This window comes from Rosa rugosa, chromosome 6 (genome assembly GCF_958449725.1).
Source record: "Rosa rugosa chromosome 6, drRosRugo1.1, whole genome shotgun sequence".
NCBI classification, from domain to species: domain Eukaryota; kingdom Viridiplantae; phylum Streptophyta; class Magnoliopsida; order Rosales; family Rosaceae; genus Rosa; species Rosa rugosa.
In genome coordinates, this window is record NC_084825.1 from 40197899 (window position 1) to 40336859 (window position 138961).

Genomic DNA, 138961 nt, shown 5'->3' on the forward strand with positions numbered 1-138961 from the left:
AGAAATTTAAATTTCATCCGGTCACCATCTACTCTAGCCTATGTGCACGCCAGGAATGCTTCTAGGGTTCTTGTGCTCATCAATCAACAAAACAAATTGAATCGAAACTGAATTTTTCTATAAAACCAACCGTTGCAAATTTTCCCAATTTTTTGCTGCAAAAATCATTCGCGAAAGCATGTATTTAAAACCAGAGTGCAGCAAAACATCCTTCTTGGCATCTTAATTCGACAGCATAAGGGGTTTTGAATTCCCAGAAGGATGAATCATCCTTTGTGCTTCCGATTCCAAAAACCCAGAAAACCCACTTAACCCAGATGACCGTTGTGAAATAACGGTCATCTTCTTTAGTTTCTGAAGGAATAGGTTTTCGGGCCGGGTATGGGCTTGGATCAACACATGCTGCTTCTTGGGCCTTGAAGGTTTTTCTGAAGAGGCAAACGAGGCTTGTTTCTTTGCAAAGCAAATTTTTTTTTTTTGTTTGAAAACCTAAAAACGATTTTTACATTGAAAATAAATTTGAAGAACAATTTGTGAGCCTAAGCTCTGATACCAATTGTAAAACTAATTTACAACACAAGCTCACACAAATACATGTTCATCATTAACCTTAAACATACCATTGACGTCATAAGTTGAGGCCATTGTTGCAGCTGCAGAAACAAAGATGAGGACGAGGTCGAAGTCTTCTGCTGTTCACCAACTTAAGCTTCTGAATGGGCAGAACACTATGCTTGTAAAACGGTGGTGATAACAGGGACCCTAACCTCTTATTTATACAAGTACTAGTCCTAAGAATCCTCCCATAAAGGTTTTCCTTAAGGATCAAGTCTTGTATCTAAGAATCCTAATGCATCACAGTTTAGGACTTTCTTGTAGTCCAATTAATGTATTCCTAATCCAATGATAAATACACTATCACATTAGATATCTAGGTTGATTCTTTTCCAAATCCATGTTGTATTCGATTTAATGCTTTGATGGTTTCCTAGTTGCTCTAGGATAACTTGTGATGAGTCCACTTTTAATCTAACATGGTAGAGAGCAACCCGGCCATTTCTTTGATAGAATTTGGTATATACCATCTAGTTTGTATTGCATTTCTGTGTGCTAACCAGTGCTCTACATCTACATGGCATCCAACTTTGATCACTTGCTGGTTGCCACATTAACACGCGCACCGTCGCATACTTTCAATCCCTCTTTCTTTCTTTTCTTTAAATGCGAAGAAATCAAAGACAACTGATCTTGAGATAACCTCATATCTACAACTCTAAGAGCATCAGCATAGGGGACTCAAATTTGGGTCCAGAACCAAAGGAATTAGAGCATCAGCAATGGAGACTCACTTTCTGGACTCAAATTTGGGTCCAAATTAGCTGGAATAGTGATTTGACTTTCTCTGAATAGTGTATAAAGAGACTTACTTTATTGGGTGCTGCAGTGGTGCAAAACTTATTTTTTGGACTCATTTTTTTGATGTTAGATTCTACCAACCAACAATTGAAAACAAATTTTAAATTGGTGTGAAGACCACTCTATAAAGTGTGAATTGATGTAAGCAGCAATAACAAATTTTTTGTCACATGATGGGGCTGCGAAATTTGGGTCCAAACTGATTTATAGGTCCTTCCTTGGACCAAATTTGATCGAACAAATGGGTCTCAGGTAGATTTGAGTCTCTTTATTTCCGACCCACTATAACCTAATTCCTTTGCTCTTGGACCCAAATTTGAGTCTCCACTGCTGCTCTTAGGTTGTAGTGGGTTGGAAAAAAATAGACTCAAATCTGTCTAAGACTTATTTGTTGGATCAGATTTGATCCAAAGAAATACCTAAATCAATTTGGACTCAAATTTCACTGCCCCACCAAATGTCAAATAATCTATTGCTTGCTTCAATTCACACTTCCACACCAATTTAAATTTTGTTTGAATTTTATGGCCAAGATTTATTGCTTGGTAGAATCAAATGGCAAAAAAATTAAGTCCAAAAATAAGTCTTGCACCACTACAATACCAAATAAAAGTAAGTCTCTCTTTGTACACTAATCAGATAAACTCAAATCTCTAACGGCTAGTATTCTTCCTACAATTTGGTGAACAAATAGTTTGAGAAAGCCTGGTTAGTACATCAATGCACTTTTTCCACACGGCCTCACCGTTTCTATCATGAACATGTGTTTAGTGACACAGATCTTAAGTGTTTAGGGCTGGAAAGTTGATATTACTTGTGGACGAAACAAATTAATCATAATGAAAAAGAAAGTATGTACTCGAAGCATGAGAGAAATGGCAGCAGAAAGATATTATTAACTTCAGAGCTAGCTAGCTAGGCTTTTCTTTCTGGGTATTGCAAATTAACGTGCCAATACTATGTACTTTTCTCTGATGAGTACCAATACTATGTACTTGGGATATTACTCCCTATGACATTATGTGGTATCTTTTGAACAAAGGACAATTTTGAGCCAACCCCTGCCATCCCAAGCTTAGCGAACATCTACTTCAAGTCAAACATTAGATAATACACATAGACTTGTCCTTATCAATTTATTCAATTATTAGTATATGTGGCAACTAGGTTTTTTTTTTTTTTTTTTTTTGAGGGAAACGGAATCAGGTTCCGGAATATATTAATCAAACGACGACTCTCCGTCAAGCTAGAGGGACTCAAAAAATCCCTCCTAATACAATCAAAGCACAACCCATACTGCGAAAACGCAGATAGTCCTAGAGAAAACAGAAAAAAAAAACCAAACTAGCTAAAACAAGAAACAAAATAAAGCGTCTACACCTGTCCAACCCTGAGACAGGAGGGCGAGACAAGGTGAGAAAATTATTCAAAGCAAAAAACAAAAGAAACGCAGACCTACACAATCCCAAGCAAGCAACTAGAATGGAGCATTGACGCCTAAGACCTCAATTGGTGTACATCTCCGCAACCATCCCAGCAACAACTTCACCAAGGACAATGTTGGACTGCAACCCTAACCCTCTTGGGATAGGGTGTCCTTCTCCATGACCTCCTCAACTGGGCCCACTACATTCGAAGTAGGTGCAGGCTTAGGTTTATTCCGATGACCACGGGGCCTACCCTTCTTCTTCGGAATCTTCCCATCAGTAACAGGAACCTCAACTAAGCCATCAGCAAGCTTTATGCGTTTCCCGTCCTCGACCCAATCCTCCTCACGAAGTCGTCACACACCCAATACTTTAGATGGGTGTCCAAATGAAAACAGACCACAACCCTCAGACCCAAATAGCCCAACAGACGGCCTACTGGCCCTTTCCTTGGTCAACCCAGACCCAACAGTCAACCCTAATTCATAATCAGAGTTTCCCGCCGAGAACCTCGGAGGAGCCAAGGGAAGCACCGAACCCAATTCTGCCTCCACCTGCACAACCATGCCTGCAACCGGTCCACCTCCTACCTCCGACACCACAGACCCAGAAACCACGACCTCCTTCAACCCAGGTGCAGTCGACGGCGTAGTAGCTCCAAACGGCGACAACTCCGCAACGATCTCGACCTCCCCCAGCAGCAAACCTTTGTCGCAGTCCTTTCCGGCATGAGTGAAGAAGCCGCACCCTTTACAGATGCCATGGCACTTTTCATACTGGAACTCAAGCACCACCGTCAATTCCGGCGAGAAGTAAAACTCACGCCTAGCCCAGACCCGCCGGCGAACGTCATGGATCAACCGGATTCGCTGGACCACCTCATTCCTCCGCAGTGCAATTTGGTCAGCCCTAACAAAAGTTCCCAAAACGTTGCCAATCCGGGTTAAAGCCCGATCATTGCGCATGGCAACTCTCAGACCCTTCACCGCCACCCAAACCTCCAAGTAGTGGTAGAGGAATCTCCGGCAGAGCACTAACCCCGTCGTACTCTGCCAACAACAGCATCGAGTTACTGTAGTACCAAGGGCCGCCATGAAGGACCCGGTCCTTCGAGGGTAGCGCCTACTAGTGGACCACTGCACAAGACTCTAAAAGCAAAAGAAGATAAGAACGTCACCCATGCAACACCGCCTCATCACAAAAATGTGATGCCTTGTGAAGTTGAATGTAGCACCAATGTCCCTGTGCCTCCTAATAGGGCTTTGCTTCCTAGTAGTGATTGTCAGACTCATCCGCTCAACACTCTAGAAGATGATGGGGACTCTTTAGATTCTCGCATTGCTTTGGCTCATCCACCTAAGTTGAAAAGACCTGCCATCAAAGAAAGAAGGCGTAGTGGAAGCAGCGATAGTAATAGTGAAGTGCACTTTAAGCGTCGGAAAACTGACACCAGTCTTGGCCCCACTTATTGCGATCCCAATGCTGAGTTCACTCTGAATACTGACTTTCTTGGTGATGTTCCAACTTCTTCACAACTGATGCTGCAACATAATGAGGTAACCCTTTTTTGTAATTGCGTCATTTTTTTTTTTTTTTTTTTTGGGAACTTGAATTGTTCTTTTCCTATCTTTTCAGGGGGCAGAGATTGATGGTCATTCACTTTGGGGGAACGATGACGCCTCTTCAGACCCTATACGTGTTCCTTCTACAGCGGAACTTGAGGCTTACGCTTTACCCACGAAAGGAACATCCAATGCAAAGAATGACTCACAGCAAATTGACCCTACAGGTACAATTCTTAACTCTTGTGTATTTTCATTGCACTTTAAGCCTTTTTTTTTTTTTTTAACTAATGATGCATGTACAGGTCCACTTACCAAAGTGCATCCTCCCAAGCCTCTGAACACCATAGCCTTTTCTGAGGCCTCTCTTGGTGGAGCTGCTGTTATAGATGCTAGTCAAAGACTTCGTGATATTCGTCAACAAACTGCTACAGCAGTTTGTGAGCAAATTGAGGATATGATAATGAAGCACTCCTCAAAGACCATTCTTTCCAGCAAAGGGGAACTTGACAAGCTGATAGCTGAGCTTAGCCATTATGGGATTGATCCTTCATCCGTAAGGGGAAAAGTTGAGGGATTGTTGACTAGTGCTGACCAATACAACCTGGCACGGCTTTCTTGTGCACGCAAGGCTACTCTGGGCACACGTAATCATCGTCTGGCTGACACAGAGTCAAAAATTGCGAAGGTCACTTCAATTCGTCAAGCGGACTTTGATCATCGCCAATCTACACTCAAGTCTTGGAGAAACTAAAGGAGGAACAGCGAAAATTGGAGCAAACAATGACTTTACTAGACGAGAGACTTCTACTACAGGAGAAGAAGCTTGTCGACCTAGAAAAAGAGAAGACTCAAATCCAAGAGACCCCCGAGGTGACCACTGCAGAGCTTGAGATGACAAAATCATTGCGAGATATTTTTGAGAGCCACCGCAATAGCTTCAAGGGTTTAACTTGGGTGTGAAGAGCTGTTCTCCACTTTGTAGTCTATGATGATTTGTTTTCACTTTCCTTTATTACTTGTAATAAGTCAAACTTTGACAGTCATAACTTATTATGAAAATAAAGTACTTTTCTATTTATTACTTTATGAATGGTAAACAAACCCTTTATTTTTATTTTATGTGACTGAACTTGAGATTGTTATTCCCAAGCTGCCTACGTATCGTCTAAATGAAGGAATCAAGTCATCACGTAGTTCAAGGGTTATGGATGAAGTGAATTTTTTTTGTTGGTCCTTTTTTGCTTGAGCCGCCCTTTTGGGTTTTCAACTCAACAGACTCTTTTTTTTTTTTTTTTTTTTTTTTGTGCCATGTGCAGTTTAGGCTCGTGCTGGCTAGGAGCGTCTTCTTACTTTCTTCAAGCATAGTACCTCTTCAGGAACTTTCCATTTATGGGGCCAATTCTCAGGCCATCTTCAGCCACAATTTTGTAGGCTCCATTGGTGTAGACTTCGCTGACGACATAAGGTCCATCCCACTTTGACTTGAACTTAGGACCAGTCTTGTGTGTCATGATGATAGGTCTGCGCACGGCAAGCACTAGGTCACCAATTTGAAAGGATCGAGGTCGAACCCCTTTGTTGAAAGCTCGTGACATTCGAGCTTGATAGCATTCCAAGTGCTGTTGCGCGTCAAGTCTCTTTTCATCTAAGGCTTCCAACTCTTGAAGGCGTAACTTGGCATTCTCCTCATCAGTCAATCCCTCTTGCAAAGCAATCCTCAGAGATGGAATTTGTTTCTCCAAGGGTAAGACCGCTTCAACACCATATACAAGGGAGTAAGATGTAGCTTTTGTGGGAGTTCTATATGTCGTTCTATAGGCCCAGAGCACCTCGCCCATTCTTTCATGCCAATCCCTTTTTGTTTTGCTGACAACCTTCTTCAAAATATTACACAATGTCTTGTTGAATGCCTCAGCCAATCCGTTAGTGGGGGCATTGTACATAGAAGAAAAGTGCAGCTTGAAGTGATATTTCTCACAGAGTTTCTCCATGGCACTATTGGAAAAGTACTTGGCGTTGTCTGTGATGATGCAGCGCAGAACACCATATCGTTGAATGATATTCCCTTTGATGAAGTCTACAACATTTTCTTTCTTTATTTCCTTAAGCGGCACCGCCTCTGCCCACTTTGAAAAGGAATCTGTAGCAGCTAGAATGTATGAGTGACCGGCGGAGGATTTTGGAGTGATTGGCCCAACAACATCAAGTCCCCACACATCGAAGGGGTAGGAAGCAATTGTTGGATGCAACGGCTCTGGTGGTTGATGGATGAAGTTTACATGAAACTGGCAAGCTTGACACCTTTGTGTATACTCCATGCAATCTTTAACCATGGTGGGCCAATAGTAACCCATCCTTTTTACTTGAAAATGGAGCTTAGGACCTGACTGGTGAGCTCCGCATACTCCTGAATGAGCTTCCTCCATAGCCTTAGCAGCTTCCTCTTTCCCCAGACATCTAAGGAGCAATCCATCGAATGATCGTCGATAAAGAGTCTCCTTGTAGTAGAAGAAGTGTGGTACTCTTCGTCTTATGTCCGAGCGTTGCTTTGGGTTATCAGAAAGCTTATTTCGCTCGAGGTAATCAATCAACAGGTACCTCCAGTCATCAACATCAATCACGTAAATAGAGACAACATTGGAGTCTTCATGCCAAAGCTCAGAGATTGTCGGTATGACCCACCGTTGGCAGATTGGAAGGTGTATGATTTCATCCTCTGATAATGCCAAAGTTGCTGCTAAGTTCGCCAAAGCGTCTGCCATTTGATTTTCTTTTCTTGGCACATGCGTTAGTGTGGCAGCATCAAAACCCTTTAAGAGTTGTGTGGCAAGCTGAAAATAAGGAACTAAATCCTCTTTTCTCACTTCATAGATAGTTAGTAATTGATCAACTACTAACTTCCAGTCTTCATACACCTCTAGATTTGAGATTTTCATTTTAGCTGCCGTTTGTAGTCCCATAATTAGCGCTTGGTACTCAGCCACATTATTGGAACACAGTTCACTAAGAGTGAAGGCATAAGGCAATATCTGCTTTTGTGGAGAAATGAAGACCACACCAGCTCCTGCCCCATCTGCTCGTGAAGACCCATCGAAGAACATTTGCCAAGCAAGGAGAACCTCTGTATTAAAGACTTCTTCATCCGGTAAGTCATCTGAAATCTCCCAATCCGCAAGGATAGGATGGTCCGCTAGGAAATCAGCCAATGCTTGTCCTTTAACTGCTTTGGCCGGTATGTAGATGATTTCATACTGATTGAGGAGTAGTGCCCATTTCGCCATTCTCCCTGTTAAGACTGGTTGCGACATAACGAACTTGACTGGGTCAGCTCGTGCCACTAGATGCACTGTGTAAGCTTGTATGTAATGTCTTAACTTTTGGATGGTGAAAACGAGTGCGAGACAAATTTTCTTTACAGGTGGATAGTTCAGTTCCGGTCCTGTGAGAGTTCGACTCAAGTAATACAACGCCTTCTCCTTCTTTTCTTCATTTTCCTGGGCTAGGAGTGCTCCGAGTGATCGCTCTTGCGCAGTGATGTAGAGGATAAGTGGCTTCCCAAGGATGGGTGCACCTAACACTGGAGGCTTTGCCAAGTACTTCTTTATGCTTTCAAAGGCGTTATGGCAAGCTTCATCCCACACGAAAGGCACATCCTTCTTCAGCAGTCGACTAAAAGGCTGACAACGGCCTGCGAGGTTCGATATGAATCGTCTAATAAAGGCGAGTCGTCCTTGGAGACTTTTTAACTCGCGTAGATTTCTTGGCTCAGGCATGTCCTGAATGGCCTTAATCTTTGACTGGTCCACTTCAATGCCACGATGTTTCACAATGAATCCAAGAAACTTGCCTGAACTGACTCCAAAAGCACATTTGAGAGGATTCATCTTGAGCTGGTACTTGCGTAGTCTATCGAACACTCTTTTTAGGTCTTGCAAGTGATCCGTTCTTTATTTTGACTTGACCACCAAATCGTCGACATAACACTCCACGTACTTGTGAAGCATGTCTCCGAAGATTTTCTGCATAGCACGTTGATATGTTGCACCAGCATTTTTCAACCCGAATGGCATGACTTTGTAGCAATAAATGCCTTTAGGAGTGCGGAAGGCAGTAAACTCCTCATCTTCTAAGGCCATACTTATCTGATTGTATCCAGATGACCCATCCATGAAGGATAAAGCTTCATGCCCTGTTGTTGCATCCACCATGAGTTCAATGATGGGAAAAGGGAAATCATCCTTTGGACATGCGTCATTTAAGTCGCGGAAGTCCACACATACACGGAGTTGTCCGTTCTTCTACTTGACAGGAACAATGTTTGCAATCCATTTAGGATATTGAACCTCTCTAATGAAACCTGCAGCAATCAACTTATCAACTTCAGCTTCAATTTGAGGAAGGAGTTCCGTCCGAAAGCGTCGTTGTGTTTGCTTGATTGGTCGAGCCTCAGGTTTAACTGCGAGACGATGAACCGCTACCTTTGGGTCAAGGCCAGGCATTTCTTTGTACGTCCATGCAAAGACGTCTTTATATTCAAGCAGCAGATCATGGTATTCCCTTTCTTCTTCGGGACTTAGCGAAGCGCTCACGAATACAGGTCTTGGATCTTCCTCAGTTCCCAAATTGAGCTCTTTAAGCTCGTCGACAGTAGCTTGCCCCCCGTCTTCAAGTTCTTGAGGAGCTTCATCTACTTCATCCTCGGAATGATCATGGTCATTTTCTTCAAAAGCCTCTGCTTCTGCTACCGTGATATGATAGGCAGACTGAACAATCTCATCTTCCCCATTGCCATCAACAATACTCATTCCAACTTGGCCAGTGAGTACGATGGTGTGCTCCTTCACTTTGAGTTGTTCACTTGAGCTCACCTCTAACACAGAGCGTCGCTTCATACGTGACGGGATGAGACTTCGGATCTCTTTGTCGTTTCCTTGGTCGTCGATCCTCTTTCTCTTTTGGTTTTGTTGCTCTTTGGGTGCTTGTATCCTCTCAAGTGCCGACTTTCGAGGAACTAACTCAGATTTCTTCTTTCCTTCATCGGAAGATGACAACCTATTGAACACAGAAACTCGAGTGGTCGTTTGGGTGATGCGATTGAAAACTGAGATTCGGCTTGTTGATGTGTCAACATGCTCAAATACAGAAACTCGAGGCGCCAATTCATCAACTTGTTTAGGCATCGCAGCTTGAGAATTAGGATGAATGCGATCAAATGCCGAAACACGAGAGGCCGATTCAGATTCTTGAGTCTCTTCTTCTATTACCTCGACACTAATGTGTTGCGTGCTTGCCTTTGCAACTTTTCTTCTTCCTGAAATTTTAATTGGCTTGCCTGGCACAAAACCAAGACCTGCTTTAGCAGGGTCAGCTGTGCATCCTTGCTCTCTCAACCTCCTTTGAGATTCATTAAGCTCATGTACCTTTTTACCAGGGATGACTTGGCCACCTTCCTTGCTTGACGAACCAAAGTCATATCCAGCCTTTGCTAGCAGCTTGTAAGGGTTAGGGTCAAATCCTTCCTTTGTCTTTTTGTCAGGAAGGGTATTATGTTCTGTCTTTCCTTGAATTGGTTTGACAAATCCCCTTAGTGGCTGCTTGCTAGGTGTTGCGTTGCTCAACTTCGTCAACGGTATGGTTGATGTTTCTTTTAGCAATTCTACGTCCTTCTCATCTAGCTTTCGCGGACGTTCTTGCTCATTTGCCTCCACAAAAGGAGATTCCCCTTCTTTTCGCCTAGACCTTGGCACGTAACGAAGGACTGGAGCAGAGGAATTGACTTTGTTCTTTGAAGCTGCCACATTCGTTTCCAACGAAACTTTATGTGGTTCCTCATTGCGACTTCTTGCCATGCTGGATTTCACTTCCTTATTACGCACTTCCGCAGTCTTCCCTGTAGAGGGTACTCCAACTGGGAGAACTTCCTTTATTGTTTCATCATCCATGTAGAACTTGGAATCCGCAAAGTAAGATTAAGCTTCAGTGAATGGTTTAGTATCACCTGCTACTGTTTTTACTCCGCCATCATAGAACTTGAAGCATTGATGAAGAGTGGAGGGGACAACACCATTTTCGTGAATCCACGGTCGTCCTAACAATAAATTGTAGGAGGTCTTCGCATCGATCACGTGGAACAAAGTGTTCGACTTCATTTCTCCAATTGTCATGTCTACTCGGATCATGCCTATGGCTCTTTGCCCCCCTTGGTTGAAGCCTTGAATCATGAGACGACTTCGAGACAACTCTTCCACATTGATGCCAAGCTGCTTCATGGTTGACCTAGGCATAATGTTTACAGCGGACCCTTTGTCTACAAGCATGCGGTTTAGCTTCTGATCTCGCACGTACCCTGTCACGAAGAGAGGTCTATTGTGCGGCTTAGAGCCTAACTGAAGGTCTTCATCCGTAAAGTGGATGGCGTCACAATCTGCAACACATGTGATGCATTCCTTTGGCTTCACCTTGTTAATTTCTGTGGAGTACTTGCCTATGTCGATCAGCACCTGTACCAAAGCACATCTTGCAGATTTTGGCAATTGTAGTAGATCAGAAATGCTGAAGTGCAATGGTAGGTCTTCTAGCTGTTTCAACACCTCGTTCTCTTCTGACGTTTGGCTCGTATTGACCGTGCTTGACTCAGCCTTGGCAGAATCCTTCGAACCAATTTCGTAGCTTGTTGTCATGTAGGCAGCTCTCACCTTTTCTTGTTCGTCGCCTCTCTTGGGAAAGACTCTTGTTGGTGAAACCACACTATGGGGTTTTTGAACGGAAGGACTGCCCCTTCCTTTGACAAATCTCGTCCCACCTTTCTCGAGATGCTGACGACTTTCTTGTGATTGCTTGCATTTTGCTTGAGTGATAGGTAAATTTGGCGATGGGCTCTTGCGTGCCTTCCTTCGAGTGACAAGTATCCATCCCTCGTCATCAACAACTGAGTCAACCTTTGGGGTAGCAACAGGTGCGAGGCTCGCTTGCTGGATTGGCTTTACTTTCTCTAACTTTGAATTCATGCATGGCTTCCTCGAGAGCTGATATGGTGCTTTCATTGGAAGAGAAGGCAACGGGGCAGGCTCGAATGAACCAAACACGATGGTAGTGCAGTTTACCTCAGCAACATCGTCGACATCCAGCTCAATCCTTCCTTGCTTGGCGAGATTCATTATTAAATCTTTCAGAACAAAGCATTTCTCCACTGGGTGACTGATGAGCCGGTGGTACTTGCAGTATTTCGGATCTATAACACGATGCATTTCCTCGGGCCGCTTGCATTCTGGGAGTTCTATCACCTTCTTCTCAAGTAAATCTTCTAACATGCCTGCCACGTCAGAATCTGAGAAGGGATATCTCTTTTGTTGCCATTCCTTAAACGAACGCTTTGTTCTGTCGTAGGTGCGAGTTGGCTCTGCTTTCTTAACCTCCTTATCTCGTGTAGAGATTTTGATTGGGGCAATGTTGATGGCCATCGATTCTTTTGTAGATTTCCTCGGTGCCTTGTCAAACTTGCTTCCGAAGACCTTGTCTTTCCTTTGGTCAACAATCGACTCTTTCTTCCCTTTGTGGCTAGCTATACTCAACTCCATGTCGTGTGCTTGCGTAGCCAGCTCTTCAAACGTACGGGGCTTGATTCCCTGTAAAATATATAGCAAATCAAAGTGCATACCTTGGATGCACATTTCCACTGCAGATACTTCTGACAGTCGATCTTTGCAATCGAGACTCAACGAACGCCACCTATTGATGTAATCAACTGCGCGTTCGTCCTTCCATTGCTTGGCGCTAGTAAGTTCCATCATGCTCACTGTACGTCTCGTGCTATAGAAACGATTCAGGAACTCACGCTCCATCTGATCCCAACTGTCGATTGACTCAGGTTCCAGATCAGTGTACCATTCAAATGCGTTGCCTTTTAATGAACGTACAAACTGCTTAACAAGATGATCTCCCTCCGTTCCAGCATTGTTACAAGTCTCGACAAAATGAGCAATATGTTGTTTTGGATTGCCCTTGCCCTCGAATTGCTGAAACTTGGGCGGCTGGTACCCATATGGCATCCTCAGGCTATCCACTATTTTTGTGTATGGCTTGGAATATGTGAGAGAGTCACGAGAGGGGCCTCCATATTAAGCTCTAATGGAATTGTTGATCATGTCCTGCAGCTGCTGGACGGACAAAGAACCAAGTAGGCCTTCACTGTCCTTGTCATTTGTCTTTGAAGTTTCTTCCTGTTTGTCTTTGTTGTCCTTGTATGGAACCTTAGCAGAATCCTCATCATTTTGTTTCTCGAGCCTGCTCCAAAGTTGAGCAATCTGCATATCTTTTTCTTCGACGGTATTGGTGAGCTTTTGAACCGCCTCCATCAGATTAGCTACCTGCTCTTCGAGCGTGGTTGCCCCAGTCATCATGACTTGCATTGCTGAGAGGTGAGACGCACTGTCTGACGGCATCCCAGAGGTGTCCTTTTCTTCAGCATTAGGACTTCCATGGTATGATCCGGTGCTTGAGTGATCATCTGAGACAGGAGAGAACGACCGTTCCCTTGGTTTTATGTTTGGAGCTTGTCTCTCTTCACTTCGAGGGACATGCTTCCCCACCCCTAGACTTTCTAGGGTGATGATTGGTTGGCGAGGCTTAGATGGCAAAGCCACAAATGTTGTAGGCTGAATCTTTGCCATGCTTCGAGTGACGTGACCAGATGAGCTGCTGCTCGATTTCGAGGTCGTTGTCTTGGATTTGTTCTTCGGGATGACTTGAATGTTCTTGGAAGCCATTGCTCAAACGGATTTGTTTGCAATCGTCTTACGGAGAAGGAGATGAGAGGCAAAGAGGTCCCACTGGGCGTGCCAATTTGTAAACACGAAAATCTGAAAGCAAATAAGATGCAGACACGTGTACAAAAAATAATAATTTTATTAATTTAAGTGCGGGTTACAATCTTTGGTACTCCTCTGATTCTATCTCCGACGATGAATTTCGCTCAAGGGCTTGACGCTTGATCTTGAGTGGTACGATGATCACGAGAGTTGACCGTGACGAACGTTTTGGCTTGAGGTTGGTGAGGAACCGGCTATTTGGCAGCTTGAGGGTTCACACGAGCTTGAGAGGCTTCAGAAATTTTGAGAGTCTTTTCTTCTCTTTTTTGGCTGAAGTCCTTCTCTTGATTTGAGAGGGGGTATTTATAGTGTCGGCGTCTCTCTCAATTTGGAATGCCTTGATGACACGTAATTAATTGTATTTTCCTTAATTACGTAATCAAATCAATCAGTCTTAATTAACTGATTTAATCACGACTATTAAGGAATTAACCAATTAATTTGATGGCTGATTTTAATTGTATTTCGTTAATATCACAATTAAATCAATCAGTTTTAATTAACCGATTTAATTATGACTATTAAGAAATTTAACCAATTAATTGGATGACTGATTGTCGTCTTGATTATCAATTTAAATAAATTGATATCTAATCAGCAGACGAGATTTAATACTTGATTTGACTTGGAATCAATTGATTTAATTTGATTGATCCGCTTTAATATCAATTGATTTAGCCGGAGCAAATTCATTTATTGCCGTCGGGCCTTTCATGTGTCGTCAAGTGTCATTCTCTGAGTCTGCGTGATTTTGCTGACTCACAAGTCACGTGAACATTTTGTGGGACCCACATGCCGACTAAATTCGTTCGATCATAATTTTGAGTGTTGACCGAATTATTTAATGAATTTATTTTCATTAAATTTTTAGTGTCTACATATATATATATATATATATATATATATATATATATATATATATATATATATATATATATATACGGAGCCGTTCCAAAGAGGACGGCGACGCTGCAGCTCGACTCGGGGCGCGATGGAGCGGCGGGGGTTGCCGGAAGGACGCCAGGGGTTGCCGGAAGGACGCCAGGGGTCGGGCGGAGAGGTCTGCTGTCGGTGGAGTCGTCGGCGACGTCGTTGTAGATCTGCCCAGAAAACCTGCAGTTGCAGGTCGGGTTGCTGCCCAGAACCTGCAACCTCGACCTCCTCCGACCTCGAACGCTGCCCAGAACCGTCCGAGATGCCTCCGGCCTCCCTCCTACAAGCCGCACGCCGCCTGGAACGCCTCCGTTGCGTCGCCGTCCGCACTTTAGCGAAGTGCGGACGTCCGCTTTGGAACGGGCCTGTGTGTGTGTGTGTATATATATATACACTTAGTGGTTTTTGGCCCAAAATAAATCAACTTGAACTCTACTGATTGTCTAGACTTGAGCCTGTATAGCCTACCACTTGCTTCCGCCCCTGCCTCAAATGAGAAATGCAATGTACAATTTTTGTACCAATAGTTAGAGAAGTATATATAGGAAGGGGAAAAATGTAGTGTTTAATTCTAATTTGAATTCTCTAGAATGAGAATTAGTAATCTTACCTTGTTTTCAATTGATTCAGGGATTAGGCGTAATCTTTTGTCCATTCTACAAAGAGTCTTCTACAAATGGCTAACAAATCAGGTGTGGGATGGTCGAACGGTGGCAATGGTGCTGACCTTGGTTTAGGGTTAGGGTTAGGGCTAGATCTGATGTTAGAGGAAAGAAGGAGGCGTGATCGATCTGATATCTTAGATTTCCCATCCTTTTTTGTTTTTTGAGGAATAATAAACTTTTATTAATCACTTAATCAACATACATTAACGGAATGACCGGTTGTACGTGGATACATAGCCACTACACACATTCCTATTATTATTCCGAGTTATGGGACAGTCATCACAATGACATGAAGGCCCAACCCCGGCCCTAATCTACTACTACGCCCAACTAACCGGGTTACACTTTGAGCAACCACATGAGATGCCTTGTTAGCTTCTCTCGGAACATAACCAATGCCTGGAACACGAAGGACACGCAATAAACGCTTAATCTCATTGACCACAACACCATCCGCAGACCAAGATTCACCATCACTAGACAAGAGATGAATAGCTTCCATGCAATCACTCTCGACTACTACATTCTGCCAGCCATGCTCAATGATAACTTCCAGCCCTAGTTTGATATAGCAAAAAGCTCAGCCACACCAGGACGAATTCGCTGCTGAACTCTCAAACCAGTAGCCCCAATTAAATCACCAAATTCGTTTCTCACTACCGCCCCCACCCCCACATGTTCCCTATCCGAACTAACTGCACCATCACAATTCAATATGAGAAATCCATGTGGTGGGGGATTCCATTTGCAGTGACGTCTACTACTACTTTGGACACCATTGTTTCTATTCACTACACCCATGGCCTCTACTTCCAACATACACTGACACATAGTTAAAGCTGATTCATAAATCATATTTACTAGGAGTAGAAGATTCCCCATGAACTACACTATTGCGTGCATTCCAATTCGACCATAACATAGTGACTAAAAGCTTCAGTTCGTTACTTGACAACACCACCATAGCATGCTCAAGTAATGACGAAAAGGAAGAATATATACTGACCCGGATTCAACTTCGAATAAAACCCCGCCCTCCGAAGCACCGCAACACACTCCAAACAATCAAATGTCGCGTGCAAGGGCGTTTCCTCAATTTACTGGCATCGAGGACATATACCATCAGAAACAATCCTTCTCCTCAACAACATAGACTTGCATGGAATAAAACCCGACGAGCATCGCCATAAAAAATGTAACATCTTGGGAGGCACCTTAAGTTTCCACAGGTGCCGCCAATACTCAGAAACAACGTACTGGATTTCCATTCCCAGATTCAACCTGTCCTCTTGCCTCCTTTAGGACCAACCAATACCCGCTCTTGACAGAATACTTGCCATTTCTATTGTAATGCCATATTAACTTATCCATGGTAGCATTTTGCAAAAGGGGGACATTAACAAAAAAAGTCTTCCAAATCAAGTTTGACAGATTAAATAAGATATTAGCTTCCCACTAATTAGCCCTTTGACACGTGCTCCACACGTGGCAATTTATTGTATAATACAATTACTTTATAAACCACATCTCTATTATTATAAAGGGAAACCAAAATTTAGTAGGGTTGGGCCGAAATTGTGGTAATCCCAATCCCAGGCCCAGAATTATTAGTCAGGACGGGCCGGGATGGTTTAGGCCATTTTGAGAATTGATCCCGACAGGCCCGAACCCGATCGGTTTCGAGCCAGGCCCGGGCCCATTACGAGACTGAACCGAAAAAAAAAAAAATCGAAGTTGCAAACCACACTTCTGGAGTTCTGGGTTCTGTCCTCCTATAATCAACTTCCCAAACGTGTCCGAATCAGTTTTGTTATCCGACTTCACATTGGTTTCGGTTTCCGCTTCCTCCGGTGCGATCAAATCGTCCGGTGAAATTCCCGAGTTGCAGAAGCTGCGAAAAAGCATTCCTTTTCTTTCTTTTTTTTGCCTCAAAACCAAAACACAAATTAACAAAATTCACAATTCAGTGCAACCCACTAAATCAACTTTGCAAAGGAAACAAATTCCAGCAACAAACAATTTCTACTACCTAACCCGGATCTTAAAAAAGATTACTAAAATCGATGGCAAGTTGGCAACAGATCTAGGAGGCGTTCCTTATGGGTGGTGCGATGATTGTGGTGCCACCGAGGTCGACTGAAGATGGTGGTGGACCGAGGATGCCGGAGGTGCAGTGGTGTGGTGGTGATGGCTAGAGGTCTGGGCAGCGTTCCTTGAGAGTGGGTCGACTGAAGATGGTGCGGTAGTGACGTCTAGAGTGGCAAGACAAATTGTAAGAGACTGAATAAAGGATTAGGAAGAGAGATGGTGCGGTGGTGACATCTAGAGTGACAAGACAAATTGTAACAAGCTGAATAAAGGATTAGGAAGAGAGAGGGGTGTGAACAGAGAGGGGGACAGAGGGGATGAACACTTGAACACACAGAGAGAGAGAGAGAGAGAGAGAGAGAAAGAGAGAGAAAGAGAGAGAGATAGAGAGAGAGAGAGAGAGAGAGAGAGAGAGAGTTGCGAAAGTGGAAGGTGCAGACTGCAGAGGTTCCACTAGAAGATAAGAAGGATAAGGACTTTTTTTTATGACAAGAAAGATAAGGACTTGTGTATATATATTTTATACATATGAATAAAAAAACACATATATATACAAATCGGGTCGGGAAGGGCCCAGTTGGGATTCAAAACTTCAATACCGTAGCCCATCCCGTTTTGTTCGGTACGGTACGGGCCGTGCTGAATAGTAATTTTCATGTTTTTGATACTGGCCCGTCCCGTCTATTTTCGGTACGGGTTCGGTATTTCGGTTTGACCTGCCCAGCCCTAAAATTTGGTGTCAAAGGTTTCACCAAATTTTAAAATACTTACAATATCCTTTAGAATAAAAGTACAAGCTTATTGTGAGATTATCTACAAAAGTTAAAAAAAAAAAAAAATGGAGGAACTGGATGAGAAGAAAACTCCAATGTTCTCATATTTTCAACAATAACATGTGCATCGCACAGGTATGAGGCTAGTATATAATTAATTGTCGATTATCTGGCATAAACACACAACACCCTAGCAAGGCATTGCGGTGACTCTGAGATAGGTTTTTTGAATTTTGTGAGATTGCACTCGTCTGGTGGGGCATCGACGTCTCCCCGACGTTGTGCTGTCTGTTGCCGGACGGGTGATTGATGGTATGGCTCTAGGCGCCTTCTTGGAAGCGGTATCAGCAAAGTGGTTTTTCAGGGACAGATTCTTAGTACAGAGTCTCTGAGGCGCTTTGGTTGAGTTTTACAGGGTGGGTGTTATCTTGACCGACGACGACATGGAGGTGCTGCATCAATGGTGGCATGGAGCTGTTGCATTGTTGGCGGCATGGCTCGTGGATGCTAGATAGTTGGTGGTAGGGGTCGTGCAGGCGCGGGTCGTGGTGGTGTAGGTTGAGGCGGTTCGCAGGTTGTGGCGGCATGGGTCATGGCGACTCAAGTCAGTACAGCGTGGATGGGGGAGGCTCTAGCTGCTGTATGTACGACTAGAGTGTGAAGGAGACGACGACTGGGTTTTGGGCCTAGGTTAGTTTGTTGGGCCCTTTCTTTGGCTTGTCCTTTTAGCTTGGTAATTTGGGCTGGGATCATTGCCTTAGGCCTATAGTAGTTTGTTTTCTTTCTTTTATTTCCCTTTGTTTAGGGCACTCAAGGTTAGTAATTCAGTTTACTTTCAATAATTCCTTAAGTTTTTTAGGGAGCTACGCACTTTTGTGCCTCTAGCGAATCTTTCGAAATAGTACTGATGGAAGATTCATGCTATTTCGATGTATTTAATGTCAAATGAGTGACCTAGTTTTATGTACCACTGTGGGTACTAACACATCTTCTTGTCTATCTAGATGGCAGCGAAAGGGTATGTAATAGCCATTCTAGCTTTCGATCAGTATATATATTGGCTCTGCCTTCATTCAAAAAAAAAAATTTGTCAATTCTGGCATGATTGACTAAATGTTGAACATGAGTGATCCAAATTGTCACAATAAACTGTTTAACTAGTATCAGCTAATTTTAAAATAAAATTTAGTTTAGTCAGAAAAATATTAGAAGAAAGAAATTGCATAGAATCAAGATGAGTGTTTAAAAGATTGGCAATTCATACTTAAAAATTTATTAGCTGTTGGAATATCCAAAAAGTGATTATTTTGATAGTTTAAGGTAGCTCAAATAGAATTCCGTTATGTGAGTTCAACTTGACATAAATTTGAACTACATTTTCAATTTGGAACCCTTAATATATAATGGAAAAAATTGGTATGACAAAAGAAGTGAAGTTCTTTTTCACTTCTTTCAATTTTTTGTCATAATTAAGTATGTATTTTTCGTGAAAGGTACAGGCAATGCACCTAGTTAGTAATTGTATATTTTTGTTGTCTGACTTTCATGTAGCTGGATTTAAATACAGACAAGGGCTTAAAAAAAATCTTGCAAATCTAATATAAATTTGACATAATACTTTTAAAACCATAGTTAATAAGCTTGACTATTGTCTAACAGCCACGAGGCTTGAGAAAAGTACTCTTGCAAAGCTAGTATAGATTTGACATTTTACTTTGAAACCCATAATTTTTTTTTGGATTAAATTCAGTTTAGTCCCTCAAACTTTAGGCCAAACATCAGTTTGGTCCCTCTTTTTTTTTTTTTTAATCAAACTCATCCCTGATCTCCCAAATTGCATCAACTTCGTCCAAAATTTGAATTGGACTCCGTAGATGACGTCATTCGCTGAGATGGAGCCGACAAGGAGGTCCCACATTGATTTTGAACTCACAAGAAGGGCAAAATGGACATTTCAAATTTAATCTAATTTCTAAATTTTTTTTTCTCTTATTTTCTCTCCCTTCTGCCTCGTACTCAAATCTGAAACCTCCTCTCTCTCTCTCTCTCTCTCTCTCTCTCTCTCTCTCTCTCTCTCTCTCTCTCTCTCTCTCTACTCTTTCTCTCAATCCCAGCCACCATGAACACCGGCCGGTCACCATGAATCTCTGCTCACAAGCTAAACAGATCTAACACAAACAATCAACCAAAACCAGACAATCGAAAGAAAAAGCAATCCAAAAATCTCAACAAAAACGGAATCAAGGAAAGCATCAGATCTCGACGGATGTGATGCATAATCTGTATCTCCCTCTTGATGTCATCCCTGTCACTCTTGCTCACCAAACCGCCGCTAACACCAGAGATCTGAGTCACCAGTCCATCAGAAGCGAAACCGCCGTCGACCGCTCCGCTCAAACCTGAAAAACCGGTGCCACTTCCACCGTCTCACACCCCTCTGCTCATCGCCGCTCTCGCAAAGCCCTACCCAGAACCCAGCGACCCCGTTGGCTCAAGTTCCTTTGTATCTTCGGCAAATGGTTCGGCCTTCTTGTTTTCATCGGCGATTTGGCCCAGGTATTCATGCGCCTGGCTTACAGCTGGCCGCCGCCGCGCCCATGGCGTTTACCGACTTGGAGGGTCAGATTGCGGAGGTCGAAGCGTCGATGAAGGAGACCTTACCCGATAACGGGGGCCGACGAGTTGACCAAGCTCCTCCTTGGCTTGGATCTGCTTCCTGACTTCCTTCTGCAACCAGAATCAAATATCAATCAAAATTGCAAATGCAGAAATTGCTGATTTTTGTTTGTTTGAATTTCTGGATTTTGCTTTTAGATATTAGTGATTTGAAGTTGGGCTCATCTTACGATTTTATTTGGATTGGATTTTGTTTGCAATTTTGATTTTGGGAGAAGAAAATGGATAGGATGTGCAGTTGGGAGGGGGCGGTTTTGAGCGGGTGTGGAGTTTGGTTGGGATGGTGGGTAGTGGGAGCTTGTGAGCAGAGATTCATGGTGGCTGGTAATGAGAGAGAGAGAGAGAGGAGGTTTCAGATTTGAGTGGGGAGAGAAAAAAAAAATTAGAAATTAGATTAAATTTGAAATGTCCATTTTGCCCTTCTTGTGGGTTCAAAATCAGAAATGTGGGACCTCCTTGTCGGCTCCAGCTCAGCGCATGACGTCATCTTCGGAGTCCAATTCAAATTTTGAACGAAGTTGAATTTGGGAGATCAGGGATGAGTTTGATTAAAGGGAAAATTTTAGAAATAGTACTTGAAGTTTGGCCCACTATTAATTTCTGTACATGAAGTTCCAAAATATAAACTTTAGTACATCAAATTGCAAACCCGACCCAATATATGTACACGACGTCAATAACGGTGTTAACCCTTATGTCATTATTCATTTGTCTAAGGGTACTTTAGTACTTTCAGTTTCCTCAATCTCTCACTCTCACTCTCACACGCTCTCTGACTCACTCACTCTCCTCTCTCCTCTCTCAGACCCATCCTCTTTCTCTCCTCCATGTCCATAGACCCATCCTCTTTCTCTCCTCCATGTCCACGACCACCATATCTCATCCACCTTCCAAACCCATCCCCTTTCTCTTCCTCCATGGCCGCGACCGGAAGCTTACCAGGCCGGAGATAGGCCACCTGCAGAAGGTCGGCGCCATATCGATCTCTCCGCCATCTTCAGAAGGCCCATGACTCTCACTCTCTATCAGACCCCGAAATTTCCAGAATGGAACAGCCCCAAACGAAGAATCCTAACCCCAAATCGAAGAATTCCCAGAATTTCCGTCGCCGAAATCTCCCCGTCGTTGCTCCGCCTCCATTTCCTCCTCGTCCTCCTTTGGTTCTCGTTTGCTTGATCTGGAACAATTGGTGGCTATGATGGGTTGAAACCTCTGCCCTCTTCTTTTTTCTTACTCAGATGGGTTGCTTTTGATTTGATTGTGTCTGTCTTTTTCTCTCTTCCTGATTTGGTGGGTGTGTATGATTCTAACTATTTGGTTGAGCTTGAAGAGGAAGTGAGAGGGCTTTCATATTGGAGAAGAAGACTGCAACGTCATTTGGAGAGTCTCCAGTAAATGTTGGAAGACAAAACATGCCAGGATTAGTATAAATGGGATTTTGGGCGACGATGGTGGTCAAGTTCATGGAAAATTCGATGTGGGCGATGGTGGGCAATTTCTTGATGTTCTACATCAAGAAATTGTTGTCAAAGATGAGATTTTCGGCGACGGAGGTGGGTTAGTTTGCGTGGTGGTGTGGCGGAGAAATTGGGTCTAAAGAAGATGGGTGCGAGCTACGAGCCATCTAGTTGTGCCCTCTATTTTGAGAGAGAGAGATGGGTGCCCAGAATAAGAGAAGAGAGATAGCTGGGTGCTCAGAGTAAAAAATGTGAAGAGACCGTTTTACTCCTTGAAATACGACAGCTGGCACGAGACTAACGGCGTCATTGACGTCGTGTATGTATACTGGGTCGATTTTGAAACCTCATGTACCAAAGTTTATATTTTGGAACTTGATGTACTGAAATGCATAGTGGCCTTAAGTTGATGTACCCTTCTCAAAATTTTCCCTTGATTAAAAAAAAAAAAGAGGGACCAAATTGATGTTTGGCCTAAAGTTTGAGGGACTAAATTGAATTTAATCATTTTTTTTTTTTTCGAGATAAATGAGGTCATTTTTTTATTGAAATTCAGGAAGTAGTACAAAAACGACACAACTTTGAGTGTTGTCAGAAAAAAACCGTTTTCAGAGTAAATCAAATCAATCTAGTTACCCAGCACACCCCCACTACACCCACCAACTTTTTAAGTTACGCACTCAAACAAAAACGACGTAGCTAGCATCAAGTTTTCTTGCGACCTATTCTCTCAAAAAAGGATAAAAACAGGCATAACACCTTTCAACAAGGAAGAAAAAGATACAATACAAAACAATTTAAAGTAACAAAACCTAAAGGCCATTTGGACCCGAAGCAGCCGTACCCAACAATCAAGCTTGAGGCCCATATCCCATATCGAGACTCAAGCCTAGCTAGGCAAGGCCAACACCAAAGGTCTGCCATACTCGAGCAGAAGAACCCCGCTAGAAGGCCTGCCGCCGCCGCCGCCGAAAAACCAGCCGCCCTCATTGCCGGCGTTCGCATCCTTCACGCCCAGGTCAATCTGAAAATCCAACGACAGTGCTGCAGCCCTGATACCAGCATTACCAGACCAGAAGAAACCCATTAGAGATTCTTCCACCTTCACGCTACCATCCCCGCCAAAGCCACCACGTCCTCCGTCGCAAGACAACCTAGGCGATCCCTACCACGTCCATCCTCATCCTCGTATGTCGAGTCACAAAGACGAATGTCATAAAGACAAATCAGTCGAAAACTATCAATACAATTCACCAAAACAGACGACAACCGAAACGACGCCGGAGTTTGTCCCGCCTCTCGATCGGCAGCGAAAACACTGAGTAGGCAAGAAGCCACAAGGCAAGCAATGGCATCGGCCATCAAATTTGGGAGTTTTGGTTGTAGATCGAAATCTACGAGTTAACCCTAGCAGAGCAATTACGGCTAGGTCAGAGTTATTATTTAAAACCCATAGTTAATAAGCTTGATTATATTTTAACATCTGCTACGTGTTTACGAAAACAAATATGGTGCAAAATTGAGTGTCATTCATTATTGTGTTCGGTTGGATTATTTTAAATGTAATTATTTTTATGTAAGAATTCATTCTTCTATGAGAATAAATTCATAAGTTCTCTCTGAGATTTGTCGTTAAAAATACATGGGATGTTTTGGCCCTTTGATTTTCTAGGATGTTTTAGGGTAGATTTTGGCTGAGCTTCATGATCTTTAAAGATATTGAATTACTTAGATAGTGACTTTTTTGACAGTCTCACCGGGGTAGGTGGTTCTGTGTAATTTCGCTGATCAATGCAATGAGTTGACATTTTTCTCAAAAAAAAAAAAAAAAAATTGTGTTTGGTGTGTATCAGTATCGATCAAACAAACGTTGCGTATTAAATTATTTTGAGACTTAACGAAATTTTCCTACAATTTTATGTTGTCATAAAAAATAAGTTGAAATGTCAGTTAATTAAGACGTTGGCTGAGATCTCGTATCCATCTAAAGCATAGCACGATAACGACAGTTGGAGCATAGCCCTCAATATATGAAGTTTCTAACAGAAGTGTATAATGTTCAAAAGACAGAACTAGCTAGTATATCCATGAATGGCTCTATCTTTTCTTTTAAAGAAAATTTTACTTCCTCTCCTCTAGTGTATAATTAAAAAGCAAACAAGAGACTTACTTTTTTAAAATAAGGTCATTCTTTTTCACTGAATTGATGCTTTGATAGATACATGGACGGTGAAATGAAGCCATTTACATGTCCCACCAGTTCCATGCTCTTTCACGTTGAAACCAATCCATTAGCTTAATTTGTCTCTTTGATATTAATTGTCAACTTTAGCCACCAACCAAATCATGCAGTTAAGTCTATCCTCTTTTCTCTGGAAAAGCAATTCAAATTTCATGATCAAAACCGACTCATAATCACATTGATATAAAATAGGGAAAGTTTATTGTATTGACTGAGAAGTAGATAATATATATGACATTAAGTAACCTTAGCTAAGACACACATTCTATCTGTTCTTTTGCTCTTGCTTTTCTTAATTTTGCTTCTATGTTATTGACCGCAGATCTACATATATGTCTATTCATGATGACATCGATGTCCCATTTTCTACAACAAAAGATGAACTTTTTTACAAATTGAATGAACTGCATTATTGTTCCCGCATGTCTTGATATATGCTAACACTATTTCCTAGCTCATAATTGCTATCTCGTTCTAAAACCAAAAGTAAGAACTAAGAAAGTAGCTAGTGGATTCAAATTCAATAATGGTGTTTGACGCATTGCCGCTGCATTATTCTGCACTACAAGTTAAGAGAAACAACAAAATAACAAAAGGAAACTATTTGTGCGATCAAACTAGAATCCAAGCATAAGAAAGACGTGACAATACAACATCGAATCAAAACGAATTGAAATAGTCCTTGCATTGTTAAAGTACTGTAGTATTCCGTATCGTTTTCTGAGTTCAGATAATCTCACTTGATCATATATTATAAGTACATATAGTACACGTACGAACATGCTTATGATCGATAAACAAGATTATTTACTAAACGCAAGGTTATTAATCATATTTGAACTGAACATGGCAAATGGATTCCTAAAACACTGTACTTTTATACACTTATAAAGACGTAGTTCATAAACATTAATCGGAGTTGAGGTTGCAAATCCACTCAAGAGACTACTGAGGAAATAGAATATTGGAGTCAATTGACCCCAATGTAGCATTGCCATTAGTTATGGTCCCGTTTAAATCTCACTTCATAAACTCAAACACTAACTATAAAACCCTAATGCACATGTTTGCTAACATGTTGAGATGGAAGAAATGAAGGGCAATACTCCTGATATTCTGTATAATGACATGAATGACTTCCTTCTATCCAAAATTGTTTGGGACTTGATTCTAATTTCAGTAAGTAAACATGTCATCGATCCTAAAACATAAGCCAATTAGACATGCATATATACTAGCATAGGAGCTAGAAAATTATGTATGAGCTTGATCGACGATTAGGGTTGGGTTGAGTGCGGGGAGAGAGAGAGAGAGAGAGAGAGAGAGATCTAGAGAGAGAGAGAGAGAGAGAGAGAGAGAGAGAGAGAGAGAGAGAGAGAGAGAGAGGAGCAGTATGTACTGGTGCACCGAATCGAAGAAAGCGCGCAGTGGGAAATTGATCGAGTCGTTAGGGTTTGGCTGTTTCGCAGAAAATGTAATCACCAAACAAGTTGTCACAGTCACCATCACCGTAAAACGACATCCCAATACCAACAGGAAGACTTTTTCTTTTCTACCGCGCATTACTTGGGTCCCGACGTTCTCCCTTTTGTCGCCTATTGTCGGCTATCCTTCTCGTCTCTCATCCGAGACCGACTCATCGATCATCTATCTCTTCCTCTTTACTCTTCCAGAACGATTTCAATTTCATCCACAATTGAGGATGAAATACTCTATCACCACTATTATCTATGCTTTTAAGTTTTTTTTTTTTTTTGAAAAGGGGTTTGGAACCCAGCCTAACTCAGAGGCTCAGCCCCACGCCCGTTATTATTAATAATAGTAGAAGGATGATTGTACAGCGAGGGGGACGAAATATCTATACCTTGAGTACTAGTACAAGAATCCTCATAGAGTACATTTTGGATAATCAGAGGAGCCTCATCTAGCCGGTAATCATCTAAATAGTTAACACTAACAAGGTGCGCCAATCTATGAGCTACACCATTTGCTTCCCTGTAAATAGACCTCTGAAAGATCTTCCATATTTCCTTTTTAAGTGTTGTAACCACCGCGGCACAGTCGGTCTCAATGTCCACACCATCCATGCCTTGGTGAATAAGTAGTAGAAGACCCGCTCTCATAGCCTCCAACTCCATTGGAAAGCCGAGCTAACATGGGAAAAGGGCCGTGCAATTACAGCTAAACACACGCCAAACTCATCTCTGATAACGGCACCAATTCCCCCTTGTCCAGTTGAGTCATGGTACGCTCCATCCGTATTCAGTTTGAGTCTCCATCTATGCTTTAAGCTTATACAAACCAAGTTAGGATTCTGGCCCACTCAATGGGATTATGGATTATTGTAATAGGTCTTCTTGAACTTCCTGAAAACCTTGGGATAGAATAATAGGTGTATATATTCTATGAGATGTAAATAATCAATATACCTTAACTGAATTTGTTGGTTGATACTAGGTCTAAATGGGTTGATTTTGAGCTCAAATTTTAAGATTTATATTTGAACATTGTAAATTTGTTTTTTTTTTTTTTTGAAAGATGTACATATATCACAAATGAGTGACTAATTTAACCCAAAAATTAAATATGTGCGAGGCAAGTAGTTAAATTTTTATGAGCGTATATTATAACAAAAATTGAGGACAAAGGTATCTTGTAGAGAACCATTTTGATAGGTTTCAAAGCTTAAGTATAGTATTTGTGTGTCAGATCGGCTTTGTTTTAGTGTTGGTGATAATAATCGAAACTAAATTTCTTATGTGTAATTAACTTTTATTTTTATTTTTTGAGAGAAGTGTAATGAACTGTTTGACAAGTAAAGAAAATCAAATTTACTACTGAATTATTAACTAGTTTGTAACAGTAGATTAGTTGTTTACTAGCTGTTATAATTTATAAGTTCTAAGGTCAAGTGAAATTTTATTTGAAGGTTAGTGAATTGTAGATGATTCGAATTACTACTTACTGGGGGCTTCTCCACCCTCACTAAGAATTCGATTCTTAAGTGCACACCTCTCTCTCCCAATAGAGAAAATTAAAATCAGAGCGCCTCACTAGGTTTACCCAGAGGTAGCTAGACAAATCAGAAGATTAATATTACCAATGTGCCATATATCATAAAGCAACTTTAATTCTTTGGATGAACGGAGCGAATCCCTAATCCCTGTTCATGTACGGTCCTCAGGAAAACATTTTGAAAGAGATAGAGGGTGACTATTAAGAACACGAATCAAGACTTTTCCATTATTAGGTCAAAAAAGAGAAACCCACTCACCCTAACACATCATTATTCCACAAAAGATGAATAGAAAAGCATTACAGATTAATTCTGTAAGCAAAACCAGACAAAAACTCCCACATAGAGTAACACAAAAAAGCCATTATATTTGTAGTGGCACTTTGAGCATAGTCAAAACCAAGACATTTCTTTATGTATTTTGTGTTTTCCTTTCATCATCACTCTTAAAGTAAGCCAAAGGCATAAAGCAATTGCACACACAAAATCTAAAGGACAATCCAAAACATTCTTTCTTCCACTAAGAGCAGCTGAAGACAAAGAAGGTTGAAACACCTTTCTTCCTTTCTCTCTCTCTCTGTCTCTCTCTCTCTCTCTCTGAAGTCATCGGCTTCCTTTCTTTCCCTTTTTCTCTTCTGAGTTCATGGACACTGCTCAATGGCCTCAGGTGGGTTGTTTTATTTCATCTGTATACTTTTCTCTTCAAGATTAACATATATAGATGAATTAAGCTCCTTCATTACTAGTGTTTGAAATATTACAGAGTGGTTATTATCAGTTCTTTTGCTACTTCTAATGATATTATCATGTTCAAGGTAACTACTACAAGTTCCATAGTACATATAGATGTCTTATATATTCAAACTCAAAGATAAAAGGTTATTTTGTTCTTTATACATGAAAACTACTTTCTTCACATGTGATATTAACTGATAAAGGGATCATGGAAAAGGCATTACTTGTTATTATTATTTGTTTTTTCTTTAGCTTTTAATTTGTTCCCCAGACTAATGTTTCTTTTTCAGTACTATGATTCTCCCAAGTACTAAAAAAGCCAAGCTAGCTAGCTTGTTTGATTCATTTGTTTAATTTCCCACTTTGTTATATGTAATCTCTCCTTAATCTGTTTTAGCTTTTTAGATCTCTGAATTAATTAGGGTTCTTAATTTATTTCTCTTAATTTTTGGGGTTTTTTAATTAATTTATTGATCAGGAAATTGGATTGGAGAAGACAATGGAAGAGAATATGGGGTCTGATGCAAGGTTAGCCTCAGAGAAAAGGGCAAGGCCTCAAGAGCAATTGAATTGTCCAAGGTGCAATTCAACCAACACCAAGTTTTGTTACTACAACAACTATAGCCTCACTCAACCAAGATACTTCTGCAAAACATGCAGAAGGTATTGGACTGAAGGTGGAACTCTCAGAAATGTTCCTGTTGGAGGAGGTTCAAGAAAGAACAAGAAGTCAACATCATCAACAGCTTCATCGTCAGTGATTTCTTCATCAAAGAATATCATTCCTGATCTTAACCCACCAAATTTGTCTCACTTTTCATCTCAAAACCCTAGGATGACCCATGAAGGCCAAGATCTTAATCTGGCCTTTTCTGCTAATGTGGAGCACTACAATGGTACTAGTACTGCTCATTATGTTGATCATCACCAGGTGCCCAAAATGGAAAGCAACAACTCATCGGCTTTAGAGCTGCTTAGGGGTACTGGCATTGCTTCTAGAGGTGTGAATTCATATATACCAAACTCAATCCAGGATTCGAATGCAGTGCTTTATTCATCGTCCGGGTTCTCTTTGCAAGAATTCAAACCAAGTCAGCTTGGTTTTTGTGTTGATGGGGTTGGAAGTAGGTATGGTGATCATCCTCAAGAGAATGGTGGTAGTGGAAGGCTCTTGTTTCCATTTGGGGATTTGAAGCAAATCTCAAGCACTACTACAGGTCATCATGAACTTGATCAGAATAAGGGGCAAGGTAATCCATCTGGGTATTGGAATGGGTTAATGGGTGGAGGGTCATGGTAATTGAATAAGAGCTATCTGGATAAAAAGACAGGAAAGGAAAACAAAGTGTACTTTTCACTTTTAGCTTCTTTCTTTTCGCTTTGAACTAGTTACTTATTTGACGCTGTTGATCAGAACTAACAGATAGGATAAATATGGTTTTCGTAATTTGTTATATATTCTTCTCCTTCAGCATGCTTTTTGAACAAATTGTAAGCAAATGAAGCTCAGTTTCAAGGAATTTTTTGTATGCACCGGTTATATATAACTTCTGTCTTATCCACCTATCGTGAGAGAGAGAATTATATATAACTGACACATACAATAATTTCTACCAGACGCGGTTTAAGATTTAGGGTCGTGAACCCACTCGAATGAGATTAGGGATAGAACAAGAAATGAATGTATGGCCGGGGATTTTTTGATCTCTAGGCAACATGGCTTGTATTCATACATTGTTCTAGGGCATATGCATCTGATATATGCAGTGTAATTGTATGTTTTTATAGAGTACTTGTTTCTGTTGTTTACGGATGATCTAGTTAATGTATTAGTGGATTAGCTAATGCTCAGTTGTTCTTGCCCTTTTGTCTATCAATTAGATATAATGAATCAAACTTGTTAGTTAATTGCATGCTGCTATATATATCTATTCCCTCTCTCTGCAGTCTCAGATATAGCAGGTTGATGATCAGTACTGGTATGAGAGTGAGTGAGACTGTAAGGTGTCAGGTTTGACGTCTTTATATCTTCAAACACAACTGAGAATATTCTTCCAGCTAGAAAAGCATTTCCATAGAAGAAAAACTGGGGCTCCTAAAATGATGAAGAAACACCTTTAGTTTTGCCTTTTAGAGCAATAACATGTCAATACAAAACATGCACGCATATAATTAGGGTTTATATAGTATGAATAAGATCCGATCAAGATATTAGTATTAGAAGCACTAGTACTAGTGGTGGACCAAACTCACTATAATTAACAATTCAATTACCTGCTCCAACCAAAAGCTAACCTAATTTTTCTTTAACACCCGGCAGCTCAGCAGTTTTAGCTTAGACGAGTACTCCATCTCCTTCTATGAACTATCATTACCTTCCTAGCTACTTCTCTAATACAATAATACCTGAGGCAATCGACCACCTAGAAAATTCCGGGAAAGCCTCCTCAGGGCGGTGCATGCGTGGGACCCACAAAAACATTCTCTGGGGAAGCGTGTTGATCATCATAAACTATTTTATCCACCAACTCGACTCGATCCATTAGTTCACATAGTGATGATGCTCCCTCCCTCTGTTATATATTTGGTAGATATTTTTGGAGCTTTCCTATTTTCTGGTACAAGGGAAATGACTGTTTAGGTGGGCAAGTAGGCATTTGTTTGCATAAATAAGTAGCCTGGAAGAAAGTTCATAGTAGGAGGAAGAAAGTTCACCACCCAATGACCCCCAAATATGTTCTATGCTCAACCACCAAGTCAATCCACTAACCCTATAGACGACCCTAATTTTAGCTCTCTGAGTCTCTTTCTATAGATGTTAGCTAGAATCTCTAGGGATACTAGTTGGAAATGGAATTTGAATTGAAAAAAGCCAGTATATGTAGATGTGCCTTCTTTGAAATTAGATCTACCCTAGTAATACTAGCAGTTGAATATCTCCAACAATACAGCGATTTCAGATCAATCATGGTTGGTTGTGAAAAGAAATACTCCTTTTAATTTGATCTGTACGTATAAAAAGAGGAACAAGCAAATGAGAAAGAGTTAGAAATAGTGTTTTGGTTACTACTGTTCAAACGTTAGATCGATATGGTTGGGAAAAGTTAACAATGAAAATGTTCATTTGGCTTTGACTAGCAATTGGGGCTAGGTTATGAAGCGGCAAATGCTGCTAAGAATAGTACGTGTTTTGACTACGAACTGTTCACAATATGAAAAAACATTAGAATTGTTTTACAGCTAGCATTTGGCTCTCCTTAGTCTGTTGAAGCTTGGTGTGGCTGTCCTCAAGCCTTGATTAATGAAACTGCAAAATACATGGGGGGACATGGTGCCTAAACCCAGGATTACAATAAGCATTAAGAGAACTTCTTGAGATAATAACAAGAGTCTCAACTAAAACAATGTATTCTAACTAGCATCAACTAGCGAAGAGTACTCTACTGGCTACTCCATTCGCTTTACAATTGTGGTGACATACCGGAAAGATAATTCTATAACGAAGAAGCATCATTACAAATAGCATAGCTTTCCCACTATGTTGCCACCGGAATATAACACTGGTGACACTTAGTTTCACCCTGCCACTAGGAGGCTACGACCATTTGACCAAGCAAGGAACTCACCGCCTATCTAGAGCAGACACGTTACTGCCACTAGGAAGTTGTGACCATTTGCCAATGCAAGGAACTCGCAGCCCACCTAGAGCAGACAAGGCACACAAGGTGCAAAGACCGGCATGAAGCCCAACTCGTCCTACCAAAGCATGGTAGAAACTTATTATCAACAAAACAGAAACTGCAACATAAAAAGTAATCCCTAAAAAACTAGCAACAATAGCCCACCAGCAAGGGCCCAAAGACAAAAGCCCAACCCAACCACCTCTCTTCCCAGTAATGGACACCCATGCTGTAAGCCGCCACTCCGCCGCCAATGAACCAGTGCCATCCGCTCCCGCACCACCGCGCCACCGCACCGTAGTACGACGCTACAAACGGCCAAGAACCTCAGCAGACGTCAGTGCCCGGATCCCAAAGCGCAGCCAATCCCTTTCGAGAATATCTCTACTAGAAGTTTGCCGCTCACCCAACTGCCCAGATCCCCAGTGCCTCGGTGACACCAGCTGCCGCCCGCCAACAGCTCCCTAGCGCTGCGCCTCACCTGCACTCATCAACGATCCGAGAGAGTACGATCGATATCAATCTGCCCAACCCGGTATCCGACGCCGATCCATCTTCCCTGGACCATGCCCCTACCAGAATGCCCCATCGGTGCGCACAGATCCCTCAAAGGCCCGTCCGACGACAAAGCCCCAATGACGCACCGCCGGACGGAGCATCAACCTCTCTCAACTTCTCCAAGCGCGTGAGGCGCGTTCTCCAGACCTTAGGGTTTTGTCTATTGTTGAAGCTTATCGTTTGCTAAAGGCAAAGATTATCCTTTCGTTAGTATGCTGCAGATACATAGGCTCAACCAACCATTCATCTATCCAAGCTAAAGTCGAACACGCAGAGTGCATTTCCATCTAACAAGTTGCGCAACCTAGGCAGACACACCCAGCACGCACTTATAATGAAAAAAACATGTTCTCACAAATTGGTGAATGATTAGCAAGATAAAACAAAGTCTTCAAAACGTGCAGAAAACTAATCCCATTGAATAAAATCAAGATGTGATAAATACTTGAATCGGAACAAGCGTCCGAGATCTAATCACTGTATCAACCCGGCCACATCTCAACGCGATCTCGAATGCTACGCATCTCAGAAGACACCGGAAGAGAAGTTGGGCAGGATAGTACTCGGCTGCTTCCTCCAATTGTAGTTGTCAATAGTGATTGCGCCCATAGGGCCATAAGAACATACAAGATAAAAGTACCCTTCCGGTCTTCCCTGTTAGGCTGTTAGAATTGGTATGGTTTGATGACTTTGATAAAAAAATTGGCAAACTATCTATAAAGTTGGTGGTTACATAACTACTTGATGCACATGCACAACATAAAATAGCGTTATGCATGTGTTATGTATCACTTTAATAACTTTACAAAACACTAAGCTCCAAACCATGAACACCACCAGGAAACCACTTGGGTATTCACGTGAATGCTGAGAACGTCTCAGACAAAAGGAAATCAATCATCTACATTCCATCTCTTGCTATCAAACCTGCAGCCTGTCAAATTTCTACACAGTTTGGTTGTCGTCTCCTACTATGCGCGTTTTTATCTACACAGTTTAGTTTTGTTCGGTTTCAGGAATAGACAGGATTTACAGTGGAAAAGATATCAATCAAACGGGGAGATTACGAAGAGAAACACTAGTCAAACTATGTGATTTGCTCGGTTAAACAAAGTGATAATCGAGATACATTAAAATTTCGCTACTGTACAAATAACTCAATACAATTATTCTTTCATCATCTAGGAGGCACAGCTTGAAAGCAGTAAAGCACAAAAAAACATTATATATTTGAGCATCCCTCCGGTTCTAATTCTATACAAAGTAGCTGTTCATCAGAACAAGGGAATGATGTGACTTTTGAACAAGTCAAACCCAAATGTAAAGCCACTCACTTATCTCCATTGATTCCAAAAATCCGGACTTTGTGCATGTTTGGGAATTTGGCAATCACTAGAACAATGACCGCAAGAGTGTTGAGAAAGAGCATCGGGTGTTGATAGTCAGTTGTGTGTGAGGCTATCAAGTACCTAGCAGAAAAGAAAGGAAAAGAAAATGAGAACCACATGGTCTTTATGTGAATAAGTTTTCAAAACGAGACCCTAGTATAATTAACATCCAAGACCAGCATTGATCAACTGAAAAAATTATGTATGCATTGCAACTAGTCAGCAGATTCACAGAATGCTTCAAATTGACTTCTTCCGAGAGTTAACTATCTATACCTACAGAGTAATTTTTTTTATTTTTTCTTACTTTTTTATGAATCCATGTCCAATAAGGAAGTCTGACTCCTGTTATACCTAAATTTAATATGCCATTGTTCAGGGATCTGACAAACTCTATGCTCAACCAATCACACACATGCTACTGTGCAAATTTCTCACGTATCAAACCCATTCAAAATACATGATCTATTTAACATGACTCATTTGATGTTGAACAGAGTCTGTCGAGCAATTCTCTAGTGTGTGCATAGCAGATAGTACAGATTGAGAGATGAAACCAAGAGAATACCACCAAACTCATATCTGGGTAACTGAGTTGATAGACTAGGCATATGCATGCAGAGGGAGGGAGAGAGAGTGACCGGAGAAATCTAGAGAAACTATACAGTATCATAAAAATACACTTACAGCACCACAGGAACAACCGTTAAGAACTTCCTGTTACGGGTGAGCTGCTTCCCATTATCCATCTGCTCCCACCAAGTCAGTCCATTGTAGATCCCCTGGTCTTCGGCAAAAGGAGTTCCTTTTTTCCAGTGGAAGAATTGGTAAGTTACCTGAGAAGAATCAGACTCCTCAAATATAGACGATGGAGATGTAAACGAAACTAAACTAGTATGAATGGTTACACTAACAAAGCAGAAGAATGAAGGGTTCAAATACATTGTCTCTAAGAAAAATGCTGTATTGGCCCAAGGACAACAACTAAAGGATAGAGTGGTACTTAGTAAAAATATTGTTGAATAATGCCTATGTGTGAGAGACCTTAAAGTAGTTTATAGCTAGGCACACACAGAAGTGATGCTATGTGCCTCAATTCGATATCGAACAAGGCTGTTTCTTGACTTTCTTCTATCCAATCCCTCATTATATTAGAACAGTGATATTCACTAGACCTCAAATTCAGATTTAGTCAATTTGTACAACCCCTACATATCCAATAAAAACCAACTATCCTCCACTCGCAAATCCCAGAAAAGAGGCACATTGAGCACTTTCGGAGAAGGGAACAAAAACAGGTTCTGCTAATTAAGATTAACAATGACAATGCCCCAACCAGTAAACAAACTTGAAAGTACATGTGATGACCGAGAGACAGGTAAAGTTTGGAATCCTTTGATGCCTTTTTCCTTCCAAAGTCCTAGCTAAGTCTCATAAGACAGCTTAGTAAATACAATTTCTCTACATTCCTATAATTTATCATACCAATTAAACCAAGTATTGATCTAACCTATATCCACGCAACAAGGCTCCACAAGATTGACCTCATTTTCTTAGCTAAACCACCAAAACATCCACCGGCTCACACCGACTAGAAAATAATTTCCCATCTTCAGTCAAGAAAAATACAACATGGGTTTAATGCCCCCAATTCAGCTTCCAGATACAAAACCCATGTAGAATCATGTAACATAAACCTAATGAAGTACAGAGAAACACAAAATATCATTGAGCTAAGCAATTGCAACATGGGTTCTTTATAAAACCCAACTAAAAGCCATTACTTGATTGATGATGCAACCCTCAAATCAAAAATTTCAGAAACCCAATTTGAACACAGCAATCAATCAAAGCCAGTATATGTTGTCAAACAAATACATACCACGAAATGAGAGAGATTGACTATGGTCCAAGCCATGCCAGGAGAGCAGCCGAAAATCGAGAGCACAAGGAGCCAAGAGAAGAAGAGGATGAGAATATAGGTGGTCCAAACGCCAGGGTACATGAACCACTCTGTGTTCCTATTCAGATCCGCAGGAGGCACAGCTTTCACATACAGGCTCGCCATTCACGAATCAACGCTTCTGGGTTTTGATTCGGGGACCCGTTGGTGGAGAAAGTTTGAATCTTTGGTGGGTTTTGATAGAGATGAGCTCGGAATTTTGATTGAGATTGGAGATGGAGGAGTTGGAAATGCAAAACCCAAAGCAGAGCACTCTGTTTTTTCGTGGTTGCTTTATATTCGACCAATAATTATTAATTAATTAATGCTGGGGTTAACGGTGGAGGCTTAGAGCAACTCCAACAGCTTCCCTATAATTTATGTATTATAGGGAAGCAAAAGTCAAAGCTTTAGCCTCTTTTTCTTCTCCAACTCCAACAGATTCTCTATTTTACAACAATCTCTAAAATCTCCATATTCTTCCTTAAAATTTTAGAGTTTGCTGTAAATATAGAGAATTTGATTTTCTATTTCCTCACTTTTCCTAAAATAGGGATAGTTATAGGGAATCTGTTGGAGCAAAAGAGACTTATTTTTCCCTAAAGTAGAGAAAAATCAAAATATGGGGAATCTGTTGGAGTTGCTCTTATATTGGGAAATGAAGGTTTTTTTTTTTTTTTTTTTTTTTTTTGGGGGGTTGGTCCAATTCCGTCGGCGTTGGCATGATAATTAAGAGAGAATTATTTAGTGGTTTTGGGATTCTTTTTTATGTTAAAAATTTGAACTAACACCGACATGAGAGAAGCATGACCAATATTGTTCTATACAAATAAGAGTAACATAGTGCTCACGGAAATGTTTAGGTGACTAAATTAGGGGTCAAGTTAGATCTAACACTGGATTACCTAAGTATGGAATTATAGTACAACTCAAAACCATTTCTTTGAATGCATGTATGAAAAGTAAATTTCACTCAAGTGTCTTGTGACCCGTGAAAACTAGATATTTATCAATTCAATAAAGAACTATGATCCAGATTTATTGCCGGTTCGAGGACTAGGCCTACCGAATCAAGGTCGCAAATGGGACTACCCAATCTTGCCAAGGGTTACAAGAAAAATACTGTAATTAACACATTTGAATTCCCTAAATTAGAGAATCCAAGTTAGCCGTAGACAAATCCCAAAAAGAAAATCATAATGAGATAACTGAATCAAGATAAGCCGCTTCTGACGACATAATGGCGAGACCACCACTTAATTCGGCTGCCTCCACCACAAGAACCACTGCTGACGAAACCCAGTCAAACCGCAACATGAATTGAGATACGCCACAAAATTGATAAAACTCCACATCTATTCTTACCAATATGATTAAACGGATAGAATATTGGTCCTGTGTGATACCACTAAGATTGGAGGCAAACAAATTTAGTTGAACAACAAAATGTAGGAAAAATCCATCCCTCTCGATTCCAAGAAGTGAACCCAATTCGGTCAAAAAAAAAAAAAAAAAGGCTCACCTTTTTCAATTGACTACTAAATTAACTCTTTGGTGTGAAGTCTAAATCACAACCAATTCCTAACATAATGATGTCTTGAAAGCTAGATGCCCCATATACTAATAATTGAATAAATTGATAAGGACAAGTCTGTGTATTATCTAATGTTTGACTTGAAGTAGATATTCGCTAAGCTTGGGATGGCAGGGGTTGGCTCAAAATTGTCCTTTGTTCAAAAGATACCACATAATGTCATAGCGAGTAATATCCCAAGTACATAGTATTGGTACTCATCAGAAAAAAGTGCACGTTAATTTGCAATACCCAGAAAGAAAAGCCTACCTAGCTAGCTCTGAAGTTAATAATATCATTTCTGCTGCCATTTCTCTCATGGTTCGAGTACATACTTTCTTTTTCATTATGATTAATTTGTTTCGTCCACAAGTAATATCAACTTTCCAGCCCTAAACCCTTAAGATCTGTGTCACTAAACACATGTTCATGATAGAAATGGTGAGTCCGTGAGGAAAAAGTGCATTGATGTACTAACCAAGCTTTCTCAAACTATTTGTTCACCAAATTGTAGGAAGAATACTAGCCGTTTAGAGATTTGAGTTTGTCTGATCAGTGTACAAAGAGACTTACTTTTATTCAGTGTTGTAGTGGTGCAAGACTTATTTTTGGAATTTATTTTTGTTTTAGGAGAGCTTCCCTCTCAACCCTAGACGAACCCTAGCTAAACCTAGATCGGCACCTATTTTGATCCCTTTCTGAGATTCATCTTCATGCAGCGTTTTAAGATTCTCGTTTGGAATTGTCGAGGCCTCAACAATATTGAAACTCAGGATGCCGTAGTCAATATTGTACGACAGCAGAATCCCAGCATTGTTTTTCTTTCTGAAACCCTAGCTGCGCCTGATCTGCTTACAGAGGTTCGTAGGAGGATAGGGTTTGATGGAGTCATCTGCTCACCTCGAGAGGACGATTTTCGGGGGCTTGGATTGTTCTGGCGTAACGAGGTTCCGGTGTGTCTCCGGAACTACTCTACAAATCATATCGACGTCGAAGTTGGTGCTGTAGGTTCTGAAGGTGCCTTTCGATTCACAGGAGTATATGGTGTAGCCACAGCGGCAAATCGGAACATCACTTGGAATTTACTACGAACCCTAGCTGGACAGATTCGTCTTCCCTGGCTAGTTGCTGGAGATTTTAATGAAATCGTTTGTCTGGCTGACAAGTCTGGTGGTCCACCTCGCTGTGTAGCCCAGATGAATAGATTCCGTCAAGCTTTGGTTGACTGTGAGTTGATGGATATGGGGTCTGTTGGCTCTCACTATACTTGGTCAAATCGGTTTACAAAAGAAAGATTGGACTGTGCGTGTCAAAATTTCCATTGGAGGGAGCTTTATCCCTTTTCCCGGGTTATCACCCTCCCTCTGAGCAGGTCCGACCACTGTCCTCTTCTTATAGAGGTTAATCCAGAAAGGCCTCCGCTGCACCGAACTCCTAGACGTTTCCGCTTTGAAGAAATGTGGTTACACTATTCAGATTGCATTAATGTTGTTCAGAAGGGTTGGATGACGACTGGTGAACCTATGGCACAAGTTAGCAAGAAAATAAAGCAGACTGGCAACTTATTCCTTAGTTGGAATACAGGGGTGTTCCAGCAGAGACAGGTTGAAATGAAACTTATCCAAGAAAAACTGGATGAGCTAATGAAGACACACTATGAGGCCTCTCAATTTGATGAGCAACGAGCACTACAGACCAGACTGAACTAATTGATGTCTATCAATGAAACATATTGGAGGCAACGTTCAAGGATACAATGGCTTAGAGAGGGTGACCGAAATACTGCCTTCTTCCACCGAAGAGCATCGAATAGACGATGTAGAAATCGAATTAAAGGTTTGGAGAACGAGAATGGTCAGTGGACTTCTAAACCGGATGAAGTGGCAGATGTTTTAGTCAGGTATTATGAGTCCATTTTTCATTCTGAACACTCTGATCCAGTGGCTATAGAGACAATTCTTGATTGTCTGCAGACTCGTGTTACTGAAGATATGAACTCAGAGCTCCTAGCCCCATATTCAGATGATGAGATCAAAAGAGCCTTATTTCAGATGCATCCCTCTAAATCCCCTGGACCTGATGGTATGTCTCCATGTTTCTTTCAAAAAATTTGGGATGTAGTGGAGTCTGATGTTTGTAGGGCAGTCAGAGAAGTGCTTCTTACAGGGCAGATTTCACAAGAGTCGAACTTCACTCATCTTACTCTCATCCCAAAGATCAAAGAGCCAAAGCTTGCATCTGATCTGCGACCAATTGCCTTATGCAACGTGGTATATAAGATTGCTTCCAAGGTTTTGGCTAACCGGTTGAAGAAGATCCTTCCGCAAATCATATCTCCATTGCAAAGTGCTTTCGTTCCGGGACGACTCATCTCAGATAATACTCTAGTGGCTACTGAGGTTGCTCACTTTATGAAAAAGCTCAAAAGACAAGCAGAGGGTTTCTTTTCCTTGAAGCTTGATATCTCTAAAGCCTATGATAGACTTGAATGGCAATACTTGGAGGCCATACTATTGAAACTAGGTTTCTGCAGAAAATGGGTGGATATTATCATGGCTACTGTCAAGTCTGTAAGTTATTCTATTTTGATTAATGGTACACCTACGGGCTTCATTTTACCTACTAGGGGTATTAGGCAAGGGGATCCACTCTCCCCTTACCTATTTATCCTCTGTGCCGAGGGCCTCTCTGCTTTGATTTCATCTTCTGTTCAGCATGGTTCTATCGCAGGCTTGGTTATGTCACCTTCTGCTCCTGTTATCCATCATTTATTATTTGCAGATGATTGCTTTCTGTTTGGGGAAGCTTCTGTTAGAGAATGTCAGGCCTTCAATAATATTATCTCTACCTATGCTCGAGCTTCTGGTCAAAAGATCAACCTTCAGAAATCTAGTGTTGTTTTTAGTGGCAATGTGGGGGTGCACTCAAGTAACCAATTAGCTGCAGTTTTGGGTGTCAAATGTGTTAAGGAGCATGGTATGTACTTAGGGCTACCTATCCATGTTGGACATAATAAAACAACTATATTTGCGTACTTAAAGGAGAGACTCACCAAGAAATTATTAAGTTGGAGATCCAAGATTCTCAATGCAGGAGGTAAGGAGTTGTTAATCAAAGCTGTTGCTCAAACCTTACCTAACTATGTTATGAATTGCTACTTGTTGCCAAAGTCTCTTTGTGACGATCTTCAACAGCTTTGCTCTCAATTTTTTTGGGGAAGTACAAATGAAAAGAAAAAGATCCACTGGAGGTCTTGGGACAGAATGTGTCTCCCAAAAGAACAAGGTGGTATGGGGTTCAAACACTTACATTCCCACAATTTAGCCATGTTATCCAAGCAAGGGTGGAGAATTTTATCCAATCCTAATTCATTGGTGGCTCAGGTATTCAAAGCTATTTACTACCCTAATGGATCTTTTCTCACTGCGGACATGGGTGATCGACCTTCTTACTCATGGAGGAGTATTATGGAAGCTCGTCCAATACTTACAGCTGGTCTATTTTGGCGTATTGGGAACGGAACCTCTGTGAATATTTGGGAGGATGAGTGGATTCCTAATGTTGCTTCTCATTCTCTTGTCAAACCTAATGATACTATTTTTGAAAGAGTCTCAGATTTAATTGACACAGACACTTGGACTTGGGATAGAAATGTTGTTCATATGTGTTTCGATGATGAAGTGGCTCTAAATGTTCTATCCATTCCTTTGAGTAGAAGATTTGGTTTTGACAAAGTGGCATGGAAGCCTAATAAAAAAAGGTTTCTTCTCAGTTAAATCTACATACATAGTGGCTCGTGAATTCTCCATTGGTCATATCTTTGCTTCAGCTTCTGCTGGAGACCCTTATGCTCCATTATGGAAGGCTTTGTGGAAGGCAAAAGTCCCAAGTAAAGTGGCTATTTTTGGATGGAGAGCTGCACTCAATCTTCTTCCAACTCGAGTAGCTCTGATTGCTAAAGGCTATATGGGTGAGTTGTAGTGTGTTGTTTGTTCTCAATTGGTAGAATCTCTTGAACATGTTTTTTGTGAATGTTCTGTTGCCCGGGATATACTGAGTGCTCCTCCTTTCTTCTTTCCCTTGTCTACTCTTCCTTGGAAGGAATGGCTTTTGGAGAGAGCCACCACCTTACCTTCTGCACTATTTGATAAATTGTTAATCCTCTTATGGAGTCTTTGGAGGAACCGTAATGATGCATTGTGGAGAAATCATTCTCAAACTAGCTCAAGTTTGGTGGCGTATTCCCTGGCTTGGTATGAGGAATATTTACAATCCCAAAAGTCTTTTAATCCTACATGGGCTCCACTTAAAGCTAGTAAAAGATGGCTAGCGCCTGATGTAGATACCTTGAAAATGAATGTGGATGGGGCCTTCTTGCCAAGCTTTCAACATGGTGGAACAGGTGGGGTCCTCCGGAATGATCAAGGAGAATTTCTTGCTGGCTTTTCTCATAGAGTGAGCTATGTAAGCTCTCCTCTGCATTCTGAACTGATGGCCTTAAAGAAGGGTTTGGAGCTACTGGAAGCCATGCAAGTAACGAAGGCAATCGTGGAAAGTGACTGCCTAGTAGCAGTGCAGGCTATCAACACGGGGCTGAATGATCTCTCCCCGTTGAGTGCTTTGATTGCAGACGTTAACGGTTTGCTGAGTTCTAGTCCTGATGTCAGTGTTAGTTTTGCCCCTAGACAGGCAAATTCAGTAGCTCATAGACTTGCTAGTTACAGCTTTGAATCTAATGTCCATGTTGAATGGTTTGTAACTGCTCCAGATTTAATCCTGGATGCCCTCATGTACGATTTGAATCATACTTAGTAATAAAATTTCTATTCCCTTAAAAAAAAAAAAGACTTTTTTTTTTGTAATTTGATTCTACCAAGCAATAAATCTTGGCCATAAAATTCAAACAAAATTTAAATTGGTGTGGAAGTGTGAACTGAAGCAAGAAGTAGATTATTTGTCATTTGGTGGGGCCGTAAAATTTGAGTCCAAACTTATTTAGGTAATTCTTTGGATCAAATCTGATCCAACAAATAAGTCTTATGCAGATTTGAGTCTATTTTTTTCTAACCCACTACAATCTAAGAGCAATGGAGACTCAAATTTGGGTCCAAGAGCAAAGGAATTAGGTTATAATGGGTTGGAAATAAAGAGACTCAAATCTGCCTGAGACCCATTTATTGGATCAGATTTGGTCCAAGAAATGACCTATAAATCAGTTTGGACCCAAATTTCGCAGCCCCACCATGTGACAAAAAATTTGTTATTGCTACTTGCATCAATTCACACTTTATAGAGTGGTCTTCACACCAATTTAAATTTTGTTTTGAATTGTTAGTTGGTAGAATCTAACGGCAAAAAAATGAGTCCAAAAAATAAGTTTTGCACCACTGCTGCACGGCCTGCACCCAATATAGTAAGGCTCTTTGTACACTATTCAGATAGAGTGATCAAATCACTATTTCCAGCTAATTTGGACCCAAATTTGAGTCCAGAAAGTGAGTCTCCACTGCTGATGATCTGATTCCTTGGGTTTTGGACCCAAATTTGGGTCCGCTCTGCTGATGCTCTTGGAGTTGTAGATACGAGGTTATCTCAAGATCAATCGTCTTTGATTTCTTCGCATTTAAAGAATAGATAGAAAGAGGGATTGAAAGTACGCGTCGGTGCGCGTGTTAATGTGGCAACAGGCAAGTGATCAAAGTTGGATGCCATGTAGATGTAGAGCACTGGTTAGCACACAGAAATGCAATACAAACTAGATGGTATATACCAAATTCTATCAAAGAAATGGCCGGGTTGCTCTCTACCAGCTCTAAAACCTGTAAAATATAAAACTTGGGCTGCATGCATGGAACTACCTTGGTAATGTGATTCATGATGTAATAGAGATTAACTAAAATACTAATTAGTCTTCTGTAATAGTGTGTGGATGTGTGTTTGAGAAAGACATAAAAACTTTGTAAGCTCGTTAGCTGCTTGATAGTTGAAGCTGGCTATCAAATCCTATGAGTGCATTTCTGTGCCATTGATGTGAACACTGAGAATAAACATTATAGGTCAGGGATTGTCTCCTATTGGATTCTGATTGATCGATTAGGTTGCATTTCCTATGTTGTATTAGTATAATAGAATGACCTAAATGTTATTCATTAATTTTTCAGATCAGAAGCGAGTATGCCACTTAATTGGATACCTTGGAAGGTTGCAAAAGCCTCGAGCTCAACTTCAGGTAACCGCACTAAACAGTGTATTAATAAGTATAATTAGGTATATCAACCTATAGAACTGCATCATTCTATTGCGATGCTTACAACAGAAGCATTGGAAAATTTAATTATAAAATTGGGAGTCGGTTTGCTTGTGGTTTTGTTCGGATTATTAATTTCTAGCCAATTGCACCTTAGTTAATTGCACCGATGTGAGTGTACTCTGTAATACAAATTAGAATTTGAAGTTTCTGTAGAGAATGCAGCAAACCTGCCTGATCTTAAGATGCATAATATCCATTGGAGTAAGAAACCGCAAGGGAATAGCTAGACCAACTATTTACATATTTCTGAAGTAAGAAGTTATTTTAGACCTTAACTAATCTTCCCTAATTGGCAATCTTATACTCCTAAGATCTAGTCTTAACACTTGACGCATGAGTTTTTTACTCCTCTTACCTTACTGTCTTACTAATTAAAACAGTGGTTCACGGCATCTTCCTCAAACCATGAGTGTACGGTCTGGGATTAATATAACATCCACTTGTCTAAGGAGATAACAGCACCAAGATATTGTTAATTCAAAACCATTAAAGTTAAACAAACATAATGCATGGTGATGACACTCGGAAATGTTTATCACTTTGTTTAGGCATGCTAGCTGTCTTTTCAGTGCTCAAGGAATTGAAAATTCATGTAAACAATGTACAAATTCGAAGCCTAGCCTGCAACCTTGTATTGTTCTTATAACTTCAAGTAACCTGTGACTGCCATATATAAGCATAGCCACTGACTCACACAGCTATATATGCAAGCACCTCAATTAATTAGTCCTAACTTCCCAACTCTGTTCTTCTTTTTGGTCCAGTCCTGTCCAACATGGTGAATGAAAAGGATGTGCCAGAGAATTTGGAGTGGAGTATCAACGTGGCTGATGGGACAAAAAAAGTGGTAGCAGTTCCAGAACTGAGGCTAGTTAATAATGTGTGGCTAGGATCGAAGTCTGTAGTTGGAGGTTTGATATTCAAAGTTTGGAGGTTTTTAGTGAAGGCATGGAATTTAGGAGTTGCTGAACCTAAAAAGGTTATTCATGCTGTCAAAGTTGGGTTGGCTCTTACTATTGTGTCACTTTGTTACTATATAAGGTCTTTGTATGAAGGTGTTGGAGGGAATGCTATGTGGGCAGTTATGACAGTTGTAGTAGTTTTTGAATCTTCCGTAGGTGAGTAACTGTGTAGTGAGTACTAAGTAATCCTAAGGCATATCTTAACATACTTGCTATACATCAATTTAAATTACAAAAATGCGCAATATAGTACATTTCATTTTGCAGGTGCAACACTCTATAAAAGCATAAATAGGGTAACAGCAACTTTTCTTGCTGGATCACTTGGCTTGGGTGTGCATTGGATTTCTTACAAGGCAGGAGAAAAATTTGAGCCAATAATTATTGGAATCTCAGTATTCTTCTTAGGTATGTTAATTGTGTTCTATTTTACAAATTTTTGACTCATAGAGTCATATATAGACTTATAGAGATAAGTGTCCTGCAAACACACTCATGCAATGCTCATCTTTTCAGCTTCAGCAGCAACCTTTTCTCGATTTATCCCATCTGTCAAATCCCGATTCGATTATGGTGCTCTCATATTCATCCTCACCTTCAGCTTAGTTTCAGTTTCTGGGTATCGTGTGGACGGAATATCTGAGTTGGCTTTCCAAAGACTGTCCACCATTTTCATTGGGACCTCTTTTTGCATTCTGATTAGCATTCTTTTCTATCCCACCTGGGCTGGTGCTGAGCTTCACCGTTTGATCTATCGGAACCTTGAGAAGCTGGCTGATTCCTTGGATGGTGTGGTCTCTAATTACTATGCTAAATAATTTCCTTTTGCCTTAATCTGAAGTCTTTGAAGAAAGGATATCATATACTAATTATGAACATGCATGATGGTATCTTGTTAACTTTAAAAATTATACAGGATACGTCATCGAGTACTTAGACAATGAAGCTGTGGCTGAAGACTCCAATCATAATAAGGCAATCAAAGGGTACAAGTATGTGCTTGATTCAAAGGCGGCCGAAGACAATTTGGTAGGTGATCGAGTTTGGTTGGAGTAATAAGTACGTAAATGCTGATTTGTTGACTAAATCTACATTGTTGCTTGAACTTTTCAGGCTAAATTTGCAAGATGGGAGCCCGCACACGGCTGTTTCAACTTCCAACATCCATGGAAACAATACCTAAAGATCGGGGCATCAATTCGTAGTTCTGCATATTGCATTGAGGCTCTTAGTGGTTGCATGGATTCAGAAATTCAGGTAGGACTTTACCTTTAGAGTAGCTGTATTTAGATTTGTTCTGTACCACTAGTTTCTTATATTATGCAAGTTACTTGTTACTGTGGCCAGGCACCGGGAATTGGGTACCTTAAGAAGCATGTAAGCAATGCCTGCACGACAATGAACAATTCTTCTTCAGATATCTTAAGAGAACTGGCAATAACACTAAAAACCATGACAAAGTCATCTCAGATGGGTTCATTGGTTCGAGAAATGAACATTGCGGTGCAGCAACTTCAAATTTCTTTGGGATCTATACCTAACTGCCTCATTGCTCCAACATCAGAAGATACTACTTATGAACCCTTCAGAAAAACCTGCATAACACCACTAGTGGAGGTCATTCCACTGACCACTTTTGTGTCTTTGTTAATAGAAAATGCAGCAAGAATCAGTGGGATTGTTGATGCAGTCAATGAGCTAGCAGGCATGGTTGATATGAAGCATGGGAACTCAAAAGCAAAACCAACACAGTAATAAGTATTAACTCTTCCTCAGATACCCAAAACCATAAAGGTTCTTCAAAATCATGGGTCTATTTTATCATGTACAGTAAAGAAGCCTATATATGACCATAGCTCATCTTCATGGACATTATTGAAGAGCTTTCAAATTCCTGACCACAATCCACTCATTGCACTAGTTATGCATGAGGGCATATGATTACCAAGGCTTCTTGTACTTGGAACCTACAGATTATCAGTGTATCATGCACTTTTAATTAATATATATAAGAACTTTGAAGTTGCTTTCTTTGTTTTTCTGAGAGGCAATGATGAATCTTTTATAGAGGAACTTGAGCCATTTTAATTTCTCAGTGCCCACATATAGCTAGTGCATGTTTATTAACAATCTGTTGTGACAGAGAGAATAATTACGCTTCGTAACTTAAATTTTGTCTTTTTTAAGAATATTATCGAAAATAATACTAATAATAAATAAATAAATAAAGAGTGCGAATTGCAAATTAAGGAGTGTAAATTTCAATCTCTAAAAAAAAAATTAAAAATTGTGTATGATATATTGTATAATATTGTTAGATTCAAAAGTTGGGAAACTCAACAAGTCATTTTCAAAATTATGAAATACAAAAGTATTTTATGAAAGAAATGTAAACATGTGTACGATTCTCATAGTACACGGGAAATTAAGAAAGAAAAAGACAATTGTTGTCCAATTTGGCTTATAATTGATATTATTTTTTGTTCTTTTTCAAATATGGGGATTCTCCAATGTTCAACACGCTCTCTGACATGCTAGGTTCGCATGTGCAATATATCAATTCAGTATGCGCCCTTATGTGCAACCTAACTCTTAAGTCTGCATGAAATAATCAATCTCCATATATATTGGAAGTTTGTTAATTCATATGCTAGAGGGTAATCAATTCAACATACCCCTCATGTGCAATCCAACTTAATTAAGAAACCAGTTCTCACATATGAAACAGGTTCGTTCATATGTTAAAGCTAACATATCATTTCAAGAATCCGCTCATTATTCATTTACTAGAGCTAAAACATCTTTTTGAAGGCCTAACTTAAGGAAGTAAGTTTGAGCCAGTAATTAGGGTCAAAAGAGTCATTGGAAAATATAATCTTCTGTATTACCATCTTAAACAATGACAAGTATGGTCTGTGTGGCCATCCTAACATCCAATACCAATTTGAGTACCACTTTGAAAAATAACACATGCATGTTGTTGATTCTGACATTTAATCACTGAAATGAATGCAAACCCTTTTTTTATTTTTTTGCACTTCACAGCTATGATATGATCAATTATAAATTTTTAAGCATCACTTTCACTTGCAGGATTAGAGTTGAAGTCTTCTTACATTACAATATGAAACTTAACATCTTGTAAGGCAACATTTTTTTAAACCTCATGGATGTAACGAACAACCTGAAAGAGTGATACTCCTCCTTGTTTATCTAGTGAACATATATGAGTATTTGCCTCACAAATTTTTTCATTTGAACCCTCAACTTTGATAAAATCACACATTTTGCTGATGGCTTAAAACATCATTTTTTTTCTTTCTTTTCTTTTGAAGTCCCGAACTTGTTTACAGCCTCATGCGTCAATCTAACAAATTCAATTCATACGTTTTTAGTTTTCTAAATTAATTTTGTAGATATAATATTCCGCAGCCATCTATCGCATTAGTTTTCATTTTGAAAGTTTTAGCATAATCCAATCTTTCCAGCTTTGGTTTGAACCAAGTATTGAAGTACTCTGACTCAACTTCTTATCACCAAGTGTTGGTGACCAAAAATTTCGATGCGGATTTTGACTCACCAATGAATGCGGACTGGAGCGGGTTAACTGATCGGGAACAATCGAGAAGCTTCCTTAGGGTGTTGACTCAAAAGTTTGACCGTTGGCTCGAAAAGGAGGGGGGGTACTTGCAGAAAACTCTCTGAAGCTCAAGTTAAAAACTGTTTGAGTTGTCTGTAATAGAAAGAGTCAAAATTAGATATCTTACTTGGACATCATGCCCCCTATTTATAGGTGAGGGAGTGTTTGCACCACAAGTCGCGTTTAATATCGCCTTTATTACCTATACTTATTATCGCCATCATGCCGCGTTAATTACCTAATTTATAATCGCCATAATGCCGCGTTATTTATGATCGCCATCATGTCGCGTTATTATGATCGCCATCATGCTGCGTTATTATGATCGCCATCATGCCGCGTTATTATGATCGCCATCATGCCGTGTTTATTAGCCTTCTTCATTGCATCATTGCAGCATTTACAATGGTAGTTTTCATCGTATTTATGATCGTCATTACTCGCACACTTATGACGACGTTTAATTGTCATGAAGGCGGATCAAAGTCGTTGACTACCCCCACACCAAGTATCGAGTCCTGCAAGGATAGTGAAGACCTCCTGGTTTTTGTCTTCTTGTTATTCACTCATTAACTTTCCTAACTTTATAATTGGTATTATAACTCCAGTGATCGTTTGCCGACTCACATGTACTGCATCTGCAGTTCTGGGGACAAAAAAAGACTGGAGTTGTTCAAGATTCAGAGGTCATTTTACTTGTGGTATGCCTCTACTTTCGATAAAGTTGAGAAACGAGTTTCTGGAATCATTAACAGGTCGAGGATCACGAGTTATGAGATCAATTTTTGACATGAATTCCTAGGTGTTGTGGAGGCAGCATCGAGTGCCACATTTATATATATGATAATGAAAGACGAGTGGTGACTCATATCACTCGAGTTAATGATTCGCTCTCGAGTATGAGTGATAAGAGAAATTTGAGGCAGATTATCGAACTTGACAGTTTGACAGTCCTGGTATCGATCGTCCTTTGTTTAGCATGCAGAGGACATTGGTGTTAGGTCTTTTGGTTCAGCTTGGCCATGATGTCTCTGGACCTGCATTCCTCGGGTTCATATAGAAGTTCCATTAGTGATGCCTGTGAGAAGTGCACAACGACGTTAGATGTATATATGGATCTTGCACTCTGTTTCAGGGCCTTGTAAATGCTGTAATTGGGACAGTTTCTTAGTATGAGGTTCTAGATATATATTTGTTGGATTTTGCTCATCTTGTATTACAAACACATCCTGTGTTGTTTCAATATGTTAGAACAATTTTGATTACACACGTAATTAGCTAATTCCTGAGTATAAGAATTAATTGTGTTTGGATGCAAGGTGCCAAATATTATGACTGAACGGTTAAAATGTGAATATGTGATCGAAAAATGGTCAAAATATGGAAATCCGTTCCTTAGCTAAGGAACAGACCTCGTTAGTATAGAAAAAATGTATGTGTGTGTGTGTGTTTAAACATAGGATCACACAAACAATCTCATTATCAGTAATTTTATATATGGTGTGCTCACGTTTATATATACTACTCAATAAAATTTATACCAGGAATTTTTCCTTTGGATGACCCATTTTATGTATGGTGTGATGGAATTTATTTCTTTGTCCCACACAATAGGACTTGTATCGAGCGTTTTTCCTTTGGATGACCAATACAATTACTAAAATTTATGATATAATTTTTCTCTCTTCCAAACCGTTAAACTTCTTGACCTCTAGCACGAGATTACCAAAATTCTGAGTTAGGACATATAGTTGAGACATTTTCTGGCATATATTAGAGTAATTCGTGGCAATGTCAAGGACAATGTCACATCAGAATCAATGATGAGGGCATGTTCTGATCAGAAATGTGGTAGGCAATTTCCGGATCAAAAATTTATTGTGCAATCACTTGATGGTAGACCACAACCAATGACATTTTCTCATGGAAAAAGTGAAAAGAGTGTCCAACCAGATGATGCAGTTGATAGTAAACCTTCATCAGCGCCTTCTTCTTTACTTGATCAAAAGAGTATTCAACAAGGAATTGGTAAGCCTCTATTACCACTATCTGATCAAGGTCTACAATACGTAGAAGAATTAAATGAAGATCATAATCTCGTGTTTGGTTATCCACCATTTGCGTCTTTGGAAACTTTTTCATGGCCCTGACCCAAGTGCTATGTTCTGCTGCACAATCAAGCCAGATTTAGGTAAAAACATTTCAAAATGAGTTGACTTTAACTAGTTTCAAGAATTTTTCCACCATAATTGGTTGGTTTAATGTTATTTTGTTTCTTGGGTTTTTAGGCTAGTGAATGACATTGTTATGGCTTGTGTTGGTGGAATATATATAATGAGTAATGATAGGGGGCTCAATAAGGCTTAAAGTTTAGGTTAATGTGGATGCGTTTTTTTTGACATGTAAACAATTTGCATAAAAAAAAAATAAAGTAAAATAAAAAACGCCAATGGTCCTATCAAAGCTCCTAAAATTTAGGATATAACATGCTTTCTAATGACTTGTTTACTTAGTTGGAATGGAGAAATTCATGAATTAGATACAACCTTACGGGAAAGAAAAGGAATTTGTATTGGAATGAATCATTTTAATTATGCTGCTTATTAACCATTAGTGATATTGTGTACAAAGTAGTATGATTAATGAAATGCCCTCTACTTTATAAGGGGCCGAAACCTTATTTTACAAAACATCAAAGGTCAGAAAAGTTATGTAAGAATTACTCTATAACATATGATAATCATAATATCATATGCAGTATATATGTAGCTGGTATGTTATAATAATAATAATAATAAGAGAAAGAAAAAAATCTATGTAAATAGAGGTAATGAAAATACGCAAGGATATTTTTGGTAGAAAAAATTCATTCCTGTGGATTCATTCCGAATGCTTACTCTCCCCTTGATTATCAGACTCCTGAATATTCAGGACTTGATTTTTGATATTGATGTGGGACCCACACTCATTCTCATATCCGGATTCTTGATGTTGGTAAATGCAGGAGAACTTAGTTTCTATTCCTCCATCTCCATACTATTCATCCATCTCCATATCTATTCCAAATAAATAAACGTGTCATAAATATGTATTTTCTTAAAATCAGTATTGCCCCCATTAGGCTATAAAGAATATAATTCCTTCCTCCCTTTCTTCCCCTGTCTTGTTCAGTGCTTGGTTAAAGCAATGCATGACTTTGTTTTCTGCACCACATTTTTCTTGCAGTGATATAATAAAATGTTTCTGTGCGGATTTATAAAATAATAAAAAATAAAAAAATTATCACATGTGCTTGTACACACAATAGGCAGGGATAAGCTTTCAACATTTTATGCATAAACAAGAAAGCAACTGTGTCACAATGAACAAATGGATTTGTAAATCCCACATCAGAACTTCAGGCATTAGTGCCAACAAATGCTTATGTTTCTTTTCTTTGGTTTAACACCAACTACAAATTTTATACATGCAATTGCACAGATCATGTTCACAGCTGTATCAAAGGAGCTTCACTATCCTTGGCCTCTTCCTCATGGTGAGTTGTCCACCCCAAATTCACAGCCAAATCCTCCACGGCCACCTTGATCACATCAGTTCGGACACCAATGTCAGTCGAATACCTGCTTATACAGTACATCCCGGCTGTTGCGGTAGCAACACCAACTGGGCCTGGCATCAACAACGTTAGAGGAGAAGAAAGCATGGCCGCCAGTGGGGCACCAATAACGGAAGCAGCTTGGCCACTTCTTCCGACTCCCTGCTTATCCATTATCAGGAGACCAGTTTTGCAATACATTGCAAAATCCTCACAGTTATTTTGAAAGACGTCGTAATTGCCAAATCCATTCTGAAGAAGATACATAGCACGGTGGATAACAGATTCAGGGGAGTCAGATGCTGCAGTGGTGCATGTGCCACCCCGTACTTTGGATAGGAAAATTGAAGGGGTAACCCCATATTCAAAGCAGTAAATGGATCCATTTCTCAGGAAGCAATCGAGGCATGAAAGGACAACACCACTATTGGGTTGCCTGAATCCACAGTCAGGAAAGGTGGGACAGGACATTGAATCATAAGATTTGCCAGTGCTTGAACTAGGCTTTTTCTCCGGTGTAAAATGCACCACCTTGCTTCCTCCTAGATAAATACCTGCACAGTATGATATACAGTACACTTACGACTAAACTTGATCCAAGCATACAGAGCAAAAAGAAAAGAGTTGATAGAAGCACTGGAGTAACACAAGGGAGCAAAAATACTGGAAGGACCTACAACATAAATGTTACGAAAGAGAAATTGTGAGCAGGATACACTAAATAGTAGTCGTATATTAGATGGACTGATGGAATGAACACAACTGATACGATTTAAATGGAAAGCACAAATCAGGTAAAAGAATCCTTATAGCAGATGATGATGACAATGATATACAATTAGGTCAGAATAAATTCAGACATATCTCCGGGTAAATTCCAGATCCATAGTACCTATCTACTCTACTACCTAAGAACTGGGATATTTTCAGGGATCTCTGTTTCTAGAGTCCTAATTATGATAGAAAAATCTCGAGTTCAGAAACGATTGATGGGTTACACACAGTTAAAGAAAACAACCAAGGAGGATCTATCCCACAACAAGGGGAGGAACAAAAATTGGTGTCCAATTCTGTTATCCCTTTATTGAGCCATACAAACTATCCAACAAACTCTTTGAAACAGTAGTAGTGTTTAGAAACCTTTCTGCGGCTAGATTGAGTGCATAAAGTCAAAACACGGGAATTTCCAACCTCCATGGTAACTAGCAACAAGGGTAATTTACAAACATATTATGAATACTGAAAGGTATGCGATGATACCAAACCAAAATTGACCAGTAGGAATCACTAAATCAGATTCAGACCACCTAAATGGAGAATTATCAACGCACAATAGAAGATTCAGTCACATCACACAATAATTAGCAGCTGCCTCACTCTGGGAAAGTAGAAACGTCATAGCAATTATTTCCAAAAAGTCAATGGTAGAATCTCCCAACTGAGGGAGATCTAAACTTCAATAAGGACTCAACTAGAAGTGAATTGATATCTCAAGAATCTTAAAATTCTTCTCTTCAATAATCATTCGTTCCGTGGATTAGTGAGAGTCCTTAAGGAATCCGCAACCATAAACTTGCAAGCAAAGAAATTTACAAGTCAAGATACAATAGCAGAATTGCAAAGGCACAGACTTTGAAATGAAGACCATAAATTTTTAATTCACACCTCACAAAATAACCCCAAAAGCAAATAATCAGAAAATGAAATTGAAACCCAGAAAGCATTTTGATACAAACAACAAGAATAACCCAGAAACAACAATACCACACAATGAATCCACATTGTGCAATTCTTCAAAACGAAATAAAAAATCCCTGAAACAAAAAATGAGAGAAGAGTGTAACCATGGTGAGAGTAGGTGAAGACAGCTCTGTAAGTGTAGATGTGATCTCCTGGCTTGATCTCATCCCTCTCAACTTTGTTACTCAGCAGACCCATCTCTCTCTCTCTCTCTCTCTCACCCTCTTCTGCTCTGCTAGCACAAGAAACCAAATCAAAAACAGACTCTACAAAAAGATAAAACGTACATAACAGTCCCACATCGTCACAAACTTCAAACAAAAAACCCAACATATACAGAGAAGCATAGAAAAGAAAGATTCGCGTACCAAGGAATCAGGTTAACCACCTTTACCGAAACTGCATAGAAATTTCATTTATATTCATGATGACGATGATGGGTAGGTGTTTATGTGATGATGACCCTTTAGTTTCCACTCCGACTTGACTTGGGGTCTTTGAAGAACAAGTGGGCAATATCCAATAGTGTGAAGCCCAACGACTCTTAAATTTTATTTTGTTCCATTATAAACACCGACATTTATGGCCAAGAAAAGCTGAATGCTTTGGATTCTTTGCATTGTTCCCACGTTATACATGTCTCAACTTTCATATTTGCCGCTTGGCATGAGTGTTCTTTTTCTCCTTTTTATGAAGCGTGAGAAATACTATGATAACGTCCTCTTAGAAAAGAAAGAAGAAAAAAGAACCATATGTGCTCCAGCCAAAGTTCATTTGGATCATGAACGATATTAGATACAATGTGTTTAGAATAAAACAATGTGGTACTTACGAATTTACGGGCATCTGTTTCTGGTACTTATTAGTATACAGAATTTCGAATGAATGAAGAATGTGTGAGAAACCAAGAATCAATCTAGAAAATATAGTAATGCACCTTGTAATAAGATGTGTATGACTCTACTTATCTAAGGAGATGTTCCAGTTGTATACTTTGACGTCAAAGTTTGAATCTTTTTCCAGCAAATGTGTTAGTTTCTTTGCATGCTCGGCATCCTTGGCGAGTAACAAGGCAAATCCTCCACCACCGGCACCGACGAGCTTGTAGCCGGAGCAATAGGGGTGTGCGAATTCAAAGAGTCTATCGACAAACTCGTTACTGCAGTAAGGGTCGAGTTCTTGATGTAACCTCCATGCCTCTAGCATTATGTCCCCAAGGTCGTCTATGTCGCCATTCATCAGAGCTTCTCTCCCGATCTTAGCCAGTTCGGCAAGGCGCTTGATGCTGGATACGAGAAGGCTGTCCCTTCGAAGGTATCGGATTACCACCTTTTGCAAGACTTGGTGTGCTAGTCGAACCTGCATGGAAATTACATTGCATATATTTCAGGTGAGAAGAACATAACATGAGCTTAGACCTATGGAATTGACAACATAACTTGTGGACAATATGTCACATGCCAGGCGCCACTTAACAACATAGCTTTAGCCACAGTCCAACAAACACAGTATTTTCGTGCACACATGAGAGAGAGAGAGAGAGAGACAGAACTTGGCCATAGATTTATAAAACCAAGGCGTTGTGTGATGCTCTCTGCATCCAGTTATTGGTACTGCAAAGAGAGTCTTAATGCAGATTCAAGTTTGAAAGGAAGGCTGTGACATACTTGACCAGTAAATACCACAAGCAAGCGTTGCTGCAACTCTGAAACTAATGGAGGAGAAGCCAAAAGTGGGATGACTTGTAGTCGCAGCGGAATTCCAGGAAAACTTGCAGTAAACTTAATGCCAGGGTAGAGACCCCCAATTTGATCCTGCCAGCCACCACCTGTCCCCATAAGCTGTTCTAATACCAGAACAAGTCGTGCAACATTTTCATTACTTTCATCACCGTCAGTAATCTGCAGAAGTGCTTTCACAACAGCAGCTGCCAAGATGCTAGAAGTCCCCAAGCCGCTGCCACGAGGAACATGGGCCCAAGTTGTAATCTTCAAGCCCACTGATGCCAGAACATTTTCATGAATTATGCCAGTCACAAGCAGTGCAGATTTAACAAGCCGAAATGGATCACTGTGGTCAAATGGAGTAGCAATTGAGGTTAAGTCTTCAATGTGCAACTCATTTCCAGCATCATCACTGACAAAGACACCAGTAGCTTTTGTTGTCTCTATGATGGTGCCAATTGGAAGAGAACCTTCCAAACTTATTGCCATATTCAAGACACAACCAGCACGCTCCAAGCTCCATGGAGGAGTGTCACTCCAACCCCCAACAAAATCAACACGAACCGGCAATTCAACCTTCACCCTTCTAGGATTGAAAAAATCATCCACAGAGCCATTAAAATCATTGTTCTTACAAGCTGGAGGAGGTATATTTATGGGGGCATCTGAGAGATGTTCTACAGATCATAGACAAGAAAAAATATTATGAGTAACTTTGATAGGATATCAGATATGGAACTCCAGAGCGATAGATGATATGCACCATGTATTACTCAGAGACTTAGGGTGACAGAAATGAATGAGTAATCAGAGAGTTTAGAATTGTATGAGAGAATTTTCTTCCTTGTTTCCCTAAATTATGCAATGTGGGATATAAATAATGAACTCCTACCTTTGAAACCATATTTTACTGCTGAAGCAGTTTCATCAGCAACTGCAGCCCAAACTTTGTTCTCCAATTTACATGCTGCTGTTTCGTTGCTGCATGCTCGAAGAAGATCAACTTGAACCTGGTATGCACGGCTTTTGGGAAGAATCTTACTGTTCTGCTCCAAGAGTGTGGGACAAAGATCTAGAAAATCATTACATATCTTGACTCCTACATTTTCCATTTGCAGAATTTCTTCACACAAACGATACAAGTTGCATCCAAGCATGCCATAATTAATGCAAGATTTAGCGACTGCAGCCGCAAGATCTGCTTGATGATTAATGGAACCTGTACACATTTTTGAAAAATCAATTGATCTATGCAACTCCTCCAAGCTGACACGGGATGAACTTCTCCACAGCAAAAGCAACTCCTCAGATTTTTTATCACTCAAGCCCATCAACCAAGTTGCCACACTTAGCATCTCAAAATAAGAAAGAATAGGGAATATCTTTGCATTCCATAAACACTTTTCCTGATTACCAGTTGAGCTCCAAAGATCATTTTCTTCAATTCCTAAATCATACAAGACCTTCCTCCAGGGCTTCCCACAAAAAGTTCCGTCTTTAGAGAGTGAAATTTTGGGGTTGTCATGAAGGCCACAATACACTATTACTTTTCCAGTGCATCCTACTAAGGGAACCTCCCAAAGACAATGACGATCCGGAAGTATGAACCTAAATGGATATTCTGCTGCATTACCACTTATGACTGGAACATTAATACCAACAACTATGGACAAGGAACCAATTTGTATCCCACTGGAAATGGTTGAGTCATATATAAGAGAATCTTCCCCAATTGAGACAGCAGGTGCAATTTTGCTAGCAAGAATAACAGCAGATGCTGCTATGTCAGATAGAGTGGTTGCCGGGATAGAACAAAGGTGTCTTCGACTCACCAGTCCCGAACCAGCTCCACTCAGATGATCCAAAACTTCACTGGAGGTTCCAAAATGTAAGAACGACAAATCATCTGCAGTTAAATCAAGAAGCTGATATTGAAAATATATATCATATAGGCATTGAAAATAAGAGAGAAATTTAAGATTTGGATGCTGGCATCAATGTTACACATACAAGCACAGTAGCTGTACATCTTCTGCTTTCCTAATCTGCTGACAAGTTCTTCGCCTGAGGGGCGTAGCCGCAACCAGTCATGCTTTGCAGGTACCCAAGCTGCTACAAGATCTTCATATAAACTCATCTGAAAAAAATAAAAATAAAAATAAAAAAAGGATGTCATTCAAAGCTTTCTGAAAGTCGATGAGTATCATATAATTAATGAAACCTGTGTACAGGATATTACTACAAAGCTTCCAATAAAAATCCAGTTGACTTTATTGTAAACCATACACTTACCTCCTTTTTGGTCTTCAGAAGTTCTGAAATCATTGGCTGGCAGGAACACGCAAGTGTAACAAGCTCCTCCCACCCTTTACCTCTAACCGCTATTAATCCAGTATCAAGAAGTGCTCTGCCATCGTCAAGAATTGCATTGTGCTTAACAAGTTCCTCTACACTAGGCTTTTGTAAGAGGTTATCAACTAGATTGACATTATTTTCAGCATTTCCACTCTTAGATGCCACAACAACACCGTGGTTAGACGCAATATCGAGGGTGATAGGAACTGTGATGATACAGGATGTGTCCTCTGGAAGCACCAAATTGGAGGCATCAAAACATGGAAGTACGTCTCCAGTCATGGTAAACATTCCCCCTGCAAAGACAGTAACATCATTACGTGAACATATATGATTCTGGGAGAAATGAACCCAAGTATCATTCACCAAAAGCCACAGCAGCAATATCATTATATTTCACAGATAACAACAGACACACCAAAAAGAGATACCGACATTATGAATCAAAGATAAAAACAGAGTATCTATTTGCATATCATGTGATCATGATGTTCAGTTCGACTTTAAAGATGTAATGATTTAGCAAAATAACCTTCATTTTTAAAAGCTTGTCTTGCACAAGAAGCAATTGCAAGTATGTGATCGAAAAGCAGCGGGACCGGCCCATCAGGGTCATCAGCTGCCAGATAAGGAAGTGGCAGGAAAACTTTCCCCATGGGATTCGCCCACGGCACCCTTTTAGAGTCCCCTCCAGCATGAAGCAACAATATATGCCTTTTCGCAATGTAGCTAACCACTTCACCATCTCCACTTCGCTCCACCTGTTCGAAACAAAACACAGTAAAGGAAGCTACTTTTATCCTAAATTTCATCCATTTTTAATCAAGACCAAACTGTTATTAGCCAATTGCATTCTGTTACCTGGGAGTTTGGGTCCCTTAATTTGCGGTAGTGGAGGGCGAGGGCGCGAATGGCGTGGAGAGTGGCGGCGCCGGAGCCGATGCGCTGGCCGAGCGGATCGGGGACGGCGAGGGTGACGGTGCAGGGGGCGATGCGGCCCATACGCTTGGCGCGGTGGAGCTGCCAGTGGTAGAGCTGGGCTTGCTCGGGGCTGGCGGCCGTGAGGACGATGGCGTCCCACGTGGCGGCGCGGGAGGGGTGACGGACGGAGAGGCGGAGACGGTACCATGATTTGCGGAGGACGGCTGCCACGTCGGATTTCTGTTTGGTCCGCGCAAATCGGGGTTCCATTTTCCGGTGGAGATTGTGATTGTGATTCTGATTGTGTAGTAGAGTAGACTAGTAGTAGTGTAGTGTCAGAAGAGGAGGCGATGATTTATAACAGAAAACTGTACTGCAGGTAATAACAGAGGATCATTCACCTGTCCAGTTTTTGTCGGTAGATAATTTCTCCAGTTGAAAAAGGCAACTTCATAATAAGTACGGGGGAGCCAATGGCTACGCTTATTTAACTATTCTCTACTAAGCCACTTCGGTTACGATAGCGAGTTAGTAATACACACAGTCAGTATTTGGATCGAGGTTCACGAGGGTATTTCAACAAAGCTAGACTAATCGCTCTGCCGTAGGCGCACGAGCCAGAATGTGCTTCAAACCTGATGGGAGTTGGAACTCGAGCGCTAGACACAAGAGTTCCATGCTAAGCCGCTCGGCCAACCTGTGGTAGATATGATATCGGTTTTCTAATTATTAAAACCAAAATTAATTAAAATTCCAAAAAAACAACATTAATTCTTTATGCTATAATTTGAAAAATGAAATTCATACTTCTTATTTAATATAATCCACACTTCATGTTTCTTTTTTAAGTATTTTAACGTCACATGTTTTATAATTCACACTATAAACAGAAAAAACTTAATATATTAAAAAAACGAAACATAAAGTGTGGATTGTAAAATACGGACTGTGAATTTCACTTCCTTAAAATTTAACATGTTCTCTTCGTCTGAAATTATAAATGAGAAATGTCCATTCAACATTACCAAAATTTGTTACGAAAAGCGTAATCTAAGTGAAGGAGCTATCACGATTTGCTTACATTACATTATCACAAGGGAAGAGAATTTAATATTGAAGTAACAAAAGCATTCAACAAATTAATTTTCTTTTGTAAATGCTATGGTTGAAAATGAAATGTTCTAAAAAATAAAAAAAGAAGAAGGAAAAAGTCAAAAAAACAAAATTCCAATGGCTTCGCCCGGGTTCGAACCGGAGACCTTCAGTGTGTTAGACTGACGTGATAACCAACTACACCACGAAACCTTTGATGCTCATAAGTACCACACAAAAGTTTATATACAGTCCGTTTAGTACTCAACTGCTAAGGTTATGTTAAAACTTTACCTTTTTCTCCCTTCTGCATTTTCTTGGGGTAAAGAACACTCACTTCACTGAGAGCTTGTATCAACTTTTCAATCTAAACCCAGGTGAGCTCATTTCTTGTTCCTCAACTTTATGTGTTGCTGGGTCATCATTTTCTTGATGATAGTATCAATGTTCACTACTGTATAGAATTTCATACTATAGGGTTTTGGTTCCTTGTCTGGTTTCTCTGTATTGGGGTTTTTGCTTCTTCGGCTTTACTGTATCTTTTACTTTTCTAAGTTGGTGTTTCAATGAAATGGGTACTCAATTATGATTAAATTAGTAGCCTTGAAAAACAAAAATGGATTAAAGTAGCTTCAAAACTATGGTAGAGTTAACTGCAAGATCATTATCCAGGTGTATGATTACTTTGAATGAAGAAATGTTTGGGTGTATGGGGCTTATTGTTATGCACTACTGCATGCTTGTAATATGAATTCTCAGATTACTTGGAATGTTTTTGTGGACAATTGGAATATTATGATTTTCAAATTCTATGGTAATATCAATTAGTCCAGGATCTCTTGGAGTACAGTTATTACATGAGAGCTTTTAGGGTGATTTGGAAGAGTATCAGAAACTTTTGCAGGGGAAACTACCTTTCCAGTTTCAAGTAAGAAGGTATAATTCACGTCACGTTTAGCTCAGTGGGATTTCTTTTTTTATCTTTGGTTCAAATTTGGAAGCATGTGATTAGGATAGCAAGTTCAGGTTTGAAACTGGAGGTTTGGTAGCTTCATTGTGCTATAGCCGGTGGTCAATTGATTTATTGATATGGAGTTATGATGTGTGGCAGGCTGGTAGCTCGATTGTGCTTTACGGTTGACAATTGATATGTTTATGAGTTATGAGATTCCTTTCTGATGCTTGAAAATTATCCAAGCTTTTGTACATTCTCAACCTGTTTCTTATGTAAAATTTTTTATGGCTCCTAATCTCTCCTCTTCACTCTAGGGGTTCAGAGTCAGTTTCCTTCCACAGAAGGTATCCCTGACCGTCGAACAAGTCAGCACCATAGCTACCTTCCTGAAATGGAGAAAAGAGCTTGCCTAATTTCTAGTTCTGTTCAAGGAAAGGTAGCACTGAGGCTGCTTTTCTTTCTCCTACACGGAATACTAATTTTGCATCAGTTTTTTTCCTCGTTATCTAACTAGTCTGAAATGTGCTTCTTTTTGTTTATTTATGTAAACTAAGGATGCGTACAAGTTGGTGGACAGAATCAGTGAGCTGCCGGATGAAATTCTGGTTAGAATCTTGTCTCTCTTGCCACTAAAGGAAGCTGGAGCTACCAGTACCCTTTCTCGGCGTTGGCTTTATATGTGGGCATCCACTAAAAATCTCAATTTTGATGCTGATGAAACTGTACGGCGTTATTATTGGGAGTACAACCAAGAACTCAAAGACCAGGAAAGCTCTAAATATGTAGATTGGGTCAATCATGTGGTGGAACAGCATAGAGAGCAGGAGGACTTGGAACAATTTAGGGTTTGCTTCCTTGGTCTGGATAACCGTTTTACTAGTTCAATTGATAAATGGATTCAGTTTGCAATGAAAAAGAGAGTTCAAGTTCTGGTGTTGGATTTTGTGACGAGATTATATGATGCAAAACATTACACATTTTCAAACTACCTAGAAACGTCCTCTGAACACTTTAGCTTTGAATCCCTCAAAGTTCTTCATTTGGAATGCGTTAATGTGACTGGAGATGTTCTTGAGTGCATGTTGCGAAACTGCCCTTTTCTTGAACAAGTTTCAGTGTATTATGCCAACAATTTGGTTGAGTTAAGCGTTGTCGATCCATCCATTGCACTCAAGTATTTGGAGATAAGATATTGTGGTGACATCAAAAGGATTCAGATTCGTGATGCAAACCTTGTTTCTTTGTCTTATAGTGGACGTCCCATAGAATTGGATCTCAGTAATGTGCCTTTGCTGATTGAGGTATCCATTTGTTATGATGGGTTTACCGATGAATCCATGAGACTTGCCTTCACCCATCTTTCTTGCTGCATAAATCAGCTACAGACTCTCATGCTGGATATCCCCATGGTTAGTATGTAATTATAATGTGTAGTTTTCTTTTTCTTTTTTCTTTCTCTTCATTTTGTTTGATTGTCTACCTACCTCCCTACTCCTTGTTTGGTTCAGTTCGTGCAGGTCCACCAAAAGAATTTCCCTGTACTACCAAATCTCAAGAATTTAGAAGTAAGAGTCTGTGCAGATGCTTGCCAGAGTACTCTTCCTGTGCTAACCTCTTTCATGAAGGCATTTCCTAATTTGCAGAGGCTCGTTTTGAAGGTATTTATTCATACATATTTCTTAAATGGCAATGCAGAAAAGACTTGAAACCTTATATAGACAAAAGGAATATTGGTTGAAGTTCCTTCAAATTCGTAGTGGAATAAAAGAAATCACTACTTAATTCACATTTTTCATTGTTGCATGTTTCTTGTTTCATATGCTATGAAACATGCATGATTTTGTAGTTTTTCACCTTTATTGGATTGGAGATCTGAGGTTAATGGCGATTCTATGTGTGAGCTGTAAACTTAATGGTCCTTGTGCATCTTGTTGCGTGTACCTTAAAAAATTGTTTTTCTTCGTGCAGTTGGAATTCTCCTTTCCATTTAACCCAACAGAAGGAGAGAAAATGTTTAAAGGACTATGCTATGGCATTTACACTGAGAAATGTCCACATCGTAACATCAAGGTTGTAGAAATACTAGGGTATCGTCATGCTTCAACTACTGTTGAGCTTGTCAACTATATAGTAAAGAATGTTGTTGCGCTAGACAAAATTGTTATTGATCCTGCCCGGAATTGGGCACATCATGGTACCAGAGCGAATAAGAGAATTGAAGAGGTCAAGCTTGAAGAAGAGGCCAGAGATCATGCTATGCACTTTATTAGAAAAGTAGTGCCATCAAGTGTAGAATTTGTCTGCCTGTAGTATGCACAACAGTCGTTTTGTTCCAGTTTCTGCACTCTCTCATATCTTTGTTTTGTTTCCGTTTTAATTCGTTGTTTCCTTCTTGCTTCTACCAAATATGTATGTATTGACGGAAAATATTGCTGTTCGACAGACTTATCTTCGTGCCGTGTAATGTGTAGGACAGTCACTCATAACTCTTAAACTTAAAGCTGCTTACCTCTACTTTCAGTGCCTTTACTTTCAGCAGGCACATTACCGGATGAATATGTATGGTGTTGAAATTTTCTCGTCCTCAAATATGGTGTTGACTGTTGAGTGCTGCAGCAGGTTAGATTGAAGTGGAGGTGCAGTATGAATTTAACTCGAGTTACGACGAAGTTAGATTTATCCCGCCAAAAACTAGTTCTGTTGTTTATTGTCCAAGCTCTTTGTGGTGAAGTATTAGGTAGATAAGTAATTATAGACGATAACATATTACCACACAAGCTACCAAACTACAAATTTCATGTACGACATCTAGATTGAAAATACTTTTGATTTGTTATAATTTGAAGCTACAAGAACTTCGTACAATGCAATTCATTTTGATACTTTTGAAGATGGTAGTTTTAGAAGTTGATTGATTCTAATAAGATTTTAAATATAGGGAAAAAAAAAACAAATACGTTGAAAAAATCTTGTGTACCAGATACAATGCAGACAATATGTGTTCTGTTCAAGTAAATCCAGAATATGTGTCTGGCCCAAACTCGAGGTTACTTGCTCTAGTTGAAATAGGGTTTATATTAGAGATATTCTCGGAGAATCTTAAGAGATATCCAATCAATGTACGATTATATTTCCATGTACAACTCTATCTCTATGTTTGTAATCCTCTATATAAAGAGACCCATATTATCAATGAAAGCACCATTCAAAGGAAGAGGCAGCCCAAGCTGCAGCCCAAGCCACGGCCCACTGACGCAAGCCACGTCAGCAGCACAGTCAGCAAGCGGTCAGCAGCCACGTCAGCACCGTTCAACTCTGGTCAACGCCGGTTGACAGTTTCCGGTCAACTTTTCGGCGACTTTTTCTGGCCAATTTTTCCGGTCAAGATTTCCGGCAACTTTTCAAGGTAAACTTTTCTAAAAGTTCCCGTTTTTGAAGTTTTTATTGTTTTTCTCTTCTTTTTCTCGGGGACTTGCAACCTCCCTTCTTCTACCCCCCTTTCTTTATCATAGGGGAGACCAAATTAAGCCGAACTGTGGGGGTTCGTGCTCACTCCAAGCTTGGAGCTTGTAGAGTCCTCCAAACTTAGAGTTTGTTAAGATAAAACGATCGACCGCAGACATCATTGTTTCGATCTAATCCAACTCCTCTTGGAATCGAATTTCTTGGAAGCGACTATGATCAGAAATTTTATATGTTTTCGTGGTAGCCTTTTACGCTCCGAAACTAACTCCTTTTCTTGTTCTCTTTCAGGATGAGTAACCTGAACAGATTGGACTTTGCTCCATTGGGAACAACTAGCTCTGGATATCACAGGTGAGTTCGTGATATCCGCCAGCATCTCAAGGCCAATGGAATCCTGGATACGATTCTCGAGCCTAGGCAAGACGTGCTAACTGTTGAGCAAGCTCAAGCTTTGGAAGCAAATAGAGCAGCCTTAGAGGCAAATAAGGCGAAAGTCATCATCCTAATGACTCATCATATGGATGATTCGCTCCAGTACGAGTGTATGAATGAAGAAGACCCCAGAAGGCTATGGGTCTCACTCGAAGAAAGATTTGGCAAAGTCCGTGACTCTCTGCTTCCTGACCTAGAAGTGAGATGGCATAGCCTCCGCTTCTGTGATTTCAAGTCAGTTCTTGACTACAACTCGGAAGCACTTCACATTAAATCCTTAATGGAATTCTGTGGTAAAGAGATCACAAATGCGATGTTGATTGAGAAGACTCTCTCTACCTTCCCCGTCTCTGCATTGATGGTTGCTAAGAACTATCGAATTGATGTTACTGCAGGACGGATCACAAGGTTTCATGAGCTCATTGGAGCTATGAATGTCGCTGAAAAGCATGACAACATCCTTGTGAAGAGCTATAATTCGAGATCCGTGGAAATAGAGCATATTCCGGAATCCAATTATAGTCGCGCCCCTAAGAGAAGACGCCAAGAGCGAAACCCTAACATTAGGGATACTTCTGGACTTTTTGGTCCATATAATCGCTCTACTTGGGAAGGTAATCGCAAAATAGGCGAACACGGAACCGAAGAGGTCAACGTGGAAAGAGAGAGGGAGGCAACGCCTCTGGCCATGTTGGTGGTGCCACCAACACTAAGAGCCATCTAAATAACGCTTTCAAAGCTCCTCAATCAATGGAGTTTGAGCAAAGAGATGTATGTTCTCGATGTGGAGTGTCTGATCATTGGGCACACATTTGTAGAGCTCGTGAAGAAATTGTCACTGCCTACAAAACATATTGTGAAGCAAGAGAAGCTCACTATGTGGAACAAGAAGATCAAAAAGATGATCTAGAGTGAAGGGTTGAAGACTACAAATCTGGCTGGGATCAATAGATCACCAATTCTGTTTAAGTCTTTATTTTCCAAGAGATGTAATAGGCAATTGTCATATACTTTATAGTAAATGCCATTGGTTTACTTTTTCTTCACATAGGCTCATCCAAAATGAGTGTGATGTCTAGGAAGGTTTTGAGATAAGTGGTACTTAAGCGAGCTTTGCTCCACTGACATCTCTCTACTCACCTGGTCATATTTATTTTGGAGTTACCGAAAGAAGTCAAACGACTACCTTTGTTTTGCATTCGCTAGCATTTGGGTTAGATTCTCCTAATGGTTAAGAGACAATGATGTACTCCGTTGGCTTATGAATAAAATTTCGAGTTCTTTTCATTATGACTCAATTTTGATTCTGAGCATATTACTTTGTGACTACGATGGCTGAGCCATCAGTATTAATTCAAGGATATGGAATAGCCCAAGTTTCCCTTTCCAAAAGGCACCTTGATTACTGTCGCAAAAACTCTCTACGCTCCTAGGGCAAATCGCACCTATGAGTAGCCAATGGATTCCATGCGAAAACGCATGTAGAGAACTGAAATGAGTTCCTTTGCAATACCTCTAATGATTGCGAACAAAGGCGCATCTTAGAGAAGTTTATGTGTCTCTCTAGTGGACTATATGTCATTATTCGAGCTATTAATCCAATAAAAGTTATGAGAGAAGATCTCTTGGATTTAGACACATATTGGCTTTGTCACGACAGGATAGATCATCTTAGTCATGATATGATGATCCGTCTACTAAAGACTTCACATGGACATCATTAATTTCTTTCGAGCGAAACGAAGCATGAATCAAAAGTTGATTTCTGGACTAAGTGTGACCGACGCAGCTGCCTAGGGCACCGCCTCCGTCCACCACCAGCCTAGGGCTAGCGCAGTCCTTATCCATGACGCCATGGACGGCGTCCATCATGGTGATGGCGCCCTAGGTGATGCTGCAATCACCAACTTGCTTCAAATAGCGTTTCAGACGCTCAGGCCTAACCAAAATTCTCATTGGTTACTTCTCAAGCCTCTCGCTCGTTTACAAAGCCCGTTCCTTAGGGAAATTAGGACTGAGACCGTCCTATGCAAAGGATATAAAAATACTCATTATGTTCTTACATAGAATCCCTGGAGATTCTGTGGACTAGTTCAACCAACTTGCGGACGTTTAAATATCTCATGATGTTGGTTGACACGCAAACATGCTGGTCACGTGTTGTGTTATTGTCCACTTGTAATGCTACTTATGCTACACTCCTAGCACACATCATATGACAACGGGCTCACTCCCCGAATCATCCTATTCAGTCAATTGGATTTGACTATGCTAGAGAGTTTACATCGAAGACTTTCGATGGATATTGCAATGGGATTGATGTTGGACATCATATTCTCATGGACACACCCAAATGATCTCGCGAAAACGACTACGATGGTAGTCCGGACATTGGTAATGCGCACCAACCTCCTTATATCCGCTTGGGGTGATGCAATATCGCATGCAGCTATGCTAATTCGTCTACGACCCACTGCCATTCAATCTACCTCTGCGTTACAGCTAGTGATTGGGTACAAATATCGTACTTACGCATCTTTGAGTGTGCCATTTATGTGCCAATTGCGCCGCCACAGCGCTCTATAATGGGTCCTTACAGACGAATGAGCAACTCAGTTGGATTTGAGACTCCAACAATCATCCGCCACTTAATGCCCTTGCATGGCGATCTCCTTACCGCTAGATTTGCGGATGTCACTTTGATGAGACAGTCTTCCCATCGTTAGGGGGAGATAAGAACACAGATGTTCACCAGGAACGACAGGAATTGTCGTGGCCTGTCCCCACTATGTCTCATCTCGATCCCTACTAAAGTGACGAGATCAAACAAATATGCTGCAAACATTCCTGCAAGGATGGACATCCCTACGAGAGGACGTAGAGCCACCCTACACAGAGGTAGGCATGGCGCCAACGCCATAGAGAGTGGCACTTTGGCATTACAGGCCATGGCTCCAGCTAGGATGCGTGGGAGGCCCGTGAGTTCGAAGGATACTTTGGCACATTCCAATCCTTTGATCATCAAGATTCAAAATCCGTCTCATGAGAATCTTCTGGATTATGGTTATCGTTGGGGGACGCCTTAACGTCAGAACCTATTCCTGAGAAGATAGAGCTCTATGAAAATTACACTAGTGTACATGAGACGTGGGATAGAAACTCTATCATAATGATGATGCAGTTGCGCATGCGCATGAGTTTGTTGAGTTTGATGACATCAAACCACGCTCCGTTGATGAATGAATACCAACGTAGAGAAATTTGGCCTAAATGGAAAGATGCGATCCAGGTTAAGAAGGATTCTCTAACGAAGGGGAAGGTTTTTGAGTCAGTAATGCCAACACCTCCTGACATAAAACCTATTGACTAATGGGTCTTCGTTAGAAAGCGTGATGAGAAAAAGAGATGGCAATCTCGCCTTATGGCGCAAGGCTTCTCACAAAACGCCCTAGAATCGACTACGATGAGACATATTCTCTCGTAATGGATGTCATTGCACTCCACTACCTTGTCAGTTTGGTAGTTTCCAAATAACTGATCATGCAGCTTACAAATGTGGTCACTACGTATCTCTATGGGGATCTAGATACGGAATATACATGAAGGTTCATGGTGAACTTTATTTACCCAAGTCAAGTGGCTCTAGACCACGGAGCGAGTTTTACAAAGAGGTTGAAACGCTCACTAAGATGACTACTTGATTGGGAAAGGATATGCCCACGCGTTTCCATAACAAGTTTCGGATTCTATCGCGGTTCATGTTGGACATGATCTTCATTAGAAGCCCTTAAAGAGTTAAGGGAAACCGCTGAACACTAGAAATCAGAGTTTGAGATGAAGGATTTTGGGAGAACACGATTATGTCTCGGTTTGGAACTTGAGCATCGTGTTGATAGATGCTTAGGCATTTTGATAAGGTCAAACCTTCAAGCACCCCCATGATCGTCCGTAGTCTTGATCCTGAAAAGGATCCTCTTTGTCCGAAGGATGATGGCAAAGATGTGCTAGAGGCGGAAGTGCCCTACATAAGTACAATAAGCGCATTATTGTACTTAGCTCAATGCACAAGACCGGACATCTCATTTGCAGTGAGCTTGTTAACTAAGGTATAGCTTTGCGCCAACGCAACACCATTGGATTGGTGTAAAAGATATCTTTTGGTACTTGAGATGTACGATTGATATGAGCTTGTTCTATCCCTACAGAGAGATGATGGATTCGGACCCATCACACACCAGGAATGCCGCCAACACTGGCCTGCGTCCATTATCCCCATCCCAAAACGACATGTGTTTTGCTGATATTGGGTATCTCTCTGACCCATACAAATGTCATTCCCAAACTGGTTAAGTGTTCACCATAGGTAAAGACCGTGATATCTTGGAGGTCTATAGAATAGACCCTAGTCGCTATATCTTCGAACAATGCAGAGATTATTACTCTTCACAAAGTGGTTCGTGAATGTATATGGATTAGATTCATAATTACGCATGTTCGAAAAGTTGTGGTTTGAAGTCTACCACAGATGAGCCTACACAAATGAAGCAAGGCTACATCAAAAGCGACAACGCCAAGGATAATCTGCAACAACAGACTCTCCTCAAGATCAAAGTGAACTAGGTTCAATCTGAGGACAGTGCGGCAGGCTTGCTCACTAAGTCATTGCCTAAATTCCACTTTTGGGAAACATGTTGGTAGCATCGTTTGCGGAAGTTATCCGAACTCCCATGACCGTTGTCATCAGGGGGAGATGTAGACATCAGGGGGAGGTGTCTACATGTATGGTCTCGAAACGTGAAGGGTGTGTTTTGCTCTTTTTCCCCTTCGACCGAGGTTATTTTTGTCCCACTGGGTTTTTGTTACTCAGCAAGGTTTTTAACGAGGCAACGAGAGAAGCACCACGTTTGGGCGACACAAGGGGGAGTGTTCAAGTAAATCCAGAATATGTGTCTGGCCCAAACTCGAGGTTACTTGCTCTAGTTGAAATAGAGTTTATATTAGAGATATTCTCGGAGAATCTTAGGAGATATCCAATCAATGTACGATTATGTTTCCATGTACAACTCTATCTCTATGTTTGTAATCCTCTATATAAATAGACCCCTATTATCAATGAAAGCACCATTCAATTCTCTCCCAATTCAGTTTCTCTAGAACATGTTCCAATTTTTTTATGTGTGGAATGATAGTTTTACTCATCGAAAGTTTAGTTTTAGGGGGGTGTATTCATTTAAGAGTCTGTCTACAAGATTTTTTTTGTATTTTGAAAGTCTATGGGTATTTAATTGAGATTTTAAACAATCTTTAAAAATCTTGATGTATTCAATTAAGATTTAAAATTATCTATTCAAATCTACAGATATTCAAAAGTATACGGATTTTTAAAGATTTCATTAAATGCTGGATTTTAGAGGATTTTATAGTTCTTTTTATACATATCAAAACTCAAAAGCAATCCAACCACCTCCCTAGAGTTGGAATGTGAATGGATATAATCCATATCTATTCGAAAAAAAAAAAATACAAAATACAGAGTTGTTTCCAAAAATAGAATAGAGAATTTATTTTGGTAATTCAAACCACACACAAGTGTCCGTTTCAGGCTTCAATTTCGGAGGTCCCCCTCTACCCGCGCTTCAGAGAGTCCCAAACCCCCTCTTCCTTCCTTCCTTTCTCTCTTCCCCAACTTGCTCTCTCCAACTCGGAATTGCACCTCATTCCCAATCTGGGTCAATCCCCAATGCTCACCTCCCCACATCCTTAACCTCTCTGCCAACTGGGTTCATCAAAGAAATGGTTTTCGCCAACTGGGTCGCACTCGGCTTGGTCTAAAAGAGAATGACAACACCGACTTGCATGGGTCTTGGGGTCTTGAACTCTTCTGGTTCATTGCCTCGATCCAATCCCATCATCGTCGAATGCCGATTCCGATCGAAATCGGCATTCGATTCCTTCTGCATTGCCTCCGGAGCCTTCTACGACTACGGAATACGTCGTCGTTCTCTGACGGCGCTTGCTTCTTCTTTTAGTTCATGAATTTGTTTGTTTTGGACCAAGCGAAAGTGTATTTAGTTAAGAAGAGTGTACATATATATTTACAAGTCCTTGTCTTTCTGGTAGCTGTTGGTTCTTGGCAGGAAATGAATTCCGGGTTTGGTTTTGGACCCTCGAAACAGAATAATGGAATGTTTTCGATGGTGAAGCCTCCCGAAGATGAGGCCGAGGGTGTAGAGAAGGACCCAACAAATCGATATGTTCGGGTATGAAACACACACCATGCATTTGATTTAGTTTTGTGAATCAGCATTGTATGCAATTTGGGATCTTTATGTGATTCAATGTCGTTGATGTTTTGCTTGATGGGAAATGGTGGTGTTTTAGGTGGCATCTTTATATGTGTTTCGAGCATTATTGATGTTCATGTTGTGATTGGTCTTGATTTGTGTTTCGATTATGGTTGATGATTTAGTATTTAGGATCCTGTTGGATTTATGTGATAGAGTCCTTGATAATGGGAATGCTACTTTTCAAGATGCAATCTTTATGTCTATATTGTTTGAGTGTTGTTGAAATTCATGTTGGTAATTGTCACCTATTGATTTGTGTTTAGATTAGAAATGAAAGATTGTGTTTCCTCTCTCATAGAGTCATTCATTTCTTCTTTAATTGGTTTCCTTTTTCTTGGGAACAGTACAATGAAATCTTGGGCAGGGGAGCCTTCAAGACTGTGTATGGTTTTGAGACCCTTTCTCTTCATATTTTTATTTTCTTTCTTTTATTCTTGAGGTTTATTGTAGCTACTTTCAGGAAGTGATTTCTTTAAGAAGAAACAGTTCGTTAACTTGAACGACTTTTGGGGCTCTTTCTTGGGTTTGTCATTTTTGTTTTTGCAGCTACAAGGCATTTGATGAAGTAGATGGAATAGAAGTTGCTTGGAACCAAGTGAAGATTGATGCTGTTTTGCGTTCACCAGACGATTTGGCAAAATTGTACTCTGAAGTCCATTTGCTGAAATCACTGAAACATGAAAATATTATCAAGTTCTATAATGCCTGGGTGGATGATCAGAGAAATACTATTAACATGATTACCGAGCTCTTCACATCTGGAAATCTAAGGCAGTACGTTCTATTGATTCTTGTCATTCTCTCTTTATGTTGCTTTGCTGCATTGTGTGCAATTAAACTAATTATGTGATGCTCGGTTACTAGATATCGTAAGAAGCATAAAAATGTTGATACAAAGGCCATAAGGAATTGGGCAAGGCAGATTCTCCGAGGTTTAGTCTATCTCCACAGTCAGAACCCGCCTATTATTCATAGGGACTTAAAATGTGACAATATTTTTATCAATGGAAACCACGGAGAAGTTAAAATTGGAGACCTGGGGTTGGCAGCTGTTCTGAAACAGCCTACTGCTCGAAGTGTGATTGGTAAAGAAAACTATGTCATCAGATGCCATCTCTTGGTCAAACTGACCAAGTACAGTATACTGAAACTTTTCTGTTTTCTAAACTAGGGACTCCTGAGTTTATGGCTCCCGAACTGTATGATGAGGAATATAATGAACTCATTGACGTGTATTCATTTGGGATGTGCATGCTAGAGATGGTTACTTTTGAGTATCCATATAGTGAATGCAAAAGTCCTGCTCAAATATTTAAGAAGGTTACCTCAGTAAGTTGATGAATCATCAGATAATCATCATTTCTTCTGCTGGCTCCTTTTAAGTAGAATCACTGCGTTTTCCCAGGTATCTTATGTCTGGTATGTTCTGTTGCAGGGTGTTAAACCTGCAGCCCTTGGTAAGGTGCATGACCCCCAAATTAAAAAGTTCATTGAGAAATGTCTGGTTCCAATGTCTGAGAGATCTTCTGCAAAGGAGCTGCTTAAAGATCCATTCCTTCAAGTTGAGAACCCTAGGGAACCAATGCGTGATCCCTTAAAGTTACCTAACCAAAATCTCAAAGCATTAAATTTACCCAAGTCTGGGCCATTTTCCATGGACATAGATAGTGATTATAAGCAGCTCTCAGTAAGCACATGTACAGGAAGCAACCATGGAAGTCCACAGGTTTTGGAATTTCAAAGGAAAAGTAAGAACAATGAGTTTAGGTTAAGGGGGACAAAAAGTGATGATAACTCAGTATCATTGACCTTGCGTATTGCTGATGCATGTGGTGAGTAAGCAAATTTGAGAGTGACCATACAATTTTTTAAACATGACACACACACACACACAGATTCCAGACAAATAATGTAATAACCCGACTTTTTTTGGTGTCTTACAGGTAAGGTGAAGAATATAGATTTTCTCTTTTACCTTGATACTGATACTGCAGTCTCTCTGGCGGCTGAGATGGTTGAACATCTGGAATTAGCAGATCATGATGTGGCCTTCATTGCTGAATTTATTGATTACTTGATAATGAAACTCCTACCTGGTTGGAAGCCATCATCTGATAATTCCTCAGGTGGACTGACCTATGGTGGATCCGAATGCCTTGATGGCAAATCCATAGTGGCATGCCCGTGGGGTTCACCGTTATCTGGTGTTCCTGCTGGTTCAATGGTTGATCAAGCTTGTAGCGTCTGGAATAATTCTGATACAATTAGTTTTAATGGTGGCATTTCCTCTTATCCAAGCTTTACTGAATTTGCCGATGGACATTCAAATGCATCATTCGCTTCTGTGTTTCGGGCTGATGATGCTTCCAGCAATATTAATAAAGCAGCTGAATCTGTTGGTTGCAACATTGTACATCCTAGGTATTCGTTTGTTGATGACAGAAGCTTGCAAGGAAATTACACTAGCAATGCAGGCCAAGTATTTCCTATCAATATCCCAAAGAACATAGAGTTGCCATCACATGATCAGAAAGTATCTAATGATATGAGCTTGTCAAGCAGCTGTTCATCGGTTTCTTTGGCAGTTGATCTGGATGTGGAGCTGAAGTTGGAACTCAATACTATTGAGGCACAATACCAGAACTTGTTTCAAGAGCTTTCTAGGATGAGGGAGAAAGCATTGGAAGGGGCCAGAAAGAAATGGATAGAAAAGCAGAAACTAACTGTTCACTAATTAAGACCATGCTGAACCCTTTATTTGTAATGTTTTCCCTTGTTTGATGATACTGTTGGTGTTAATACTGTATGCTGGTAATCTATATAAGGGTTGACATAATGTTGCCCTATGTACTGGATGCGGCTCAAGTTTTCTGAAGTCGTGATCTTTCTATGGCCCTAGTTTTGTGCCCATTTTCCTGTTTGCTTTTGTTTGTTGAGTGTAAATATCTTCCCGAATCTGTTGATTATGCAGACACAGCTTTCTTGTCTATTGCTGATTCATTGACAGGGTACAAGGACGTTGAATGAGGATGATTGAGGTTGGCAAATTGTTAGCAAATTGAATGAACTTAGGCACTTGGACCTTTTAAGACCAAAGTCGAGATTGAGGCAGCAATGAAATTACAGGGGAGGTTCAAATTTGTATAAAGCTCAAGCTCTTCAACTTTAATTCAGTTGACAGTTGACTAATTCACACCTTCTACACTATATTCCACTACAAATGCAACTCCAAAAGGCCAAAGAAAAACAACAACCCAGATTTAAGCATTTACCAAAAAATAGGCAAAATGTTGCAAAGCTGGCCAACAGTTATTTTGATTTCAAGTCCGAAAACATAACAGAATGGTGCTTGGCACTCCCCTTGTCCATGGCAGGGTGGCAAGAAATCTTGGCTCAGGAAAAATCAAGACCAGAGGAAGTAAAAAAAGATTCTGAATCTCCTACTAAGAGTAATCGATCCAAGCATGTTTACAGTCTTCGTTCAAACACCTATAAAATTTTGTTGATGCTTCATCAGCAGATCGTGTTTGCTGTTCCCGGAAAGCAGCCTCTTTATGACCACAGATTGGGCATGTTTCTGCCACAGAAAAGTAGATCAAGGAAGAAGAGAAACAAAAGTCAGATTTGCAGTCAGGATTGATTTCAATAAAAGTTAGAAAACATTGCAAGCAGCAGCATCAACACAAAAACAACAAAATGAGTTCAAGAATAAGATGCGTGCTCTGCTCTGGCAGTCACATTCAAGCACCAATACCTGCATGTTCTTCTAAGTTGGAAATCGTAAGTTGTATGGACTAATTATTAGTTAATATGATACAGACAAGATGAACAAAGACTAACTACTGCCAATGTGTGAGAGAGAGCACACAAAAGAAACAGGTTTTTGCTCAGTTAAAACTTAAATCTAATCGAGTAGACTAGTTTGACAGAGCATCTTCTTAACATCAATTGCCAAGCTAACAAAAATGGATATTCCTCCATACCAGTTGGTTGACATTCTCTCTGAGAATACTCTGGACCATTGATTGTGTCAACACAAACCATAAAATTACTGATTTTTCGACCTGACCAGACTATTCTAACCGACCCTCATCCATTGTATCCTCACCTGCGCTTTCTCCTTTGTACAGAAGCATTTGTTCCAAAATATAACGTTTCTTCCTTTTCTTACCATTTACCAGCAAATCCTATCTCACATTTGATATATACAATAGTTCCGAAAAGGTATACTTAAAAAAGGCCGAGCATCAATTCACAAGGTAGACATAGCTTCAATTCACACATAAAAGGAGAATTATCAAATTCAGCAGAAGCACCAGGAAAAACAAAGAAATTGCTGGTTCTACAGACCACAGAAGAACCAATTAATAAGCTAGAACTAGTAAGACTCGGACAACTTAAATTTTAAATCAGTTGTAGTACTGCAGTAACCATGTCAATACTATTGCTGGGTTACTGATCTAAAAATAAACTTATGACAGCATATTGTTGGTCAGTTTTAACAAACATTTCAACTCTGAAAAGAATGCACTACTTTAACGCAAAGTAGGAGAAAGAATGAAATCCTCATGTGAATGTAAATTAAACAAACCTTCAGTTTTGGGTGCATTTGTAAAGTCATTCAGGTTAATTATGGGTTGGATCTCCTTCTTAACTAGAGCCTGCCTCCTCCTAATTTCACCCTGAACGCACAAAACAATAGAGCAACCAGTAAATAAACATTATGCATACCCTTCAACATAGCATAAAGAGATAATGCAATTCAGGCAACGTAAAAAGATCTATATCGTAGCTATACCCGTTTCTCCATGTATGCTACATAAGGACAAGTTGGACAGAAGAATCTAGCAGCATGCATATTCGGAAGCTCATACTGCAGCATGCCTCCACAATCCGGGCAGAATTCCATTTGCGAAAATCTCCCACCACAACTCTCCCTCCCTGCATAATGTTTGTTTAGATTCCGAGATGCCATTGATAGTAATACAACTCCCAACTACAATTCTACTAATCACATAAACATAAAATAAACTAACTAAAGAGTACACCAATTGCCAAATTGTGAATATGTTTAACAACAAAAACAGAGCAAAAGTTAAGCTAATTCCTAACTATGTATGTGAAGGTACCAATCATAAAAAGAACCAAATTTATTGGTGCCAATCATACCCAACAATAAAACAAACAGATATGACATATCAGCTATATGTTCTAAGCTCAAAGATTAAATCTTGCAGCTATGCACATCAGAAATTCATCAAAATAACAATCCACAAAAGCAGCATGAAATAAATTGAGGAATTTGGGTCGATCTTATCGAAAAGAATAAAAGGGTGCAGTATGTTTCTACATACTTTTCGATAGATTGAGGAATTCGGATCGAATTTGGCAGGGTTTTGCGTTAAACCCTAATCTCAGTCTCAGTCGGTTTTTTGTTAGGATTTTAGGCAAATAGCAGTAAATAAGTTTAGCCACCAATTTTTTTTTTTTTTTTTAGTAAATCTTTTATTTTTTCTTTTGTTTGGTAAAAGTCCCAAAAATAATGTCAACTCACACTCATAAACAATGAATTTTTCATATTTCATTTTAGAACATTTCCATTGAATTGAATCTAAGGGGGGTGTATTGTATATAGAATTAGTGGAACTTTTAAACAAATCTATGGAATTTAAAAGTCTGGGTGTATTCAATATAGACTTTTAACAGTCCATGAAAGTCTTGAGGTATTCAATTAAGATTTTTAAAGACTTCATGAATTCCACCAAAATCTAGGGGTATTCAATTAGGACTTTTAAAAATGAATAAAAGTACAGAGGTATTCAAAATATCATTCATACTTATGGAATTAGAAAATCATGGATAATCATGGACTTTGTAGTGTTAACTATACATACCAAACTCCAATAATTTTCCAGCCTCCAGACCAAAGATTTCAAAAAGTCTATCAAAGTTTCCTCTTCAAAAAAAAAAAAAAAAATTCTTCTCTCTACGCACGAAGAAGTTTGTCCTTCATCATCTCTCTTTCTTATGATATCAACCTTTTTTTGATACCCAACATGTTCATTGTAGTTGTTGAATGTGATTTTTATTTTTTTTTGTTTTTTTGTTTTCAATTGTGATACTTCGAACCCTAATAGCAATAAAAATGATTTATGAAACCCTAAAACTCAAATATTGTGGTCTAACCCTAAGACCTTGAACCATACTAAATTTTATCTTATTAATTAATTATTCTCATTAATTTGAATTTATATTATGGTTCAAAAAAAGGTTGAACAATTGAATTTCAATTGATTGATTATAGATCAAGACATTGACCAATATTGCTACAATATATGTTAATCGGCGAAAACAAAATTGATGAGAATAATTAACTATAAACATCAAGTGATCTATATTGTATATTTATGTTGTTGGGAGATTAGGAATAAGAACAAACTCGCTAGACAGACTAACAATCATTTATTTGAGTCAATTTCTATTAGAAGATACTGGAGCATTGAAGAGACAACAAGTTATTATTTTGTTTTGTGTTTGGGCTGCATTTGTTTTAATTTTTTTTGTTTTTTGTTTTTGTTTGTTTGTTTTTTTATTTTTTTTATTTTGTACATCCTAGGAAATCTGTAGAAGTCATTCATAATAAAGTATATAGATTTTCATGAATCAATAAAAGTCTGTTGCTAAAATCAATGGTTTTAAGAAATCCATAACAGTCTATCAACTTTTTAAAGAGTCTGTGACTTTTCAAAAAGTCTGTCATTTAAAAACAGTCTGCACAAATCCAAATACAATACACCCCCTAAGTACAAATATGAAGAATTACTTAACAAGAATAGTCAAAAGTCTTTAAAACGGACGATGACGTCAATCGTAATGATATAAAGCTCACACACATGATAACCACATTGTTTCAATATAATAAAAATATTTACTACTTAAGTAATTTCATCTTTAACTCCTGGTCATAACACGGTCTCAAGAAAAAAAAAATGGTATAAACTCATATCTCTGCTGACATCCTTAAACAAACTCAACAATGGCATCAACTGGATCACCCAACTTCTTCTTCTCTTTGCACAAATAGGAGGTTCACTCGAAACCAAGGTAAAATTACAGAGCACTCTAGGTTTGTTCTTACTACCTTGAGGGTAATCCCTATGCTTGCTTAAAGAAAGAGGAGTAAAATTGGGCCTCCTATCCCAACACCCAATTTCACGAAGCTAACACACTTATTTAGCCAACCGATATAAGCACCCTTCATGAACACTGAGTCCGAAGAAGAGGTTCTGCCTCACCACTGAATCAGACCACAAGACAATAGAGTTATAGAGTCGGAACCAAATAGGAAGTCTCTGACGAGAATTCCGATTCTATGTGACATTCTCCAAGTCAAATACATCATTGTATACTCCAATCAATACCTACAAATAAACTATAAATTCTCCAGACCCCATACACTACAACTAGGTCGTAAATCGAATTAAGGACCTCCCACTTTAATGCAACTTTCAAAACCTAAGAACCTCTAAGAGATGGAAAACATTTTCTAATTTGAAAATACTATCAAAATTATTGTATCTGTTCAAATATGATCAAAGGGTAGGAAGATTGAATTTGGGTTGACCTGTTATAAAATTTGAAATTTCTATTTCTGTTTTTCAATTATCTCGTAGGGCCCAACAGATTTTCTTGAGTTATCCAAGGTGGCGTCTCTCTGCATAATTGCTAATTGTTATTTGTCAAAACCCAAACTCCCCATAACCTCCCATAGTTTTGAAGAAGGTAAAATGCAACCTTTCTCCCTCACTCTGAAATTTCTTGTTTTCTACTAGTGAAATACAGTGTTTTTTATTAAGAAATAATGCTTTGTTCTTCTTCTTTTCAAAGTGTAGGTATTGACTAAACCCCAATCATCTTTCTTTATACATTTCTTCTAGTCCAGAATTGTCTTTCTTTCATTCAAGGATAATGATATTGACATAAAAACCATCAAATGCTATTGGTTTTCTTTTCTTTGTAACTTCCAGAATACTAGAATATTAACCTGTCATGATCAACTCCAATTTGTTAATATTATACTACACCAACTATGTGTTTCTTCAATTGGCTGAATGCTTTTCAGTATTGTGAACAAGATCTCTGGCTTGATTATAATTTTTCCTTTTTTTTCTATTTATGATTTTGTGCAGTATTGAAGTGATTGTATTGTCAAGCAGATTCTTCAATGGCTGATGGGGCTTGGCCAAGGCTATACAACTGCTACAAGTGCCAGAACCATATATGCTGTCATGATGATATTGTCTCTAAATTTTTTCAGGTGATGAACTCATTTGTGATTCATTTCTGCTTAAAAGTTTGGTCTGGTGTGTAACTAATTAATAATCAAGAACATGATATGAAATGTTCAGAATGTTTTGCATATGAATCTTGATGTGCATATAGACGTGCACTGCCTGGAAGCGATCCATGTGGTATATGCTTTGCCTTATGTAAAGGGTTATATTAGAAGAGATCGAACGCTAATCAATCATATTCTTAATTTGGATGACTATGTGCTTTGTTTTGTTAGGCTGAAAGTGGCAGAGCCTTTCTGTTCTCTCATGCAATAAATGTGGTTCAAGGGCCTAAAGAGGACCGGCGACTCATCACCGGTCTCCACACAGTTGCTGATGTACACTGCAGCGATTGCGGGGAGGTGTTGGGTTGGAAATATGTAAAAGCTTACGAACAGTCGCAGAAGTACAAAGAAGGGAAATTTGTGATTGCAAAGTTCAAGATTGTCAAGGCAAACTGGTAGCAAGGAGCAGTTGGTTTTGTGGAATTCACTTTGTTTCATTGTTCATACATTATTCCATTCATCATGTACAAAGAAGTCCTTTTCAATTGATTAATTATATGCTTTTGTGAGTAAATAATCATATCCCCAGTTCGATATTTGTGCTTGAGCTGGAATATTCTCTCTTTCACCTAAACTTAAGATAGTTGGTTAGATGGAATTGTTGAATGGGGTCATGATTCACAATTGGGAAACATGACATACCAAATGAATGACGATGGAACAGTACCCTATGTTTTAGGGATTGTTAACCTTATCTTGCTAAGGACATGATGTGTGATAGGAAGGAAGAAAGCTAGATGTTGCCTCACCAATGGTGTGGATTAAAGGTGTGAACTACTGGTCCTTGTGGTACTTCTGTGGAGAATCTGAACTATGTCTATACCTTTTGCTTTATACCTCTTGTGATGTCTACTTTTCATTCGATGCAGTACATTTCCGAAGAAGATAAGCCTTCGGAGGCATAGAAACAGTGGCGAAGTTCTGAGGAAGTACTGGGATAAATATTGTGATGAGGCTGAGACATATATAATGGGCATAATGCCTCACATAAGAAGAAAATGAAGGTATAAGCAAAAGAAAAGAAACCGAAAGGTACTGAACCAATAAGGAAGTGTCAGGTTGTTCTACACAAGCTAGGCAAAGGTCCTCTTCATATTAGACTTTAGAACATCTGGTAGAGATGATACCACTAAACTTGCTTGTTTGCCACACAAGCTAAAGAAGAAGAAACTCGTGGTTTCTGGTTGTGCTGTTCCAGAATCCAGATTGCCCCAAAAATAAACCGTGACACTAAATACATTGTTCTTGCTTACTTTGTGGAGAAGAAATTGATGAGTGGTACTCTGGTTTCCCCTCACGAAAACGAGATTGGAGTTGCTTCTGAAACGCAGGAGGATGTGATTTAACACTTGCTTGCTTTCTTGAGTTTATTCGAAACAAATCAAAGAAGAGCTGAAGAGATGACATCAATCTATGTACATTGATTTAGAACGCCATAAGGGATACACAACTTTGGAATATTAAAAATCAGAATATTGGCTGGTAGGATTATTGGGGGATTTGGGGCTGTTTTCTTCATGCAGGCGACTCATTTTCATTCTTGGGGAACTTGGCACCAAATCTGTTCATCCGTGACAGATTTGGGGATTAATCATGCGTATGTGTGGGGGCTCTCGAGTTAAAAGACGTGCTAACTTTTAACTGTAACTGCTCGCCACCCAAAATACTATGTGACAAATCGGCCTCATTGAGTTTTACTTTCTCATAAATAGACGTTAAGTGTGGTCCTAACATGTGTCTTGTTCCGTCAGTTGAATGATGGATATGATATTTGTGCCTTTGTGAATACAGATATCGGAAGGAATATACATTTATGTATGAAATGATCTTTTGACAGATAGTTTGACATGCTATGACGTTACCTGCGAGATCGGAATCTAGACCTTTAATCAGATGAAGTTAGGGTTAAATGCTTAATTTGGATTCACAGTCTAGCTGTAAACACAGAGCATTTTCCTCTGCCTCGTTTAGGGATCATCCCATTTGGGGTTTAAAAAACACGAGTAGTGCTAACGACTTGTCCATGAAGGTGACAAGAAAATTTGGAAGTTTCATGAATGTTGCATCACTCATAAAATAGAAGGATGGTGCATTATTTCTTGATGAGGACAAGAAGCTTGGCCTACCTCTTTTTCTCAATCCAGTCTTTACTACTTACCAGCTACTCCTTTCTAAGAAGTCCTTTCTTATTAACCTTTTCCTCTTTCCAAGGCACCGATATGTTATTGTCTGGTTGGTTGGGATCGGAGCTTAAGAGTTAAAGAAGATGGTGTCGGTTCTGGATTGATGATTAAAGCAAATATGATTATTCACTGTAGTGTATTGGAGTAGTTGTGGAAATAAAATATCCTCTAATTTCATACCAACTCTACATAAACTCTTTAGTCTCTACCACAACCTAACAAACATTGCTAGCTCAGCATGTAAGCTTATGTCGGAAATAGTCTGAAGTTTTTGAGTTTCGTAATTGTCTAACATAGTATCAGAGCTAGAGTTTTGTGTGCAAGATGCTGGTTAACATGCTAATCTCCTACCTGTCACAGACGTTTATCATAACACTGGCCTACAGGTGTAGGATTTCTGCTAAGAGTCCCCAAAGTATTGATTATCAGTGAAAAGAAAATAGTGGACGGCAGATATTATCATCCTTGACAGAGCAACAAGATACAAGAATCCAAAAAGAAATTGATAAAAGAGACACAGTAAGGAAGCTTCATAGAAGCCAAACTCCAAGACAATATAAGCTATTCTCTCAATCTTGATAGAGGACGTTTAGCCCACCAATAAGAACTTTCCTGGAAACCGTTAATATTGGACTAAAAAAGAAAAATAATCCCAAAAAAGAAGAAAATAAATCAATGTCAGATGGTGACATTGACAATTTTTGGCCCTCCACATAAGTTGTTCCTTGATGTATCAACCGTCCATTTGATGTTCAAATTTCACTATCAGATGGTTTGGCATGTATTCCATGATTCCATGATGTGTGGATTCCATAAGAACTAAACAAATGGATGGCCAAGATTGAAAGAAAATCATGCCCAATTAGTGGCACTAAGTTTCACAAAGCAATGATCGATTATTCATATTGATCACTTAGCTTAGCTCTCTAGCTCTTAAACAAAGCAAAGAAACTGTCCAATGTCTATAAAGGCCTAGCTAAGCATTGTATATATATAGAGGACATTCTTATTGGTTCTTCAAGTCTTTCTGATATTGGTTGCTGTATATTGGTTGCTGTTTCATATTTTTTCCAGTATCAATATGGGGAGCAATGGAACAACTGAATACCAGGACTTGTTACCAGTGATGGCAGAGAAGCTGGATGTGGAGACCTTTGTGTCCGAGCTATGTGGAGGTTTTCGACTTCTGGCAGACCCCGAAAGCGGGCTGATCACCTCGGAGAGCCTGAAGAAGAATTCTGCGCTTCTCGGAATGGAGGGGATGAGCAAAGAGGATGCTGAGGGCATGGTTAGGGAAGGTGATCTTGATGGAGACGGCGTGCTGAATGAGACGGAGTTCTGTATTCTCATGGTGAGGCTGAGTCCAGGAATGATGGAAGATGCAGAGACTTGGCTTGAGAAAGCTCTTGAACAAGAGCTAAAGAAATCCTGATCATATGATGATCAACATGAGTCTTCATGATGATCAAAATGAGTCTTCGATGGTATGTAAAGGTCAATGTGTTTTTACAACTTGGTAAGGCTGTAAGCTACTGTTCAATAATGTTGTTAAAGTTGTTGATTGGAGAATTTGTTACCTCGCAGATGAGAACTTCCTCAGATAATGCCTTTTTTTAGTGACAAGAAAGAAGTAGTAATACATGATGATGGATCCCATTTGATACAATCAATGATAGAAGTCCTTGTGTCACATAGTAGAAAATAAGTTGTGATTCCATGGCAAGTATATAGGAGGAGCCATGTTGAACCTAAAGGGCTGCAGACATATTCCAAAAGCTAGGATTGTTTGCCACATATCATGGTTTTGTCCCATACATGATTTCATCGACTTAGAAAATAACCAGCTTTGATTCTAAATACATAAGCTTTGATTCTAAATACATAACCGGCTTTGATTCTAAATACAATAGCGAATAAAATGCCTCCATTCATACGTCCTTTATTGGTATGTAGACCTCCTCTCATATAAATTAAAAAATAAATAAACTTGTGTAAGCAAAACAAAACGTGTCTCTCCAACTCTTCTAGTTTTCCATGTTTTCTAACTTTTAGTCCTCAATTTCTTAAACCTCTCCAATGGTCGTGCACTTGTGCTGCATCAGGTATCTGGTTGAATGAAAAAGTTCCTCTTCAATTTGGTTGTATATATATGCAGACATGTATGGTAAATTTATCTGTTTTGTCCTTAATCAATCAGGTTCATACTAAATTTCTCCTCTACTAGGTAAATGGACTTCCATCAGTTTGTATCATTCCTCGATGACTTTCGACCACCAACAAGTCTACAAATTAATTAAACTCAACCCCATTGTTTCCCCTTTATATATATATATATATATATATATATATAGTCCGGTTCTGAAGAGAACGTCCGCACTTCGCTAAAGTGTGGACGTCGACGCAGTTGAGGAGTTCCAGGCTGCGACAGCGGAGCGCGGCTTGTAGGAGGGAGGCCGGAGGCATTCCGGACGGTTCTGGGCAGCGTTCGAGGTCGGAGGAGGTCGGGGTTGCAGGTTCTGGGCAGCAACCTGACCTGCAACTGCAGGTTTTCTACAGTAAGCTGCAACCCCGTCGCCGGCGACTCCACTAACTGCAGACCGCTCCGTCCGACCCCTGTCGTCCGTCCGCCAAGCCCCGCCTCTCCGTCAAACCCCGAGCCGAGCTTCAGAGGCGACGTCCGCACTTTAGCAACAGTGCGGACGTCCTCTTCAGAACATTTTCGTATATATATGTGTGTGTGTGTGTGTGTGTGTGTGTGTGTCCTTCGTTCCATCAATGAGCAACATCTAAATTGATCCAATTGAAAGAACAGTTTGTCAAATGGATTGTCAACGAAGAGGACGACTAATGTTGCTAGAGAATGGCACATGGTGTGGAGTTGTAAAAGTTCGAAGAATAGGAGGTCTAGCTAGAAAAATAATGGGCAAAATGGGAAGTTTAGTGGTACAAAGTATGGTGAGATCGAGGTCCAAATACCATTACATGAGGTTTGAATAGAACTACTGTAGCGAATATCTACAAATAAAACAGAATTTAAACATGTCCAAATTGATCCAAGAGCAAATGGTCCTCTCTCAAAACCTTGGTCATGTTTGGTTCGCGGAAAGGAAGCATCAGGAACCTTTCCTGCGTTTGGGATGCAAAAAGAAAGGAAATCGTTTCCTGAAGGAAGGGAAAATAAGAGGGAAAGTGGTTCCTTCCAAATCTCAAAGGAATCACTTTCCCCCCTTCTTTCCTTGTATTTATTACTCATAACATATTATTTTATTATATTACTAGCTCTTTAACATGTGCTCCGCACATGTCAATTCACTTTTAATTTTATTTTATTTTTTAAATTAAAAAAGTTACAACAATTTCTCTTATAATTTTAGGAAAGCTTCTCATTTTTTCATGAGACGTATTGCAATTTTTTTCAAATATAATATACTATATTGACTATTTTATCCTCATATAGAAATAATTTATTTATTAATATTTATATTATGTGAGGGCATATATGGTACTTCAAAAATTTAACCATTCACTCAAGAATTGGCTTAATTATATAAGATTTACAAACTTTTTAACAACTTTCCTTACGTTACCAAACATCGGAATAAAAAGTTGTTGGAAAATTTCATTTCTCTTCTCATGGAAAAGACAAAGGAATTATTTTCCTTTCCGTTAACCAAACGATGCCTAAAGGCAAGCACTTTCCCTTTAGTAGAAGGGTTGACATGAAGGGGCAAGTGCTTTTTTTTTTTTTTTTTGGAGTAAGTGAAAATTTTTATTCACACACGCTTACTTTCTTAATACACACCCATTACATTTTATGAAGTCCTATTTTACCCCTTTCATTTCTTCCTCACTCTCCCCCATTACAGCCCTAGCCTTCTCTCTTTCTCTCCGCCCTTGCTTATTATGTTTATGGCACGTTTACTTACTTTGAATGGAAAATAATCATGAATCGGAGACAAGTGGAATAGGAGAAGAAAGGAATCGGTATTGATTCCGGAGGAATGATTCCTAAACCCATCTCCCCCCTTCGTAATCGAATTCCTGAGTATTCAGGAATCGATTCCTGATAAGGAGGTGGGACCTACATCCATTCCGATTCCTTCATGTGTTAGTAAACGCAGGAATTGAAAAATCATTATTTGCAAAAAGGGAGGTTGGGAGCCCCTCTCTTTCTATTTATTTGGTTTGTTAGACCCGGTGAGCAAGAATGCCCATTGGATTTCTCTCCATCCTACAACAAGCCGCCTTCCTATCGTTGCATCCATTCTTGTCGTCTAGTTGATCAGAGATGAATATTTTTTTTCTTTTCTTTTTTCTTGAAGGGAAGAAGGGGTGAAATAGGATTTTAAATTTTCACAAAAAATTGGGGTGTGTGAAACAAATAGAGATGTGCAAATATAATTCTCAAATCGTGGCCGAGTGAGTTATCATTCTGGAGCTGAGAGTAACTTGGATATGGCCCCTCCCCAAAAGATGTTTTTCACAAATTGGGGTTCGAACCAGAGACCTATTACCAAGAAAATTCCTACAGCGTCCGCCCCACTTTCAGCCTAACATGCTTTTACTAGACCGACCCAATGGGGGCAAGTGTTTCACAACACCAAAATTCTGGTTTCTGCCATTTGCACATGGTGGAAGAACTGCTCAGAATGCAACTAGGTTTCCTCGTGTCACCCATTCTTGGAAGAGTATGATATGACCAATTAACTAATCTTCTGAGCAAAATACTAATTTGTGAGGTGGCCATAAAAGAAATTAAAGGAAAATACTAGCCAAACCATTATATATATTTATTTAAACAGTAGAGCTGAGGTACTAATGTGATAATACCGGCAAACTTAGAAATCAAAGGAATCCATTAGGCATATAATTAACATACATCGAGAAGAACCTCGAGTACTATCATAACATTCTCTTTCTACCTAAAGCTATTACTAAAACCACCAGAGTAACATCTTGAGCCCACTACTGCAACTGAATCAGTCCGGCTTCATGTTCTTGACCTTCGAATAGGGGAGCGACTGTAAGTAAAAGATGGATCAGGCAATGATATGGATGTGACCCAAAACAGCTCGAAAGCAAATTGAACAAAAGAGACGGTAAATCTGGATACCTACCTGCGGTATCTGCCATATTCCGGACTCACATTTCTTCCATAATCAGGACTCCTGCGCCTGTCATACACTGGACCATTGTACCTACCATAAGCTGGGCTGCGGGCACGACCATAATCAGGACTTGGACGCCTGCGATACACAGGACTTGGTGACCTCCTATAAGGACTATCCACATGCCTTCCATAACCGCCTCTTCTAGGACTATCATAACGTCGCTCACCTCTCTCATCATCATCTCTCAGAGCATACTCAACAGAAACCACTCGGTCTAGTATCTTGCTACAAGAATGATAAAACTTAGCTTCAGTTTGCCAGCCTTTTAGTCAAGAGGGTTAACCAAGTAAGAAAACTAACAAATTACTTACCTCAAGTGCGTAGCCTGAAGGGCTTTGGTAGCTTCTTCCTGAGTGTCAAACTGCACAAATGCAAAGTTCCGCCGAATTCTGACATTAAGAACCTTCCCATAGGGGTCAAAGTGTCTTTCAATATCCGAAACCCGGGTGCGAAGGGGATCAAAGTTGATGACAAACAAGGTTTTTGTGGGCCTCTGGTTTGCCACAGATTTAGACCCATCAAGATGATGACCACGTTCACGACCACGTTCACCCTGATGAGATTAAGTTGTTTTCGATTAGAACAGATAGAATGATGTTTAGAGAAGCTCAGTAAATTAAGAAAAAAGAACGAACAAACAGACAACAATCCAAATAAAGAACCTGAAAAAGACCATTGAAAAACAGAAAAGGAAAAAACATTATACCCTAGCCCATTCCACAGATAATCTGCGCCTGTCATAACCAAATGGCCTGTCATCAAGGTGATGGATAGCATCTTCAGCATCCCGATCATTATCAAGATACACAAAAGCAAAACCTGAAACAGAGGGGAGAAAAATCAGGAGCAGAAAAGTGCAAGAGAATCACTGGCATATAACCCACTTAGCAGAGACATCAGCCTCAAATATCTTTGCCCTGGCACAAACTAAAGTAAATACAACACCTGCTAGTGAGGGGCTGATGCACATAAGACTGTTGAGGCATTGCATGATGAACTAAATGATGATGGTTGCATAATAAATGTTTAAATCCAAAGGTTCAAGTCTGAGAAGTCATTGCTAAGCATGATTCGCCATTCAGAGAGCACGGTTTCAGTAATGGAAGACAAGGCATGACAGAAAGCAAAGTTCCCCCTATTATCAGTGATTGAAGGCATGTTCAATAATCTCCTAGAACAGTGGTGAACTGGTGAAAAGCATGGCATGACAAATGACTGATCCAACTATGACCATTCTTGTCAAATGGCAACTTTAAGCGATGATGGAGTGTGTGAGTGACGGATGAGCGAGTGAAGAAAATGCAGGATGTTGCTATCTGATTGATCCAACTATGACCATTCTTGTCAAATGGCAACTTTAAGCGATGGAGGAGTGGGTGAGTGACGGATGAGCGAGTGAAGAAAATGCAGGATGTTGCTATCTGAGAATGTAGTGGTACAGAACCAGGCAACCAGGAAGGTTTCCTTTCCAAATTAAAATTTTGGCAGTGATGTTGGCGAGCCCAGATAGAAGCTCAGTTCATTTTCCCTTAGTAAACAAGTTCCTGCGTCAAAAGAAACACTTAAAAAGCCAGAGATTTTCTCCAATGAAATTGAAACTCGTGGCCGCCACTTCCCTTTCATCCAGGAAAAGGGGCCATGGGATATACAAGCTACTTACTACAGTAGCCATATATCCATAGCCAGCCAACTGGAGTTTATACCAACACGCTTACTTTTAACAAACAAAAAAATCAAAAGATTTGGTACAATTGTTCCAGCTAGGAGCACTGGCAACTGAAATTAGCGCCCTTAGCAAACTGAAACAAGCTAAGCATTCATCTTTATAACTTGATTCAATATCAGGCCAATAAAAATGCAGGAATCAAAACCAAACCAAGCAGACTAGTCCTACCATAATGTAAATTTTCCCCAGAAATTTACACATAATAGAACAGTACTTTCATATCCCAGCTCAGAAAAAAAAAAAAAAAAAAAAAAATCAAATAATCAAGCCCAACCCAAAAAAGAACAGAACTTTTTACTGGACAGATAGAAATAAATCATACCAGTTTTCATGTCCACACGATCAACCTTCCCGAACTTGGAGAACAGCCGCTCCAAATCCGATTGCCGAGTATCGTTCTCAAAGTTGCCGACGAAAATCGCCCTCATTCTGGAGGCTACACGTTACCGCCAAAATTACAGAATACCCTACGAAACCCAAATTACAAATTACATAAAGAACCAGAAAAAACAATGGAACACAGAGTGCTGTGCTCAATTCTCAGGAAAATCGGAGGAAAGGAGACAACTTTGGGGTGGAAGCAGAGAGGAACAGTAATTAATTGATAGAAAAATTAAGATAATTCAGTAATACCTGAAAGGCCGAAACAGAGAGAGGAAGAGAAACCCTAGAATAGAGAAAGGTAAAGTTGGGGACTTTATATATCCAAACGAAGCCTAATTCGGCAGGGATAAACCTAATTGGGCTGTTAGGAGGACAGGGCTTTAGATATGAGAACCATTTGACCCACTAAAACTATGAGAGCCCGTCTAATGAGAATTAGTTGAGGATTTTTGTGTTTGATTCACTTTTCAATCATATTTCCACAAATCAACTGTTAGATATTTAGATATTTATGTGTAGATCATTCATGCAATCCTTCAACTAAATTGAAAATCGTTAAGGCATTCATAATAGTGATTTATCAATTATGAACATGAACGAATCATGTTTGATAGATTTGGTTCTTCCATTGTTTAGTCTAGTTTGGTACCTTAAAGATTATCAATCTTTTTAGAAGTGATCTACTCATGCATACATAAACATCTAACGGTTGATTTTCCGTAATGTAATTTAAAAGCGGGTCTCTTAAATCGTTGATTAGAAAGTCTTCAACTAGTCCTCATTATAGTGGTCCTCGTTAGAAGGACTCCCCTAAAACTATTAGTCAAATCAATTTTGTTTTTTTTTTTTTCCTTTTTTCTGCTAATCTTCAAACGATGAACAGATGATCAAGAATTTTGTAGTCGCCCGTTTTTGAATTAAAATTTCTTTTAAGAGCCCAAGACCTGTCATTCCGAGAGCTGTAATCCAAATCTCTTCAAATTTTGTCTAATTCTAAATACAAAATAATAAAAAATGTATAATGAGGGAATACTAACTTCCCAACAAAATGTTTGTCAACAAAGGTCATTTTACATTTTTGTTTTTAATTTTTCTTTAATTTAATCTAAATTGAAACGCATCACTTATGTTGGTTAAAGTGTTGTGTAATTGGATTTTATTGGTACATTACATCTTTGTTTACACTCCTTCAAAGAGACTTGTGAAGTTAACTTTTAACTATAGAATAAATAAAAGAGTTATGGCATTATGATTCTTCAAGTTCACTAACATATGTCTTTTTTTTTTTTCTTTTTTTTTTTACTAGAATAAGAGATTTCATTAATCCCATAACGGGTTTAGTTCGAATGTTATGGTTACCATCATAAGTGAGACTGTGAGAGAGACAATATGTCTACTAACAGACTTTTTTTTTAATTTTTTTTTTTATAAGAGTGTGTAAACAGACGTTGGGTATGATTACTTCAAAAATGATCACTGACTGGTTGGTATTTTATAATCCCAATCATTTTATAATTCCTCACCTTGCTATGAACAAACACAAGCAAAAGAACAATATCGACGTGCTAACTACCCCTAGGACCAAGCTAAATCGATCACAATCCACGCCCATGTCATTGACTAAAACAATTTCACTGTCTAGGGTTTCTTAATGGATAGAAAAGATAAACCCTAGTTTAAGGAGATAGTGGTGCAGGTATCAGATGAAGTACTTTCCTAGAACTTGGCTTTCCAATAAACAATTGCTATTTGCTAATGATATGATTAAACACACACGCGTTCTCCCAAGTCCCACCAGCTAAAGTGATGGTTTATCATCACACATGGTCGATCTTGACTCTTAACAGCCTAGCATCCCTCTGTCCCCAAACAATTTCACTGTCTAGGGTTTTGTTAATCTCCTGTCACCTGTTAGTGGGCACCAATGAAACTTTAACAATGATATGCATTTTTTTTACTAAACAACAACGACCTTTATAATTGAACTTATGATTTTTCATTTACGAATGTGAGACTTATGTTACTAGATTAAATGATTGTGGTCATATAATTTTATACATGTTTATCATACTTGTTTGTATTTATGAGAGAACTTTTTGTTGAGTTGTTAATGTCTTCACGATTGACTGTTGTGAATTTGGGAGCTTCCGAGCTGATCATGACCATAGTTTATCGACTGTATCAATTACTAAGAAAAGAAGATGAACTATGTACGTTTAGGAGGCGGTGATGGAAAATTGAACATCTTTGCCATGCATTGCAATCAATATAAAGTTGTTCGGACAATCACAAGAGGCAAACTAGCTTGAATTATCACGGTGAGCATAAACCTAAAAGACTTTTTGTTAATATTATTGACATGTTTACTCAGAATGTTATGATGGCATGTTTTAAGCATATAATCAAAGGGAAATGATGGAAAAGGTCACATTAGAGTGTGAAATGATAAAAATGTCACATAGTTTCTCACTTGATAAAAAAGTCCACTATAAATTATTAGTAATATTAATTTAGTCCTTATTAATAATGAGATAATGTTAAAAAAGGTCAATTTTTAATTTGTCTGATGTCCATTCTGCCCTTAAACCCAAATACACGTTTATAACTCTACGTTCAAAAATTTTAGGTCTCAAATCTTTTCTCCATTTGATCAGAAATCCCAAAACAGAGACCCGATTAGAAACCCGGTAGAAGATGAAGATGAGCGTAGTCGAGGCTATCTGCAACAAGTACGACCGATACGACATCGATAAGAAGAAGGACTCTAACGTCTCCGGCGACTATGTCTTCGCTCGCCTCGATCTACTCCACCGTCGAGTCCGACATTGAAGCTGTTCTTCAGGTTCAGTCTCTTTCTCGAGAGATTCTCTAATTTGATCTCTGTTTGGTTTCTGGAAAAGCTTGTGAAGTTGAAACGTGATAATGTAATATCTGGACATAGGTGAATGAAATTGACTAGAATTTTAGTTATTATTTGGTCCTATTTTTCAAATTGAGACTGAAATTTGAGTAATTTTGAGTAGCGACAGAGAGAAATGAGGAGCGAAAAGGTTCCCAATCCTAACTACCACCTCTCTCAAGATCTAATGCTTTCTTTGATTCAGTTTTTGCTTTATTCTGTTTGCGAAATGAAATTTTTGGATTGCTGTGTTTTTTTTGTCTGGTTTTGCTTAATTGTTCGTCTTAGATGTGTTTAGCTCAGGTTCTTGATTCTCAAATCATGAAGAATTTGATTTATAGGTTTTCTTTGATTGTAACCCTAACTTCAATTCTGAAATTTCATCTAAGAGCAGGAGACTCCGCTTCGAGCTGCTGTTAATTATGGCGAAGGTAGTATAGTAATAACTCTTTTCTTAAACTATTTCTAATGATTTCTGCTTTTCAATGTGCAATTTTGGTCAATGATTCATTAGGTTCAGTTTGTTCAATTTGTTGTTACAGTTGTGTTCTTAGCTCAGATAGTTGATTTTTGGTCATACTGTGCTTGATTCATAGTTTGGACTTCGTTTTTTATTGCTTTACTTCTCATCAAGCTTCAGATAGATCTATGAGTTTGTGAAGTTTATAGTCTCTGTTCAGATCTGGTAGTTAGCTCACTAGGAATTGCTGGCTTTAGTAGCCAGCTTTTGAATAGTAGATGTACTCTGGGAGGTTTTGATTGTTATAAAAAGTGATTGATGAGTTCATGTGATCTGATCTGATTGCAGCTTCCGAGTGTTGAGATTAATCCACAATTCATAACATTTACGCATGTTACTATGGAGTCCAATAAGTACACATGTGTTCGGGAAACAATGCCGTAGAATAGTATTGTGATTATTGATATGAGTGTGCCGAATCAACGCCGACTCTGCACTTATGAATCCAAACTCCTAAATCCTTGCTTTGAAAGGTAGGTTTTAACTTATGACTTCGTATTGACATTGATAACTGGTCATGCTTAGCCTTTTGGTATTGATCTTAATATGCTTCTGCTTCAACTTGTTGGACCTCGGTTTACTTAATTATGAGTGCATGACTTGTAGTTGTAATTCAACTTTCTATTACAAGTGTTACATTTAGTGGAACCATCAGCAACTATTATATGCAGTTTAAGTGTTAGCATTATTTAAATTTCTGGTTTGTTCTTGCATCTAATCATTTTACATCAAATGAGTTTTGATGCGGTCAGTAGAATATACACACAGTAATTTACAAATTACAATGTTTTACATTGCCATTGTCTTTGATAAGGAATGCACCTGAAGTGCTTCGAAGTTTTATTTTCTCTAGTTGGAGTATGTTTCGGATTTCCATATTGTTTTAGTTTTCTTGAGCTAGCTAGTCCTATTAGAACAAGCAATCGACTTGGTTCAAATGTGTACAAAATCATTTAAAAACCCCATTACTAGTGGCAGCAGGAAACTCATATTCGAAACAAAATTTAAGGTCGAAAAAATGTGAATTGCAGTAACCAATTGCCTATGCATGCTTGTAAGTTTTAGATAGATTATGCAATGTACCTCTTGCATTATGTTAGCTTTGTCTTTAATGATGCTAGTGATAAGTTATGCCTCAACCAGTTCATACATTACTGCATAGTCACGTGATAGAAGTGTTGTTCCAATTATCAAATGATGATGATGATCTTGATATATTCTCAAGTCTGATGCATGCTGCTTATTCTTTTTCAGGGATCCACTGAATGTCAAAATATTCCTCAAAATGCATAGGTCTGATTATGCTAAAAGATGGCTGAAGGAAATGCAAAAGATTGATAAGGACCACACCTTAACTCAACTTGAAACAGCATGGCAAAATCTGGCTGTGGTAATTCATGAATTTTGTTCTCCCTTTATAGTTCTCTTACAGAGAAGTTATAGTCCATACTTCTAATTACACTTTCATTGTATTCAGGGTGGTTCTAAGTTACAGGAGGCATATCTCATCTTCCAAGATTTCTCTGAGAAGTCTCAGGTTACAAGCTTGATTTTGAATGGAAAGGGAAACACTGCTTCTTGAACCATGGAACAAGGCAAGTCTCATTAATTAGTTGTAGCTTAGTTAGAGATTTTGAAATGTCTACAGGTAGTAGTCAATTTGGACAAATGTAATATAATTTGCACTATACATAAGTACATGATTACAGTCTTATGGCTGAACTCAATCTGATTGGATAGATACACACTAGTATGTTGATTTGTGAGTTCAAATATTGCTGTGTGCATTATTATGGATTTAGTAATGCTCCAAATATATGAACATCCTGCTTTTCAACTAGAAAATGGCACTTAATATGCACATGTTTTCAATATTTGAGTAATATGGAGTCATTTTGTGTTTCTCACAGGATGCAGAGGATCCAGAAACTCTAGCCAACCTGGTCGTATGCTATCTTCACCTTGGAAAACCACCTTCTCGTTTTGTCAGGTAAAGTTTGTTGGTAGTCATAATTATGGGGAATATCTTCACTCGGGGTATTATAATTCAGGTGTTAGCTACTGTATAACATAATAGTTAATGATTCTACTCACTGCTTTTCAGCCAATCAAGACTTGCACATCCAGACCACGTCCTCGTCAAAGGTGCCTCAGCTGTAGAAGAGAGCTTTGACAGAGCTCTTCAATCAGTTGCTTGAAATCTGAGAGATTGATTTCAGATGAGCTAATTAATGCTATTGTATACTCCTCACACCTTTTGTGACGGCTCTTCTTTTGATTTTGTAAGCTAAGAAATTAAGAATATATAAAATTTAAATGAAAATGTGTATTTGGTGACTGTTTACATGATTAGTGACTTGGTCAGTGACATATTCATGATCATGACATGGCCAGTAACTTGGCCAATGACTTGAGGTTAACGGTGATCAGTGACATGTTCATGACTGTGACATGGCCAGTGACATAGCCAGCGACTTGAGGTTAACAATGACTTGACCAGTGACTTGGTCAGTGACATGTGTATAACCTTACAAACTGTAACCTGACCAGTAACTTGGCCAATAACATAACCAGTGCCTTGAGGTTAACAGTGACCTGACCAATAACCTTACAAACTAAGGACCTGGCCTAGCCAATGACATGTGTATAACAGTGACTTGACAGTGACTTGGTCAATGACTTGACAGTGACTTGGTCAGTTACTTAAGGTTAACAGTGACTTGACAGTGACTTGGTCAATGACTTGACAGTGACATGGTCAGTTACTTGGTCAGTGACATGGTCAGTTACTTAAGGTTAACAGTGACTTGACAGTGACATGGTCAGTAACTTGGTCAGTGACATGGATATAACAGTGTGTTAACCTCATGTCACAGATTATGTAACTGATCATGTAACTTACGATGTATGTAACTAAACATGTAACTGACCATGTCACTTACTTAGTGACTTGGCTACTGACCAATAACATGGTCAGTGACATGTTCATGATTGTGACATAGCTAGTGACTTGAGGTTAGCAATTACTCGACCAGTGACCTGGATATAATAGTGATTTGAAAATTCCAAAATATGTCAGTGACTTGGTCAATGACATGTGTATAACAGTGACATGCAATGTGATTTGGCCAGTGACAGGGATATAATAGTGACTTTTGAAATCGATTTTTCTAAAGATTAAAAAAACTATCCAGATTAATAATGTTATCAATTTCAATATTAAAACAAAAGTTTCAGTCTTCATAAAATGAAAATTGGAATAAAAGAACAAAACTATATATTTGTTCAATGATTTTTTGAAACTGTACTATATTACAAGAGGATATACAGTAATCCAGTTAGAATAAAGCAGCTATCAAACATGCTATGAATGAGAAGATGATCAAGAGGCTAGGAGAACATGTTATATCTAGCCTTATACACCATGTAGCTGCAGATATGTCTGAGCATTGATCTTGAATCTCAATTACACAAGCAACCTACTCCATTTTCTTTTCTCAACTGCAGTCCAACCACTCGATTCTGGCGTGTTAACGGTGCTATAGTAACCTGCCATTGCATTTGTGTAAACAGTAAGCCACAGCGAACCAACAAGCAAATGTTTAGGTAGAAAGTACACCAAATCATACATATAACTATGTATGAGCAGAATTGAAACTAAATTTCAGATCAACATCAAAATATGCCAATCTGCATTTCTAAATTCCAGATCTACCTAAAATCACAGAGAGTAAGCATGGAAAAAATCAAATCATAATTCAGCATCAAAAGTCAATACTAATTCACAGCACAAGTCAAAACCATATGCACATTCCACATTATAAATGGAGTTTCAAGAGCTATGCTTAGATACAAACGAACCGTGTTGGAAAACCATGACAACTAATCAAAAACCTTAATGACACTAATCATCAGACTTCTCATTATTTTCAAAACACCAAGAGCTTCTCATATCATCTACAAATTCAATTGACTACATTGAAGGATTTGTTATAATTAACAGAACAGGTCTTCTTAATAACTGGAGGTCTTCCTTCAATCCTAAAGATCCAATTCAAGCAAGCCAATTTAACTCAGAGGGAAAAACACTTTACTACATAGAAATAGTATTTGGCCATAACCCAAAAGAAACTGATGTCATGGATCAGGTGAGACACTCCAAGTGAAAAATATATATATATTATGTACATATATTATCCCTCTTATCTTCCGATGATACAAGATGATATTCAATTACTAAAGTACTTATTCAAGTATTTGAGGATCCAGTAAAGCTACACACATAATTGATGATTCAAATGAATATAACTGATATTGAATATAGCAATGCGAAGCAGGTTCCTCGTCTAACATTCACAGCAAACACTATAGTATTCAGACTCCAAATTCACAAAACTGTTGCCAATTTCCTCATCGCAGTCCTACAAAACTTAACTCCTAACATATGATACTATGATAGTAATTAGTGATCAGAAATTCACAGAGACTGAAAATCGATTTGTGCATCGCAACTGAAATGCCAAAAAATCCTAACAAATTAAAGCAACACCAAAGTAAATAAAAAGTAAAATGCAACTTCATCCCTTCAAAACGAAAAAAACTAACTCTTTCGAAATGATCCATACGATCATCTCTACTAACATGAAAATTAGTGATCGGAAACTCGATTGTGTAAGTTTGCTACTGAAAATGGCAAAGTGAAACTTCAAAACGAAAGAATCGAACCGATCGTCGGAATGCGCAAAAACTAACCCGATCAAACCAATTTTCGGCCACAATTACAGTTCATTTTTTCTTCAATAGTAAAACCTACACTTACCTTGATGGTGAGGTCGAGAGGGAGAGCCCAGGCGATGGAGTTGTGCTTGGAGGCTCGTCATCTCGCCGAGCGCTTACCGGCCTTGAGGAGCACCGATCCCAACTGCAGGGCGCGATCAATGAGCTTGGTCTGATCGGCGTCGGAGTCGAGGATCCGCTCGAATGAGAGATCGATGGCGAAGGGCGGCGAGTCGGAGAAGTCGAGGAAGGTCTCGAGGAGGTGGTCGCGGTCAAGGAGGTTGACGTGGTAAGGGTTTGGAGAGAGAGAGAGAGAGAGTGAAATTTTGGTAAAGGTCCAAGTCCGAATGGATAACAGAGAGAGAGAGAGAGAGATATCTGCCGATGGCAGCTTTGGTAATTATGCTTAATTTGAGTGGCAGGTTGTAAAGAGGTGACCTTAATTATCATGGGGACATTTGTGTGTTCTGGATTATAATAAGGCACTTCAAAATGACCTCTTTTATCATTGGCCCTATAATCAATGTTAGGAATTTTTCAACCGTTTAATTTGATGGAAGCTAAATTTATTAGTTGAAAGCTCATAACATCAACTACATTGCTTTTACAATGGATGTGTTATTTATGTTTAAAATTATTAAACTATGATTGTGTTTTAATATGTCTTATAGACGTTAAGATTCAAATCTAAGGAGAGTGTATTAAATCATAAGCCTACAAGACTGGTATCCAAAAGTTTAATGTTTTTTAAATATTCAATTAAATTCTTATTATGGAGGATTTAGAGTGTCGGTTATAAATACCAAAACTCATAGAGAAGTTCACTCACCCTCAAAGAGATTTTGACATTCTTTCTTATTTAGAAGAGAAGAGATTTCAATAGAGACAAACAAAACTCTTTCTATTATCTTACCAACCAAGGTACTTTCTAATTTTTTTTTTTTTTGTAAACTTGTTTATTCAACTTATTGATAAAATGGTTTCGCTCAGTGGTTAGAGCACCCACTACCTATGTACGAAGTCATGTGTTCGAGTCACCATTGAGGCAGGAGTGAAACCCTTTGATGCTCTTTTTAAAAAAAAGAAAAAAAAAACTTATTGATAAAATGAGATTTGAAATGATCCTACATAGCTATCGTGTGATAGGATATAGAGCTTTGCAAATCTTCTTTATTTTTTTTTTCTTTTACTACACTATTTTAAAAGAGGATCAAATGATTTCACTCCTACCCCATGGTGACTCGAACCCATGACTTCGTCATTAGGTAGTGGGTGCTCTAACCACTGAGCTAACACCACTTCGTCAAGCTTTGCAAATCTTAACTTCAACAAGGTTTGAATCGTTTGAGATCTTTCATAGTAAAGTTCCATAACAACATTTCCATTGTAAAAACATTTTTTAAATAAAAAATATTGTTTATTTTTAACGCTATTTTAAAGGTTTGAGCTTTGAGTAAAGCGGTTTAAGGAGTAAAGAGGACAAAATCCCAGTAAGTAGGCACAATGATGAAAGAAACATCAAGTTCTAGTTAAAGGGTTTACTAAGAATGATTACTATTTTAAGTTGTGGGTTTGAAATTAACAGTGTTTTGGGTTTTTTGTCTGGTTTTGGTTTTTTCTTGATATCATCATAAAAAAGAAGAAAATGGAAGCATAGTCTTTGATTCCCTCTGTTCTCTTCTCTACGGCTAATGCGTACGGTCACAGTTCACAATTTGTTTTTGTTTTTTGTTTTTTTTTTTCAAATAACAAGTCAAACTGGAGGGTCCAAATCGTAAATAATCATTACCCACGATGTCATATTCTTAACCGCACCATGGCCTCAGTTCAAAAAAAAACTGAAGCTTTGAGCGACCACAGAAGAAGAATTTGAAAAGCAAAAGATCCCAAAATTCTTCCATTAAAGCGAAAGAGAGCAACAGTTGCAGACCAGTCCACTCATCAGACCCATAAATTCCTTCTAGTTTCTTTGACAAGTTTTTTGTGTTACTTTGGACTTTGCATTGCTTTGTTTCCAAGCCAGCCTAGCTAGCCATCTTTGCTGTGTCCTCATTTCCTCTCCATGTTCTTGGTTGAACTTCAAAGGGTCAGTGCCTTTTCACTTCAGAAATGTTTTGAAGAGTTTTTGTTTTTTGTTTTTTGTTTTTTTGTGTGTTCTGGGTGTTGATGATAATTGACATGTTTTGTTTTATTTTGTATGATAGTTCTTTATTGCAGTGTGAAGATGTGTCATTTAGTTGAGGTTGAGTTTGTGTTTGCTTAATTTGATTGGAGACTCTGTATGTGGCTCAGTTTTACTTCCAAGTTCTCTGCTTGATTTGTTTGCAGACTAGTCCTGTTCTCTCTCTCTCTCTCTCTCTCTCTCTCTCTCTCTCTCTCTCTCTCTCTCTCTCATGGTATGAAACTACCTCTAGTTGATTGAGTTGAAGAATTAGTGAAAAGAAAACATTTTTTTGGCTTGCAGAGGAGAGTAAAGTTCAGTTCAATATCTTTGAACAGTAAGACTTTTTTATGATGAGATTTTTTTTCTTGTATCAGATTTTTGACATTATGGTTTACAGCTTATTACATTGCTTTTCCACTTTTGAATTATCATTTCCTAATCTGAGGATTTATGGTTCATGCTCTGCTTTTAGTTTATTAATTTAAAAAAAAAAAATTAAATATTTTTGGCCAAGGTGTCTGCTGAAGTTTCTACATGTTCTTGGATAGTTCTGTAGGTATCTGAGATGGGTTTAAGAGTTTTTAACTTATTATTTTGGTTGAAATTGGGACTCCAGCTTTTATATTTATTTTTATGGTTCGTGCTGTTCTGAAATTTCTTACATGTTTTGGTTAATACTGTAGGAACCTGACATGGTATTAAGAGAATTTTAATTGAGTTTTCATTTTGGGTGCAATTCGAACTCAAAAATTAAGTACTAATGGACGAAAAGCCATTCCCGGCATGGTCATGGTCAGTTGATCAGTGTTTGAAAGAGCATCATGTAAAACTTGAGAAGGGTCTGGGCACTTATGAGGCTGAGAAGCGGCGTGAAAGGTATGGGTGGAATGAGCTTACCAAAGAGAAAGCGAAGCCCTTATGGCGGCTTGTATTAGAGCAGTTTGATGACACTCTTGTGAAGATACTTCTAGTTGCAGCCTTTATCTCGTTCGCGTTAGCTTTCATGCATGGAAGTGAGTCAGGGGAGTCGGGGTTTGAGGCCTATGTGGAACCATTTGTGATAGTCTTGATTCTAGTGCTTAATGCCATTGTTGGTGTTTGGCAAGAGAGCAATGCTGAAAAAGCACTTGAAGCTCTTAAACAGATGCAAAGTGAATCTGCAAAGGTGGTAAGGGATGGGTATTTGGTGCCGGATTTGCCTGCAAGAGAACTTGTTCCTGGCGATATTGTGGAGTTGCGAGTTGGGGACAAAGTCCCTGCTGACATGAGAGTTGCAGTTTTGAAAACCTCAACTTTGCGAGTTGAGCAGAGCTCATTGACCGGAGAGGCAATGCCTGTTTTGAAGAGCACTGATTCTATACTCATGGATGACAGTGACCTGCAAGCTAAAGAGAGTATGGTTTTTGCAGGCACAACAGTTGTAAATGGTAGCTGTCTTTGTATCGTTGTTAGCACTGGGATGAACACCGAGATTGGCAAAATACAAAAGCAAATACATGATGCTTCTTTGGAAGAAGATGACACCCCTTTGAAGAAGAAGCTGGATGAGTTTGGAAGCAAGTTTACTACAGCAATTGGGTTCGTTTGCCTCATTGTTTGGGTTATGAACTACAAAAACTTCATTTCATGGGATATGAAAGATGGATGGCCAGTAAATGTGCGGTTTTCTTTCGAGAGATGCACTTACTATTTTAAGATAGCTGTTGCACTTGCAGTAGCTGCAATCCCAGAAGGTCTCCCTGCTGTTATTACAACTTGCTTAGCTCTCGGGACAAGGAAGATGGCACAAAAAAATGCAATTGTGAGGAAGCTTCCGAGTGTAGAAACTTTAGGATGTACTAGCGTGATTTGCTCAGATAAAACTGGGACTTTGACAACAAATCAGATGTCTGTGACAGAATTCTTCACTTTGGGTGGGAAAACTACAGCTTCTCGAACGATTCATGTTCAAGGCACAACTTATGATCCCAAGGATGGGGGAATTGTTGACTGGACTTGCTTCAATATGGATGCAAATATGCAAGCCATGGCAGAAATATGTGCCGTTTGCAATGATGCTGGGATTTATTTTGATGGTCAACTCTTTCGGGCTACAGGTTTGCCAACTGAGGCAGCTCTTAAGGTTTTGGTTGAAAAGATGGGAGTTCCAGACGTCAAGGCTAGGAACAAAATTCGTGACTCACAGCTTGCTGCAAGCTACTTAATTGACTCCACTTCAGTGAAATTAGGTTAGCAGAAAATGGTCTATTCTTCATTTGATCCAAGTTGCTGAGTATGCGGAAGCTTTCTCTAACAAATCACTTTTTTTTCCAACTATAGGCTGTTGTGAGTGGTGGACAAAAAGATCAAAAAGGGTTGCCACACTAGAGTTTGATCGTGTTCGAAAGTCAATGAGTGTTATTACTCGGGGGCCAACTGGGCATAATCGACTTCTTGTCAAGGTGACTGTCAATTTGATGTCATTGCTGTTTACAATTTGGTTTCAGTGTTCTGCTAAGCATTTCATGCTTGATGTATTCTGGTGCTTTCAAATGGTTGATATTTACAGGGTGCTGTTGAGAGTTTACTGGAGCGAACTTCGCATGTGCAACTTGCAGATGGATCCCTTGTTCCAATAGATGAACCTTGTAAACAATCATTGCTTTTGAGACTCTTGGAGATGAGCTCAAAGGGTTTGAGGTGCTTGGGTTTTGCATATAAAGATGACTTGGGAAAGCTCTCAGATTATTCTTCTGGGAGTCATCCAGCTCACAAGATGTTGCAGGATCCAGCCTGCTACTCCTCCATCGAAAGTGACTTAGTTTTTGTAGGAATTGTTGGCTTAAGAGTATGTAGATTCCACTGTTTGTTTGCTAGTTGATTTTTTAAACGTTCAAAGACTTCATTTGTTAACTGTGTTGTGCAGGACCCTCCTCGTGATGAAGTTAGCAAAGCAATCGAAGATTGTAAAGAAGCTGGAATTAGAGTTATGGTAATAACCGGAGATAATAAGTCTACAGCTGAAGCTATCTGTCAAGAAATCAAATTGTTTTCGAGAAATGAGGATCTGAAAGGGAGAAGCTTTACAGGAAAAGAGTTTATGGCTCTTTCACCATCACAACAAATGGAAACTTTATCAAAACCAGGAGGGAAGGTTTTCTCTCGTGCCGAGCCTAGACATAAGCAAGAAATAGTAAGGATGCTGAAAGAGATGGGGGAGATTGTTGCAATGACTGGAGATGGAGTGAATGATGCACCAGCACTTAAACTTGCTGACATTGGAATCGCCATGGGCATTACTGGAACTGAGGTAACATAGATTCTCACTCTTTCGAATACCATCTCTCTCTTAACCAATTGCCACTTAAGAATCTGATTAACTTGGGGATTGTACCATAATTTCTAAGCCTTCATGATTCATGTCTCAGGTAGCAAAAGAAGCTTCAGATATGGTTTTGGCTGATGATAATTTCAGTACTATTGTTTCAGCTGTTGCAGAGGGCCGTGCCATTTACACTAACATGAAAGCTTTTATCAGGTATTTGTCTGATTTCTTTGTTCCTCCTCGTAATCATAATCTCTTCTTTCTTTTTCTTCTTTCGAGTAAGCATTATTTCAATCTCTTATTCTGCAGGTACATGATATCTTCAAATGTTGGAGAGGTAATATCCATATTCTTGACTGCGGCATTGGGAATACCTGAGTGTATGATACCTGTGCAGCTTCTGTGGGTAAATTTGGTTACAGATGGACCACCTGCAACAGCTCTTGGCTTTAATCCAGCTGACATTCACATTATGAAGAAACCACCACGCAAAAGCAAAGAAGCTCTTATGAATTCTTGGGTTCTTCTCCGTTACTTGGTTAGTGATCTCATTTTGAATTTAAACTTCAGTATGGAATTTCATGTGTATGCTCTTTGTATTCAATATATTTTCATTGGCAGGTAATTGGTTCTTATGTGGGCATTGCAACTGTTGGAGTCTTCATCTTGTGGTACACTCAGGCTTCATTCATGGGTATCAATCTTGTGAGTGATGGACATACACTTGTTAAATTATCTCAGCTTCGCAATTGGGGAGAGTGTTCCTCGTGGTCAAATTTCACAGCGGCTCCATTCATGGTTAATGGGGGCAGGATGATCGCTTTTACTGACCCTTGTGACTATTTTTCTGTTGGTAAAGTGAAGGCAATGACTTTGTCACTCTCTGTCTTGGTGGCAATTGAGATGTTCAATTCCCTCAATGCTCTTTCTGAAGACATTAGCTTGCTCAAAATGCCTCCTTGGAAGAACCCTTGGCTTTTGGTCGCCATGTCAGTCTCATTCGGACTCCATTGCGTCATTCTCTACATTCCATTTTTAGCAGATGTGTTTGGTGTTGTCCCATTGAATCTGAACGAATGGCTTCTGGTAGTTTTGATTTCAGCACCGGTGATTCTTATCGATGAGGTTCTTAAGTTAGTAGGAAGTAGTAGACGATGGAGAGCAAAGAAGGAGAAGACAGCATGATAAAATCTCAGGTTATGATCAGAGTGAAACCAGACATACTGGATATGATAGAAGTAAAGCATATTGTAGTTAACTAGATTTCTCTGGTAGCTAATTTTATTTATTTCCAAAACTACAGTTTGTTTTATGTAAAAGGAAAATCACTAATCAGATTTGTTCATCAATTAAAATATAATTGAAGGCTTGTTTTACTGTCTATTACTGAGTCATTAAGTCAAATTCTGCCTTGTTTTTGCTATAGTATATAATGCATGAATTGGATTTCATGACCCTTTGCAAAGTAGTAACCTGTGAATTTCTATACATATAGAAGATTTTCAAGCCACTAGTGTTTCTTACCAATCCACATACATACATTGATACATAGAACATACATATTGACCAAAAAGGTTTTCAGGAGCTGCTTTAATGAAACATGGGCATAAATTGCATAGACCACGTAGTAATATGAATGGAATTTGAATGACACTATTACCTGAGAAGTTGATATGGTTCTTTTAACTGCTTTTCCTACATATACACAAGAAAGAATCCACGCCTAATAGTAGAAAAGAATTTAGTGATTTCGGAAAAATGGTCTCCACTTCCTTACCAGAGTTTAACAGTGGTGGTTTACACTGATTTTTCTTCTGCTTGCTCCAACAATCAAATCAAGCTTCAAATATACAGACAGAAATGAACGTCCTGCACCACCTCATGTGAGTCACAATCAAGCTCCCTACAGTGGGAATCCTACTTGTCGTACAGCTCACTTTCTATCTAAGACCAGTAGAACTCGAATTGTCAAATGTGGTACTTGAAGCTGCAACTCCATGTCAAGACAAACTGAATTTCGTCGTCAGATTAATGTCAAGAAAACCAGATACTTTCTAGCTCTCACAGAAATGTGAAGAGCTCCCATGTTTAGTTCCCCCCACAAGTTCTCATGTAGATATAAGATATTAGTCAAGTTGAAGCATCAAAGTGAGTTTATGCTTGATCTTTCAATCACTGAACACATGCAGGTGAACCAAGAAGTTCCTTTAAAAATAAGAAGACTGATCATGAAGCACGTTCAAGTGAGCAAGTATTCTCGCTGCCATAGATTTCATACTACCAGTTCCACGCTGAGTTAAGTCAACCAAAGGCATCTGAGCTGAGGCTCCAAACTTCTGTTTAAACTCCAGCAGACGGAACATTCTCTCTAGAGCATGTAGAGCCTTCTCCTGCAAACTGGGGGAGGGTTGAACAAGAAGTTTTATTATAGGTGGTATGGCATCTGCATCTGTAAGCACCTTACTACCATTCTGCAGTCTCTCACCTTCAATTAAAGTTACTAGAGCATCTAAAGAAGCCTCGCAAGCTTCAGGATCAGGTTCCCCAAGCATCCGGACGAGTGGTCTCACTGCATCAGCCTCCACGAGGCAAAATGATGAAACAATGCCACAGATTCCTCCATGAACAGGGCACCCAGTTTCTGGTGGGGGTGAGAAGCACCATAGTCCTCTGTGCTTAGGTAATGACCTGGTTAACCTGGGCGAACTCTGTGAAAATCGAGAAAGAGATAAGGCTGCACGTGTTTTAGTCAAGGAGGTTCCCGACTCCAGCAACTGTACAAACAAGGGTATAATGCCAGCTTCAGCTGCACTTCGTTGCCATTCCAAGTTTGATGGAACAGTGAAACGGCAAATGGCTCCAACAGCATTCTCTATCACCTGATTGTTATGGGGACCATTCTGCTTGCCGTTCCGGAGGAAATTGAATATGACAGGTAGTACCCCAGCATCGACAAACCACTCTGTGATCTGGGGAATTTCTGGAAGATTAGAGATAACACCCATTGCAGAAGCAATCTCGTCTTCATCACTAGAAGATTTGATAATCTTGACTATAGTCTCAATGCACTTCTGACCCACATGCTCCTTTATGCTGATGGCTTCACTGCCACCTTCTATTAAGCAAGAGAGCAGCTTTACTGCATTTGCTCGTAGATTTGGGTTATCGTGCTCCATCAATTGAGTCAATACTTGCACAGCTGAGGACTGTAAACGTAACCAAATCAGTGCAAGATTATATAATGATTACATAGAAGAAGCTGAGCAAATCAAATTAGCATCATGTAACACTATCATTATACCAAGTAATGAAATGATTGAAATGCGGAACTAGGAATCAAATACTTAATTCAGACATGTCCTCACTTCATAATGTATCTGTATCAGGGGTGAAAAGAACCATGATCATGGTAAAGCCATAATGGGATGAAAGAATATTCCAAGTGATGCCGATGTTACAAGCGGACAAGCACATCTGAATTCACATATTTCACAATTGGGATTATGGTAAGTTTAAGTTATTTTAGTCAACAATTTTCACTTTGCACGAATTCCCAAGGTCTTATCAAACTAGCCACCCATGATCATCTCACTTATTCAAACGTCTGGATCCCATTAACATTATACTAGTAATTAAGTCAGCAGGTAACATACTTTTATTAAAATGAAAACGTATTCACCAATAAAAGACACACCTCTATCAACTTGGTCTTGATGTTTATAGCAGAGGGGGATTGACACAAAGTGTGGAAGGTGAGAATGATGCTGTGCTGTACATCAGGCCCCGTTAGGTTAATCAAATACAATAGCTTGGAAATATCTTCATCCGATTCCAGAAGAGAAGCAGGTGTCTGGCTGGATTCTTGAAACACCACTGACCTGGCTAGGTGCATGAGTGTGGCCGCTAAATGTGCACGCAAACTTGACAATGATGAGCTATGATCAAAAAGAAGGTCAAGTAATGGGCGTTCTGCACCTGCTCTAATCATCTGCAGACCATTTTTAGGTAAGCTAGAGAGGTTTCTAAGAGCTCTAACAGCCCCCATTTTAATCGGAACGTCACCATGTGAAACAATATCAAGAAGTGGACCCAGTACTCCCCCTTTAAGCAAAGACTCTTTATTGTGGTCAGTCAACTCCATATCTGCCAAATTTGATGCCATGATCACTTTTACATCTTCTGGTCCTGAATTAAAAATGACAAAAGTTGTAGAAAAGAATTAACATGAGATGAAGCCTTACACCACATAGATAGTAGCAAACATACAAAATGAAAGCTGCATTGCATGCCAAGGCTAATTATTATTATTTTTCCAAATTATAAACATACAACAACAAATTCAAGCTTTGATAAACCATTCTAAGATATCTACAGCATATCATTGAGTTTAACATAATCACATGCAAGGAACTATTAAATAAGATAGAAATGAAATACAATTTCATGAGTAAAAAGTTGGATCACTGATGAATTAATTGTACTTCTATTTTCATCAGCGTGAGATCAGGTTACTTGTAGGGTTATTTTAATTTGCAATACTTTAAACTGATTCTTCTTTACAAGCTATTTTATAAGGAATTAAGATGGAAGAATATGAAAAGAACCTGTAGAAAGACGCTGTAGCAAATGTTTAAAATAATTTGCCTTTGCCATTTGTATAACATTTTGGTCTGAGAATGACAGATTCTCCAACAGCTCTCGTGCGTCTCTGGCAGCTTGATTATCATCACTGTTGGACATGGTAACTAATAGGAGTATGGAACCTTGAACCTTCCCAATTTTGTCTCTTATCAAATTATACTTTGACAATTCCAATAGTAATGCCACTGCCAGCTTCCTTTCCTCGACACGGCGCCCAAGTGACCGAACAATAAGTTCAATGCCATTATCAGCTCTGGCAGTTCTTTCCTGCAACATTAATATCAGGTTATAGATAATTTAAAGAAGTAGAAAATAGAGGAAATCAGATGTATTTTTAGCTAAATATAAACCTCCTATTTTTCTTTATCATTTGTGTAGGCAAAAATGAAGATGTTCAGAAAAAGAAAACCACAGCACAAGGCTCATTCTATGCACACTGTATATGCAGGATTTTTATATATGCACACAATTCTGTTAAGGTAATCAAAGTATTACCTTGGCATCATCACTGTCCTTCACCAAAATGAAAAGGTTGACAAGAACTTGATTCCTTATCTCAGGTTTTCTTACACCAAGAAGTTGAAGGAGAATAGGTATATAGTCCTCCAATAAGACCCATTCCTGATGTAGGTCTCTTTGTTTACAGAGATCTAGTAGTTCTTTAAGGCAATGGAGCACTTCCTCCTCGTCTTCAGACTTGAGTTTTGATTTCATGGAAGCAATCATAATCATGGTATTTCTATCCTTCCATTCTTCTATTGATTGCCGCAGAGTTTTATTGGGCCGTAAAATTGATGTGTCTAAAGAAGTCCTGGTCAGCGGACACAAACTATTCCCATCAGCTAACCACTTTTCTATAGCAGTCCTCTCAAATGTTTGTCCAGAAGAAGTTTCCACAGGGTCCTCCATAACATCCCCAGTGATTGGGCAATGAAATGACTGAAGTGGTTCCAATGGTTGACTGCCCAACGATCTTCGCTTAGTGAAATATTTCCTTTCTTTCTCCTCAGGAGATGAAGCTGCATCAGCTCTTTCTAATAAAGCAATTATCTGTTCCATCTGTATAGCTTCTGCCTGGTCTTTCCTTAGCCGAGCATTTTCTATCTCATTTCTGAATTCCTCTAATTCCTTCTTCAATGCTGACCTCTCAGTTGAGATTCCAACTGCCTCTGCTATGAGAACCAACAAACTATTGGCATAAGAACGATCCATATTCCTCTCCTGGATTCCAGTCTCAATTTTGTTCAGAATCTCTTCTTCTGCTATAGCTGCCCTGAACTCAGCTCCAAGCATATTGTCACGAACCTTACCAATTTCTTCAACTATGCCAGACGAAAGATCTAGAGAGGTCAGGGGAAGAAGACCTAGAGCACGACTGATCTCTCCCATAGTATTCTGTAGGTGGTTAACTATTGTTCGGCAATTCATTAAGAGATACATTTTGTTTCTCTTGCTGCACTCGATAGTCATTGTCTTCGCAGATCTTATTTCTCGGTTAAGGATCTCCAGAACATTGTTCAAGCTCTCAGAATGCAAAACTGTTTTCTTATTCAACTCTCTTAAGATGGGGACAATCCTTTCCAAATAAGTTGCAAGTTCCTTAAAAGTGTCCTTCTTAACAAGGACGTCCCTGGAAGCAACTACGATTTCGAAAATGGCCTCTACCGTTTGAGAAATGACTTCTGAAGCCGGAGCAGATGCAACACTTGTAGCCAAGTCTAGGGCCAACATTTTGCAACCTGCTATAACTAGGAAGCAAGACCCTCATTTCCTATGTGAGTGCATAATTGACAAAAATTTGCAGAAGTGCTGTTGCCGGACAATAACCTGAAACTTTTGATCCACCATAGTTTTCACACCCAGAATATTATTTCTGGCATATGCCTGCATTCAGGTGCAATCTGGAATATTACAGCATTGCTTAGTCTTGGTAATACTCTAAATTTATCATATAAATTGAATGTATTTACTCGTAAAGAGATGGACCCAACTATCCATAAATTTGGAGAGCACTAGGCAGAAATGAAAAGCACACAACTTCAAAACAACACATGCTTTTTCTGTTCGGTTTTGAACTATGGAAGCAATGTCCCTAGTCCAATAACTACTCTCCGTTTTCCAGATATCAAAACAGCATGAAATCACTATTGAAACTGTCATTTTCTTCTCTACCCTTCAGTTCACTCAGTGACCAAAAGAAGGGTTGTTTTGCTTGGTTAATCAACAAGAAAAGACTGAAACTAAGCTCAGGCATCAAATTGTTCTGGACACAATCCAGTGGAGTTTCCTGGTTTTATACTAATAAGCGGTAAGTACTGTAATTTACCCAAACTCTTCATTATTTCCCTACATTCTCTCAGGAGCCAAACAGAGTTCACAAAAGCTACATAACCATTCCAGAAAAACAGTTTCAACAAACCCAAGCTAACAGACATCAAGCACTTCAAAGTTCAACCAAAGACTGAAAGCACAACTGAATCCTAGTCCTAGTTTAATAAACTGAAATCAAATGCTTCTACTATTCAGCTTCTTTTTCAATTTCCAGCTCAAAATTTGCAATTTAGAACAACCCCACTAAACATCTACCACACATGCCATAACCCAGAAGGCAAAGACCCATCTAGTCAACTACAGAAGTCTTCACTAACTGAACAAGAGAAGGTTAAAGATACACACCTGAGAAAGAGTTCATGCCCATCAAACTTCACACCACCACCACTCTATTCAACCCAACTTTGGAGGAAGCTGGAATCAAATTTCCGGAGAAAACTGGCAATCAAGTCACCATATGTAGAAATACCCAGATAGAAAATTGAAAACACATGACCAAAAAGAATTTCTTCTTGGGTTTTTGGGTGTTTCTGGAAGATTGTAGTCTGAAAAATAATCTGTATTTCAGTTTGTTGCCCTCCAAGTGGAGAGTGAAGACTCCCTTCCTCTAAAGTCTTGACCTTTTCCAAGAAAGTTTGGGTCTTTTGTGGTAAAACACCAACAATGCAAAAAAGAAAGGATATGATAGTGGTAAAAAGAGACAAACTTTGTTTCTGGGTCTCTTTGCTTTGATCTTGTGGAAGTCACTTGGTATCCAGCAAGGCCAGCAAACATGAACCGTTGACTGAAACACTCAGTAAAGGACCAATCTCTGTAACTAAGTATTTTTTGATAGGAATCTTTGTAACTATAATTAGCAATTACTAAGTAGTAGATTAAATCCAAACTTGGACCAGTCACTACTACAATGCCATCCACCTTTGAAAAGTATGAAATTCGTTATGAACACGTTATTTGAGGGCCCATTGGCGTCTCAGACTCCAGTAGTCAACGTACCATGTGTTTTTTCCACAGAGAAATTTGTATAGGGTTATCAAAAGTTTTACGAATCCATAATCATCGTTTGTGATTCTGAACAGAGTTTACCAATAGAACTTGTAGTGATGTCAATAATGGAATTCAATGCGTTCCACGGTTCTTCCACCCAGCCATTTGATATTTTGATTTAAACAGTTTATGGGGTGCACCTGTTCGTTTTCTGTTTTAATATGGCCAATGGGGTCTAGCTGTTCGTTTAGGGGAAGAAGTACGTGCCTCTTGAGTTTTCTAATAAAAATATAAAAAAATCAAAAGAAATTTTCAGTTGAGCGACGGCCCTGATCGGCAGTCGGCACTAAGGCCGACTTTTGTAGGTTTAAACTTTAAACCTTTGCTACACATAGATTTAGGTTGGGAAGTGAGTGTTTCATAATGTGGTATATGTAATGCATTTTTCATATTCTTGCATCCTTTAAACAATTCTTACTGTTCTCTACAGGTTCCATGTCCGTACATCTGTTGAAGAAATCCATGTTTGGTTGTTCAAACTTGGCACAGTTATCATTCGTTTTCTCACATGCATTTCTTAACCTCCCAAGAGCTTTGGAGTTTCGACTCATCCAAATCACGCTTCCTCTCGAATTGTTCAACAGAAAAAGTCACCATCCTGTTATCAAAGTCTTCGATCGCCTCCAAGATGAGTGTCTCCAGCTGTAGCCTTCACTTCAAACACACCATCCCCTATGGTAAGTAGCGACACATCTAAAGTTCCACCGCCCAAGTCAAATACCATCATGTTTCTTTTGCCATAACTCATCCTGCCTTCTTGTCGAGTCCATAAGCAATGGCTGCGGCTGTTGGTTCTCTGAGAATATGAATGACATTTAGGCCAGCAATGGCACCAGCTAGCGTTCTTCTTTGCTTGACTTTGTGACTGATTGAAGCAATGGCACCAGCTAGCGTTCTCTTTTGCTTGACTTTGTGAGTGATTAATCGAAGTGAGCTGGGACGGTGATAACTGCGTTCTTCACAGTTGAGCCAAGGAAGACCCCAGCAATTAATCTCCCGCATCTTTACAAGAACCATGGATGAGATATCTTCAGCAGAAAACTGTGTCTCTTGACCCTCGTGGGTAACCATAATCATTGGTGTGTCACAAAGACCTTCAATGACCTTGAATGGCCAGAGTTTTAAATCGTTTTGAACAGTTTTATCACTGAATATATAGTTTCAAACTTAGATTGATGTCTGATAAAGATAATCCAATAAGGAAAAAGAACAAGGGTGTATAGTGCAAAGGATATATTTAACAGTGTATAGTTTTCACTAAACTAATTTATTACTTCCAATGCCAAAAGTTTTTAGCGACTCTCATATTGCTAAAAGAAGAATGCATGTACGTTATATATTGGTTCGACATCCTCTCGCTCTTAACTATGCCGTACTGTATGTATAAGTTTTTTTTTTTTGAGAGAACAACGACAAACAATTTTATTGATCTTGAGAACTAGTGAGTACAAATAAGAGCAACAATGTTACTCAAAGGTGAAGGGGTTAATCCTTCCCACATAAAAAATGAAAATCTGAGGCCAAAGCAGCCTTTGCTAATATTCATGTGCAGCAGAATTAGCATCCTACGCACATGAACCAAGGAAGAAGAAGGAAGAGCAGACAAGGCAATCCTAATGTCTTCCAACAAACGTCCCAACTCAGAAACATCCTCACTACTGTCAATCAATCAGACTCAATGATGATAGGAGAAAAATGAAAAGTCTCCACTAAAGTACATGCTGCTCCCATTGCATATTGCGCATGAGCACACTGTCCACAAGCACCACCAAGAACCAAACCAAGACTATCCCAACTCCCAATCCCATTTGAGAATGCAGCGTCCACATTGGCTTTAAGCCAACCAGCCTGAGGTGGTTGCCATGGTACCACCACCCTTGGAATCTACACACCCACAGGTCTAGAAGCTTTAAAGGCCGTGAAAAGAGAGAATGCAGTTGAAACAAATCTGACCTTGATTTAAAAACTTGTTTGACCATACCCGGCAGTTTTGTTCCTTCCAAACGCTCCAAACAAGCATCAGAGCAAAGCAAAGTTATCCTTAGATAACTTGCGTTTGCATAAACCAAGCCAATCCTGCATTGATCCAGCCCTATCTGTTGGACATCACCACTCCTACACTACTAGCAAAACGGGCAACTCACACAGATTTTAGTCACACAGATATTCTACAGCTACGGATATCCGTGTGAAAGACAATTACATACAGATAACCGTATGAAATCAGTTGAGTTGGACCCACATGAGTTTCTGTCATACCAATTGCAATAGACATCCGTGTGAAATAACAATTCACACAGATTTCAGTGTGAAAGCGTTGATACTTTCACACGGTTTTCCGTGGGGAAATCAGTTCACACAGATGTCAGTGTGAATAAAGTAGTTCATTATTTAAACATGAATTTTTTTTATACTTATACGCATTATACAACTACGGTCTTCAGTATCTATTACAATTTGATACAGATGTCTGTGTGAAATGAGCATCACACAGACATCAGTGTATAATGAACATACTGATGTCCGTGTGAGAGTATAATTTTCATACGGATATCCGTGTGAAAGTTGGAATGACAATTGACATGACAGTAGGAGATTACCGAGGTAAATACACACAGACATCGGTAAGAGTTGGAAGTGCATTTCACACGGATATCAGTAGCTATACTTCTTAAAAGTTAAAACTACAAGATTGATCAGAACTCAAAAGTTTGTCATTGTTTTCATTTCTTGAGCTGCATAGATGATGAAGAAGAAGACTGTGAATGATCTCAGTTGATTCATAGATTTCAGGCATTATTTTCCACTTCCCTTACCCTCAGATTGTATATTTCAAGTTTTTTGTTGGTGTGTTCATGAATGGTTTTAGGATATTCATGATCATGATATGTAGAAAGACATAATTTGAAGAGTGAAAGTCTATAAAAGTTGTTGTTTGGATCATTGATTTACTCTATGTTGAAAATATATTTGTGTGTTTGTATAGAAACTAAAATATGATTAATAATTAGTTGGTTGTAAATTGATTGTAAATTTGCAAATTTATTATGTTCATAATTCGAATTTACTACTGAAACTTTGCTTAGAGTAGGATGATATAAATTTTCCAAACACAATGTAATTGTATAAATTTATACCAATTGCTTGTGAAGAAAATTTATATATACTATTTAAATTTCTGTAAAATTCATTACATTTGCATAAAGCCTTAGTACCCGTTTAAGGATTTGGTATTGGAATTTGATGCATCCATGCCCAATCCTTAAATTGTCCCATTTTTGGACAGTTTGGTAATGAGGTATTATGTATACTTTATGATACTTATTCATCGTTATATGTTATTGGAATATTCGACAGCCTGACCCTATGATCCCGTTATGCTTATTAAGTTCGTGCATAGTGGGATCATAGGCGGAGTGCTGCCGAAATTTTCAATAATATGTAGCGATGATTTAGGTATCATAGAGATATACATAATATGTCATTGCTGAATGGGTTAGGTTCTACACCTTAGGAATGAAGATATAAGGCGGTAGTTAATTTATTCGTCATGTGTGCATTTATTAATGACCCTTTTCATAATGCAGTGATTCTTTACCGAAGCAGCGAGTAGTTGAGAAATATGGACAAAGATTGGGTCTTTCTCGATCGGGAAACTGATGAATATATTTTTGGGCTCCGTGCATTTATCAACCATGCACAAGCTATCTCCCCTGTTCCCAATAGAATATATTGCCCTTGTAAAGAGTGTAAAAACCGGTGGAGACAATCTGTTCAAGATGTGGAAAACCATATAAGTTATGTAGGCATGTGGAATGCCTATGTAAACATGCCTTGGACCTCACACGGCGAGCAATTACCCTTAATAAATGAACTTGATGTAGCAAGTTCGTCCGCCCAACAAGATATTATGCCAGAAGATGATATGGCTAATATGTTGCAAGATGCTTTTGGGTTTCATGATGATACTACCATGCCTCCGTCCTCTTCAGAAGCAATTGGAGGGCATGACTTTGGGCAAACCTCAGATGCTAATAAATTCTATAAGCTACTAGACGATGCAGATACTGATCTTTTTCCATATGTTGAAATAACTCCACAAGTTAGAGAAGATATCTATGCAGAGGTTCTTGGGGTAGAGAAGCGTAACTGAGTGAGGGGTCTTGGAGCGGGTGTCTGCTGGCGTGATGTTCCATATGTTCATACCGAGAAAAGAGGTGTTTCAAGAGTTGTAAAAGCATTGACAGCAACAATTCAAGAACAACGCATGGAGACCGCAAGATTGAGGACTGAAGCTGAAAAAGAGAGAATTGAAGCTGCCCCAAAGGGAGGAAAGAATTAGGAAGGAAGCTGCTGACCTGGACAAAAAGTTCACAGCCCAAATGGAGCAGTTTAAGAAACAGCAAGAGGCAATGATGGCAAGGAAGGTGAAGGAACTAGCAACACTTGAAATGGGAAGATGGATTAAAGAAGCTGGTTTTTCGGGGATTGACACAGAATCACAAGTAGATATTGATCCAATGACTAAAGGTAGTAGACCTGTGATCCCAACCCCAGCCATCACTGATAATGTATATCGCCCGGAAAAGCCTCAAACTGTTCCAGAATCGCAGCGGAAATCAGCTGGTTAGTTTTACCTTATGTAGATGTCATTTCCTGACTTTGATGGTTTTGTTTTTGTCTACTTTGAGTTAATCCTCAAAGCTCCATCAAAACTATGTTCTTGGCCAATGATTTTGTTGTTAAAAGGGGGAAAATCTTATTCATATTCCACCTTGAACAACACTGTATTCTGGAAAACATCTTTGTTTTTTGTACGCCAAGAATTTGTTTAATGTATGAAGTAGATGTCCTTTTCGTATGCCAAGAAATGTAAAAAAAAAAACATCTTCCTGGCATGGCCAGTTTGTATATATTGGTCAATTACTCAATGATATATAGCTGGATTAATTAAACAATGATGACAGGTTGGGAATGTAACGTTCACTTTCTTATGAGTTACTATGGATGAGTTTATTTTTGTTGGGAAAAATGAAATGCAATTGTATATATTTTTGTATGAGAAAATTTCGCAAACAGTACACCAAGTAAAGACCACTATTAATTCTTATACATGAAGTTTCAAACCAAACATTTCGGTACACGAAATCTGAAACTCGACCCACTATCAGTACACGACATCAATTTTTGACACCAAAATGTCCATTATGCCCTCAGTTCTTTTTTTTTTTTAATAATTTTTTTTTCCTTCGTTTTTTATGTTATTTTTTTTCCTTCGTTTTTTCTGTTATTTTTTTTTCTTCGTTTTTATCTCTTTCTTTCTGTTCACATGACTAAATATTGGCTGAGTTACAAATATAAGCTGTAGGACCATAAATCTCACCAATTGGAGGGCAAGGGCGGCGTTGGAAGCGAGGGAGTGAGCCCGAAAGAAGGAAGAAGAAAGAGATAAAAACGAAGGAAAAAAAATAACATAAAAAAATAATAACAGAAAAAACGAAGGAAAAAAAAATTTATTAAAAAAAAAAAGAAATGAGGGCATAATGGACATTTTGGTGTCAAAAATTGACGTCGTGTACTGATAGTGGATCGAGTTTTAGATTTCGTGTACCGAAATGTTTGGTTTGGAACTTTATGTATAAGAATTATTAGTGGCCTTTACTTGGTGTACTGTTTGCAAAATTTTCCCTTTTTGTATTTGTTAATTAATAGTTTTTTTTTTTAATGATATTCATATTTTCACATAGATATCAGTATGAGACTATTCATAACAAGTTTTGTTGGGATTTATTTCACTCTGAAATCTGTGTGAGTACAATAATCAATTCACACGGATATTTGTGGGAGTTAAGAACATATTTCACACAGATATCTGTGTGAGTTAAGAAGCTATTTCTCACAGATATCTATGTGTGTTAAGAAGGTATTTCACACTGAACAAGCTATTAAAATATTATTTCCATCTCACACGGAATATATAAAATTCCACTATGCAGGCTCGAAGATAAGGGGGACCCACTTAAAATTTCACACGGACTCCCAAAACCGTGTGAATAGAGCATTAGCGCCCCCTCCGAAGGCAACCGAAAATAATTCCGTGCTTGCACCGTAGGTACAGCCTTTTACATATTGACATCCGTGTGAAATGGTAGTATCTCACACAGATTTAAATCTGTGTGAGTTGCCCGTTTTGCTAGTAGTGCGATATCAGGACAACTACTAATTAATAAGTGAGCACACAAAACTGCAATCTCTATTAATATGGGCAATTGATTCATCTCCAGGATCACAAAAGCAACAACCCTCCCCAACAAAGACCCGTTTAGAACGAAGCTTGTCAATGTATGTAAAGTTGTTATCTTGTTGTAATGCATAGGTTATTGTTATTTGTGGCCTTATCTTTCATTCTGCATGTGTTAGACAAACAAGACTAATGTTGTATAATACAAATGTTGAACAAATCAGGAAAGTCCAGTAAAGGGTGGTGTTGATGTTGGCTTTCACTTAATGGGCTTGGCCCAAGTTGGCATCCCATGTGAGTTGCATGTGCTAGGTTAATTGCACATGTGTAGACATATATATATATGCCTTTGAAGTGGGCAGCCGTAGGGATGAATAGAAGGGGAGAGAGAGAAACATTGAAAACCACCTTGAATACTCCTTGTGCCTTCCTCTTCTTGTTGGGGACTTAGCTACTCCATAGTTGAAGCTTCTTAAGCTTAGTTGTTGGTGTTGCTATGTATTGTATATGAGAAGAAGTAAGTATTCTTCTTCTTCTCTATTTGAATCAAGAAGAGAGTTAATAGGTTTGGGTGTATTGGGGATTTGGGTAGAGAGAGTTGTTCATAAACTCTAGTTGTATGTTTCTCCAAATTGATCATAGTGGAATATCTTGCCGGTTCCGAAAGTGGATGTAGCTCAATCACACCGATTGAGTGAACCACTATAAATCTTGGTGTTCTTTGTGGTTTGTTTTATTGGTTGCTTTCTTGCTTTGTTTGTTACTGTTGAATTCATATCAATACCTTGTTTGTTACGCTTCCGCACAACAAACTGGTATCAGAGCTCCGGTTCTGAATTTGGGAGTTGTGTACTGATTGGATTCAATGGCTGACAAAAAGAAAAATTCGAGTTCGGGTTCATCGTCGACTACTAGGCCATCAATTGGCAATGCCAAATTTGAAGTTGAGAAGTTCGATGGAACAAACAATTTTGGCATGTGGCAGTGTGAGATGATGGATGTCTTGTGTCAACAAGAATTGGATATAGCTCTTGAAGACAAACCAGAAGATATGAGTGAGAAGGATTGGAAGCAGATTAATAAGTGGGCTTGTGGTTCTATCAGATTGTGTCTTGCAAAGGATACGAAGTTCTTTATCATGAAGGAAACTTCGGCAAAAGAGTTGTGGAAGAAATTGGAAGACCAATACATGATCAAGAGTGCTGAAAACCGGTTTCACCTGAAGAGGCGGCTTTTTCGATTCAATTATCGGCAAGGTATTTCTATGTCTGAACGCATCAGTGATTTCAATAAGATACTTGCAGATTTGGCTAATTTAGATGTACAAATTAGTGATGAGGATAAGGCTTTGTGTTTGCTAAATTCTCTTCCTGACGAGTATGAGCATTTGATTACAACTTTGTTGCATGGCAAAGAATTTGTGAAATTTGATGATGTGTATAATTCATTGATAAATAATGATCGAGTGTCGAAAGAAGGAGAAGCAATTGCAAAAAGTGACAGGTGAAGCACTTGTAGCAAGAGGAAGATCTGATGATAGAAAGTATGGTGGAAAAAGAGGTAATTCTCGTTCCAAGTCAAGAGGCAAATTTCCTGCAAAAGATGAGTGTGCCTTTTGTCGCCAAAAGGGGCATTGGAAGAAAGATTGTCCCAAGTTGAAGACTAGAGACAAGAAGGGTTCTGAAGTGAATGTTGCGAAATTTGAAGATGATGATGACTTTGGTTTCGCATTGAGTTGTTCATCTACCTTTGATGATTTTGAAGAGGATGAGATTGATTTTGCTTTAGCAAGCTCATCTGCACTTGATTATTCTGAGAAATGGATTCTGGATTCGGGTTGTACACACCACATGTGTCCTAACAAGGAATGGTTCTCTACTTTAAGAGAAGTAAATGGTGGAGTAGTTTTAATGGGAGATGATAGTCCTTGCAGAACTAGAGGGATTGGTACAATTCGTCTCAAAATGCATGATGGGGTTGTTAGAGAATTGACAAATGTTCGGTATGTTCCGAACTTGAAGAAAAATCTTATCTCTTTGGGAACTTTAGAATCAAAGGGTCTCACAATTACATTGAAGGATGGAGTTGCTAGAGTTGTCTCCGGTTCACTTGTGATGATGAGAGGTACTAGAGATAGAAACTTGTATTTTCTACAAGGGAGTACAGTGACAAGTGAAACAACAATTTCTGAGACTACAGATGATGCAGATACTACCAGATTATGGCATATGCGTCTTGGACATGCTGGTGAAAAAGCAATGCAGGGATTAGTGAAGCAAGGTTTGTTGAAGGGTGCAAAGACTTGCAAATTGGAATTTTGTGAACATTGTGTATTGGGAAAGCAGACTAGAAGTTTGGTACTGCAGTTCATCAGACTAAAGGTGCTCTAGACTATGTTCACACAGATGTGTGGGGACCTACCAAAACTGCATCTTTGGGAGGTAAGCACTACTATGTCTCTTTTGTTGATGACTTCTCTAGAAGAGTGTGGGTGTACACCATGAAGCATAAAGATGAAGTCTTAGATATATTTGTGAAGTGGAAGAAGATGATTGAGACTCAGACCGGTCGAAAAATTAAGAGGCTCCGATCAGATAATGGTGGTGAATACAAGTCTGATCCATTCTTGAAGTTATGTCAAGATGAGGGCATTGTGAGACACTTCACAGTTAGAGAGACACCACAACAGAATGGGGTGGCAGAGCACATGAATCATACTTTACTGGAGAAAGTTCGATGTATATTGTCTAATGCTGGATTAGGCAAAGAGTTTTGGGCTGAGGCAGTTACATATGCAGGCCATCTCATCAACAGGTTGCCTACTGCTGCAAATGAGGGTAAAACGTCCATGGAGGTATGGTCTGGAAAACCTGCTACTGATTATCATTACTTACATATTTTTGGTTGTCCTGCTTATTTTCATGTCAGGGAAAGCAAGCTTGATCCGAGAGCCAAGAAAGCTATTTTCTTGGGATTTAATGATGGTGTGAAGGGATTTAGGCTTTGGTGTCCAGATGTGAGGAAAGTTATTGTAAGCAGAGATGTGACATTCGATGAGGCTGTTATGGTTAATCAGAGTGAGCAGACTAATTCTAAAAAACAGGAGATAACCATAGAGAGTTTGAAGCAGGTGGAGTTTAAAGAAAAAAATTGATGAAACTCTGATTGATCCAGGTAGTCCTGCAATTGAGTCAGATGATTCAACAAATGAAGATTCAAGTATTGAAGTAGACACTCAAGCTCAAGAGTCTCCACAGCAACATGGACCTATTGCACTTAGAAAAGGAAAGAGAAATGCTCCAAAGCCGGCTTGGCTAAATGATATGGTAACTTATGCACTTCCAATTACTGAAGAAGAAATTCCTTCTACCTATGAAGAAGCTGTGATACATGCAGATAGTGTAGAGTGAGAAAAAGCAATGGATGAAGAGATGAAGTCTCTTCACAAGAACAAGACTTGGGAGTTGGTTCAGTTACCACATGGGAAGAGAGCAATTGGATGCAAATGGGTATTTGCTAAAAAGGAAGGATCTCGGTACAAGGCTAGATTGGTAGCAAAAGGCTATGCACAAAAAGAAGGAATAGACTACAATGAGGTATTTTCTCCTGTTGTGAAGCATTCTTCTATCCGTATTCTATTAGCCTTGGTTGCACAGTTTGATCTTGAGTTAGCACAACTTAATGTCTGCATTTTTACATGGTGAATTGAAAGAAGAGATCTATATGACTCAGCCAGATGGTTTCAAAGTTGCTGGTAAGGAAAAATTGGTTTGCAAATTGCATAAATCATTGTATGGTTTGAAACAGTCCCCAAGACAGTGGTACAAGCGGTTTGATAAATTTATGTTTGGTCAGAAGTACACTAGGAGTCTTTATGATCCATGTGTTTACTTTCGCAAGCTACATGATGGGACTTTCATTTATTTTCTCTTATATGTTGATGATATGCTAATTGCATCTAAGAGCAAGGTGGAGATTGAAAAATTAAAATCACAGTTGAGTGGTGAATTTGAAATTAAGGACTTGGGAGAAGCTAAGAAGATTTTGGGCATGGAAATTGAAAGAGATAGATCAAAAGGCAAGGTTTGTTTGTCACAAAAACAATATTTGAAGAAGATACTACAGCGGTTTGGCATGGTTGATAAATCTAAACCTGTAAGTACACCTCTTGCCTCTCATTTCAAGCTTAAATCTACTATGTCTCCTAGCACTGATGATGATATGCAATATATGGCTAAAGTTCCTTATGCTAGTGTTGTTGGTAGCTTGATGTACTGTATGGTGTGTACTAGACCTGACATTTCACAGGCTTTAAGTGTGGTGAGCAGATATATGCATAACCCAGGTAAAAGCCATTGGCAAGCTGTGAAATGGATTCTACGGTATATTCTTAGTACTGTGGATGTTGGAATTGTATTTCAGCAGGATAAGATGAGTCAATGTGTTGTTGGATATGTGGACTCTGATTTCGCAGGTGATTTGGATAAGTGCCGATCTACTACAGCTTATGTGTTTACTCTTGCTAGTGGAACGGTGAGTTGGAAGTCGAACTTGCAATCTACTATTGCTTTGTCGACTACAGAAGCTGAATACATGGCGGTAACAGAGGGTGCAAAAGAAGCAGTTTGGCTTCGTGGTTTGCTGAGGACTTGGGAATAATTCAAGATTATGTGGATCTCTATTGTGATAGTCAGAGTGCTATTCATTTGGCAGAGAACCAGGTTACTCATGCTCGCACTAAACATATCAATGTCAAATTTCACAAGATTCGTCAACTGGTGGAGGATGGTGATATAGAGCTCCTGAAAGTTGGAACTGAAGACAACCCTGCTGATATGTTGACTAAGCCAGTTCCATTGAGCAAGTTCAAGCATTGCTTGAACTTGATTGGTGTTCGTAGCATTTGATTCTCCCTACGGGGATGTCGGAGCGGCAAATTGATATATGATATTCTACATGTGGTATTATTGTATTAAGTGAAGCCAAGGTGGAGATTGTTGATGTTGACTTTCACTTATGGGCTTGGCCCAAGTTGGCATCCCATGTGAGTTGCATGTGCTAGGTTAATTGCACATGTGTAGACATATATATATATATATATGCCTTTGAAGTGGGCAGCCGCAGGGATGAATAGAAGGGGAGAGAGAGAAACATTGAAAACCACCTTGAATACTCCTTGTGCCTTCCTCTTCTTGTTGGGGACTTAGCTACTCCATAGTTGAAGCTTCTTAAGCTTAGTTGTTGGTGTCGCTATGTATTGTATATGAGAAGTAAGTATTCTTCTTCTTCTCTATTTGAATCAAGAAGAGAGTTAATAGGTTTGGGTGTATTGGGGATTTGGGTAGAGAGAGTTGTTCATAAACTCTAGTTGTATGTTTCTCCAAATTGATCATAGTGGAATATCTTGCCGGTTCCGAAAGTGGATGTAGCTCAATCACACCGATTGAGTGAACCACTATAAATCTTGGTGTTCTTTGTGGTTTGTTTTATTGGTTGCTTTCTTGCTTTGTTTGTTACTGTTGAATTCATATCAATACCTTGTTTGTTACGCTTCCGCACAACAGGTGGTACCTCTATATATATATACACAACGAATTAATTAGTTGAACATATATAGGATGTAGAAGCCGCGCGTCTTTCCAGAATGGTAAGGTAAACATATAACAGCTAAGAAATTCTACAAGGTAACCTGATCGAGTAAATTTATGTTGTAAGCTTCTAGCCTGATAGGTTACCTTTATCAAAATCTATGAATGATCTAAAGGTCTCTAGGTAAGGAGCAGTACATATACTAAGGCGTCTTATTACATAAGCCAAATTTTCCAAGAGTTGATCTATATAAAAGGATACAGATCACAAGCATATTATCTTAGAAAATAGAAAGCTACTTTGTTCTCAAAATACTACTCTAGACGATTGAGGAAAGAACATACCAAAGATGGAGTTGCTGGTCGGGTTTCTGGTGATCTGGTTAAGTGCCGCTTGACCGATCAAGCGCTCTGTATCAGTGAAAGCAACATGAGATGGAGTGGTCCGGTTTCCCTGATCATTCACTATAATTTCTACATGATCATGCTGCCATATACGGCCACACAAGAGTAGGTTGTCCCCAGATCAATCCCAATTGCATGACTCTCTTCTACTCCTGCCATTCTGAGATTAATGGCACGTTTACTTACTTGGAATGGAAAATAATCATGAATCAGAGACAACAAGAAAGGAATCGGTATTGATTCCGGATGAATGATTCCTAAACCCATCTCCCCCCTTCGTAATCGAATTCCTGAGTATTCAGGAATCGATTCCTGATAAGGAGGTGAGACCTACATCCATTCCGATTCCTTCATGTGTTAGTAAACGCATGAATTCTTTTACCCGGAATCATTCCGATTCCTTTATGTGTTAGTAAACGCAGGAATGTTTTTACCCCGTAATCATTCACTTTCCTTCTAAGTAAGTAAACGTGCCCTAAGAGTAATCGAAGAAGACTAAGTGAAAAATGGTAGTAGCTAGAGCTCTGCTTTATTGGGGAATGCACACTACAGAATTTAAACCGTTGGTGAAAGATTTGTTGATTGGGGAGTGTAATAGCTAGGTCTAAAGAAATTTATTTTACTTTAATATCCTGTGTATACCACTCTTTCCAACACAGCAAGGTAAAATTTATTGCAGATGAACCAAACTGAATTGAAAATTTGAAATCCCAAAATAGGTTGGTGTACAATGTACGTACATGAAATAAATAACAGTTCATTTCCCTGTTTTTTTTTTTTTTTTTTTTTTTTTTTTGTGGAAGAAACATACTAGTGTTGACTGTTTAATTAGTTCTTTTGAAATCTGGATTACATTGACACAATCTATCAATATTTCAGAACATGGACTTGTCTAATAGAAACATAATTGTGTTTTACGTGATGAAATCCTGTGCAATGATTGTATGAACCATGCATCCAGAAAGGAAGCTCATATGAGTCACTGACTATGTTTCCTTCTCCTTCAGTCCCAAATGAATTGAAAATGTACTACAGAAAAAATGGGAATAGCCAACAAGAGGGCATTTTCGCCTCAACAAAATGGCATTCTAGCATGCATAAGGGAGAAAAAACCCAAAGTATTTTGGGCAGGGGCGATTGCTTATGACGTAAGTCATCATTTCATCTGGCAACTTCTCCTATCACTGTTGATTCTGATTCCTTTCATCTGTCCCGTAGAGACATCCTGAGCAGAGACAGTTAAGATACCATTGGCATCAATAAAGAACCAAGTATTGAGTAGAGGGACTCCCTTAGGGGCAGGAGGAATGTCATCCATTGTAAATTCTCCCAAATAGTTATTATTTGCGGCAATTCTACTCTCACCCTCGTATATGGCAAATCTGACAGCCTGTTGGTTGTCGTACATGGTAGTGAAGTATTTATTTTTGATGACAGGAATTCTAGTGTTTCTTGGAACCAGAAATTCGATGGTCTGATCTGGGCCGACTACCACCCCAAGTGACAAAGGTGTGACATCTAAGAAAATACTGAAGTTCTGAAGCTTCCCACTCAAGAAAGCAGCTTGAACAGCCGCACCATATGCCACTGCCTCATCCGGATTAATTCCCTTGCATAATTCCTTCCCCTTGAACAGTTTCTGCAATAGTTCCTGCACCTTGGGAATTCTAGAAGAGCCACCCGAAAGAACAACATCATGGACACTGCTTACGTCCATGTTCGCATCCCTTAAACATTTCTCCACCGGCTCCATACACTTACTGAAGTAATCCATGTTCAATTGTTCGAACTTGGGAGCTAGTAAAAGTTGTATAGAAATCAATACCCTGCTCCAAAGAGTCGATTTCAATGTCAGTTGTAAACGCAAATGAGAGCCTCCTCTTTGCCTTCTCACATGCATTTCTTAATCTTCTAAGAGCTTTGGAGTTTCCACTCACGTCCAAATCATGCTTGCTCTTGAACTTTTCAATGCAGAAATTCACCATTCTGTTATCAAAGTCTTCGCCTCCAAGATGAGTGTCTCCAGCTGTGGCCTTCACTTCAAACACACCATCCCCTATGGTAAGTAGAGACACATCTAAAGTTCCACCGCCCAAGTCAAATACCATCACGTTTCTTTTGCTATGCCTTCCTGCCTTCTTGTTAAGTCCATAAGCAATGGCTGTGGCAGTTGGTTCATTGATGATATGCATGACATTAAGCCCAGCAGTGGCACCAGCATTCTTTGTAGCTTGACGTTGTGCATCATTAAAGTACGCGGGGACAGTGACAACTGCATTCTTCACAGTTGACCCGAGATAAGCCTCAGCAATCTCCTTCATCTTTCCAAGAACCATGGATGAGACTTCTTCTGCATTTAACTTTTTCTCTTGACCCTTGTGGGTAACCACAATCATCGGTGTGTCACCTGGACCTTCAATGACCTTGAATGGCCAGAGTTTCAAATCATTTTGAACAGTTTCATCACTGAATCTCCTACCAATTAACCTCTTCGCATCTGCAAATCAATGTCCAATTTAGAACACAATCCAACAAGAAAAAGAAACAAGGGAATATAGAAATTTTTTACTTACAAAGTGTAATGCCAATTGGTTAGTGATTATAAATTTATCATATTGCTAAATGAAGACAGCATATACTAAGGCCTAGTTTGAGATTGCTTTGCTTTGACAAAAATCAGTTTTTTTCTAAAGTTTTAGGTTTTAAGATGTTTGGTAAACTTAAAAAAACAGCTTTAATTAAAAAAAATATAGGTGATTGGCAACAGATTATAGAAGCAACTCTAAAAGCTGCTATCAGTCCCAGCATAAGCGGTTTTTTTTTTTAAAGTCACAGCAACCCCAAACTAGTCCTAAATTGAAATTCAAACACTAATAACTGGTGGATTGCTGCATATATAGCTTATTATATCATTCATTTAGCAAGGGTACTATAATACATCTACCATACTAATATGTTAAGGATACAAGAAAATAATTAAGTGGATTGTAGTACCTTTTAACAATATTATTTATATATCCTTCATGCTGACTATAATGAATCGGAAAATATAGTACCTGAAAGAAAGTTCCCCAAAATGGGTACCTATAGCATTCTCTGATCAACTCTCTTTGATAAAGAAGTCATGCACAAGATTCATGAGAGTACAGGCACCAGATTGGGAACTGAACCTTTCTAAATTTATAAGATCTAACGTCTGTAGTTAAGGAGAACTATATATACATATATATTTCATCTTAGAGTTTCCCAGAATAAGGTGTATACTTTAGTTACACTTCATGAGATCAAAAGTATTTGATCTCTGGTCTGTAAAATTACGAAACACTAAGTAGGGTATCAAATTGCTTAGTTCATGCGATACCTTGCAACCAAAGTTATCCCAATTAAACGTAGCAAGGAAAATTCTAAGCAATACTAAATCATTCAAATTTGAAGATAGAAAATAACATGTCGATCAAAACACTGCTGTGGGAAGATGAACTTACCAAAGATGGAGTTGTTAGGGTTTCAGATGGTCTGGTTCAAAGCCGCATCTCCGATGAAACATTCAGTATCAGTGAAAGCAACAAGAGATGGGCTGGTTCTGTTGCCCTGATCATTCACTGTGATTTCTACATGATCGATCAATCTGCCACACCGCTACGCATGAGTAGGTTGTTCCCAAGTCAATCCCAATTGCATGACCCTTGTCTTCTGCCGCCATTCTCAGAATAAGAGTAGAACGTACTCGAATAAAAGAATAAGACTACTTGAAGTCTTCAAAGTAGAAAATTTAAGTATAACTCTGCTTTAACTATAACTCCACTTTGGATCAAATTTTAGCCCATCTCCCACATATGGTCACAAATAGGGTCCCATCCTGTTTGTTTCATAGTTCTTTGTAATTTTTTTTTTATATTCACGTCAAATATTAGTTTTTTTTAAGTCGAATTCACAATCTTCCACTTATAAAGGGAAAATTATGCCATGAATAATCACAATTAATCTTCTATTTACGGATGAAACTTCTTTTTTTTTTGTTGGCTTTGTGTAAAGAAAAAAGGGGATGAGAAATTTTATTTACACATGTCTAATTACTTAATACACACCCCTAAAGCTAAACAGAGTTTCTAGAGCTTCGAGTTTCTAGGAGAGAATCCCTAGGTTTTGGAAAACACAGGGTTTTTATATGTGCTTTGTCCGGTGGCGCCCTCCTGTCAGTGGTGGCTTCTTGCCTCGTCGATGTGTGATGGGTGCAGCTGGACTGGCATATTTTCATGTGGTGGTTGGTGGTGGTCAGAGTGGGTGGTTGTGGCGAGATGCTTTCAATGTTACACAGCAGAAGATGATGGTTTCATGGTGATCTATTGCTAGAGAGAGACCACTCTGCCGGCGGGTCGCTATGCAAAGGCGGGCACTGTGAGGTTCGATTCTCTCGGTGGGGCTACAAGGGGTAAGTGTTACTGCTAGTCAGATCTAGGGCAGGTTTGCCAAGACCAAGATGGTTGACAACGGTGGACATCGGAGTCGGTCTTTCTTGACAGGGAGGCTGGTAAGTCTATGACAAGGAAGCCTATGTGTGGGTGGTCCAACGATGATCTCTGTTGGGTGGGGTACGGTTGGTGGTTTGTTGGTGGCTGGGACGAATTCAAGGAGTTCTCCCATGGTTGGGGATGGCGGTGGTTCTGCCTTGGACCGGTTGTATGAGTTTTGCGATCGAGACTATCGACGTTGTGAGTCACCACCTTATTGTGACAGTTTTCAGGGAACTGGAGTCAATTTGTGGAACATGATAGCAAATCAATGCAATTTTTTATTTTGGTTTATTAGGTTTTTATTTTTTGGTTTTTGGTTAGGTCTAATAAGTCTCTCCTCTATTGAGCAAGAATTTGGGTATTTTGGTGTAGTGGTTGTGCCATTGTTATGGTGGCATCGATCTCCAAGGACGTACTATTTGTTTTCATTTCAATGTTTTCTTATCGTCAATGAAATGGGGAGATGCCCCTACACGTATACTGGCGGTTTTGCTATATGGCTATAAGGATGTATCGGAACTCCTGAGATAGGTTGATTGCCTGTAGCCCGGAAGAGTGGGCGATTCATGTGGTTAGAGTTGAGTCATATCGGCTCATAGTGTCTGTAACCACGGGTTCTACATTAGGGGTATGAGTATATTGTTGTAGGAGAATGCAATTGTGTTTATTATTGATAATAAGAGCCCTTTAAATAGGGAGTTACAAGGTACCCAAAAGGTAATAGAATCCGATTACAATTGAATACCTAGAACACATTCCTATTACAACTCTAAACCCTAGTTTGTAGAGGCACACATTATGTCGACATCCTTCAACACTCCCCCTTGTGCCGCTCAAACTTGGCGATGACGCTTTGATTGTTGCCTCGTTAAAAACCTTGCCAGGTAACAAAAACCCAGTGGGACAAAAATAACCCTGGTCGAAGGACAAAAAGAGCACAACACGTCCTTCACTCTTCGAGATCGAACTTGTAGACATCATGCCTCCCACTGATGTCAATATCTCCCCCTGATTGCTACAATCATAGGAGTTCGGATAACTTTCTTAATCCGATGCTTTTCATATGTTTCTCGAAGGTGGATTTTGGTAACGACTTAGTAAATAAGTCCGCTACATTATCCTCAGATCGGATTTGGTTCACTTCAATATTTAGAAGTGCATGTTGTCATTTTGATGGAGGGGAGGAGGAGCACGGAATGTGGCATTTTGCCTTGTGGGGTCCGATCCCACACTTCAGTTATCTCTTTTCTCTGTAGGGATAGAACAAGCCCATATCAATCGTACCTCTCAAATATCGAAAGATTGTCTTTATACCAATCTAATGGCGTTGCGTTGGCACGAGGCTATATCTAGCCAACAAGTTCATAACAATTGAGGTGTCTAGTCTTGTATTGTGCTAAGTACAATAATGCGCCTATTGTACATAAGTAAGCACTTCTGTTATTAACACGTCTTCGTCATCATCCCTGGGACGAAACAGATCCCTTTTAGGGCCAAGACTACGGACCACCATGGGAGTGCATCTTTGACTTTATCAAAATGCGTAAGCATCTATTGACACGGTATACAAAACCGTGTTCTCCCAAGGTCCTTCCTCTCAAACTCGGATTTCAGGTGTTCAGCGGTTTTCCTTAACTCACAAGGGTTCCAATTATATTTATCAACATAAACCGCGACAATTGCAAATCCGAAACTTGTCATGGGAACGTGTGGGCATAGTTCATCATATCCCTTCCCAATCAAGTAGTCACTTTAGTGAGCGTTTCAACCTCGTTGCAAACGTGCTCCGTGGTCTAGAGCCACTTGACTTGGGTAAATGAAGTTCACAAGAACCTTCATTATATTCCGTATCTAGATCCCCATAAAGATATGTAGTGATCACATTTGTAAGCTGCATGTTCAGTTATTTGGAAACTACCAAACTGACAAGGTAGTGGAGTGCAATGACATCCATTACGAGAGAATATGTCTTCTCGTAGTCGATTCCAGGGCGTTGTGAGAAACTTTGAGCCATAAGGTGAGATTACCATCTCTTTTTCTCGTCACGCTATCTAACGAAGACCTACTAATGTCAACAGGTTTTATGTTAGGAGGTGTTGGCATCTCAGCCCCGAAATCCTTCCTCTTCGTTAGTGAATCCAATTCAACCTGGATCGCATCTTTCCATTTAGGCCAATTTTCTCTACGTTGGCATTCTTCAACGGAGTAAGGTTCGATGTCATTGGTCTCAATAATTCCACGTCCTCATGTACACTAGTGTAGTTCGTAGAGATCTCTATATTCTCAGGAATTGGTTCTAACATTGAGGCGTCCCCCAACGATGTCTCTTGGACATAACCACAATCCAAAATATTCTCATGAGACGGATTTTGAGTATCAATGATCAATGGATCAAGTTGTGCCAAACTCGCTCTCTTCTTAGGGCGAGAATCCATCGAACCTATGGGTCTCCTACTCTCTCTAGCGGAACCCATGGCCTATGACACCATTATGCCACCTTTGTCTCGTCACCATACCACCATCCATGGTAGTGGTGCAGTACCCATCTTCTCTGGGTGGCACCATGTCCTCTTGTGGGGACATCAATCCTTGCAGGCATGTTTGCAGCAGGTATATGTGATCTCGTCACTTTTAGGGGATCAAGATGAGACATAGTGGGGACAGACCACGACAATTCTTGTAGTTCTTGTTGAACATTGACGTTCTAATCTCCCCCTAACGACGGGAAGACTGTCTCATCAAAGTGACAATTCGCAAATCCAGCGAAATAGAGATCGCCTGTCAAGGGTTCTACATAGCGGACTTATAGTTGGAGACTCATGTCCAACAAATATATATATATGCATTCGTTGCAATGACTCATGTTGATGCGCTGTGGCGGCGCAATTGGCACATGAACCGCACACTCAAATATGCATAAATACGAGATATTAGACTCGAACCCAGTCACTAGCTGTAACGCAAATAAAAGTTGAGTGGCTGCTATGAGTCATAGACGAATTAGCATAGCTGCATGCGATATTGCATAACCCAAGCGGAAATATTGGTGCGCATTACCAATGTCCGGGCTACCATCGTAGTCGTTTAATGGTGGCTTTTCCGCGAGACCAATTGGGTGTGTACATGAGAATATCATCTTTTCTAGTTGGAGTAGGGATTTTACAGAGTCATCCCCGTTGTTGTAATATCTTGAATTAATAAATTTTCTTTTATTCTAAAAAAAAAATACACACCCCTAAAATCTCTTTGTTTAACTTCTGCCTCAAAGTTTCTACTATATATGCCCCTCTACTTTATTACCTTTTCTTCACTAATGGCCTAATGCCTCATCTGCACTAATGCCCTTGTCATACTAAATCCATTAGAGCCTGCTTTATAGTTTTAGGGTTAGCCCATCTCCCACATATGGTCACAAATATGGTCCCATCTTGTTTGTTTCATAGTTGTTTGTAATTTTTTTTTTTTTTATACATCACATCAAACTAATGTCAAACTCACAATCTTCTACTTATAAAGGGGAACCTAATGATGAAATTTAGTTTATTTTTCTCTTTTAGCTTTGTGTAAAGAACAAAAAAAAAATATTTACACATGTCTAATTACTTAATACACACCCCCAAAATATTTTTGTTTAACTTCTGCCTCAAAGTTTCTAGTTTCTACCATGCCCCTCTACTTTATCACCCTTTCTTCACTAATGCCTCATCTGCACTAATACCCTTGTCATACTTTATCCACCATCTCACATTCTCAATCTCCAAAATTCCTTCGTCACTATTGATCGACGGGGATACCTTTCTTAACCTCCTAAGAGCTCTGAAGTTTCCACTCACGTCCAAATACGTTTCATCTCAAATTTTTTAACACAGTAATTCACCATCCTGTTATCAAAGATCAAAGTGTTCGCCTCCAAGTCCCTAAGCAATGGCTGCGCGGCTGTTGGTTCATTGATGTACGCATAGTATTTAGGCCAGAAGTGGCACCAGCGTCTTCTGTAGCTTGATATTGTGAGTCATTGAAGTAAGCAGGACGGTAAAAACTGCATTATTCAAATAGTGAGCCGAGGAAGGCCTCAGCAATCTCCTGCATTTTTCCAAGAACCATGGATCAGACTTCTTCAGCAGCAAACAGTGTCTCTTGACCCTTGTGGGTAACCACAATCAGCAGCTTGTCTCAAGGACCTTGAATAACCCAATTAACAACATAGTCCTACTTTATCACCCTTTCATCACTAATGCCTCATCTGCACTAATGCCCTTGTATCCTCATTATTCAATACAGTGAAATAAATTCTGGCTCCATTGTTCTTTAAAGATGATGTTTGCTGGCCTGCTGGGGTTGTATTGTTAGATACAGTGTATGTAAAACAATGGTAAGGTGGGAAATACAGGAAAATATTTAGAATCCTAGGTACTTAAAGATATTTGCTGGGTTCAAATAGCAACACTCATAAAAAAAAATTTATACCATTGCACACTACTGCAAATCTGTAATAATCATTGAATTATTACAAAACAAGCGGCATTTTTATTTTAACAAAATGCCATACTTCGATACTGTCATGTAACAAGAAAGATGTTAATGCCAAACTGCTTGCCCTTTGTAGTCTAAAATGGAGTAACAAAGTACGGCTACTATGACACCCATAGATGTAGGCACACTAGAATGAAGAAGTTGAGCAGTAATGGCTCAGTTATGCAGCTGCCTCATCTGCTGTTATGTCCTTGCATAACTCCTAAGCCCTGATAACATTCAGCAATAGCCAACACAGCACCACTAAATGAAAACCATTGGCAAGCCGATAGTAATTAAGTCATTGGTCAAGAATAAGAGAAACATGTGCATTAGTCACAGATTTACTCACTGTCAAGTCAGTAGAAATGAATTATACTAACTCGGTTGAAACATAATCTGTCATACTTAATCAACCATCTCAATTCCTCCAAAATTCCTTCTATCACTATTGATGGTAATGCCTTTCTTTTTGCCAGTTGACTTGTCCTCAGCACTTCAGCAGACACACTCAGGATGCCATTCGCATCAATATCATAACAAACATCGAACTTAGGAACACCCTGAGGAGCTGGAGAAATGCCTTCAATACAAAATTTACCCAAAAAGTTGTTTTCTGTAGCTACTCTACTCTCCCCTTCCTAAACTGGAAAGCACACTGTGGATTGGTTGTCAATGCTAGTAGTTACACGTGTCTTCTTCGTAAGAGGAATTCTAGAGTTTCTTGGAATCACAACCTTCATGAAATTCTTGGAACCATCATATTTATCAACATCTAACCCAAGTGAAAGAGGGGTCACATCCAAGAGTGAAGTCGTGAATCTTTCCATTTCCATTTCCATTCCCACTCAGGACGGCAGCTTGAACAGCCGTACCATATGCCACTGCCATATCCGGATTAATGCCCTTGCATAATTCCTTCCCCTTTGAACATTTTCTGCAATAGTTCCTGCACCTTGGGAATTCTAGAAGAGCCGCCCGAAAGAACTACATCATGGACACTGCTTACTTCCATGTTAGCATCCCTTAAACATTTCTCCACAGGCTCCATACACTTGTTAAAGAAATCCACGTTCAGTTGTTCAAATTTGGCACGAGTAAAAGTTGTAGAGAAATCAATACCCTGATCCAAACAGTCAATGTCAATTTCAGTTTCAAATGCATAAGAAAGTCTCCTCTTTGCCTTCTCACAAGCATTTCTCAACCTCCTGAGGGCTCTCGAGTTTCCAGTCACGTCCAAATCATGCTTCCTTTTAAATTGTCCAACACAAAAGTTGACCATTCTGTTGTCAAAGTCTTTGCCTCCAAGGTGAGTGTCTCCAGCAGTGGCCTTCACTTCAAAGACACCATCCCCTATGGTAAGTAGTGACACATCTAAAGTTCCACCACCCAAGTCAAAAACCATCACATTTCTTTTGCCATACCAGCCTGCCTTCTTGTCAGTTCCATAAGCAATGGCTGTGGCAGTTGGTTCATTAATAATTCGCATGACATTTAGGCCAGCAGCGGCACCAGCTCTCTTTGTAGCTTGACGTTGTGCGTCACTGAAGTAAGCAGGGACAGTGACCACTGCATTCTTCACAGTTGAGCCGAGGAATGCCTCAGCAATCTCCCGCATCTTTCCAAGAACCATAGATGAGACTTCTTCAGCAGCAATTTGTTTCTCTTGACCTTTGTGGGTAACCATAATCATTGGTTTGTCACCAGGTCCTTCAATGACCCTGAATGGCCAGAGTTTCAAATCATTTTGAACGGTTTTGTCACTGAATCTCCTACCAGGCTACCAATTAATCTCTTTGCATCTGCAAATTAAAGACAAACGTAGAAACACAAGCACTAACTAAATTATTTCATTACAAGATCTAACACCAAATTGGTTAGTGATAATCATATGGCTACATCCTTACTCAACATTCTCTCACTCAAACTATGCCATACTATAACTACTGCAGTGTTATCATGTTATGCCTGGTAAATTGCTAATACAGGTCCCATAAATCATTCATATTTACCGGTGCATATGTTAGACAACAACACTAATACCATAATACAGTTTCCTTTTTCTAAGTTAAAAAAAAAAAAAAAAAAGGAAATTATCATGTGTTGTACTCATCCTATAAATGCATTACATAATAAAAACCGAGAAGTTGAACAGGGGATAGAGTAGTCATCTGTCCTGCACAATGGATAAAGTAACGGACAATAGCTGAGAATTTTTCAAGGTATCCATTTTACTCGATCTTCATGTGTAGAACTTTAGTTTGCTTTAATCTAATTTGATAAAGCTCTTAAGTAACTGATACAAAGGCATGTACTTAAAGGAGCAGTATACACATTTCTCCTAAAAATTGAGGCATCTTCTTACATATGACAAACTTTTCAAGAATTGAATCTCTATAGATCACAAGCATTTTATCTCTATTTCGGATTTAAATCTAAATCATAGTCTTTAGAAATTGATTAATATATGGTATACCTTGCATTCATATGACGCATACATTGATACAAATCATCACAAAATACAGTTTGATGTTTCATTCCACAATATATTTTTGGTTATAAGTACTAAATTGTTATCAGATCTTAGATCTTCTATATTAGATTATTCACATTACAGATTAATTATCAACATCCTAAATTTATGAAAATAGAAAGTACTCACTCAAAACACTAGTGGGAAGATGAACTTACCAAAGATGGAGTTGGTGGGGTTCCTGATGATCTGGTTAAATGCCGCATCACCAATGAAGCGCTCAGTATCAGTGAAAGCAACAAGAGACGGAGTGGTCCTGTTGCCCTGATCATTCACTATAATTTCTACATGATCATACTGCCACACGGCCACGCACGAGTAGGTTGTCCCCAGATCAATCCCGATTGCAGGACTCTCTTCTACTCCCAGCATTCTTAGATTAATAGCACTCGAACCAAAGAAAATATTAAGAGTACTTGAAGAAGGATAAGAAGTTGAAAAATGGTAGTAGCTGGAGCTCTGCTCTATTGTATTATTCTAGCGGACTCAGAAGAATGCTTTGGTAGGTGTCCAGAATTTATTTTGGTGGGAAGATAGAGTGGTCTTTAGAATTTAAACCATCAGTGGAAGAGTTGGGGAATGTAATCGGTCTATTGGAATTTATTTTGGGTCAGTCCCACTCTTTCCAACACGATGTTATGAGACACAGTATACAATGTACATAACATGATGAGAAATTTATTTCCCTGTTTTTTTTTCCAGGGATTTGTATGATACTACGGTCCATAACAAATTTCTTACGATTGATATCAAATTCGACTCAATTGCAATCTAACATACTATCCTTGCACAGCACAACCTATTATCGCAGTGGTGTTAATGTTACTAAACAATACAGATGAAGCATTACATATGTTCATGATCATAAATTAAATTTAAAAACTGGGTCATAATTGTGGGCAACTGATACCGATCATTACCAAGATCCAGAGCATCGTGAAAAGTACTTCATAGCATGAATTTACAAAGTACTACTTGCTTTTACATTCTCTTTCCTAGATTGCAAAATGCAATCTTTACATTGCTTATGGTATTATTTTACATTGCTTATGGTATTATGACTAGTATCATACAGCAAACTAATAAGTCAAGCTTTCATCATAGACCATATTCCTCACCTTCACCTTCACAGCCCTCTTAGCAATCCTTGATTAGCCCCAGAGAGCTCACTGCAAATCCTCCCAAACTCCTCCAACATTTCCTTCACAATCCCCACTCTACTTTTCTCAACCAACATCTTCACCAAATTCACCAAGTGCTTGTTGAATTTCCCTTTCTGGGCCACCAGCTTCATCACTTGGCCCTTCTCCTCCAAACCCACAAATGGGCTTTCCAAAACCGCTTGAACCTGCTTGTTGTGGAGCAACTGCAAGAACCTCTTCACATCCTTGTGGACCAAATCAAGTGTCCTGTTGCATTGAGCAATGTCCAGGAGAGCAGCTGCATAACCAGAAGCTGGGTTTTTGTGGAGATTTGGAGATGAGAAAAGGGTTTTTGTGGGGATTGAGAATGAGGGTGTGGATAAAGTTAGAGGCTTTTGGGTGAAAAAGGTGGTTTTGGTGGTGGTTTTGTGGAGGTGGGTTTGTGGAGGAAGTTTGTGGGTGTTGTGAGAGGTCTTGAAATGGTGGAGTAGTTCACGAGATGGAGTTGAAAGAAGGGTGCTTGGGACTTTGAGAGTTGAGACAGAGCTTGAGAATGTTTCCATGGAGGAAGATGAGGATAGGTTTCAGTTTTCAGCCACTGAATGACAAAGGAATTGGAGTATGTTACCGTTGAAAGCAATTTTTCTGGATTAAAAGGAGTGGAAGCGCAACGTTGCGGACTTGCGGGCTTGAAACGTAAGCAAAGTTATGAAGAGGCCTTATAGCTCGGCCCATAATCAAACCAGTTCACCCACCATGTATAAATGTAATTAAGCAGTAGTTGCACTATCAATTATAAGCCTTGATGATTTTGTTGAAACAGAAAGGATTCAATTTGATTAGGGAGGGTCGGGAAATGTCTACTTAACCGGATTTTTATGAGAGAAATTCATTCTTAAAAATTTTACACGTTGAATTACAAAAAGAAAACACGGCAAAATAAATGTTTGGGTACGGGTTTGATGTACTATTTCTTATATATATATATATATATATATATATATATATATATATATATATATATATATATATATATATATGATTAGGGAGGGTCAGGAAATGTCTACTTAACCGGATTCTTATGAGAGAAAAAAGAAGAATGAAAAGTGCAGACTTTCAATTTTTTCGACTACCATATAATGTAATTCAATGATTGAAACTGTTCATTCTTAAAAAATTTACACGTTGAATTAAAAAAAGAAAACACGGCAAAATAAATGTTTGGGTGCGGGTTTGATGTACTATTTTATATATATATATTATTTTTTATTATTATTATTTTTTGAAATGTTGCCTTCAAGCCTTGATTAACGAAATTGCAGAATACATGGGGGGGACGTAGAGCCTGAACCCCAGATTACAAGAAGCATAAAGAGAATATCCTGAAATAATACCAAGATTCTCCACAAAGTCTATGTATTCTAACAAGCACCAATTAGCAAAGAGTACACGAATGGCAACTCCATTTGCTTTGACATAGCGGTGACATACCAGAAAGATAACTCTATAACGAAGAAGCATAATTACAAATAGCACAGCTTTCCCACTATGTTGCCGCACGGAAATAAATCCGGCGGCACTCAATTTCATCCTGTCACTAGGAGGTTGCGTCCATTTGACCAAACAAACAGCTCGCCGCCTCGCTAGGCCAGACAAGACACACATAGTGTGCATACCGGGACCAAGCCCACGTCGCCCTACCAAAGAGTGGTAGGGACTTATTGTAGGCATCAAGCCACGTATTACTAAACTGCAATAAGACATAATAAAGTAATAAAGCATAAAAGAAACAAATTTTTGGACTAGAGACCAAACCAAGGCCCAGGCCCAACAGTCACCGAGCCCAAGCCCAAGCCCAGAAAGAAGGCTGCCAACGTCACCCCTCCTCCCGATCGCGCACAGAGATCCTGCCGTCCCGCCATGTGCGGCACACCCATCGAATAGAGCAATCTCAGGCCGATCCTCCACCCCGCCGCCCTCCCCTTCATGCCGGTCAGCATATATATATATTGGGTGAAGATTTGCAAAATTGGAAAATGCATACATTCATTCTATGAAGTGTTGTAAAAGGTTGGAAGCAGAGTTCTCAAGTGATGTATGTCTTTAAGACTTGACATGCATGTGTATATTGAACAATAACACCGGTAATTGAATTTCCTGATTTTTCACATTTATAAGAACATCGTTGATTCCTAGTTTTTAATCATTCACACTCCTCTTTTTGATCCATTCTAACTTCCATTTCAAAGACATATACATGCCATAACTCCTATGAACCATAATCATTGTCATTTGTCTCTACTGGGTTACCTCCAGTGGCGGATCCACGTTGTGGACTATTTGGGATGTAGCCCAACCCAGAATTATGCAAATATAGTATATAGTATATGTGGTTTCATGATGTGGTTTCCTTTTCATGAAACCAACTATGGTTCAGTTGGCTGCGTGGGTTCGAACCCCCACTTGCCCATTTTTATGTGTTTTCTGCCTCTTTTCCTGTTTTTTTTTTTTTCATCCATTTTCTTCTCCATTCTTCTTTGCTTACAATATTTTCTTCTCTTGTTTCTTTTCCTCTTTCCCCTATTTTCTTCCTTTGGTTACAATTTTCTTCCTTTGTTTTGTAAATTTTCTATAAGTGTTTCTTTTAAAAAAAAAAAAATTCTTGTTTAATTCTGCTCTTTTTTTTTTTTTTCTTTTGAATAAAATCTTGTTTAATTCTTAGTGTCTCAAAAATTTTAGAAACATTATTTTCCAAAAAAAATTCTTATAAGCAATCTTCGATTAGCCTGCCACTTTTGTATTCTGAATCCGCCACTGATCACCTCTGTAGACATTTCCAAAATTGACATACAATAATAACAATATTGTAAGCTCTGGACTCATAACCATTCGGTACGTAGCAATAACTATAAGCACTGGGTTGTGTTCCCTCTCCTCGACTCCTATATTCCTCGATCTCTATCTTCTTTGATATCATCACCATTACTATTTGATTCCAAATGTTGCTGCACCAAACACTTTGTCGGTGCCAATTAACATCACATTTAAAGATGACCAATTGTAGTATTTTCCGGACGAAAGTGGGTTACATAAAAGTTGTTCCCTGTATTGGGTTTGCTGTTATGGGCCCATAACACTCATGCATACACATATATACTTATATAGCTAGGTATAATTATCCAATAATTCGAAGCAGGTCATAAAGATCTAATAAGAGAGGTTCTGATCTTTAGTGACAGCAAGAATGTGATGATGCTAAACTATTTGGTAGAGATCGGGTTGTATGTCTTTTTTTTTTTTTTTTTGAAAATGTTGAAAATGTTGTATGTCTTGTATCATATATAAGTAGTTAGCTATGCCCTAGCCTTTATTATGTATAGCTATGATTTCAAGAGAACTGCTATTGTTGAACTATTAATGTAAATTATACACATATTGAGTCGTTTAAGTTACAAATAAAATAACTTAAATTTATTAAATTGCGTACATATAATGTTTTATACGTACGCAATTAGATAAATTTAAATTATATTTATCTTAATTGAAACGATTGACAGTTTAACAATATAAGACCATCTCAAAGGCGTAGTACCAAGGGGGGTCCCGCTATGTCTAGGTATTTGATTGTACAATGAGTAGGTCTATTTTATATGTACCACTGTGGGTACTACCACTATCTTCTTGTCTGTCTAGTTGGTAGCGGAAATGTATGTAACGGCATATTCTGGCTTATGATGAATATATTTTCTCGCCCTTGGGCGCTTCAAAAAAAAAACAATATAAGACAATCTCAATTAATATATAGTAGAGTTATAAACAATGTAACCCCGCGTCCCCACCCAAACTACACGAAGTCACGAAGGCTTCAAATGCGTTGGTTCATTATCAAGGACAAACCCACTTTGTATCAACTTTAATGATAACATTAGTGGCAAATGCC

The 138961-nt window shown here is 39.2% G+C and overlaps 15 protein-coding genes, 1 non-coding gene and 3 pseudogenes across 34 annotated transcripts; 8 read left to right on the plus strand and 11 right to left on the minus strand.

Moving 5' to 3' along the window:
• Positions 1-5763: 5763 nt before the first annotated feature.
• LOC133716781 (uncharacterized) lies at positions 5764-8292 on the minus strand. The gene has a single exon (XM_062143437.1). The coding sequence runs from the start codon at positions 8290-8292 to the stop codon at positions 5764-5766; it is 2529 nt and encodes an 842-aa protein (XP_061999421.1).
• A 19288-nt stretch (positions 8293-27580) lies between these two features.
• On the plus strand, positions 27581-29736 carry LOC133715229 (dof zinc finger protein DOF3.7-like). Of its 2 annotated transcripts, none has more exons than XM_062141643.1 (2): positions 27581-27795; positions 28342-29736. In XM_062141643.1, the coding sequence occupies exons 1-2, from the start codon at positions 27772-27774 to the stop codon at positions 29161-29163; spliced, it is 846 nt and encodes a 281-aa protein (XP_061997627.1). In that variant the 5' UTR covers positions 27581-27771; the 3' UTR covers positions 29164-29736. The 2 variants fall into 2 exon arrangements, with proteins under 2 accessions (XP_061997627.1, XP_061997628.1); XM_062141644.1 differs by lacking the exon at positions 27581-27795 and adding an exon at positions 27802-27943.
• A 3469-nt stretch (positions 29737-33205) lies between these two features.
• On the minus strand, positions 33206-35747 carry LOC133715509 (uncharacterized). The gene is made up of 3 exons (XM_062142022.1): positions 35372-35747; positions 34177-34325; positions 33206-33570 (listed from the first exon to the last, which is right to left on the minus strand). Exons 1-3 carry the CDS (start codon positions 35555-35557, stop codon positions 33432-33434), a joined length of 474 nt encoding a protein of 157 aa, XP_061998006.1. The 5' UTR covers positions 35558-35747; the 3' UTR covers positions 33206-33431.
• Positions 35748-43985: 8238 nt separating this feature from the next.
• Positions 43986-46282, plus strand: LOC133718549 (aluminum-activated malate transporter 10-like). The gene is made up of 6 exons (XM_062145411.1): positions 43986-44432; positions 44544-44684; positions 44793-45065; positions 45193-45305; positions 45390-45533; positions 45624-46282. The coding sequence occupies exons 1-6, from the start codon at positions 44090-44092 to the stop codon at positions 46029-46031; spliced, it is 1422 nt and encodes a 473-aa protein (XP_062001395.1). The 5' UTR covers positions 43986-44089; the 3' UTR covers positions 46032-46282.
• A 4948-nt stretch (positions 46283-51230) lies between these two features.
• LOC133713927 (protein LEAD-SENSITIVE 1) lies at positions 51231-53786 on the minus strand. Of its 3 annotated transcripts, none has more exons than XM_062139952.1 (3): positions 53620-53786; positions 53356-53517; positions 51231-52065 (listed from the first exon to the last, which is right to left on the minus strand). In XM_062139952.1, the coding sequence occupies exons 2-3, from the start codon at positions 53447-53449 to the stop codon at positions 51404-51406; spliced, it is 756 nt and encodes a 251-aa protein (XP_061995936.1). In that variant the 5' UTR covers positions 53450-53517; positions 53620-53786; the 3' UTR covers positions 51231-51403. The 3 variants fall into 3 exon arrangements, with proteins under 3 accessions (XP_061995936.1, XP_061995935.1, XP_061995934.1); XM_062139951.1 differs by having other exon boundaries at positions 53356-53483; positions 53620-53785; XM_062139950.1 differs by lacking the exon at positions 53620-53786 and having other exon boundaries at positions 53356-53593.
• A 238-nt stretch (positions 53787-54024) lies between these two features.
• Positions 54025-58675, minus strand: LOC133713926 (bifunctional fucokinase/fucose pyrophosphorylase). Its single transcript, XM_062139949.1, has 7 exons — positions 58192-58675; positions 57863-58091; positions 57268-57626; positions 56986-57112; positions 55868-56881; positions 54919-55652; positions 54025-54610 (listed from the first exon to the last, which is right to left on the minus strand). The coding sequence occupies exons 1-7, from the start codon at positions 58519-58521 to the stop codon at positions 54212-54214; spliced, it is 3192 nt and encodes a 1063-aa protein (XP_061995933.1). The 5' UTR covers positions 58522-58675; the 3' UTR covers positions 54025-54211.
• An 807-nt stretch (positions 58676-59482) lies between these two features.
• Positions 59483-59556, minus strand: TRNAV-AAC (transfer RNA valine (anticodon AAC)). Its single transcript has one exon. It is a non-coding gene; the product is annotated as a tRNA-Val (tRNA).
• A 63-nt stretch (positions 59557-59619) lies between these two features.
• LOC133715106 (putative F-box/LRR-repeat protein At5g38386) lies at positions 59620-62812 on the plus strand. Of its 5 annotated transcripts, none has more exons than XM_062141468.1 (6): positions 59670-59720; positions 60177-60279; positions 60613-60734; positions 60853-61707; positions 61807-61956; positions 62267-62812. In XM_062141468.1, exons 3-6 carry the CDS (start codon positions 60690-60692, stop codon positions 62606-62608), a joined length of 1392 nt encoding a protein of 463 aa, XP_061997452.1. In that variant the 5' UTR covers positions 59670-59720; positions 60177-60279; positions 60613-60689; the 3' UTR covers positions 62609-62812. The 5 variants fall into 5 exon arrangements, with proteins under 5 accessions (XP_061997451.1, XP_061997454.1, XP_061997452.1 ...); XM_062141469.1 differs by having other exon boundaries at positions 59699-59720; positions 60172-60279; XM_062141467.1 differs by lacking the exon at positions 60177-60279 and having other exon boundaries at positions 59620-59720.
• Positions 62813-69816: 7004 nt separating this feature from the next.
• On the plus strand, positions 69817-73512 carry LOC133715480 (probable serine/threonine-protein kinase WNK4). Of its 2 annotated transcripts, XM_062141991.1 has the most exons (7): positions 69817-70455; positions 70887-70924; positions 71089-71316; positions 71407-71627; positions 71714-71871; positions 71978-72374; positions 72486-73512. In XM_062141991.1, exons 1-7 carry the CDS (start codon positions 70228-70230, stop codon positions 73274-73276), a joined length of 2061 nt encoding a protein of 686 aa, XP_061997975.1. In that variant the 5' UTR covers positions 69817-70227; the 3' UTR covers positions 73277-73512. The 2 variants fall into 2 exon arrangements, with proteins under 2 accessions (XP_061997975.1, XP_061997976.1); XM_062141992.1 differs by lacking the exon at positions 70887-70924.
• Positions 73513-73645: 133 nt separating this feature from the next.
• On the minus strand, positions 73646-76002 carry LOC133715481 (uncharacterized). Its single transcript, XM_062141993.1, has 4 exons — positions 75897-76002; positions 75341-75483; positions 75134-75224; positions 73646-74119 (listed from the first exon to the last, which is right to left on the minus strand). Exons 2-4 carry the CDS (start codon positions 75449-75451, stop codon positions 73986-73988), a joined length of 336 nt encoding a protein of 111 aa, XP_061997977.1. The 5' UTR covers positions 75452-75483; positions 75897-76002; the 3' UTR covers positions 73646-73985.
• Positions 76003-78280: 2278 nt separating this feature from the next.
• LOC133717049 (protein yippee-like At4g27745) lies at positions 78281-79531 on the plus strand. 7 transcript variants are annotated; one of them, XM_062143677.1, is made up of 4 exons: positions 78281-78324; positions 78732-78859; positions 78951-79013; positions 79112-79531. In XM_062143677.1, the coding sequence occupies exons 2-4, from the start codon at positions 78767-78769 to the stop codon at positions 79337-79339; spliced, it is 384 nt and encodes a 127-aa protein (XP_061999661.1). In that variant the 5' UTR covers positions 78281-78324; positions 78732-78766; the 3' UTR covers positions 79340-79531. The 7 variants fall into 7 exon arrangements, with proteins under 7 accessions (XP_061999661.1, XP_061999664.1, XP_061999666.1 ...); XM_062143679.1 differs by having other exon boundaries at positions 78304-78324; positions 78759-78859; XM_062143676.1 differs by lacking the exon at positions 78281-78324 and adding an exon at positions 78325-78434.
• Positions 79532-81980: 2449 nt separating this feature from the next.
• LOC133718328 (calcium-binding protein KIC) lies at positions 81981-82793 on the plus strand. The gene is made up of 2 exons (XM_062145151.1): positions 81981-82607; positions 82708-82793. The coding sequence occupies exon 1, from the start codon at positions 82205-82207 to the stop codon at positions 82553-82555; it is 351 nt and encodes a 116-aa protein (XP_062001135.1). The 5' UTR covers positions 81981-82204; the 3' UTR covers positions 82556-82607; positions 82708-82793.
• Positions 82794-85878: 3085 nt separating this feature from the next.
• LOC133717107 (serine/arginine-rich splicing factor RS31-like) lies at positions 85879-88809 on the minus strand. 2 transcript variants are annotated; one of them, XM_062143758.1, is made up of 6 exons: positions 88654-88809; positions 88343-88487; positions 87001-87113; positions 86606-86847; positions 86241-86519; positions 85879-86144 (listed from the first exon to the last, which is right to left on the minus strand). In XM_062143758.1, exons 2-6 carry the CDS (start codon positions 88446-88448, stop codon positions 86114-86116), a joined length of 771 nt encoding a protein of 256 aa, XP_061999742.1. In that variant the 5' UTR covers positions 88449-88487; positions 88654-88809; the 3' UTR covers positions 85879-86113. The 2 variants fall into 2 exon arrangements, with proteins under 2 accessions (XP_061999742.1, XP_061999743.1); XM_062143759.1 differs by lacking the exon at positions 88654-88809 and adding an exon at positions 87240-87838 and having other exon boundaries at positions 88343-88481.
• A 2234-nt stretch (positions 88810-91043) lies between these two features.
• Positions 91044-94101, plus strand: LOC133713464 (coatomer subunit epsilon-1-like; annotated as a pseudogene).
• A 4334-nt stretch (positions 94102-98435) lies between these two features.
• On the plus strand, positions 98436-103448 carry LOC133715608 (calcium-transporting ATPase, endoplasmic reticulum-type). Of its 2 annotated transcripts, none has more exons than XM_062142154.1 (8): positions 98436-98685; positions 99447-100991; positions 101083-101204; positions 101312-101590; positions 101669-102052; positions 102171-102280; positions 102377-102605; positions 102689-103448. In XM_062142154.1, exons 2-8 carry the CDS (start codon positions 99524-99526, stop codon positions 103250-103252), a joined length of 3156 nt encoding a protein of 1051 aa, XP_061998138.1. In that variant the 5' UTR covers positions 98436-98685; positions 99447-99523; the 3' UTR covers positions 103253-103448. The 2 variants fall into 2 exon arrangements, with proteins under 2 accessions (XP_061998138.1, XP_061998137.1); XM_062142153.1 differs by lacking the exon at positions 98436-98685 and adding an exon at positions 98799-99097.
• Positions 103449-103629: 181 nt separating this feature from the next.
• On the minus strand, positions 103630-109838 carry LOC133715610 (U-box domain-containing protein 43-like). Of its 3 annotated transcripts, XM_062142157.1 has the most exons (6): positions 109385-109838; positions 107204-108609; positions 106672-106975; positions 105762-106252; positions 104553-105273; positions 104288-104464 (listed from the first exon to the last, which is right to left on the minus strand). In XM_062142157.1, the coding sequence occupies exons 2-6, from the start codon at positions 108437-108439 to the stop codon at positions 104436-104438; spliced, it is 2781 nt and encodes a 926-aa protein (XP_061998141.1). In that variant the 5' UTR covers positions 108440-108609; positions 109385-109838; the 3' UTR covers positions 104288-104435. The 3 variants fall into 3 exon arrangements, with proteins under 3 accessions (XP_061998140.1, XP_061998139.1, XP_061998141.1); XM_062142156.1 differs by having other exon boundaries at positions 103630-105273; positions 107204-108592; positions 109385-109836; XM_062142155.1 differs by having other exon boundaries at positions 103630-105273; positions 109385-109836.
• A 13471-nt stretch (positions 109839-123309) lies between these two features.
• Positions 123310-126072, minus strand: LOC133717963 (heat shock cognate 70 kDa protein-like; annotated as a pseudogene).
• A 5240-nt stretch (positions 126073-131312) lies between these two features.
• On the minus strand, positions 131313-134668 carry LOC133717966 (heat shock cognate 70 kDa protein-like; annotated as a pseudogene).
• A 145-nt stretch (positions 134669-134813) lies between these two features.
• Positions 134814-135661, minus strand: LOC133717965 (uncharacterized). The gene has a single exon (XM_062144737.1). The coding sequence runs from the start codon at positions 135582-135584 to the stop codon at positions 135006-135008; it is 579 nt and encodes a 192-aa protein (XP_062000721.1). The 5' UTR covers positions 135585-135661; the 3' UTR covers positions 134814-135005.
• Positions 135662-138961: the final 3300 nt, after the last annotated feature.

What these genes read in the sequence shown, in the direction of transcription:
- LOC133716781 (XM_062143437.1), bottom strand. Translation starts at nt 8,292, where the DNA reads ATGAATCCTCTCAAATGTGCTTTTGGAGTCAGTTCAGGCAAGTTTCTT.
- LOC133715229 (XM_062141643.1), top strand. Translation starts at nt 27,772, where the DNA reads ATGGACACTGCTCAATGGCCTCAG. An exon ending in ACACTGCTCAATGGCCTCAG is followed by an intron (nt 27,796 to 28,341) that starts GTGGGTTGTTTT and finishes TTTATTGATCAG; the next exon opens with GAAATTGGATTGGAGAAGAC.
- LOC133715509 (XM_062142022.1), bottom strand. Translation starts at nt 35,557, where the DNA reads ATGGCGAGCCTGTATGTGAAAGCTGTGCCTCCTGCGGATCTGAATAGG. An exon ending in TCAATCTCTCTCATTTCGTG is followed by an intron (nt 34,326 to 35,371) that starts GTATGTATTTGT and finishes GATTCTTCTCAG; the next exon opens with GTAACTTACCAATTCTTCCA. An exon ending in ACGGTTGTTCCTGTGGTGCT is followed by an intron (nt 33,571 to 34,176) that starts GTAAGTGTATTT and finishes CTTTTCTGCTAG; the next exon opens with GTACTTGATAGCCTCACACA.
- LOC133718549 (XM_062145411.1), top strand. Translation starts at nt 44,090, where the DNA reads ATGGTGAATGAAAAGGATGTGCCAGAGAATTTGGAGTGGAGTATCAAC. An exon ending in AATCTCAGTATTCTTCTTAG is followed by an intron (nt 44,685 to 44,792) that starts GTATGTTAATTG and finishes TCATCTTTTCAG; the next exon opens with CTTCAGCAGCAACCTTTTCT. An exon ending in GCATGGATTCAGAAATTCAG is followed by an intron (nt 45,534 to 45,623) that starts GTAGGACTTTAC and finishes TACTGTGGCCAG; the next exon opens with GCACCGGGAATTGGGTACCT.
- LOC133713927 (XM_062139950.1), bottom strand. Translation starts at nt 53,584, where the DNA reads ATGTTGGGTTTTTTGTTTGAAGTTTGTGACGATGTGGGACTGTTATGT. An exon ending in CTTCACCTACTCTCACCATG is followed by an intron (nt 52,066 to 53,355) that starts GTTACACTCTTC and finishes CATACTGTGCAG; the next exon opens with GTATTTATCTAGGAGGAAGC.
- LOC133713926 (XM_062139949.1), bottom strand. Translation starts at nt 58,521, where the DNA reads ATGGAACCCCGATTTGCGCGGACCAAACAGAAATCCGACGTGGCAGCC. An exon ending in TTCTGAAGACCAAAAAGGAG is followed by an intron (nt 57,113 to 57,267) that starts GTAAGTGTATGG and finishes TATTTTTTTCAG; the next exon opens with ATGAGTTTATATGAAGATCT. An exon ending in AGTAAAATATGGTTTCAAAG is followed by an intron (nt 55,653 to 55,867) that starts GTAGGAGTTCAT and finishes TATGATCTGTAG; the next exon opens with AACATCTCTCAGATGCCCCC.
- LOC133715106 (XM_062141467.1), top strand. Translation starts at nt 60,690, where the DNA reads ATGGAGAAAAGAGCTTGCCTAATTTCTAGTTCTGTTCAAGGAAAG. An exon ending in CTAGTTCTGTTCAAGGAAAG is followed by an intron (nt 60,735 to 60,852) that starts GTAGCACTGAGG and finishes ATGTAAACTAAG; the next exon opens with GATGCGTACAAGTTGGTGGA. An exon ending in TCATGCTGGATATCCCCATG is followed by an intron (nt 61,708 to 61,806) that starts GTTAGTATGTAA and finishes TGTTTGGTTCAG; the next exon opens with TTCGTGCAGGTCCACCAAAA.
- LOC133715480 (XM_062141991.1), top strand. Translation starts at nt 70,228, where the DNA reads ATGAATTTGTTTGTTTTGGACCAAGCGAAAGTGTATTTAGTTAAGAAG. An exon ending in ACATCTGGAAATCTAAGGCA is followed by an intron (nt 71,317 to 71,406) that starts GTACGTTCTATT and finishes CTCGGTTACTAG; the next exon opens with ATATCGTAAGAAGCATAAAA. An exon ending in TACTGCTCGAAGTGTGATTG is followed by an intron (nt 71,628 to 71,713) that starts GTAAAGAAAACT and finishes TTTCTAAACTAG; the next exon opens with GGACTCCTGAGTTTATGGCT.
- LOC133715481 (XM_062141993.1), bottom strand. Translation starts at nt 75,451, where the DNA reads ATGGAATTCTGCCCGGATTGTGGAGGCATGCTGCAGTATGAGCTTCCG. An exon ending in TAGCATACATGGAGAAACGG is followed by an intron (nt 75,225 to 75,340) that starts GTATAGCTACGA and finishes TTGTGCGTTCAG; the next exon opens with GGTGAAATTAGGAGGAGGCA. An exon ending in AAATGCACCCAAAACTGAAG is followed by an intron (nt 74,120 to 75,133) that starts GTTTGTTTAATT and finishes TTTCTGTGGCAG; the next exon opens with AAACATGCCCAATCTGTGGT.
- LOC133717049 (XM_062143677.1), top strand. Translation starts at nt 78,767, where the DNA reads ATGGCTGATGGGGCTTGGCCAAGGCTATACAACTGCTACAAGTGCCAG. An exon ending in TTGTCTCTAAATTTTTTCAG is followed by an intron (nt 78,860 to 78,950) that starts GTGATGAACTCA and finishes TGAAATGTTCAG; the next exon opens with AATGTTTTGCATATGAATCT. An exon ending in GCCTGGAAGCGATCCATGTG is followed by an intron (nt 79,014 to 79,111) that starts GTATATGCTTTG and finishes TTGTTTTGTTAG; the next exon opens with GCTGAAAGTGGCAGAGCCTT.
- LOC133718328 (XM_062145151.1), top strand. Translation starts at nt 82,205, where the DNA reads ATGGGGAGCAATGGAACAACTGAATACCAGGACTTGTTACCAGTGATG.
- LOC133717107 (XM_062143758.1), bottom strand. Translation starts at nt 88,448, where the DNA reads ATGAGGGCGATTTTCGTCGGCAACTTTGAGAACGATACTCGGCAATCG. An exon ending in CTTCAGGCTACGCACTTGAG is followed by an intron (nt 86,520 to 86,605) that starts GTAAGTAATTTG and finishes TCATTCTTGTAG; the next exon opens with CAAGATACTAGACCGAGTGG. An exon ending in GAATATGGCAGATACCGCAG is followed by an intron (nt 86,145 to 86,240) that starts GTAGGTATCCAG and finishes TTTTACTTACAG; the next exon opens with TCGCTCCCCTATTCGAAGGT.
- LOC133715608 (XM_062142154.1), top strand. Translation starts at nt 99,524, where the DNA reads ATGGACGAAAAGCCATTCCCGGCATGGTCATGGTCAGTTGATCAGTGT. An exon ending in AACATGAAAGCTTTTATCAG is followed by an intron (nt 102,281 to 102,376) that starts GTATTTGTCTGA and finishes CTTATTCTGCAG; the next exon opens with GTACATGATATCTTCAAATG. An exon ending in GGGTTCTTCTCCGTTACTTG is followed by an intron (nt 102,606 to 102,688) that starts GTTAGTGATCTC and finishes TTTCATTGGCAG; the next exon opens with GTAATTGGTTCTTATGTGGG.
- LOC133715610 (XM_062142156.1), bottom strand. Translation starts at nt 108,439, where the DNA reads ATGTTGGCCCTAGACTTGGCTACAAGTGTTGCATCTGCTCCGGCTTCA. An exon ending in AGGACAGTGATGATGCCAAG is followed by an intron (nt 106,976 to 107,203) that starts GTAATACTTTGA and finishes TTAATGTTGCAG; the next exon opens with GAAAGAACTGCCAGAGCTGA. An exon ending in GCTACAGCGTCTTTCTACAG is followed by an intron (nt 106,253 to 106,671) that starts GTTCTTTTCATA and finishes TTTTTAATTCAG; the next exon opens with GACCAGAAGATGTAAAAGTG.
- LOC133717965 (XM_062144737.1), bottom strand. Translation starts at nt 135,584, where the DNA reads ATGGAAACATTCTCAAGCTCTGTCTCAACTCTCAAAGTCCCAAGCACC.